At 41.6% G+C, this 144179-nt stretch overlaps 1 protein-coding gene across 1 annotated transcript; it reads right to left on the reverse strand.

Moving 5' to 3' along the window:
• Positions 1-6479: 6479 nt before the first annotated feature.
• On the reverse strand, positions 6480-71660 carry LOC126106128 (1,5-anhydro-D-fructose reductase-like). Its single transcript, XM_049912372.1, has 7 exons — positions 71586-71660; positions 51655-51822; positions 37275-37475; positions 29829-30085; positions 12836-12995; positions 11073-11170; positions 6480-6618 (listed from the first exon to the last, which is right to left on the reverse strand). The coding sequence occupies exons 1-7, from the start codon at positions 71658-71660 to the stop codon at positions 6576-6578; spliced, it is 1002 nt and encodes a 333-aa protein (XP_049768329.1). The 3' UTR covers positions 6480-6575.
• Positions 71661-144179: the final 72519 nt, after the last annotated feature.

Raw genomic sequence — 144179 nt, forward strand, 5'->3', positions numbered from 1 at the left:
GTCAGCGTGCGACAGGAGGGGATACAACAGCTTTATGACAACACTGCCTATGGAATCAGTGTGTAGATGCAGGCCAAAGGGGGCGCAGCGTCATATTGACAAGTGGGCTCATACTGCCAAGCTCTTTACGAATTTGATTCGGTGGAGTAATCACTGAAATAACGTCACATACACTCCCAAGCCGTTACGTTTCACTTGGTTTACTCCTCCCTTAAGGGGTACGTCAGATTTTTGGTCTGGCAGCGTATATTCACTGTAAACACCTCTTTTTTTAATCGATCTTGGAGGCTAAGTGGGTGATTCGACACTCCAATCGTATTCGGTAGGACGCCTCACTGAGAAGCATTTTGAGGAATAGGCGGACAAAAATTAAAAAAAAAATGATTCGTATTGAAACAAAAAAACTTGGTATCTGTTTAGAAGGTTAATGATAGTTAATATGATATTTTTGTTCGAAAGTCAAAATGGCGCATCAAAATGACGGCCTTTTCACGAAAAAACTCATTCATTAGAAAAAAATAGGTTCATAAAGGATGGAGTTTGCTATATACGTGTAATTCACCGTTGCATTAATCATGGTGGATGGAAAATTTTTTCGTTGCCTTTACAATTAATTTGATAAATTATACATTTCAAGTCGTTGTTCACTGTAAGAGAGAGAAAGAGGCACCTCAAGGAATTGGCCGATGGAACGGAAACCTGTAGATATGATGTGCATGTACAGACATACAAATGATTACTATTTCAGAAAAATTGGATCATTTATTCAAGAGAAAGAGCTTCACAAGCAAGTGAATAATGCGCTCGTGCACCTCTGATTCTTATGCAAGCAGTTATTCGGCTTGGCATTGATTTATAGAGTTGCTGGAGGTACTCCTGAGGGATATTGTGCCACATTCTGTCGAACTGGCGCCGGCCGCGGTGGCCGAGCGGTTCTAGGCGCTTCCGTCCGGAACCGCGCGACTGCTACGGTCGCAGGTTCGAATCCTGCCTCGGGCATGGATGTGTGTGGTGTCCTTAGGTTTGAGTAGTTCTAAGTTCTAGCGGAGTGATGACCTCAGATGTCAAGTCCCTTAGTGCTCACGCGGTGGCCGTGCGGTTCTAGGCGCTTCCGTCCGGAACCGCGCGACTGCTACGGTCGCAGGTTCGAATCCTGCCTCGGGCATGGATGTGTGTGGTGTCCTTAGGTTTAAGTAGTTCTAAGTTCTAGCGGAGTGATGACCTCAGATGTCAAGTCCCTTAGCGCTCACGCGGTGGCCGTGCGGTTCTAGGCGCTACAGTCTGGAACCGTTCGACCGCTACGGTCGCAGGTTCGCATCCTGTTTCGGGCATGGATGTGTGTGATGTCCTTAGGTTAGTTAGGTTTAAGTAGTTCTAAGTTCTAGGGGACTGATGACCTTAGAAGTTAAGTCCTATAGTGCTCAGAGCCATTTTGAACCTTGGTGCTCAGAGGCATTAGAACCATTTTGTCCAACTGGCGCGTTACATCGTCGAAATCCCTAGCTACCTATGATGCTCTAAACATTCTCAACTGGGCAGAGATATGGCAACCTTACTGGTCAAGGTTGGGAAGCACGAATACAAGTAATAGAAACTCTCGCCGTATGTGGAGGGGCAATATATTGTTGAAATGTTAGCCCAGGATGGCTTTCCATGACAGTGGGCTACCTGAAATGGAGACCAGTGTTAGAAGCAGAGTTGGTATATGACATGGTGTAGCCTCTTACGGGATAGTATAAGCCTGTGACAGGACTGGAGTAGGAGGTACTGGCTGGCTGGTTTGGGCAGGTGTTGCACCTTGGTCTGCCACAAGGATATGATTCGTGGGGCAAGGGGTTGGCATTGGGAGTGGGGTAGGAATGGACTGGGATGTTGTTTAAGTTGGGTGTGCGTTGGAATACCACTTTAGGAGGGGTGAAGAAGTCCAGCACTTCAGGGCAGGTTGAGAAGTAATCAAAGCTCTGGTGTACAGTAGTTCCAGTTCAGGGTGATGAGGGGACAGGACAGTCATTTTTAGCTGATCCTGGGGGGGGGGGGGGGGGTGTCTGTTATGGGCGGGAATGGCATATGTAGAAATGCAGTGCACTGCTGATGGTTAGTGCGCTTAATGTTCAAGAGGTATGGATGGAGATATCAGAAAGCTGGAGGTCAAGGTCCAGGAAGGTACAGGTGGTTACAGGTGGATCAGGTGAATTGGATGGTAGAAAAGGTGTTGAAGTTGGGAGGGAATGTGGAAATGGTGTCTTGGCCCTGCACCAGATTATGAAGATAGAATCAGTGAACCCAAATGAAAGATTTGGGAGTTTTGGGAGTCCAGGATAGGTTCCTCTAGATGGCCCATAAACAGATTGGCATAGGTGAGTGTGATGTAGGTTCCCATGGCAATGCCACAGATTTATTCGCAACCCTACCCTTCAAAGGAAAAGTAGTTGTGGGTCACGATATAGTTCATAAGTCGTGTAAGGAATTGAGGTGCATTTGGTATTTGAAGGACGTTGCGAGAGGAACAGTTCGATAGCGGCAAGGTCAAGGGCATGACGGATGTTGGGATATAGGGAGGTGGCACCAAGTGTGGATACGTTGCCCATCACATCCTCCCAGTTCACATACACTACATCGCCTTCAGCATGTGCCACTTGCAGCTAGCTGTTTCAGTTGTGCCCCCCCCCCCTCCCACATTCCTAGCTGCCCCTTCCAAGCCACTAGTCACACACCCCAGTCACTCTCCCTGCCTCCTGTATCCGTCTCCCTCTTCCCACCCCACCTGACACTGTTCCCACCACAAACAGTACACATGTCGGAAAATAGTATAGCCGGCACCACATAGGGGCATGCACCTAACCAAATGAGTATGTATGAGTGTGTGTGTGTGTGTGTGTGTGTGTGTGTGTGTGCGTGTGGTGCGTGTGCGCGCGTGTGTGTGTGTGTGTGTGTGTGTGCGCGTGTGCGTGTGTGTGTGTGTGTGTGTGTGTGTGTGTGTGTGTGCGTGGTGTATGTGTGTATGTGTGTGTGTATCAAACATGGTCTCTCATCAATTCATTCAAAACAACCTCTTAAGTAAAATACACAGAAGGTATAGCGCATATGAGAGACTGTGGGAAGGGTCGTTTGACTGTAGAGTGTAGAAGGCATTTTTCGTAAGTTTCGGTTTGTCCCCTCCATCCGCCCCTTACGAAAAAGTTGAGTGTTGGAGAAGTCTCTTGTAGGAAATTTAATGTACTTTCACGTGATGTGGTGGGTTTTTGGTGATAATATGTACATTTCTCAAATTGTAGTGAGTTGGAGAGGGAGTTTCTGACGTTTTCGTGGTAGAACGGAAAAATGGTTGCCATTCAGCACGCATCGGCTCCGATACCTTTCGTCAGGAGAACAAACGTTGTGAGCGTGGGGTTGATCTGATATTCTTCAGCTCAAGGCATGAGAAATATGGTCTGCCAATCAACATTGCTCTTCTAAAACGGGAGAATGACGTTTCGTTTAAGGCAACCAATCCGGAAATCTGTAGTATCGTGAAAATATCTGAAACTGCGTGCTATGTGTAAAGAATGCGTAGGTTGGATGCTCCCACACAATGTAGCGGAATTTGCTTTTAAGCTGAACATGGGGTCGTTCCCCCTTTCACTCGGACACACGCTGTCTGCTCCACGGGTGGCCGAGGTTGACTCGTCCTCTGAAGGGACGGGCCTCCCGGTGTGTGGTCTGCCTCTCTCGAACTAAAATCTCCTGTGACCATCGTGTCTGGAATGTACCGTGTGATCAAAGAGTCAGTGTAAATTTGAAAACTAAATAAATCACGGAATAATGTAGATAGAGAGGTACAAATTGACACACATGCTTGGAGTGAGATGGGGTTTTATTAGAAAAAAAAATACAAAAGTTCAAAAAATGTCTGACAGATGGCGCTTCATCTGATCAGAATAGCAATAATTAGCATAACAAAGTAAGACAAAGCAAAGATGATGTTCTTTACAGGAAATGCTCAATATGTGCATCATCATTCCTCAACAATAGCTGTAGTCGAGGAATAATATTGTGAACAGCACTGTAAAGCATGTCCAGAGTTATGGTGAAGCATTGGCGTCAGATGTTGTCTTTTAGCATCCCTAGAGATGTCGGTCGATCACGATACACTTGCGACTTCAGGTAACCCCAAAGACAATAATCACACAGACTGAGGTCTGGCGACCTGGGAGGCCAAGCATGACGAAAGTGGCGGCTGAGCACACGCTCATCACCAAACGACACGCGCAAGAGTTCTTTCACGTGTCTAGCAATATGGGGTGGAGCGCCATCCTGCATAAACATCGTACGTTCCAGCAGGTGTTTATCAGCCAGGCTGGGGATGATGCGATTCTGTAACATGTCGGCGTACCTCTCACCCGTAACGGTAGCAGTTTTGCTGTCCAGCACCATCTGTCGGACATTTTGTGAACTTTTTTTTTGGTTCTAATAAACCCCATGTCATTCCAAGCATGTGCGTCAATTTTTACCTCTCTATCTACATTATTCCGTGGTTTATTAAGTTTTCAAATTTATACTGACTTTTTGATCACCCGGTATGTGTGTACGCCAGCCTCGAGTATTTCAATCCCGGTGCGCACTTGTTATTTGCATATCGTTTACATGAATTCATACAACATTGACTTTATCTTATCGAGTTCGGGTTCGAATGAAGCGTCTTGATGTTCGGAATATAATTGTGAGGGCGGAATATGTAAGCAATGAAGGTCAGGAGACCACAACGTCTTACAACGTGACTAGTACATCTTGTGCGGAATTTCGTTCACTGTTAATTATGTGTGGTCATCCTCTAAAAACATATAGTGTTCGAGATATACACGAAAATTTAAAAAAATTGCGAATATTTTAATTTTTTGGATTATTCTTTGTGTTGCTGACTTCTTACAATGCAGCAAACATGACATTCGAATTCAGTATCCCCAAAAACATATCAACGTTGAGAAAAAACATACAGCAGTTCTGTTACGAAAAAGAATGTTTTTAACCACCGTATGAATGAATTACTCGTGGGAACTAATATCTACATCTACATCTACGTGATTACTCCGTTATTTACTGTAAAGTGCCTGGTAGAGGGTTCAATGAACCACCTTCAAACTGTCTACCGTTCCAGTCTAGAACGGCGCGCGGGAAAAACGAGCACTTAAATTTTTCTGTGCGAGTCCTGATTTCTCTTATTTTATCGTGATGATCATTTCTCCCTATGTAGTTGGGTGCCAAGAGAATGTTTTCAGAACCGGAGGAGAAAACTGGTGATTGAAATTTCATGAGAAGATCCCGTCGCAAAGAAAAACGCCTTTGTTTTAATAATTGTCACTCCGATTCACGTATCATGCCTGTGGCACTAACTCCCCTATTTCGTGATAATATAAAACAAGCTGCCCTTCTTTGTACTTTTTCGATGTCATCTGTCAGTCCCACCTGATGTGGATACCACACCGCCCAGCAATACTCCAGAATAGGGCGGACAAGCTTGGTGTAATCAGTCTCTTTAGTAGACCTGCTGCACCTTCTAAGTGCTCTGCCAATGAAGCGAAGTCTTTGGTATGCTCTACACGTATGTGATCGTTCCAATTTAGGTTATTTGTAACTGTAATCCTTAAATATTTAGTTGAATTTACAGCCCTCAGATTTGTGTGACTTATCGCGTAATCGAAATTTAGCGGATTTCTGTTAGTACTCAGGTGAATAACTTCTCGCTTTTCTTTATGCAGGGTCAATTGCCACTTTTCGCATCATACAGAGGATAATGTTTATTATAGTTTATTGATTCTGCTTTCTGCGTTTTGCGGTAAAGTATATCAAAAGCACTTTAGTGATTACCAGTTTAACAATAAATTTAATTTAATTCTTTTTACCTCAGAATAACAAGAACAAGTTCATATCATTTAACATAACGAAATAAGGTTGCCGGCCGCGGTGGTCTAGCGGTTCTGGCGCTGCAGTCCGGAACCGCGGGACTGCTACGGTAGCAGGTTCGAATCCTGCCTCGGGCATGGGTGTGTGTGATGTCCATAGGTTAGTTGGGTTTAAGTAGTTCTAAGTTCTAGGGGACTTATGACCTAAGATGTTGAGTCCCATAGTGCTCAGAGCCATTTTGAAATAAGGTTATAATTTGATTATGCGGTCAGCTGAACTATCTAAATTTGGGTCGACCGTCCCACGTGCTACACACTAGGTCAAACTCTATCTGTCTCTTTACAATTACGCTAGCGGATGTAGCTGCGAGGGCAGACATGTACTGGAATTAAATCGTTAATGTGGGAATATGTTACATAGTAATCAGTACTGACATGTCTACAAGGCAAAAATTTATGGTAGTAAAAACCAAATTATTTTCAATCTTGGAAGCTGAATGGATTTTTTTTTTATTTCAATGTCGATAAATAATTAAAATTGCCTGTCGTGGTTTCGTAGTGATTTCTTTTGTAGTACACGATTTATTGTCACGAATTTAACGTCATTAAAAAAAGTTGCAATATAACTGAGCATTTTCTAACACAGGTACGTTTCAGTCGCAGCTAGACTGCTGTTGATAGCAGTCTTCTTCTCTACTAGTAGGGTTCAAACCACGGCCATTCAGGATGCCTTCCGCTCCTGGAACAGAGATGTGACAGTTCCAAAAGGATCAATAAAAGCAGAGGCTATTAATGAGGGAATAATTTTATTACTATTGATTTTTTTGCAAAAAAACTCAGCAAATGAAATCACTTCGCTAGATTTTGTATGTTATCACTAGCCAGACAACTTGCAAGCCTCTGGCACTGCGTGACGTAATCAGCACTAATGCTCTTCAAGGGCCCACTACGTCCCCAGTGGGACCACCTTCACGTCAGAGTTACTGTAGTTCGATTTTCAAATCATCGTATTTGGTAAGCTTTTAACTTATTTTTTGTCGATTCTGCTATCACCTGAGATAGATGATCTACAGATTCTGTTTCTTCACTGTTGTGATTTCTGGTGAACTGTTTGTCAGCATTCCATCTGTCTGCAGTCGGAAGTCGCACAGTAATTTGGCACGTTCGTGTTCGACAACTTCTACCGTTTTGTGGTTCCACCACTTACTTGCCATCAGAAGATGGCAATTTTGGCACAAGTTCCAGTGGATCATTTCTTCCACACCATTGTGCTTCTGCTTGTAATAACCTGAGAGGTGTTACTAGTAACAGCTCAAGATGCGGTCTATTGGTTTCTCAGCTTACGTGCGGAATCTGCACTTCGGTTATTATGCCAATTCCTCCATTCCGGCTTTGATCCCGTTGGTTTTTATGTTCCTGTTTTATAATTATGTTCCTCTGATATTTTTATTATTATTCCCGAATGGTGGTTCATGGTGTGGGTTCCTGTAGTCATGTCCTAGTTCATGAACCACGGGCAACGTATGAGTGGCCAAGTAAGTGGTCCCGACAGTCGGGATACCAGTTACTTTGGAATAAGGTTGGGCATCTCGGACATATTCTGAGTCGTGGTCACCTTTGTGCTCATACGGCAAAGACTACCAAACCCACCGGTTAGTCCCTCATCCGTTAGGGGTAAAACCCAATGGGACTCGGGGCAAGTAAGGCTAGCAACCTGCTTCCCTGGTACTTTAAATATGGTGCTGGCAACAATCAGAGCAAAATGCCTCGGACCTTTGGAGGTGACGGAGTCCCACCTCTAACTGACAAACCAGGGACTCCTAAGATACGACTTGGCAAAAAAATGGTAATGAGATGGGGAGCTATTAATATCAATGGGGGCTGCTCTGGGAAGAAGGTAGAGCTGGCAGAGGCTGCAAGTAAGATGAGGCTGGACGTTTTAGCTGTTAGTGACATTCGGGTAAGGGGTGAGAAAGAAGAGGAAGTGGGAGAATACAAGGTCTACCTGTCAGGAGTCAAAGCAGGAATAGCACAATGGGGTGTAGGGCTTTACATCAGGAAAGAAATGGTACCCAGCGTAGTTGCAATAAGGTATGTAAACGAACGACTGATGTGGATAGATTTGGCAGTGTCTAGCAAGAAAATTAGGATTGTGTCAGTATATTCGCATTGTGAAGGGACAGATCAAGATAAGATGGATAGTTTTTATGAGGCACTCAGTGATGTAGTTGTTAGAGTAAAGGACAAGAACAGTGTTCTGCTCATGGGTGATTTTAACGCCAGGATTGGAAATCGAAGGGTATGAAAAGGTTATGGGTAAATTTGGAGAGGATATGGAGGCCAACAGGAACGGGAAACAACTCTTAGATTTCTGTGCCAGTATGGGCTTAGTAATCACAAACTCCTTTTTTAAACATAAGAACATTCACCGGTATACTTGGGAAGGCAGGGGAACCAGATCTGTCATTGACTATATAATAACAGATCAGGAATTCAGGAAGGCTGGCCGGCCGCGGTGGCCCTGCGGTTCTGGCGCTGCAGTCCGCAACCGCGGGACTGTTACGGTCGCAGGTTCGAATCCTGCCTCGGGCATGGGTGTGTGTGATGTCCTTAGGTTAGTTAGGTTTAAGTAGTTCTAAGTTCTAGGGGACTTATGACCTAAGATGTTGAGTCCCATAGTGCTCAGAGCCATTTGAACCATTTCAGGAAGGCTGTGAGGGACACACGTGTATTCAGGGGATTCTTTGATGACACTGATCATTATTTAATCTGCAATGAAATTGGGATTGTGAGGCCGAAAGTGCAGGAGGTCAGGTCCATATGTAGGAGGATAAGAGTGGAGAAACTTCAGGATAAGGAAATCAGGCACAAGTACATAACAGCGATCTGAGAAAGGTACCAGTTAGCTGAATGTAGTCAATTACAGTCATTGGAAAAGGAATGGACAAGGTACAGGGACACAGTACTAGAAGTGGCTAAAGAATGTCTTGGAACAGTAGTGTGTAAAAGTAGGATGAAGCAAACAGCTTGGTGGAATGATACAGTCAAGGCAGCCTGTAAAAGTAAAAAGAAGGCGTATCAAAAATGGCTACATACCAGAACCCAGGTAGACAGAAAAAGTTATGTTGAAGAAAGAAGCAAAGCCAAACAGATAATTGCAGCATCCAAGAAGAAATCGTGGGAAGACTTTGGAAACAGGTTGGAGACTACGGGTCAAGCTGCTGGAAAACCATTCTGGAGTGTAATTAGGAGTCTTCGAAAGGGAGGTAAGAAGGAAATGACAAGTATTTTGGACAGGTCAGGAAAACTGCTGGTGAATCCTGTGGATGCCTTGGGCAGATGGAGGGAATATTTTGAAGAGTTGCTCAATTTAGGTGAAAATGCGATCAGTAATGTTTCAGATTTCGAGGTACAATGGGATAGGAATGATGATGGAAATAGGATCACATTTGAGGAAGTGGAAAAAATGGTCAATAGGTTGCAGTGCAATAAAGCGGCTGGGGAGGATGAAATTAAGTCGAAACTCATCAAATACAGTGGAATGTCAGGTCTTAAATGGCTACACAGGATAACTGAAATGGCCTGGGAGTTGGGACAGGTTCCATCAGACTGGACAAAAGCAGTAATCACACCAATCTTTAAACATGGAAACAAAAAAGATTGTAGCAACTACAGAGGTATCTCTTTAATCAGCGTTGTGGGTAAAATCTTCTCAGGTATTGTTGAAAGGAAAGTGCGAGTATTAGTTGAGGACCAATTGGATGAAAATCAGTGTGGGTTTACGCCTCTTAGAGGTTGTCAGGACCAGATCTTTAGCTTACGGCAAATAATGGAGAAGTGTTATGAGTGGAACAGGGAATTGTATCTATGCTTTATAGATCTAGAAAAGGCATATGACCGGGTTCCTAGGAGGAAGTTATTGTCTGTTCTACAAGATTATGGAATAGGAGGTAAACTTTTGCAAGCAATTAAAGGTCTTTACATGTATAGTCAGGCAGCAGTTAGAATTGACGGTAAATTGAGTTCATGGTTCAGAGTAGTTTCAGGAGTAAGACAAGGCTGCAACCTGTCTCCACTGTTGTTCATATTATTTATGGATCATATGTTGAAAACAATAGACTGGCTGGGTGAGATTAAGATATGTGAACACAAAATAAGCAGTCTTGCATATGCGGATGACTTAGTTGTGATGGCAGATTCGATTGAAAGTTTGCAAAGTAATATTTCAGAGCTAGATCAGAAATGTAAGGACTATGGTATGAAGATTAGCATCCCCAAAATGAAAGTAATGTCAGTGGGAAAGAAATATAAACGGATTGAGTGCCAAATAGGAGGAACAAAGTTAGAACAGATAGACGGTTTCAAGTACATAGGATGCATATTCTCACAGGATGGCAACATAGTGAAAGAACTGGAAGCGAGGTGTAGCAAAGCTAATGCAGTGAGCGCTCAGCTACGATCTACTCTCTTCTGCAAGAAGGAAGTCAGTACCAAGACTAAGTCATCTGTGCACCGTTCAATCTTTCGACCAACTTTGTTGTATGGGAGTGAAAGCTGGGTGGATTCAGGTTACCTTATCAACAAGGTTGAGGTTACGGATATGAAAGTAGCTAGGATGTTTGCAAGTACTAGTAGATGGGAACAATGGCAGGAAGGTAGGAGACGAGGTACTGGCGGAACTGAAGTTCTGAGGAGGGGGCGTGAGTCGTGCTTGGGTAGCTCAGATGGAACCCCGGTTTGAGTCCCGGTCGCAGCACAAATTATGCCGGCACGGTAGCTCAGTGTGTTCGGTCAGCGCTGCTCGCCCTTTGTAACAAAAAAAAAAAAAAAACCTGAGTAAAGGAATCAATGATCAACTTGAACGGATGTCATGTGACGTCCGTCCAGACCAAACGAAAAAAAAAGATGGTGCAGCACTTGTCCGCGAAGACAAGGTCACATTATTATTATTATTACGATTAATATTAATCAGACACTCATTCCTTTTTAATCGGAATGTCTAAGGTTTTGTTGCATCGATTTGAGTTAGTACCTAGTAGTTTTTTTATATCGAGTCTTGTAGTGTTCGTTCCTACAGAATAAGTTTAAAAGCTCTAACAGTCAAGTCTGAAAGTAGATAAGTTAAGCGAACAAATACTTTATTGGAAAGATGTTATAAATTATATTGTGAATAAAATACTATGATGTAGTTACCCAGGTTGTGAGTGTTCGCTTCCCAATCTGCCTTTACGTCCCTTGTCCAACGCCTCCATGGCTTCCATGTCTTCTGGAGAGAGCTCGAAATCAAATACCTGTAAGTTAGTAAATTATTTATTATTTTAATTGCCGGCCGGGGTGGCCGAGCGGTTCTAGGCGCTACAGTCTGGAATCGCGCGCCCGCTACGGTCGCAGGTTCGAATCCTGCCTCGGGCATGGAATTGTGTCATGTCATTAGGTTGGTTAGGTTTAAGTAGTTCTAAGTTCTAGGTGACTGATTACCTCAGATGTTAAGTCCCATAGTGGTCAGAGCCATTTGAACCATTATTTTCATTGGCATACGTTTTCCACCGGCAGATAATTTACTATCAAGATCTTGAAAAATGGCCTAAAACTGGAATTACGTAGTAGCACGAAAATTTAAAAAAGGTAACAGTTACATGTATCACGGAATCATTCAAAACATGAAAGCAACTTTGGAAGCACGGTCAATAGAAATCACAGGAGACTGTGGGGTAGCACTAGTGATTTGGACAGTATACAACAATGAGCAAATACTAGAGCATGTATATAACAATGAGACAGTATGACTGCTGTAATGTCCTCATGGTTGTAATAGACTCTAGACTCAAAATACAGCACTGGTGCAGATCAAGCTGCACCAACTTATCGAGACTCATTACACTGTGTTTCTGCATTAACACCCCATGTTACCCCCTCATACAACACCCTCTAATCGACGCTCATTACCCTGTGCTACTGCATTAACCCTCTGTTACCTCTACGTCTCACTGTCTTATTGCCTTACCCAGCCTTTAACCTCTTGATCCAGGTGCTATCCTCACTTACTCCAGTGCTACTCAATTATCCCACCATAATCCCCTTTGGTTCGTTCCTTCACTTCTATTTTATCTATTACTCCTCCTATTACCACCCCATCATTGAAAGTAAATGTCACATTACTACATTATTACTTACCTCCTTTCTTTGCAGGAACTGTTTGTTACCCCAGTTACGGCAATGTTACTACATTATGCCATCTGTGTTATTCATTTAGCAACTATTAGTGTACTACATGCCTTATCTGTCCATTATCCATAGAAACTGTTGCTTTACTACATTTCTGTGCACCTCTTTTAACCAGAGGTTCAAAATGGCTCTGAGCGCTATGGGACTTAACAGCTATGGTCATCAGTCCCCTAGAACTTAGAACTACTTAAACCTAACTAACCTAAGGACATCACACAACACCCAGTCATCACGAGGCAGAGAAAATCCCTGACCCCGCCGGGAATCGAACCCGGGAACCCGGGCGTGTTTAACCAGAGGATCTGCTTGTTATCGACGCAGCTCTACTATAATCTCATTACCCCACTGTGATCCCCGCTAACTCTTTTCATTTCTTCTATGTCATTCCTTTAACCCCTGTTTTGCCTCCTGATTACCAAAAGTTACCCTCGCCCTTTTATGTTATCCATACTTATCCCGTATTTCTACACCAAGTAATAGAAACAATGTCTATTTATTTTCAACTGACTTAACGTCGAACAAACTCGGCAACAGATATTTTTATGCCACCCTTTTTAGAAACGCTAAGTACGCTACGGTTAGGTTTCATATAGACCAAGCAAAATGTCTTACTTCTCTTAATAACTGCCATAGAAGTGTTACTTCTGGAGTTTTACAAACCAGGGAGATCCTTTTATAGGAAATGCAGAATATAATAAATTCTGAACAGTGTCAAACTGGTGCATACTCACCGCGAAGTTCTCTTCAACGCGCGTGGGGTTGGAGCTCTTGGGAATGACAGCGACCTCCAACTGCACGAGGAAGCGGATCAGTACCTGGGCAGTGGTCTTTCCGTGCTTCTGCGCTATGCGCTTCACAACTGGATCTCCCAGCAGGTCATACCTCGGCAGTCTGGAATTTGCAAATGTAAACAAAACATTATGACCACTGGTTACCACGTGGCTAAATGCCGACTTGTGGAGCTGCAGTCACGTGACGTGTCAAACAACATATGTAAACAGAGCAAGACGAATGGACAATAATTCTAGTGATGGTATGGGACGCAAATGGTGACATCCACTGACAAAAGAGTCATTGTCAAAAGGCTGATTGCTGTGGCTAGGGACGGGGAACGGGGAAGCTGGTCGTCTGTTTGCGTACCACTGTTGTGACCTCTATGGGAAGTGGTTGAAGGATGTTGGAAACGTGAGAAAGTAGCAAGGTGTTGGATGTCCGCTCATCATCTCAGAATATGGAAGTCGGAAGCTGGACCATTCTGCAAAGCAAGACACATGGTGATATGTGGCAGATCGGTCGATAGAGTCGAATGCTGTTGCAGACACACGTACTGCAGAACACGCCTTTCAGCGCAAATTGTTGAACGTGGGGCTCTGCAGCAGTCTTCCAATGTTGACCCAACAACATGAGTAATTGCGAATGCTATGAGCACAAGGTCACTGAGATAGGCAGTGCATGGACAGAAAGGTTTCGCCTCATCTGGCGAGTCACGTAATGTGTTAAACCTGGTTCGCAGGAGAGCTTCTGTGAAGTTTGGAAGGTAGGAGACGAGGTACTGGCAGGAGTGAAGCTGTGAGGACGGGGCGTGAGTCGTGCTTTGGTAGCTCAGATGGTAGAGCACTTGCCTGCGAAAGTTCGAGTCTCGGTCCGGCACACAGTTTTAATCTGCCAGGAAGTTTCATATCAGCGCTCACTCTGGTGCAGAGTGAAAATCTCATTCTACCCTCAGTTTATTATACATGTTTAAAGTCGGTGATAGGCATAAATCGTCGTCCGAAATCGTATTGAATGCTTTCTCAGAAAATTACTTTGAATTGTTAGTTCAGGAGCCCACTCGAAGTGTAAATGGTTGCGGAAACATACATGGCCTCTTAGCAACAAATAATCCTAAGCAAATAGGGAACATCATGACGGATAGAGGTATTAGTGATAAGAAGCTAGTCGTAGCGTGACTGAATAACGTATTATCAAGACCAATCGAAAACATACACAAAATACATCTGTTTAATGCAGCAGATAAAAATTCACTTGATGGTTTACGAAGTGATAGTTTTCACTCCTTACAATCTGATGATGATGATGATGATGATGTTTGGTTCGTGGGGCGCTCAACTGCGTGGTTATCAGCGCCCGTACAATATCCCAACCTTTGCTCAGTCCAATTTCGCCACTTTCCTGGATGATGATGAAATGATGAGGACAACACAAACACCCAGTCAGCTCGAGGCAGGTGAAAATCCCTGACCCCGCCGGGAATCGAACCCGGGACCCCGTGCCTTACAATCTGACTGTGTAAGGATAACCCACATGTAGTTTGAACTCAAAGCAATAACATCGACGGCAATTGATTATAACAGTTTCTACAATGAAACTCTGTCTCGAAATCTGGCAGAATATCCAATTCTGTTCATATGTAAAGAACCGAAAGCATCGGTTTGTTTCTCGTTACGATCAAAATTATTGTTAATCCGAATGAGTATAGTCCGTTATTCGTTGTATCGATAGATATTAACAGCGACAATTAAACACGAAGAATAAACACTAAACAAACTGCGACTCAGTAGCGCAAGGTGGTTGACGGTAGGAAAAAGTGTGGGCCATGTTAGTGCTGTCGGTGCTCGAATACTGGTTAATATACCTTTTTTGCTGTCCTAGGTGTATACATACTGATGAAACAAGAATCGCGCTACACTAATCTGGAAACGATCTAACAAATTCAGCTTTGAAGATCATTTGCTTGTAACAGGAAACAAATCGACGTTTTCTGTCGACACTGGTGTCGTTTGGAAGGCTTGATGAGCACTGTTTCATTGGGCTGACTCCAAGCACACAATGCAAAACGAAATTGCAAATATCTGCTGAGACACCGCTCGCGCTATTCGTCCAAAAGACTCAGAGGGCCATAGACACGGGTTCCCACCTAGATGCAGTGTTTCTTGACTTCCGCAAGGCGTTTGATACAGTTCCCCACAGTCGTTTAATGAACAAAGTAAGAGCATATGGACTATCAGACCATTTGTGTAATTGGGTTGAAGAGGTGTGATTGGATTGAAGAGTTCTTAGACAATAGAACTCAGCATGTCATTCTCAATGGAGAGAAGTCTTCCGAAGTAAGAGTGATTTCAGGTGTGCCGCAGGAGAATGTCGTAGGACCGTTGCTATTCACAATATATATATATATATATATATATAAATGACCTTGTGGATAACATCGGAAGTTCACTGAGGCTTTTTGCGGATGATGCTGTAGTATATCGAGAGGTTGTAACAATGGAAAATTGTACTGAAATGCAGGAGGATCTACAACGAATTGGCGCATGGGGTCAGGTAATGGCAATTGAATCTCAATGTAGGCAAGTGTAATGTGCTGCGAATACACAGAAAGAAAGATCCTTTATCATTTAGCTACGATATAGCAGGTCAGCAACTGGAAGCAGTTAATTCCATAAATTATCTGAGAGTAGGCATTATGAGTGATTTAAAATGGAATGATCATATAAAATTAATCGTCGGTAAAGCAGATGCCAGACTGAGATTCATTGGAAGAATCCTGAGGAAATGCAGTCCGAAAACAAAGGAAGTACACTTGTTCGCCCACTGTTTGAATATTGCTCACCAGTGTGGGATCCGTACCATATAAGGTTGATAGAAGAGATAGAGAAGATCCAACGGAGAGCAGCACGCTTCGTTACAGGATCATTCAGTAATCGTGAAAGCGTTACGGAGATGATAGATAAACTCCAGTGGAAGACTATGCAAGAGAGACGCTCAGTAGCTCGGTACGGGCTGTTGTTGAAGTTTCGAGAACATACCTTCACCGAGGAATCAAGCAGTATATTGATCCCTGCTACGTATATCTCGCGAAGAGACCATGAGGATAAAATCAGAGAGATTAGAGCCCACACAGAGGCATACCGACAATCTTTCTTTCCACGAACAATAAGAGACTGGAATAGAAGGGAGAACCGATAGAGGTACTCAAGGTACCCTCCGCCACACACCGTCAGTTGGCTTGCGGAGTATGGATGTAGATGTATATGTAGAAGATTCGCGTGACAACTTTAAGGAGAGGTGCCTTGCGTACTGATGAGCCATAACATTATGACCACCGGCTTAATAGCTTGTTTGTCCACCTACGGAACGAAATACATCACTGATTATAGGTATCAGTGGTGCGGCAGTTCGTTGGTAGGTCTGTGGACGTATGCGGCATTATAGTACAGTGAAGAGCCAAAGAATCTGGAATACCTGCCTAAAATCATGAAGGCCCTCCCCCCTTAACGCAGAAATGCAGCAACACGACGTGGCATGGACTCGACTGATGTATGAAGTAGTGCTGGGGGAACTGACACCATGAATCCTGCGCGGGCGTTAGTGTACGAGGGAGTGGAGAGCTGTTCTGTACAGAACGTTGCAAGGCATCCCAGACATGATCAATAACGTTCATTTCCGGGAAATTTAGTGGTCAGTGGAGGTGTTTGAACTCAGAAGCGCGTTCCTGGAGCCATCTGCAGCAATTCTGGATGTGTGGGGTGTCGCATTGACCTGCTGAAATTTCGCAGTCCTTCGGAATGCACAGTGGACGTGAATGGATGCAGGTGATCAGATAGGATGCTTAGGTGCGTGTCTCCTGCCATAGTCGTATCTAGGCATGTCATGGGGTACCATATCACTCCAACTGCACACGCCCCACACTATTACAGAGACTGCACCAGCTTGAACAGTCCCCCGCAGACATGCAGAATTACGGGATTCATGAGGTTGTCCGCATACCCATACACGTCCAACTACTCGATAGAATTTGAAACGAGACTCGTCCGGGCAGGCAACGTGTTTCCAGTCATCAACAGTCCAATTTAGATGTTGACGGCCCCAGGCGAGGCGTAAAGCTTTGTGTCGTGCAGTCATCAAGAGTTCTCGGGTGAGACTTCTGCTCTGAAAGCCGATATCGGTGATGTTTCGTTGCATGGCTCGCACGCTGACACCAGCATTTAAATCTGCAGCAATTTGTCGAAGGGTTGCACTTCTGCCACGTTGAACGATTCTCTTCAGTCATCATGGCCCGATCTTGCAGGATCTTTTTCCGGCCGCAGCGATATAGGAGATTTAATGTTTTACCTGATTCCTGATATTCACGGTACACTGGAAAATCGCCACTTAATCACTACCTTGGAGGTGTTGTGTCCCATCGTTCGTGCGTCGACTATAACACAACGTTCAAACTCACTTAAATTTTGATAACCTGCCATTGTAGCAGCAATAAATGATCTAACTACTGCACCAGGCACTTGTTGTCTTATATAAGTGTTGCCGACCGCAGCGCCGTATTCTGCCTGTTTACGTAGCTCTGAATTTGAATACGCAGGCCTATACTTTTCTTTGGCGCTTCAGTGTAGTCTAGGCACAGGTCATGTAATTCGCATATATAACGGGCCGCTGATTTACGTACACGGTGACGCCACCCGGTAGCGACAGAGATGGGTTCCGCAGCTTTTAGTACAGGCGAATTTGATCGCTGAAACATCAACGTAAGTTCAGGCTCCTCAAAGAACTGTAGCACAGTATTTATCATTTCTGGGATGCCTTGCCACATTCTGTTCAGAAGAGATCTCCACTGCCTCGTACTCCGACGTAAGGACAACTGTGAAACGTCCCCTTAGAACAATATCTGAATTACTGTGCTGATAAACCTCTTACACTATTTGCTTTTCAAACAGCTGAGCAAAACTGAACGTACTCAAACATTCACTAAAGTGACACACAATATTTTTAGCGCAACGCAATCTGACTTTCAAAAATCCCTACAAAAGCATGGCCCTGACTAACATTAACCTATACGTTTCACAAATCACTTACCTCACCAAAAATCTTCGTCACTCGAACTACTGCAATACAGCGAGCGCCACTACTGCCAGCTAAATAAAAGATTCAAACTACGGAAGGCACTAACTACTGATAGGCATAGTTAGCAAATGAAACATTTTAATAGAGAACAAACAATGTATTTACCTCAATAGTGTTCAAAAGTCATAATGTATATAGCAGTTCATGATATCCAGTATTACAAATTTCAAAACTCCGCCATCTCTCTCCTCACATCCACCACTGCTGGCGGCTCACCTCCAACTGCGCAACGCTACGCGCTCTTCACTTCCAGCTGCCCAACACTACAATGGCGGCAGACAACAATGCAAACTAGCCACAGACTGCACACAGCACAGCCAGTGATTTTCATACAGAGCACTATGTGGCGTTACCAATATAAAAACCTAAACAGTCTACTTACAACTGTACTGCTGAAAAATGACATCGCCATGGGGGAAGACACCAAGCATGAAGGGAAGCAGGTGGTCCGCAGTTGTCTCCATGTCCTCGATTACTACCACAGGTCCGACCGCAGTTGTCTCCATGTCCTCGATTACTACCACAGGTCCGATGAGAGCGCAGGAGAATGTCTCCTACCATAACACTGTTCCAATCAACCTGTGTTGTGGCGCTCTCCACGTTTCGAGCCACCATTAACCTGGATGAAGGTGTTTGTGGAGACGACCAGCGACCTAGTGTAGCAAAAATGTGACTCATCCGGAGAGCCGACACGTTTCCATTGATCGATGGTCGAATTCCGATGATCCCGTGCACATTGAAAGTAACTGACGATGTCGTTGGGTCAACATGTGGACATGTATGGGTGGTCTGCTGTGGAGGAATATGTTCAATAACGGACGATGTACGGTGTGCTCCGAAACGCTTGTGCGTGCACCTTCATTGTCCTCTATCGGCGGAGATGCCATAGATGGCCACCTATCCAACTTTACAGAGCAGACAAGCCTCCGAATCCGACGCTCTATGAAGAGTCTTGGAGATCCAACCACTTGGCGCCTAGTGGTAGTTTCTCTAGAAGAGCGTAGCGTTCCAAAGGATTGGAAAAGGGCACAGGTCAACCCCGTTTTCAAGAAGGGACGTCGAACAGATGTGCAGGACTCTAGACCTATTTCTCTAACGTCGACCAGTTGTAGAATTTTGGAACACGTATTATGATCGAATATAATGACTTTTCTGGAGAGTAGAAAAATACTCTGTAGGAATGAGCATGGGTTTCGAAAAAGACGATCGTGTGAAACCCAGCTCGTGCTATTCGTCCACGAGACTCAGAGGGCCATAGACGCGGGTTCCCAAGTAGATGCCGTGTTTCTTGACTTCCGCAAGGCGTTCGATACAGTTCTCCACAGTCGTTTAACGAACAAAGTAAGAGCATATAGACTATCAGACCAATTGTGTGATTGAAGAGTTCCTAGATAACAGAATGCAGCATCTCATTCTCAATGGAGAGAGGTCTTCCGAAGTGCCACAGGGGAGTGTCGTAAGAACCGTTGCTATTCACAATATACATAAATGACCTTGTGGATAACATCGGAAGTTCACTGACGCTTTTTGCGGATGATTCTGTAGTATATCGAGAAGAGGTTGTAACAATGGACAACTGTACTGAAATGCAGGAGGATCTGCAACGTATTGACGCATGGTGCAGGGAATGGCAATTGAATATCCATGTAGACAAGTGTAATGTGTTGCGAATACATAGAAAGAAAGATCGCTTATCACTTAGCTACAATATAGCAAGTTAGCAACTGGAAGCAGTTAATTCCATAAATAATCTGGGAGTAGGCATTAGGAGTGATTTAAAATGGAATGATCATATAAAGTTGATCGTCGGTAAAGCAGATACCACACTGAGATTCATTGGAAGAATCCTAAGGAAATGCAATCCGAAAACAAAGCAAGTAGATTACAGTACACTTGTTCGCCCACTGCTTCAATACTGCTCACCAGTGTGGGATCCGTACCAGATAGGGTTGATAGAAGAGATAGAGAAGATCCAACGGAGAGCAGCGCGCTTCGTTACAGGATCATTTAGTAATTGCGAAAGCGTTACGGAGATGATAGATAAATTCCAGTGGAAGACTCTGCAGGAGAGACGCTCAGTAGCTCGGTACGGGCTTTTGTTGAAGTTTCGAGAACATACCTTCACCGAGGAGTCAAGCAGTATATTGCTCCCTCCTACGTACATCTCGCGAAGAGACCATGAGGATAAAATCAGAGAGATTAGAGCCCACACAGAGGCATACCGACAATCCTTCTTTCCACGAACAATACGAGACTGGAATAGAAGGGAGAACCGATAGGGGTACTCAAGGTACCCTCCGCCACACACCGCCAGGTGGCTTGAGGAGTATGGATGTAGATGTAGATGTAGATGTAGTTGCGGTGCCCTCCTACCTCTCAGCGAAGATGCTCAAGACAGCAGCACGTGAACATTCGACCAGTTTGACCGTTTTGCGATAATAATCGGTCACAGGCTCCGCGTAAAAATAATCTGTATTTTGTCAAAGTTGCTTATCCGCGGGGATTTCCAGTTTGCAGCCCATATCTTCGCTGGGGTGATTCCCCGTCCGTGTCTGGACCGTTTACTTACTTGTGTTACCGCGCCACGTGCCATAACGCCACCAGCCGCGATCCAACGTCGCGGTGGGCATTGGTCATTAAGCTTTTGCTCGCCAATGTACACTCCTGGAAATGGAAAAAAGAACACATTGACACCGGTGTGTCAGACCCACCATACTTGCTCCGGACACTGCGAGAGGGCTGTACAAGCAATGATCACTCGCACGGCACAGCGGACACACCAGGAACCGCGGTGTTGGCCGTCGAATGGCGCTAGCTGCGCAGCATTTGTGCACCGCCGCCGTCAGTGTCAGCGAGTTTGCCGTGGCATACGGAGCTCCATCGCAGTCTTTAACACTGGTAGCATGCCGCGACAGCGTGGACGTGAACCGTATGTGCAGTTGACGGACTTTGAGCGAGGGCGTATAGTGGGCATGCGGGAGGTCGGGTGGACGTACCGCCGAATTGCTCAACACGTGGGGCGTGAGGTCTCCACAGTACATCGATGTTGTCGCCAGTGGTCGGCGGAAGGTGCACGTGCCCGTCGACCTGGGACCGGACCGCAGCGACGCACGGATGCACGCCAAGACCGTAGGATCCTACGCAGTGCCGTAGGGGACCGCACCGCCACTTCCCAGCAAATTAGGGACACTGTTGCTCCTGGGGTATCGGCGAGGACCATTCGCAACCGTCTCCATGAAGCTGGGCTACGGTCCCGCACACCTTTAGGCCGTCTTCCGCTCACGCCCCAACATCGTGCAGCCCGCCTCCAGTGGTGTCGCGACAGGCGTGAATGGAGGGACGAATGGAGACGTGTCGTCTTCAGCGATGAGAGTCGCTTCTGCCTTGGTGCCAATGATGGTCGTATGCGTGTTTGGCGCCGTGCAGGTGAGCGCCACAATCAGGACTGCATACGACCGAGGCACACAGGGCCAACACCCGGCATCATGGTGTGGGGAGCGATCATCTACACTGGCCGTACACCACTGGTGATCGTCGAGGAGACACTGAATAGTGCACGGTACATCCAAACCGTCATCGAACCCATCGTTCTACCATTCCTAGACCGGCAAGGGAACTTGCTGTTCCAACAGGACAATGCACGTCCGCATGTATCCCGTGCCACCCAACGTGCTCTAGAAGGTGTAAGTCAACTACCCTGGCCAGCAAGATCTCCGGATCTGTCCTCCATTGAGCATGTTTGGGACTGGATGAAGCGTCGTCTCACGCGGTCTGCACGTCCAGCACGAACGCTGGTCCAACTGAGGCGCCAGGTGGAAATGACATGGCAAGCCGTTCCACAGGACTACATCCAGCATCTCTACGATCGTCTCCATGGGAGAATAGCAGCCTGCATTGCTGCGAAAGGTGGATATACACTGTACTGGTGCCGACATTGTGCATGCTCTGTTGCCTGTGTCTATGTGCCTGTGGTTCTGTCAGTGTGATCATGTGATGTATCTGACCCCAGGAATGTGTCAATAAAGTTTCCCCTTCCTGGGACAATGAATTCATGGTGTTCTTATTTCAATTTCCAGGAGTGTATATGTAATATAGAAAGGAGAAAAGCTGTTGCCAAAAATCTCTAAACGTACTTGACCGATTAACTTCAAATTTTTACGCGCATTTCTGATAAATATTGAGCCAGACATAGACCATATTTTTTGCAAACAACAATGCACAGGTTTGTTTTAAACCTGACTGCGAGACTGATAATACTGTACTGTGCTCCGCCGTGAAATGTGGTTTTGTTTTCTGTTTTGCACTGAGTTTTAACTACGATGGTAGGAAATTTAAACCGTAGACGAATTGTTTCTCAAACATATACATTATTTTTCGTTTTATATACACGATAAATTCAATACGTAACAATGTGCGATTTTGTTTTCTTCCTCACAGTCAGTTGTCACAGAAAACAGGAAAGCTGTAGCCCTGGCTTATTGGTTTATGATTAGAATACTACTACGGAATCTGAATTTTAACAGCCGGCCAAAGTGGCAGAGCGGTTCTAGGTGCTTCAGCCTGGAACCGCGCGACCGCTACGGTAGCGGGTTCGAATCCCGCCTCGGGCATGGATGTGTGTGTTGTCCTTAGGTTAGTTCGGTTTAAGTAGTTCTAAGTTCTAGGGGACTGATGATCTCACATGTTAAGTCCCATAGTGCTCAGAGCCATTTGAACCATTTTTTCAGTAACAATAAACAAGGCTTAATGCCCGAGAGAGATGGGAATAGGAAATGAACAGAGTGGGGGGAGGAAATGGAGATACCGAAAGGAGAGATGGACAGAGAGATGATGTTGGAGGAGATGAAGAGAGAAGGGGATGGCGAAGGAGTTGATGAAGGAGGATGAGAAGGAGTTGGTGGACAGGCAGAGGGGGCAGGAGGAAGAGATGGACGAAGAGTAGTGGATGAGGAGATGGGCGTAGAGGGGAGAGTAGGTGATTAGGACGTATGTACAATTCCCTTACGTTTATGGCAGTAGCGTTAGTCACTTAATAATGACAGGGTTACCGATCCAGAATGTATCCCTGCCAGGTATTTTTCAGATACAGTACAGTCATACTTAGCAATCAAATACAACAGTTTTCTCGTCGAAAGATGTGTATCTAGAGATTGGGAAGTTCTCGATACACCAGTACCCAAGAAAGAAAATAGGAGTAATCCGCTGAATTAGAGACCCATGTCACTAACGTCGATTTGCAGTGGGATTTTGGGACATATACTGTGTTCGAAAATTATGATGTACCTCAGAGATAACGATTGACAAATAGCCAACACGGATTCAGAAACTATCGTTCTTGTAAAACACAACTAGCTCTTTATTCTCAAGAAGTAGTGAGGGTTATCGACCGAGGATGTCAAATTGAGTCCATATTTTTAGATTTCCAGAAGGCATTTGACACTGTTCCTTACAAGTGGCTTCTAATGAGTTGTATGTCTATGGAGTGTAGCCTCATTTGTGTGACTGGAATCGTAATTTCCTATCCGTAGTAATTGTCGGAAAATCATCGAGTGAAACTGAAGTAACATCTGGCGTGCCCCAAGGAAGTGTTATATGCCCTCTGATGTTCCTGATCTACATATACGATTTAGGAGCAAATCTGAACAGCCTTCTTAGACAGTTTGCAGATCATACTGTCATTCACAGACTTGCAAAATCATCAGATGATCAGAATCAACTGCAAAATGATTTAGATAAGATATCTGTATTGTGCAAAAAGTGGCAGTTGACTATAAATAATGAAAAGTGTGAAATCATCCACACGAGTGCTAAAAGGAATCAGCTAAATTTCGGCTACACGAAAATCACACAAAGCTAAAGGCTTTTAATTGAATCAAATGTAAATCAACCAAATGCTTAAGGATTACAGTTATGAATAACTTAAGCTGGAACGATCACATAGATAATGTAGTGGGGAAAGTAAATCAAAGACGGCGATTTGTTGACAAAACTCTTCGAGATGCAACAGGTATATTAAAGAGAGTGCTTACACCGCACTTGTCCTACCTCTTCTGGAGTACTGCTGTGCGGTGTGATAGCCGTATGAGGATTGGCACTGGACATCGAAAATGTTCAAAGAAGGGCAGCTCGTTTTGTATTACAGCAGAGAGAGCGACTGGGATATGATACGTGAATTGGAAAGGCAATAAATAAAATAAAACTTTTTTTTATTTTGTAAGATCTTCTCTCGAAATTTAAACTATCAATTTTCTCCTCAGAGTGTGTAAATATTTTTTCGTGCCCACCTACATGCGGAGTAATGATAATCATACGAAAATCGATGGCCGGAAGGATTTAAGTGTTCGTTTTCCCTGTGCATTGTTCGAGAGGTGAACGGTAGAGATAGAGCTTGAAAATCGTTCGATGAACTCTCCGTCAGGCACTTATTGAAACTGTAGAATTAACATGTAGATTAATATGCACCCGTAGATGTCGACTGTTGGCACCAGCTAAAAATTGTGTTGTGCCTTCCGTACACCTACAATAATTAAATAATATTATAAATTTGTTTCGTTAATGATCTACACCGAGTCATAGGATACCTCCAAGTACCGTGTCGTACCTTATTTTGCCCGGTGTCGCGCAGTAACTCGACGTGTCATGGACTCAAAAAGTCGTTGGAAGTCCGCTGCTGAAATGTTGAACCACGCCGCCTCTATAGCCGTCCATAACTGAGTGTCGCCGGTGCAATGTTTTGTGTGTGAATTGATCTCTCGATTATGTCCCATGTTGAGCGATCTTGGTGGCCAAACCAGTCGCTCGGATTGTCTAAATGTTCTCCAGTCTAACAGCGAACAATTGTGGCACAGTAACGTAACCATCTCTAGTCAATGATCGGTTCAGGTGGACCTATGTAAACACACTCCTAACCATTGTGGAGCCACCACCAGCTTGAACTGTGCTTTGTTGACAACTTGGGTCCATGGCTTCGGGGGTCTGCGCCAACTAGAATCCTGCTATCAGCTCTTGCCAACTGAAATCGGGACTCATCTCACCGAGCAACTATTTTCCAGTCACCTGGCGTCCAACCGTTACGGTCGCGGGTCCAGGAGAGGCGCTGCAGGCGATGTCGTGCTGTTAGCATAGTCACTCGAGTCGGTTGTCTGTTGCCAGAGCCCATTAACACCAAATTTCACCGCAGTGTCCTTAGGGATATGTGCGTCGTACATCCCACATTGATTTTTGCGTATATTTCAAGCGGCGTTGCTTGTCTATTAGCACTGACAACACTGAGAAACGCCGCTGCTCTCGGTCGTTAAGTGAAGGCGTTGTCGGTGGTGAGAAATACACTACTGGCCATTAAAACTGCTACACCACGAGGATGACGTGCTACAGACGCGAAATTTAACCGACAGGAAGAAGATGCTGTGATATGCAAATGATTAGCTTCTCAGAGCATTCACACAAGGTTGGCGCCGGTGGCGACACCTACAACGTGCTGACAAGAGGCAAGTTCCCAACTTGACCGGCGTTTCCTGGTGAAACGTAGTGATGCCTCGTATAAGGAGATAAAAGTCGGCCAACCGAGGTGGCCGAGCGGTTCTAGGCGCTACAATCTGGAACGGCGCGACCACTACGGTCCTGCCTCGAACATCGATGTGTCTGATGTCTTTTGTTTAGTTAGGTTTAAGTAGTTCTAAGTTCCAGGGGACTGATGACCTTAGAAATTAAGTCCCATAGTGCTCAGAGCCATTTGAACCATTTTGATAAAGGTCGGATTGTAGCGTATCGCGATTGCGGTTTATCGTATCGCGTCATTGCTGTTCGCGTTGGTCGAGATCCAATGACTGTTAGCAGAATATGGTATCGGTGCGTTCAGGAGGGTAATACGGAACGCCTTGCTGGATCCCAACGGCCTCGTATCAGTAGCAGTCGAGATGACAGGCATCTTACCCGCATGGCTGTAGCGGATCGTGCAGTCACGTCTCGATCTCTGAGTCAACAGATGGGGACGTTTGCAAGACAACAACCATCTGCACGAACAGTTCGACGACGTTTGCAGCAGCATGGACTATCTGTTCGGAGATCATGGCTGCGGTTTCCCTTGACGCTGCATCACAGACAGGAGCGCCTGCGATGGTGTACTCGACGACGAGCCTGGGTGCACGAATGGCAAATCGTCATTTATTCGGATGAATCCAGGTTCTGTTTATAGCATCATGATGGTCGCATCCGTGTTTGGCGACATGGCGGTGAACGCACATTAGAAGCGTGCATTCGTCATCGCCATACTGGCGTATCAGCCAGCGTGATGGTATGGGGTGCCATTGGTTACACGTGTCGGTCACCTCTTGTTCGCATTGACGGAACTTTGAACAGTGGACGTTACATTTCAGATGTGTTACTACCCGTGGCTCTACCCTTCATTCGATCCCTGCGAAACCGTATATTTGAGCAGGATAATGCACGACCACATGTTGCAGGTCCTGTACGGGCCTTTCTGGATACAGAAAATGTTCGATTGCTGCCCTGGCCAGCACATTCTCCAGATCTCTCACCAATTGAAAACGTCTGGTCAATGGTGGCCGAGCAACTGGTTCACTATACCGCACGGCCACAAAGGCCGGCAGAAAATTTAAAGTTTGTAATATATATATATATATATATATATATATATATGAAAAAAGATAAATGATTGTTTAAAACAATGAAATTTTATAATATGTGCAAGTTTATAAGATAAATAATTTGTATTGGAAGCTGGTTCTTGCTTAGGGCACTTGCATTGTAAAATGTAAAAGAGGTAAGGAAGTCCATCCTCAACGGAAGTGGCATGGCGCGATCTAAAAGGTGGTTTTGGCGGTCGAACTGGGCGGCTCCTTGTGGTGAACAGTACGCAGTTAGTGGCTAGCCGTTGCACGGTACACATCGACGGTGCCAAGAGAGGCAATTAGAAGCCGCTTCGCAAGGAATTTTGCCTCGGATTTGGATTTGCCTGTTGCTTGGCACTCTCAGCAATAAGGAACGGCTCTAATAATTTAAAAATCCGTCGCCAAGAAGAAATTTTATAGAGCATTCAAACATCAAGAGTCGTGATTACAATTAGCCGCCACGTCACTTGCCACCACAACTTCGTCCACCAACTTCATGCATGCAGACATATATCACAGCATGGACCAGTTAATTTGTGTGAGTGATTTTAATATTAATCCAAATGTTATAAATCTGTGTTTGGGACCGTATCTTCTGTCCTTACCATGAACCTATGCAGGGTCCTCTCCTAAGTGTTTATGAAACCGAGTAACCCATTTCAAATGAACTAGTCGTTTATTTATGTTTGTCAAATGTGCAACGATTAGCAAAAGTTGAAGTTCGTTAGAATTTTGCTAAAGTACTCTTAGTTTCCAGAATGAGATTTTCACTCTGCAGCGGAGTGTGCGCTGATATGAAACTTCCTGGCAGATTAAAACTGTGTGCCCCACCGAGACTCGAACTCGGGACCTTTGCCTTTCGCGGGCAAGTGCTCTACCAACTGAGCTACCGAAGCACGACTCACGCCCGGTACTCACAGCTTTACTTCTGCCAGTACCTCGACTCCTACCTTCCAAACTTTACAGAAGCTCTCCTGCGAACCTTGCAGAACTAGCACTCCTGAAAGAAAGGATATTGCGGAGACATGGCTTAGCCACAGCCTGGGGGATGTTTCCAGAATGAGATTTTCACTCTGCAGCGGAGTATGCGCTGATATGAAACTTCCTGGCAGATTAAAACTGTGTGCCCCACCGAGACTCGAACTCGGGACCTTTGCCTTTCGCGGGCAAGTGCTCTACTCTTAGTTTATTGCAAAGTATCGTTCTGCAAAAATTTAGTGCCAGCCTGTGTAAATGTTACTATCTAAAATACCTGCTTCACAGGTGCTGAAAGAGGCATATGAGTTAAACTTATTTGAAACATAATTTAGCCTTGATTACTATCATGATCGATTTTTTTGAAGATACAGTATCAGTTTATGCGTCCCCGCCATGTTCTTCTCATATTAGAAAAATAATTGGAATATAATTGCTGCCACGAGGGCTTAGTCGAGCGGCCTAGGGCGCTGCAGTCATGGACTGTGCGGCTAGTCCCAGCAGAGGTTCGAGTCCTCCTTCGGGCATTCGTTTGTGTGTTTGTCCTTAGGATAATTTAGGTTAAGTAGTGTGTAAGCTTAGGGACTGATGACCTGAGCAGTTAAGTCCCGTAAGATTTAAATATATATATATATATATATATATATATATATATATATATATATATATATATATAATTGCTACTAAGGGAAACAAATATAAGCAGATGGATACAAACAGTGTATTTATGATATTATTTATCTTTATTTGTCAGAAGCCTCTCCTGGCCAATTTCAGTTCTGCACTTCTTGCAGGAACATTTCAGTACTGATCCAAGCAACAATCTTATTAGCTCTTATTAGTGTGAGTTTGGTACAATGTTGCTTTTTATTTTTACTTTTACGTGCATAATTGGTGACTGCTGGTACATATAGCTCAGAGTGCCCTGTGTTGGTTTGTATCCTATGTCCTACTCAAAGGGAAATCTTAATGAAAGTCACTTCAACAACAAATATTAAATTTTCTTAAACATATATTTTCAAATTAATGTGCCTAATTAGGCTGGCGACCGTTCCATTTTTCATTCGTATATGAATTTTACTACTTTCATTAACCCCAAAAATTAAAGCCTGTTTAGTTTTTTCTATTAATTGCAATAGATTCAAAATTACTGTCCAATACCCTTATCCATTAGACGAACACGCGCTCAGAATTCCAAAATCCTTTCGGAGGGTACGGCAACGACCTTGCCGCAGTGGTTACACCGGTTCCCGTGAGATCACCGAAGTTAAGCGCTGTCGGGCGTGGTCGGCACTTAAATGGGTGACCATCCAGGCCGCCATGCGCTGTTGCCATTTTTCGGGCTGCATTCAGCCTCGTGATGTCAATTGAGGAGCTACTCGACCGAATAGTAGCGGCTTCGATCAAGAATACCATCTTACGACCGGGAGAGCGGTGTGCTGACCCCACGCTCCTTCTATCCGCATCCTCCACCGACGACGACACGGCGGTCTGATGGTCCCGGTAGGCCACTCGTGGCCTGAAGACGGAGTACTTTCAGAGGGTAACATTAGCTTATGTCATGGTACGCTAGTGTTATAATGGGTCTTCAATGTATTAATAGCTCCACAATGAGTTCCGTTATAATGGGTCTTCAATGTATTAATAGCTCCACAATGAGTTCCCATAGCAACGTCTTGACCATTTTACTGAGTCGCCAAAAGTCACAGGAAGGTTTCTCCGATTTGAAAATTGCGACGAACAGGCTCCGAATGTTTCGGCTTGATATGGCATATGTCATTAGCACGGACATGATACCTGAGCAGTGTGTTACACACTGAATACTGCAGACGTCACATGATGTGGGCTCGAAAATGAGCGGAAGACGCTCGGTTCATAGTCCAGCGAAGATCACACGAGAATTTGTGTTTTTGAGATCAACAGCGTCACTGGTGGATGTCCAGTATTGCAGAGACAATGTTTCCAAACATGCAAACTTGTCACAATGGATGGTCACAAGTGTTTGATGAACGTACATCTCACAGCCTCCGCTATCGATGGTGTACTTGTGAGTCAGGCCACCGCCTGTTTAAATGTTGGACATTAGGTCCCAATTCCGATCAGGTGCTCTGCATAGGGTCTGCAAGTCGATGAGCGACTCGTGTCCTTGTACCTTTACATGGCGTTTTCCTGCTCTGTGTGTAAGTTCACAGTTAACGAGAGATCAGGGTGTACGTACTTGCTGACATCGCCGCCCTGCTTCTCGACGAAAGAGTAGATCTGAGGCGTGCCCAGTGGACCCCAGGCGCAGACGGTGATGTCCAGCGCGCGGCAGAAGGCCCTGAGCTCGCGCTGCTGGAAGTAGGCGTGCATCTCCACCTGCAGGTTCGCGGGTTTGATGCGCGCCGATTGCCACACCCGCTTGATCTGGCGCGCATTGAAGTTGGACAGCCCTATGGAGCGCGTGCGTCCCGCGTCCACCTGAGCCTCCATCCCCTGCACAGAGCAAGCCCACAAGTAGTTCGATCACACTCCTGCACTAACAACACTGCTGCACACTGATGAGACGTTAAGAATGGACTGGAATTTGGCCCACACAGAGAGGAAATCTATAGTATTAAATCATTACAACCTCACCTGAACTACACAGTGCTTGCCACAGCAACAGACAAACGCAGTTATCTGAAAGGAACTTCTTGTTGGTGAGCCGTGGTAAAAATTGCTGTTTTGAAGAGCGCGCCGCAGCGCGTAGTGTGAAGCAGTCGCCCTGCATCTGAGTCTGCGCGTTAGGCCGCCAGTCTGCTCGAGTTTGCTCAGGCAATGGTCATTGGCGGTTTGGATCGATCGGTTGGTCGGTCGCGCACTGGGGCACAAGATGACTTGTCCGTCTTGAGCGTCGGCGCATGTGAGGTCGCCACGTGAGTCCAGTGGGCCGCGGCGTATAGCGAGGGTAGTGACTTAGCGGTCGACACGAGAGCAACAAGAGTCAACCCACGACATCAGTCTGGCCTGTGCGAGCTGCGACGCCGTGAGACGGGCACCTTCCTGCGTCCGTTGAAGCGGCTGGCAGCGGACGGTTCGAGAGAGCGATTTGGGGGTGCTGCGCCAGGTCTTCTCGAGAAATCGCAGTTTATTAGAAGTTAAGTGATTGGTGATATGTTGTTTGATTTACCCTTGTTAAATTCTACTTGTTTTCTTGCTGAGGTCACCAGCCGTTTTGCTTTGGGGTCGTCCCACCATTCTTCTCCGTTTGCCCACCCGCGGGAAGGTGGTTGTTTATAAATTGGGTGGTCCGTTATTCCCTTGTGGAGTAGGGGAGGGTTAGAGCAACCTGCGTTTCGGGTTGTTCGGTAATCTCCCTATCAATCTACTGTACGTTAGTAGCTCCCGCTGTCATGTTTGTCGGATTTGGTGTGTTAACGAATTTAATGCTTGGAGTGTAACGGCCTAATACCTGAAATATGTTTTGATCTTTGGAAACTTTGACATTATTACCTATGATCTTGAGAGACAGTATCTGTGTACTGTAGAGCATCTTAACTATTGCTTGGCCAAACTTGTAGAATTTTATATAAGATTGCATTTTATGAGCTTTTATTTAAATGATCATTTTACTGTATAAAGTTGCCACCCTTTCACCGTAAGGCTTTTCTTAGAAGTTAAAGTCAAGTTGCACCTTCAGTGGCAAATTTAATATTTTAATTTTTCGTGTTTTTTACCATTTCTATCCCTCCTACGGGGGAGCATAGTTTGTGTGCTTGTGTAAATTGTTAAAACTTTTAGTTTAAAGTAATCTGGTGTATTGCAGATTTGCACCAGTGTAGTCTTTGAGAGGCTGTTATGAGCGGTCGTAACTATGGCCGTGTCAAAAGGGAGCGGCAAGGTTCTCTGCCCGAAAACTCATACAGTCGAAACTTCTTTCCTTCTGCCTCTGAATAAATTGTAACTTTGATATTTAGAGGATGCTTTTTGATTATAATTTTAAATCTGTTTCTTTTAAAAAATGCTTTTAGGCATTACTAAAGTGAATAAAATTCCTATTTGTTAAAAGAAATTTGGATATGATTTCATCAATTACTCCCTGGCAACTACTTCCATGCTTACATAGTGTGATTAAATGTGTTAATGTTCTTGATGAATCGCTAGTAAATAAAATAAATTCTTAAGAATATTCTTTGAAAATAAATCACGGCTCAGTAGGTAAAACAACACTGCCAATAACATCATTATTTTACACAATGCCCTTCAACCTCTATACACTTGGTCCATTTTTTTACAAGTATCCTAATTCCGTCCTTCAAGAAGCTCTGTGCCCTTGTCCACATCCACTCCTGCACCACCTCAACAGTCTTATTCTCCAACAAAAACTTGGATTCATTCTCGTCCTTCTCTGTCAGACTAAAAAGGTGAACATCACTTGGAGCTGCCATAGGACTGTACAGTGGGTGCTCCAGCAGCTCGAAATTAAAGTTTCGAGTACAGTAGATTGCTTTACCAGCAAGGGAATTACTCGCATTAAATAACTGGCAATTAACAGTCATCTGTCAAACCAATATTAATAGTTTTCTTTTACAGTTTGTTGGTGTCTACGTCACATTATCCTACGCATCAAAGTGCCGTACCCACTGTGCGGGAAATGAAGATTTATTTATATAAATCGCGAATCCCGACACGGGAGCTGAGAAACAGCATACTAAAATCGGAAGCTTTGTATCAGTAATAGCGACTGCTACATAAAGATGCTGGAATATCGTCTTAACTTTATACGTGAAAAGAAAGAAGGGGGCAAGAGTTCGCGAATGGAATCAGTCATCAGTTACTTGAGAAAGAGAACTTCTAATTGTGTACGGGCATGACGCAGCCTTTAACAGACGACCGTGAAACGAATATGAAATTTTACAATTACGTTTTACTGTACTTAAAATATAAACTTTACAGACAGATGTATATGAAAAATGAAAGAGAAATCTATTACTAGTTCAATATTGATAATCATGTGTGATGTACTATGCAAAAGCTTTGAAGGTCATTTTTCTATGCTTTTCTATAATAAGTGAAATATCGTGGCCTCTAGCGAAAACGTTTCCACTACAAAATTTAACTGCGTTAAATTCGTTAAATTTCCTACAAAAAAAGGTCGTATTCATTTTTCTGCAGCATTAATAGTTTGCGTGTAAAGAGCTGGAGAAGAGAACATGAAAATCTCACGCGACGCTCGTGGGCTGTAGCTCAGGTAGTCTTGTGTACCCGTCTGTGGCTGTTTCCCAACTCCATGTGTCTTGTACAGAATTGTTCGTCTCGACTTCCTCTACTCACCTATTCGACTTACTCTGCACAACTAGGCTACGTTGTAAATTATAATCGTTTACACCCTGTGTGCAGTTGTCTCTGAGTTTCAAGGCGAAGTAGAGACTTTATGGAATAAAAAATAGTTTTAAAAGAGAATGCGGCTTTCTCGTCATATTTGCCTCACACGTAGGTTTTTAGGTTGTATCTTTAAAGTTAATGCAACAATAATAATAATTAAGTTGACAGCCGTGAAGCAAAATCACACATTTCGGGGCTGCCTTCTACGAGCTCATCACTCACATTTGCAGTTAGAGATTTCACAATAGTCCACAGTTACTGTCACCGTTCATTGCTTCATCATTAGAGAGTAGTGAATCGCCTGCAGGCCTTTCATATTCAAAAATACTGTGATCGCCTGCTTTCCTGCAAATTTTTGGGCTTTCTTTTCTGTAGACGATCTTCCCACTACACGCCCTGCTAATTTCCCTGCGGTTCGTGCTAATGGATCCCATGTGACTGAGAAAGTGTTCTCCTTTATCTTGAAAACACCTTAAATGTGTTTCCGACACTTCCAAATGCTCCTCTTTGCCTTTGTCTAGCAGCTGCTGTGGTACACAACGAGCAAAAACTTTCTGAGTTTAAGAGTTTGATGGCTAATCTGAAACCCATGCACAGTATTGTCAATTTTGGCATTACGAGCATCACGAATAATTCTCTCAGCTGTGTCTACCTTGCTGTCCAATCTCCAAGTAGATTGTCTACTCTAACACTCTTTTCAACATGTCGATTCTCATCGTGTTTTAAAGCTGTTTAACCACTGGAAAATCTTTCTGTCACAGTGACACAGATTTAGCCTTTTTAGAGTGCAGAAAACTCACTGTACGCAGGTTAGCCAACCCAGCCCTCAAATTCCAGTCGATTAGAACATCGTTTTTATACAGGGTGTCCGAAAAGTCTTTCCCTGATTACATAAATTGGTAACTCAGGCTAGAAGTAAGATATAAATATGAAACTGGTGTCTAATTGTTTATAAACTATCAAAGTTTTTTTCACACATCAGTAAGCTTCCACATGAGAACCCTTGGTAGCACGTAGCACATCTAGGCGATATTCAATTTCCGTCCACACATTAGCCAACATCACTGGAGGGATCGATTCAATGAGTGTGGTTATCCGTTGCCGCAGGGTTTCAAGATCTGGTACACGTGTTCGGTAGACCTCGTCCTTGACATAACCCCATAAAAAGAAGTCTGATGTTGTTATGTCAGGAGAGCGTGGAGGCCAAACCGTTGGCCCACCATCGCCCAGGAAAGGTCATATCGAGATAGACACGGACGTTCAAACCCCAATGAGGCGGTGCACCGTCTTGCTGAAACAAGACATCGGGGTGATACTGAAGCAGCTGAGGAACAGCATACAGTTGCAACATGTCCAGATACACTGCAGATGTGATGGTAGCCTCAGCGAAGAAGGATGGCCCGATAATTCGCTCGTGCAATAGCGCGCACCAAACATTCACCTTTGGACTGCCTCTGGTGCACTCCACGACCTCGCCAGGGGGTTGTGAACCACAAATGCGCACATTATGGCGATTCACTACTCCACTGACAAAAAAGGTCGCTTCGTCGGAAAAGGCAATTCGTCTGAGATAACCATCATCGTCCTCAATACGTGATAGCATTTCAACCGCAAAGTCATATCGACGTGTACTGTCATTGGGCAACAAGGCCTGAAAGATTTGCACTTTGTATGCACGAAACAATAAACGTTTGTGTAAAATGTCACGGAGAGAGCTTTTTGGCATCTGTAATTCACGTGAGGCCCTGAACACCGATTTCTTCGGACTTCGCAGAAAAGACTACCTTACAGCTTCCACCCTGTATGCTGAGGTTCTTGGTCGACCAGACCTCGGAAGGTCAGCAACCGATCCTATGTTCTTGAACCTCTCATACCAGGCTTTAATGCTCTTGACATCAGGTGGATTCCTTCCAAATGTTGTCTGGAAGTGTCTCTGCACTGTGGTTGGTGATCGTGTCTCATGGTACCACAGGACACACTGTGCCTTCTCCTTATTTGTTAACATGGCTTCTTGGGCACTGCACCTCATCCACTACTTACGTACTGCGAATCTAAAACAGAAAAAAAACTTTGATAGTTGTAAACAATTCGGCACAAGTTCCATATTTGTATCTTACTTCTAGCCTGAGTTATCAATCTATGTAATCAGGGAAAGACTTTTCGGACACCCTGTATATCATTATGGAAACGTTGACACTACAAATGAAGTATTAGCTCTGGCACAGATACGACCACTAACTGCAGTGGACACCATTGAACCATTCATATCTTTGCAATTCAGTACCCAGTTGTTTTAAAATCGGAAAGGGAATATGTCTATGGAAAATTTACAGACTCACAGACGTACAACAAACACTATTGTTCCAGTTGTCGTCTTCGTTCTCAGCACACTTGGTTAGCCAAGGGGTTAGTTTTCTGATACCTTAGCAAGAAAAGACTCCCTTATTCTCATTCGGTCATTTTTTGACAGGATTATGGATCTTAATCGTCGACAGAAAACCTTTATTCACTTATAGACAATTTCAGAGAGGCGAATAGATGAAACTCTGAAGGACCGAATGAGGCCTATGAGAAGGGTGATTAATGATATCACAACTGAATAAATGCAAGAGGTGTTTTGTGGTTTTGGCTGCGTGGAGACGCACACTGTCATGCAACAAAGTGCCATTCGCTTCGTTCAGATTAACCCTCCTTGTTCTCTATATCGCCCTTAGAGGTTTCATAGCACTGCACAGCATTAACTGATAGGGCCAATACGGAATGAGGAGACTCCATTTACGATCTCAAAGATAGAGGCCATGAGTTTTTGGGCCGAAACGACGGTTCTGAATTTTTCACTGTTGTTGTGGAGAGATGTCGCCACTGTACTGATTGTTTTTTAGTGTCCGAGTGCAGCAGCCACCCACATTTTGTTACAGTCACAGCAGAGTCAATCAGTGGTTCATCTTGCAGTTGAAAGTGTTCAATAAATTTAGGTGAAGATGCTGTTCTTTTGACTTTGTGTTTGTGAGTTCTTTTGATACCCACTTTGCAAACAGTTATTGGAAACCAAACGTTTCAATAATAATTCCATGAGATGAAATCTGGATATATCTGGAAACATTGTTTTCATCTAGTCCAATCGATGGTTTCCGACAATCATTTCTTCAGCCTTGTTCACCGTTTCATCAGTCATGTTTGAATGAAACCCTCTCTTACGTTCATCATGAAGATACGTTCCACCAGGTTTAAACTCACGATGCCACTTTAACGCATTAGTGCGACTCGTCACCCACTCCCACTTATTTCGTTCAAAATATGAAAGGGCGTGTTTCCATTGGAGGAAGAAACCCAGTTTCGAAGGCGAAACCGAGTAATACTCTTCACGCCACAACTGACTGGAGTCAGAGAAGAGACACTCATTTCAACAAAACACTCAGCCGACTAAGAAGAACCGCAGTTAGAGGCGCCATGTCACTGACTGAGCGGCCTCTCCCGCCGGAGGTTCGAGTCCTCCCTCGGACATGGGTGTGTGTGTTGTTCGTAGCATAGGTTAGTTTAGGTTAGTTTAAGTAGTGTGTAAGTCTAGGGACCGATGACCTCTGCAGTTTGGTCCCTTAAGAACTCACACACATATGAACATTTGAACTAAGAAGAACGCCGGCCGCGGTGGCCGTGCGGTTCTGGCGCTGCATTCCGGAACCGCGGGACTGCTACGGTCGCAGGTTCGAATCCTGCCTCGGGCATGGGTGTGTGTGATGTCCTTAGGTTAGTTAGGTTTAAGTAGTTCTAAGTTCTATGGAACTTATGACCTAAGATGTTGAGTCCCATAGTGCTCAGAGCCATTTGAACCATTTTGAAGAACGTGCGTGCGTGTAGAATGCACAACTTGTCCTTGAACGCAATGCTGCTAACTTTGTCGCAAAAAAAAGTGGTTCTGAGCGTCAGGGATTCAGTGCTCTTGCTTTCTGTGCGTGACTACGTCTTTATTTTGATTGCTTTCTTTGGCAGTGTTAGTATGAGGGATGGCCGGATGCCCTTCCTGCCGCTACCCCGTACCCCCCAGGACGGAATCAGTGTACCCCAACTGAACTGTCTGCGTCTAGTGTACATCGTGAAATAGTGCGGAAGTGTTTCAAATGTCTGCGACGCGTGCAACTGGGGCGGAACGTGGGGACCAGCCCGGTATTCACCTAGCGGGATGTGGAAAACCGCCGAAAAACCACATCCAGGCTGGCCGGCACACCGGCCCTCGTCGTTAATCCGCCAGGCGGATTCGATCTGGGGCCGGCGTGTGCGTGACTACGTATGGCGCCCTTATTTGCAATAAGCACAATACCTTCCATATACTGATGTGGTCTGTGGTCATGTCTAGCAGCACCTGCCCATCTTTGTCCTTGGGGTAGCCTCCATCGTCCACGTCCTGGAAGCCGATGGGGTTATGCACCAGGTACAGGTCCACGTAGTCCACCTGGAGGTTGGACAGGGACTTCTTGAGGTACTTCTCCACCCCAGAATGCCGCATACCGATCAATGGCAGCTGAAAAAAAAAGATTACCATCTCAGTATCCCCGATAAACAAGATCAGTTACAAAGGGATTATCTTCTACACTGGAGCACCAAAGGAACTGGTATAGGAATGTGTTTTCAAATACAGTGATATGTAAACAGGCAGGAGACGGCGCTATGGTCGGCAACAAGTGTCTGCAGCAGTTCTTAGATCGGTCACTGCAGCTAAAATGGCAGGTTATCAACATTTAAATGAGTTTAAACGTGGTGCTATAGTCGGTGACCGAGCGATGGCACACAGCATCTCCGAGGCGGTGATGAAGTGGAGATTTCCCCGTACAATCATTTCACGAGTGTAACATGAATATCAGGGATCCGGTAAAACGTCAAATCTCCGACATCGCTGCGGCCGGAAAAAGATACTGCAAGAACAGGACGGACGACGAGTGAAGAGAATCGCTCGACGTGGCAGAAGTGCAACCCTTCCTTAAACTGCTGCACGTTTCAATGCTGGGACATCAACATCATGCGAACCCTTCAATAAAAGACCATCGATATGGGTTTTCGGAGCTGAAGGCCCACTCGTGTACCCTTGATGACTGCACGACACAAAGCTTTACGCCCCGTCTGGGCACATCAATAATGACATTGGACTGTTGATGACTGGAAACTTGTTACCGAGTCGGACGAGTCTTGTTTCGAATTGTATCAAGCAGACGGAAGTGTACGGGTATGGAGACAACCTCATAAATCCATGGACATTGCATCTCAGTGGGGGACTGTTCAAGCTGGTGGAGGCTCGGTGTGGGACGTATGCAGTTGGAGTGATATGAGACCCTGCTACTTCTAGATGCGACTCTGACAGGTGACACTCTGACAGGTGATCGCCTGCATCCATTCATGTCCATTGTTCATTCCGACGAAGTTGGGCAATTCCAGCAGGGCAATGTGGCACCCACACGTCCAGAAGTGCTACAGAGTGTCTCCAGGAACACTCTTCTGAGTTTAAACACTTCTGCTGGCCACCAAACTCCCCAACATGAACATTATTGTGCATTTTTGGGATGCCTTCAACCTGCTGTTCAGAAGAGATCTCGAAGCCGTCGTACTCTTACGGATTTAGGTATAGCCCTGCAGAATTCGTGGATCCAGTTCCCTCCAACACTACCTAAGACATTAGTCGAATCCATGCCCCGTCTTGTTGTTATACTTCTGCGTGCTTGTGGTGGCCCTTCACGATATTAGGCAGGTGTACCAGTTTCTTTGACTATACAGCATGGTACGAAACAGTATGAAAACCTTGTAAGGATGTTGCTGGGTAGGTTGGCTGCGAAATGATTCTTAAGAAAAGATTTCGATACATTGAGCTGTTTCTTTTCAGCTCTGTCCAAGCTAACACTTACTGACCCACTCTTTTGTCTAGGATAGCATTTCTTTTATGCTCTCTGTACGCTGGCATGCGCTGAGGGGACAAAAGTCATGGGGTACATCCTCATAGCGTGTCGGACCTTTTTTTGCCCGGCGTGGTGCAGGAACTCGACGTGGCATGGGCTCAAAAAGTCCTTGGAAGTCCCTTGCACAAATTCTGAGGCACGCACGCTACCTCTGTAACTGTCCATAGATACGAAATTGCGGCCGGTGCAGGATTTTTTGCGCGAACTGAGATCAACATTGTCCCTGAGCCGTGGTAAAAATTGCTGCTTTGAAGGGCGCGCCGCAGCGCGTAGTGTGAAGCAGTCGCCCTCCGTTCCTGGCGGTGGCGCCGCTGTGGCAATCGCAGCTTTGGTGTCTCTCCCTCTGGTGGGAAAGGGGAAAGGTTGCCTGTTCACGTACATTTAAGTGGCGCTATCAGCTCGCCAGTCGGTCAGTCTGGGGTCAGTCTGGGGCAGTCTGGGTGAGTCTCTCGTCCCCAGCTTGCTAGTCTCCCTCTCGTCCGCATTTGTGAGACAGTTAGTGTCTGTCTGTCGTCCGGAGTGCTAGTATGTCTTTAGTTCGGATCAACCTTTAAGGCCGGCAAAATGAGAGTCTTTCCACTCCTCCAGTAAGAGAACTCTGCGAGTGGTCGCCCGGCCGGGGATTAGTTCCTGCATCTGAGTCTGCGCGTTAGGCTGCCAGTCTGCTCGAGTTTGCTCAGGCAATGGTCAAGGCGGTTGGATTGATCGGTCGGTCGGTCGCGCACTGAGACACGAGATGACTTGTCCGTCTTGAGTGTCGGCGCATGTGCGGTCGCCACGTGAGTCCAGTGGGACGCGCCGTATAGCGAGGGGTAGTGGCTTCGCGGCCGACACGAGAGCAACAGGAGTCAACCCACGACATCAGTCTGGCCGGTGCGAGCTGCGACGCCGTGAGACGGGAGATCGGCGCGCCTTCCTGCGTCCGTTGAAGCGGCTGGCAGCTGGCGGTTCGGGAGAGCGATTTGGGGGTGCTGCGCCAGGTCCTCTCCAGAGATCGCAGTTTATTAGAAGTTAAGTGATTGGTGATGTTTCATTTACTTGTTAAATTCTACTTGTTTTCTTGGTGTTTTGGGGTCGTCCCACCATTCTTCTCCGTTAGCCCACCTGTGGGAAGGTGGTCCGTTTTTCCCTTGTGGAGTAGGGGCGGGTTAGAGCAACCTGCGGTTCGGGTTGTTCGGTAATCTCCCTATCAATCTACCGTACGTTATTAGCTGCCTCTGTCATGTTTGTCGGATTTGGTGTGTTAACGAATTTATTGCTTGGAGTGTAATGGCCTAATTCCTGAAATATGTTTTGATCTTGCCTATCATCTTGAGAGGCGGTATATGTGTACTGTAGAGCATGTTGACTTGTTTGGCCAACCTTGTATAATTTTATATAAGATTGCATTTCATGGGCTTTTATTTAAATGATCATTTTAGTATATAAAGTTGCCATCCTTTGACCGTAAGGTTTGCTTAGAAGTTAAAATCAAGTTGCACCTTCGGTGGCAAAGTTAATATTTTAATTTTAGTGTTTTGTACCATTTCCATCCCTCCTACGCGGTGCATAGTTCGTGTGCTTGTGTGAATTGTTAAAACTCTTAGTTTAAAGTAATCTGGTGTGTTGCAGATTTGCACCAATGTAGTCTTTCAGAGGTTGTTGTGGGCGGTAGTAACTACGGTCGTGTCAAAAGGGAGCGGCAAGGTTCTCAGGCCGAAACCCCATACAGTCGAAAAATTGTTTCTTTCTGCCTCTGAATAAATTGTAACTTGATATTTGCAAGGTGCTTTCTGATTATAATTTTAAATCCTTTCACAATTAAAGTGAATAAATTACCATTTGTTAAAAAGGAATTTGCTTATGATTCCATCAGTTACTCCCTGGCAACTACTTCCATTCTTACATAGTGTGATTGAATGTGTGAACGTTCTTGATGAATCGCTAGTAAATAAGATAAATTCTTAAGAATATTCTTTGAATATAAATCACGGTTCAGTCCCACAAATGTTCGATGAGGGGCCAAATTATTCACTCAAACTGTCCAGAGTGTTCTTCAAACCAATCGCGAACAATTGTGGCCGGGTGACACGGCGCATTATCATCCACAAAAATTCCATCGTAGCTGCAAGTCGTCTCGAAGTAGCCGAACACAACCATTTCCAGTCAACGATCGCTTCAGTTGGATCAGAGGATGCAGTCAGTTCCAATGTAAATGAAACCCAGACCACTGTGGTGTCGTCACCAGCTTGCTCAGTGCCTTATTGACCACTTGGCTCCAGGGCTTTGTGGGGTCTGCGCCAGACTCGGACCCCACCATCAGCTCTTACCAACTGAAATCGAGACTCGTCTGACCAGAGCACGATGCCTGAAATTTGGCATTCTGGGTACACTCCTGACACTGTGGATTTCGGAATATTGAATTTCCTAACCATTTACGAAATGGGATGTCTTATGCGTTTAGCTCCAATTACAATTCCGCTTTCAAAGTGTGTTAAATCCCGTCGAGTGGCTACAACCACGTCGGAGACCTTTTCACATGAATCACCTGAGTACAGATGATAATCCCGCCAACAGTGGGCCCTTTTATAACTTCTGTGTGCGATACTACCTCCTTGTCGAAATGTTCATATCTGTATTCCATGCCTTTTGTCACCTCAGGGTGTATTATACGTCGTGCCGTTTAGATTTTATTAACATTGGAATACTACATGTCTATCATGTTACGTCAGTGCTATTTCTGCAGTACACTGTTTCCGATATTTATTTCTACATTTTATTTATGTTTTCAAAAAATTATAAGAAAAGCGCAGTATTGTTGAAGGGTGGAAACTTGGGCAGTTTCGAGTCTTTGACGTAGCGCACAACAAAGTAGTGCCATGAGTGTCACTACAGCCAAACGAGAAGCCTGTCATTCGCAAATTCGAACAGAGACCTTTTTGATATTATGAAAACAATTAGATATTGTTGCTAAGTAGCACCGTAATCATTTATTTTAGGTAAAGAGGACAACTAATAATTTTTTGTTTTATTTTGAACTTCGCAATGATTTGAAGTATTAACGTAAGAGAGCAGGGCGAACGGCGACCAATGAGAGCGTTTCTTGGTGAGGGCAACAGACTAGTGGGAGAAGCACGAGACAGGGTCCTTTGTGGGACTGAAGCAGGCAGAAGGTTGTCAGAGGTGGAAGGAAGCATGCTGTGTGTGGTCTCCGTATGGTACGACAGTGACAGCCACCAGGGAGTTTTTGGCACCAGTGGAGGAAGGATCTGTTTTACGTAATACTATTCAACATAATGAATACAATGCCCACGTAATCCTTACCATATTTAATCCATACTTTCATACTAATATAATTAAAGGCAAAAGTAAATCTGTCTGTTATTTTTTCACAAAAAAAAACCGTTCAGCTTGAAACGTCCCCTTAGAACAATTTATACACGACTGTGCTTAACCTGATACACAATATTATTTAGCGCAACGCAATCTGACTATCAAAGATCCCTGCAAAAAATGGCCCTGACTAACATTAACCTATACCTTTCACAAATCACTTACCTCACAAAAATCTTCGTTACTGGAACTACTGCAATACAGCGAGCGCCACTACTGCCAGCTAAATAAAAGATTCAAACTACGGAAGGCACTAACTACTGATAGGGATAGTTAGCAAATGAAAGATTTTAATAGAGAACAAACAATGTATTTACCTTAATATCATCACAAGTCATAATATATGTAATTTCAAAACTCCGCCATCTCTCTCCTCACATCCACCACTGCTGGCGGCTCACCTCTAACTGCGCAACGCTACGTGCTGTTCACATCCAGCTTCCGCTGCCCAACACTACAATGGCAGACAACAATGCAAACTAGCCACAGACTGCACAAAGCACAGCCAGTGATTTTCATATAGAGCGCTACATAACGTTGCCAATAAGAAAATATAAACAGCCTACTTATAAGCTGATTTCGATGAAATTTGGTATGGACATAACTTGAAGCTTGAAGAAGAGCATAGGCTACTTTAGAAAATATGATGTACAGTTTCTTCAGTTGCACGATGCATAGATGCGCACTGCTGCCCACGCCTCCCTGCATGCACTGCTCAGTAGCGGTGATGTGCATGCCGCCATATAGTGCTCTGGGGCTATGCTTACTAGAACACAGGACATGTGAGAGCAGTTGACAATGTTGCATGTCCAGCACCTAACTTACCATCACTCATCATAAGCGGAGCTATAGCTGACAGCTAGTCAGTTAATGAAACTGAAATTATTTATTTTCGGTAAAGAGAACGAATACTATTTTTTTTTCACTATCCTAAAGCCATGTGGGGATGTAAAATATAACTGTAACAAAGTGGGGTGGAGGATGAGCAATGAGAGAATTTTTGGTTCGTGCAGCAAAGTGGTGGAAGAGACACTGAAGTGGGTTCTTTGAGAGACAGTTGCAGGCAGAAGGTTGCCGGAGGTGGAAGCTCTCCACTGTGTGTGGCATGGGACTGCAATGGCAGGCAGCAGGGGGTCTTCAGAGTGGTCTGGTGGAGGATGAATGCAGCACCAGGCTCCACTGGATGCCACAATTGTAGGCGACGCATCCACTCCTATTTTAGAGACTCCACCCTGTATTATGGGCTAGTTTAGCGTGTAACGCCTAGGCTGCAATGATTAGATGGGTACTAGACTCAAAAGTAAATGTGACTGCTGTTTGCTAGTCACATTGAGGAAAGCACACTTCCATCTTGTGAAATGACGCCTTCAGCTTGAAAGACATGCTGGAAGGACGTTTTTGCTAACTGACCTTAAGGCTGTAACGATGGTTCAGAATATCATTTGTGTAAGCTACCGTGATTGTTAAGGATGTGCGACTGATAATAGATATTTGATCATGGGAGTTATTATCTCCCAAAGTTCAAGATGCAAGCTAACCTTACATCCACAAAGAGAATCACAATCCACCAATGTGAAAACTGATCCCAACCTTACAATCCTAACTGATGACAAAGGCTTCACCACTGTTGTTTTGTACCACAAGGATTACTTGGCAGAAGGACACTATCAGTTGTGAGATTCATCCACCTACAAACCGTGCAACAGTGGCCCAATTGCAAAAATCCAGCAGATTCTCCAGTCTCTCCTCAAATCGTTAGGCCCATTCCAGAACCTCCCTAAAGCCCATCTCTTTCCTCACCCCTACTATCTCCCATACTCCTACCTTCTAGTGCATAAACCCAACCACCCAAGTTGTTCCATTGTGCCTGGTTACTGTGCCCCCACTGAGACAATCTCTCCTCTTGTACATCAACACCTTTAGCCTATTACCCACAACTTGCCCTCCTATATAGAAGACACCATTTTTTCTCCACCGACTCTCCACAGTTCCTGTTCCGTTACCACATGGTGCTCTGCTCATCACTATTGATGACTCCTTCCCACCTTCCTTTATACTAATTTCCGCAATGCCTGAGGCCTTGCTGCAATTAAACATTACCTTCCCAACGCCTGAAAGATTCCAGACCTACAACCTCCTTCCTAGTCACCATGAGAAACTCTATCCTCACCCACAATTAATTCCTCTTTGAAGCCGTTACCCTCAAACAAATCCAGGGTACAGCTATGGGCAACAGTATGGAATCATCCTATGTGAACCTATTCATGGCCATTAAGAGGAATCCTTCCTAAACACACAGAATCCTGAACTCACTTCACCTGGTCCTCCTCAAATCAACAAGCCACCTTTCTCGATGTTGATCTCCACCACAGAGATAGATCCATCAATACCTCTGTCCACATCAAACCCACCAACCACAAGCAATACGTCCACTTTGATAGGTGCCACACATTACATACCCCAACCCAGCCACCCATGGTCATCACATCCTTATGACAAGCAGTCCTTCTCGAAATATACCAAGGGTGTGACTGAGCCTTTAGAGACCATAATTGTCCTCTCAACCTGATCTCCTGTGCCTTATCTCTCCAGTCACCCACCAGCACACAAAGCCCCACCATTGGACCACGGAGTAGCATTCTGCTCATGACTCAGTACCACCCAGGACTGGAGCAGCTGAATAACATTGTCCACCAGGGTCTCAACTACGTCATGCCCTGAAAGGAGGACTGTCGCACCCACTATCCTTCGCAACCCTTCCACATGGTATTCTGGCGTTCACTGAACCTATACAATATCCCTGTAACAGACCTAGATGCAAGACCTTACACTACCAACTACTCCAGTTTGGTCACAAGCATTACCTATCCCATCAGAGGCAGCGCAACCTGTGAAACTAGTAATGAGATCTACAAGGTAAGCTGCAACCACTGTACTGCAATCTACATCAGCATGACAACCTACATGCTGTCTGTGTGCATGAATGCCCATCGATAAACAGTGGCCAAGAAACAATTATATCACCCAGTTGCTAAGGACGCTGCCCAACACGACATTCTTCATTTCAATGACTGCTTCAGAGCCTGTGCCATCTGGATCCTTCCCACCAACACAATCTTTTCGGAATTACCCAGGTAGCATCTCTCCCTACAGCATATCCTAAGTTCCTGTAACCGTCCTGCCCTCAAACTTTGATAGTCATTATCTTATCCCATTGCTGTTTCCATTCCAGCACTACACACACCTCTATTCAACCAATGCACCCACTGTCTTTTTAGTGCTTTCCTATTCTGCTGCTTTCTCTGAAACTTCCTTATTCCAAATCAACTGTTTTATTGTTTGGTAGAAATTGCCTCCCTTCTGCAACCTCCTATTAATTTCGTTAGTTATTCTTCCATCCCTAGATATTTCACTCCCTACTTTGTGGGGTTCTCCATTCAAGGTTGGTCCGTTTCTCTCTTCCAGATCACTCTTATCTTTATTTATCTTTAATCCATACCTTTTCATTATTTCCTTCCACGCATCCACTTGTAACTGTACATCTTCCTCTTTATCACCCCATATTACATCTGCAAAAATCATCTTTATGTCTTTTTCTTTTGCTATATCTTTAACTGCCCTATTCATTCCCTCCATCACAACATTTAAAAAGTGCAGGAGATAGAAAACTTCCTTGTTTAAGTCCTTGTCTTATTTCCATTCGGCCATAATGAATTATTTGCTTTCAAATCTTTCAGTTGTGCCTCTACGCCAGGTATGCTTATTACTATGTCGTCCATACAGAGACTGTCCTCTATTCAGCCAATGCACCCACTGTCTTTTTAGTGCTTTCCTATTCTGCTGCGCCCATCTTTAGTTCTTCCATAATTTTGGGGAGTCTCTGCCCTGTGCTCCTCCATCTAATTTTCTCTTACCATGCCCATACCGTCTTTATCTCTTTTTTTCAATTCCTCGCCTCATGTTTTCTTTTTTAAGGTCCTTTCTAATATCTGCATTCCTTACTCTGTCCATTCTTGTTTTTCCCTTAACTACTCTGAGAAATTTCATTTCCCCTGCTTGCAGTCTGCTCCTGTCCCTTTCTGTCATTGCCCATGTTTCTCCACCATAGGTTCTTATACATAAGTAGTAACACAGAGTTCATAAAAAAAAGCTAATCCCACGCAGCGGTATGAAGGGGTACTCAAATGACCGCATGTTTGTACGATTCTTGTGTGTGAACGATTTCTTGAACATGAAATTTAAAATTTCGGTTTTCGTTGTGGTACCTTCAACTTACACCAGACTAGTCAACAAGGGTCTGAATGGAAGCCTTAGATACGATTAGCTATTTGACATACGACCAGAATATCCTCGGGTTCTCTGCCAGGTCTTTTGCTAAGGTGTGACGGTGGTAGTTGTTGTTTGCTTAGGGCATAGATCTTTTCACAGACGCATGAATCTCCACTAACCTTCGCTTGTCATTTGTGCGTCACCTTTTGAAGCGAGAGTGCAACAGCATCCGCCGAACTTCTATGATGTTCTCAACTCGTCACAATTCCTGTTCCGAAAATCCATTAGCTTGCATTTGTTTACTATGTGACTATACGCAATTATGTGGAAGACTATCGAGATGTCAAGGAGTATGGCATATCCAGGTGAAATCATTCATACAATAACAATCGCTATAATATTAATGCTGAGCCGTCTGTAGGATTGCCAGGTTGCCTGCGGCATGTTTCCTCTGCATTGTTGAAGTCCGAGCGGGTATCTCGCTATTTTCGTTGCTGGCTTAGCAATGGCTGTGAACTGGTTGTTTTGCCGGACTTAGATCGGTCTCTTCCCAGTGCAGGGATGTCGGGTAACCAGTGGGCGTATTTCCTCTGTAGGGGTGGGTCCGACCAAGTGTTTCACTTGCGGCCTTCGTCGGCCATTGTCTTGTGCCTTATTAGAAGCTGCTAGTTAGTGTATTTCGGCGCATCACTCCCGGGTTTTTGTTTGAGGGGGAGGGAGGTTCAGACGTGCGTGGCTCGTGTTCCTGCCATCTTGTATTTTACACCCTGTTGTTAACCTACTTCCACCTCACTACATTAATTTAAATTACTACTGTCACTGAGTTGCTGCTTTGCCTGACCGTGAGCGGTGTTAGCAGTGCGTATCGATATATCGATATATCCCCTCTCATAGTATCTTTGTCTACCGCCGGCCGTGGTGGCCGAGCGGTTCTAGGCGCTCAGTCCGGAACCGCGCAACTGCTACGGTCGCAGGTTCGAATCCTGCCTCGGGCATGGATGTGTGTGATGTCCTTAGGTTAGTTAGGTTTAAGTAGTTCTAAGTTCTAGGGGACTGGTGACCACAGCTGTTAAGTCCCATAGTGCTCAGAGCCATTTGAACCTTTTTTTTTTTTTTTTTTGGTCTACCGCAAGGGAGTTCGGGTCGCGAGTTCGGGCTGCCAGTCAGTTCGAACACGTCTGGAGCGCGGTCTGGACCTGCCAGTCGGGAGTTGCAATGCAGCACTAGTGCAGTCGGGTTGGGGCAGCAGTGAGATCTGCGTCGACATGGCTTGCCCGACCGTTGCCGCCACGTATCACTTCAGCCGTGCCACAGTCTTGGTGGATCGTCAGTTGGTCGTCCTACCAGACGACGCGTTTTGGACGCGTTTTGGCTCGCCGATCGTTCATGAGTCGGCTGTGTGTGTGTGTGTGTGTGTGTGTGTGTGTGTGTGCATCGACTCACGATTTGTCTTCGTGCGTGCTTAGTTACTGTTGGGTATCGTTCAGGTCTTCGTGCAAGTGTTTGTCAGGTTGTGAGTGTAGTTGGCGTTATTTCCACCGATGACTATTTTAGATGTTGTCGGCATTCTGCGGGGAGTCGGTCGGTTGCTGCGGACCAGGGAAGTTATCTCCACGCGGTGCAGTCGGCTGGGTCCACTGGCTGTCCTTGTGCAGTGTCGGAGCGTGTGTGCAGCTGTCCGATCGCTACGAGCTTCGTGGTTCACCGACCCAGGACGTCAAAGTTGAGTAGTGGTTTCAACTACCCAAGCCACGACCATTCATGTTGTGGTGGTTCGTTTCGGTGGTTCGCTGTTGGGGAGGTTTTCCTGTGAGCAACACCGAGTCCTTCTATTGTTGAAATTTAGCCGCCATGCGGTGCAATTAACTATATTGGTTGAATACAATTCGAGTGCACCAGCGGAATTTTCTGCCTTGTGGCCATTAGCGTTCTGGTTATCTGCCCTGGGCACTGACGTAAATTCAGGCAGTGTTCTTTTTGGGTGAAGTTAACTATATTACCGTATTTCAAATTCAAGTGTACCAGCAGAATTTTCTGCCTTGTGGCTGTTAGTGATCCGGTTACCTGCCCTGGCCACAAACATAATTTCAGGCAGCGCCCTTTCCTCACCTGTTGTCGCTGTACAACATGGTGTGTAAACTTGACAGCTAATACGTACTTCATTCTGGATTATCACGTTCGCAATCTTTTGCATTTGAGTTCTCATGTACTGGTTGATTGCAAGCAAGTCCTTGTGTCGGTCCTGGCCCCTGGTTGGGTTCCGATGGACCAAGTGTAGCTGGGCTCACCACCTGTCTCACCCAAGTGAACGAGGGCAGACCGACCTCCCTGGAGGCTTCTGAGTGCCGTTGTCTTTATTGTTTTTCCCACCAGTGTTTAATTATCTGTTTTCAGCTACTTACAATTTAAGGCGTATGGTTATGTCTTTTTAAAAAATTTGGGAAAATAATTGTGGGCTTTCAGCGTTGCAACTTATTCTTAAAATTATCTTTCAAGCTTAAACATTGCGGCCTTCTGCCTTTAAAAGATTATGGTAATATATTTTTAAATTTTTTAAACTTAATTGTGGCCTTCAGCCATTTGTATTGCACCTTGCATATGTTTATCTACTTTGCCTTGAGGCCTTCCACCTAGCTGTGATATATGTTTTTTTTATTTGTTATTTTAACTGCATTTTTATCTTTTTGATTTTTAAGATATTTTGTTTGGAGGCCTTCAGCCAAGAAAGAGTTGCATTTGATAAAGGTTCGGCTATGTGCCGCTTTGGTTGTAAATGTGTTATTAAATTACAATAAATCACATTAGAAGGTGAATCTGACCCCAAACTTATTTGGCCCTTTCCAAAATCCTGATTACCGGTTTTGCCCTGCGGGTTTAGTGGGCGTCTCAAATGCGAGTGCAGGCAGTAGTCAAAAAGAAATAATAACTCCCGTAAGACATCTGCACCTAGTCCGAACTATACCAGTGAAGTAAACTGCATACAGTGGTTTACGTTGGCAGAAAGTGATTGATATTTAGACTTAAAGAAAACTTCCAAGTTTGCTGATATTACTGTAATTCTGTCACAGATGTCAAAGATCTTGGATGAGCAGTTGAAGGGAACGGACCTCTTGATTAGAGGTTATGAAATGATTTTTAACATTTAACTCGATCAAACGTGACTTTCAACCACAGTAACGGAAGACAATGGAAGGTAGTTCAGTTAGATTAGGCGATGTTGAGGGAGTTAAAGTAGAAAATGAGGTACTAGGATTATTAGATGACTTTTGCTGTTCGGGCAGCAAAATAAGTGACTAAGGCGGGAGTGGAAGAGCCATAAAATTCAGGCTAGCTGTAGCAGAGAAAGTACGACTGTAATAACGCAAATTTGTTAACATCGAATATTACTTTGAGTGTTAGGAAGCCTTTTCAGAAGGTATTTATCTGGGAAGTGAAATATAGTTAATAAACAATTCAGACAAGAGGAGGAACAAAGATTTTTAGATGTGCTGCTACGAAATAGTGTGGTGTATTCTTTGGGTATATCGGCTATTTAATGAAGTGGGAAGGAAAGATGGTTACAGATAAACCTGAGTAGAAGAAAGGTTCGGTTGACAGGACATATCCTGAGGCAATAAGGAATCGTCAGAGTAGTAATGGAGGGAGGTTTGTGCGAGAGAGGATCGTGTACGGGGACTGATGCTTGACCTCAGCAAGAAGGATAAAATGGACGTAGGATGCAATAGTGGTGCAGAGACGAAGAGCCTCGCAGAGGGTAGACCAACATGGAGAACTCGATCAAACGTGACTTCGGTTCAAACACTACAACACGAAAAAAGCTAAATGTAAAAATGTGTGGAGATGAATAGCTATCGAATTACTGATCGGGACAGTAGTTCCAGCTGAAACATGCAAATATAACATGAGAGGCATTAGCTCGCTGGAGAACTCATCACGCCAGCCCAACATACAGAAGCATGCTGCGTTTAGGTCCCTGATACACAGCGTACGCTCTCTTGATTTAGAAGAAAACAACCTCAGGGATGAGCTAGATACAGTAAAAAGCATCGCGATAAACAATGACTACACAGCCAAACCAATTGACAATTTAGACAGACAAATACACAAAACTAAGACAACAAATACCCAGACTGTGAAACAAGAGAAAATATTTGCCAGTGTTCCATAACTGGGGCGCATATCACAAACAATCGCTAATCTTTCCAAAACAGAAATGTAACAGTTGCCTTCTCAATTAATAATAAGTCACGAAACTGTCTCCTCGATTAACATAAAATCAAATACGAAAAAATTCTACAGCAGTGGAATGTAAAAGGTATCAAGCCCCAGTTGTCCTGCCTACTTCGTAGGGAAAATGGGCAGGAACTTCAAAACCCGTTTTCAAGAACACGCAAATGCTTTCATGGTCAACCACTTCGAAAAATCAGTTACTGCACAACTTGTGTTGGAAACGAAACATATCATCGACAGTCTAGAAAACAATTTGGTAGTATTGCATAATGAAACCAATAATAGGACCCTAAATCTGCTAGAACAACTGGAGATAAACCTTCATAAAACAAATAAACCAGAATCTGTTTTAAATGAGCAGACAGATTTCACAAGCCACAGTTATTTCAATAATTTGAAGATCTGCTCTAAAGTTATTCGCTGGACGTCTCAATTGTTTGATAATCAGATCTTTAAGAAATTCATCTTCGATCACACCATGTACAACACCATCTGAGAAGTGGTTACAAAAATTTGTATGCAGATATACCTCTTGAGTGAAGTGATATCTATTAACAGAATGGAGAAACCATTACATGATGGTGTTAAAACCTTGAAAACACTTTTCTTGGATTATGTGCTGGTTAACACTGCTCATTTTTTACATTGTTTCGGACATATTTTCCGCATTTGACTTACGGAATTTATAACCTAGCATCAAACCTTTTCATAACGGGAACAGGCATTTCACTTCATTCTAGATCAAAAACAAATCATGTATTAAGACAACTTACATCTGAGAATGGACCCACAGGCTCCGAAATGCATGTTGTATTGAAAAGTACGAAAATTTGTGACTGAAGGCGTCTTTCAACTCATACTTCCAAACGCTAGTTGGCTTCCTACCTTGGTGACGATGAACACGTCTTCTCTCTTCAGCTTCCCAGAGTCGAACCACTTCTTGAGGGTGTCTCCAATCTCCTTCTCGTTGCGGTAGGAGTAGGCGGTGTCGATGTGTCTGTAGCCTGCTGCCAGGGCCGCGTCCACAGCTTCACCCACTTCGCCCACCTTGGCCTGAAATTGTGACGAGGTTGATGAGGCACAGCAACGTATGTCTTTGGGAAAGGTAGTTCTGCAGCTAACGTTGTAACTTCCTCACTGAGTGTTCAGGAATGAGAACTAATTTTGGAGCAAGTTATCAGCCCCCTCCATAACAGTAATAAAGTTTTCTGCTCTGTGATGGTCTTGTTATGGAGGCTTCCTCTGGAAGTTGCGTATGCGCTATCGAGCTGCTTCCTCTGCAGTGCGACTTTGAAACGAGTCTTCCACGGCAACACAGCATTACGCGCACCGGCATTGCTGCTTGCCCACAGTAAACAGCCATCGCCCATTGGTGTCGAATAGTTCCGGCGGGGTGGTATTGTGGAATACACGAAATGTTGTACGGCGACCGACCAGAGAGTTACATATTGTCTAAAGTTATCCCTGAAACTGATACCGTCCAGTAATTCTGCTCTATTTTTCTATCTCTTTATTTTAGTAGTATATACAAAGACTTACTTCTCTAATCAAATAGAATGTAAGCATAGCGAAATAATTTTTATGTTTTAAAATAAAACATAGTTCACCTGGAGCAGTTACTCTTTTAAATCGGCCTGTAATTATTTTGGGATTGTTTTGAAAAATTGTTTTATGTTAATATCCTTCATTGCAGTGTCAGAACTAAAATGTAATCAACAGGCAGCTAGTATGAATTGTAGGAAAAGCCTGAAGTTTCCTTCGCTCTGTATTTTCATGTATAAAGCATAGGATTTTATGGTGGAATTATTAAAAGAGTGTTATGTGAATATATTTACGCATTTTATGTATCACCATGTGTTAAGCTAAAATAAATCTTATTGCTTATTAATTAATGCTGATTTTTGAGTGAATCGAGTGTAAGACCAATGTTGACTCACAGGACATTGTTGACGACAAGGGCAGTTACCCCAATGGTTAGCTGTATTTCTTACAGCCTATACCCTCCATACCCAGTAGCACGTTTTTTGAAATGACAGCTGTCTTTGTGGTGTGCGTATTTTGATGGAGCAAGGAATTAGTGAGACGTTGAGACAAACTGTTTTCGTGTGTGGAACTCCTTTTATTTTTAAATTAGTACTTCATTTCTTGTCATTGTCATTGGAATTAGCACCTCACAGCCCCATAGGAATTATCAAGGGACCTGGTGATAAGGATAACAACAAAACCAATATTTAGCAATTTTCTGCAAAACTTCATTGTGTAAGTTTGTTGAAGTTAGTTAATTACTTTGTTAGTTTCATGTTCCATGGGTGATTTTGTCCGATAGATCGCAATGATGTCGAACGCGACATTTTACATTCAGATCGCAAAGTAATTTGTACATATGATTACATTCTGAACATTTCTATCTTCTTTTTTTGAAAAGGAAAAAAAAGATATACTGATGTTGCGAGTTAGTAAGTCCTATCTACCACTTTTTACGCATTACAGTATAGAAATTCTTCTACACAAAAGAAGGAGAAACGTGCTCCATTTGTTTTCAAATTTCACTTCGCTGTCTGTGAGATATTTTATATCACAGGTAAGTGATCAAAATTTTTTGTTGCAGCATTCTGCAGCCCCTTTTGTGCTAAAGACAACCTTAATGCGAATTAATGAATGTCATTTTTCCTTATGGTATTGTAATTATGTACATCATTGTTTCTTTAGAACCGTTGCGAATTATTAGCAGCAAACATCATGGGATGAAGCAGTAATCAGAATGCTCAACTCCTTAAATAGATGTCTACAAGGTGATCGTGGGTGAGCACCACATATTATTCTTGTAGAACGTTTTTGCGCAATGAAGAGTGTCTTTCTTAAAGATGATTTACCCCAGAACATTATTCCATATGAGATTTTTGTATAAAAATATCCTAAATATGTAAACTTCCAGATTTGTCTCGAGTCAAGATTTTCAATGATTCTAAGTGCAATGTGGCTGAACTAAGTTGTTTTAGGAGTTCCAAAGTTTGCATTTACCAGTTTAAATTATGTTCTATATAGGCATCTAGGAATTTTTAAGTTCCCACCTAATTTCTTATTATTTTCTCACCATGTGTTACACTTATCACTGATGTTGTACTCTAGATGTTCAGAACTGAATACGTAATATGTTTCTAAAGCTGAGAGTGAGGCCACTCGCAGATTATCAGTCATTTATACTTCATGGACATTGTTCACCAATTCTTCTGTTTCCAGATGAATGCTTGGACGGATAACAGTTCTAGTGGTCATCTGCAAAAGGAACTAAATCTGCTTATGTATCTGACGGAATATCGTTTACCCAACAATAGTAGACTTGAGCCTTGCGGATCCCCGTATGTGATTTCTTTTCAGTAAGAATTATGTCCCCTGTCTATGTAGGTTGAATTACTAAGTGCAACTTCCTGCATACTTTTTGTTGGATGGGTATGACGTTATCCAATCGTTGGCTGTACAATCAGTCCCACAGAACTTCAATTTATCTAGAGAGTACTGTGATTCACACAGTCAAATTCATGAGGCAGGTCGCAGAAAGTACCATTCGGCGCTATTTTATTATTTAATCTGGTGAGTGAACATGTAAATGGCATTCTTAGTGGAGGAACCTTTGTGACACTCGAACTGTGTTTTTCTGAGGATATTATTGGCGCAAAGGTGAGATACTGTTCTAGAATAGATCACCACCTCAAAAATTTAAAAAAAAATATTGTCAGCAGTGAAACAGGACGGCGGCTATTGACATGTCTCTTACGATCTTTCTTAAAGATGGGTTTTGACGCTAGAATATTTTAGTCTCTCTGGAGAAATGTCTTGAGTTAGTGAAGCATTACGTACCGGTACTCCAGGTAAGACCAGACTTTTTATATTGGAACAAATTTTTAGTACTCGATTGGAGACACCATCAAAACCAGATAAGCTTTCATTTTTGAGAGAATGTATAATATTCTTCATTTCAGGAGGAGAAGTTCGTGATACATTTATATAACTGAACTGTATGAGAGCTACATTTTGAACATTCTGCTATGCTTTTTCTGTTGAACTGTTTGTTCTTATGCTTTCTACTATGCTTAAGAAATGATTATTAAATACATTTGCTACCTCTGGCTTATCATTTAAAGGCAGTCCATGTGTAAGTAGGCTGTTTATGTTTTCTTTATGTAAGTAGGCTGTTTATGTTTTCTTTATGTAAGTAGGCTGTTTAGGTTCTTATATTGGTAACGCCGCCACCACGTAGCGCTCTCTGTATGAAAATCACTGGCTGTGCTGTGTGCAGTCTGTGGCTAGTTTGCATTGTTGTCTGCCATTGTAGAGCGGCAGCTGGATGTGAACAGCGCGTAGCGTTGCGCAGTTATAGGTGAGCCGCCAGCAGTGGTGGATGTGAGAAGAGAGATGGCGGAGTTTTGAAATTACATATGACTTGTGATGATATTAAGGTAAATACATTGTTTGTTCTCTATTAAAAGCTTTAATTTGCTAACTATCCCTATCAGTAGTTAGTGCCTTCCATAGTTTGAATCTTTTATTTAGCTGGCAGTAGTGGTGCTCGCTGTATTGCAGTAGTTCGAGTAATGAAGATTTGTGTGAGGTAAGTGATTTTTGAAAGGTGTAGTTTAATGTTACTCAGGACCATTCTTTTGCAGGGATCTTTGATAGTCAGATTGCGTTGCGCTAAAAATATTGTGTGTCACTTTAGTGAATGTTTGAGTACGTTCAGTTTTGCTCAGCTGTTTGAAAAGCAAATAGTGTAAGAGGTTTATCAGCACAGTCGTGTATAAATTGTTCTAAAGGGGACGTTTCATATGTCGACCCTTAGCCTAGGATACCTCACTGGAATCTTCTGATTTTTTCTTGTAGTTTGTGCCTTTAGTGTAGCTTTTGTTTATTGCTAGTGCGTAATTGTAGAGAGAATCTCCTTTGTAGTTGCACTCTTTCATTGTTGTACTGTAAAACAGTTGTGGCATGCATGTAGATTTGCACCAAGTATTTCGCAGCTGCAATTAACTAGATATTATTTTCAGTGCTATATTAATGTGTTCTCTTATTTTTGCTCTTCAAATTGTGTTTTTCTGTGTTATCGTGTGAAATATTGTCACAATAATGGCGTGTGAAAAACGTAACACTAGGCTCCAAAGTAAACTGAGAAATCATAGTGACGACGAGCGTAGCTTATCAGCACCACTGTGTAGTGAATGAACAGACGTTCCAAGTAGTAATTTGGTAATTGTGCATAGGGAAATGGAGCGGGCGGCAAATAATGGTGTAGACAGTGAAACAGGTTGTGAACAGGGAAGCATTATCGATCGATCGGTCGGCAACAGCTCGCCTCAGGAATCCGAAATGACAGGACACAATTTTACAAATACTGTAGATTCAGGTTTTGCGTCCTCACCGTTTTCTCAAATAAGTCAAGACACATTTTCAGCTTGTCAAAATGTGAATGTTGCCGGTGCAAATGCACTGCCGAAAAGAGTAGAGGAACAGATTCCAGACACTAATGCATTGCTATTACAACTAATGCAACAAATGGAACAAAATCAGAGACAAACACAGCAACAGTTAGACACAATGGAACAAAATCAGAGACAAACACAGCAAAAGCTGCAAAAGTTAGACACAATGGAACAAAATCTTCGGAAGTTAGACACCACACTTGAACAAACACGTGAAGATTTAACTACTGAGTTACATAACATTGAATCGAAATGTCAAAAAGTCTGTAATGACGTAAAAACACAAATTTGTGAGCATTTTCAGACTATTTTTTCGCGGCATGAAAATGCATTACAGAATCACGAAGCAGCCATAAAAGAACTGCAAACTATTGTTCATGAAAATCATGAGACCTTGCAAGCTAAAATGGACTCAGTTGCATCTACCGATTCGGTTACGCAACTTGCAAAAACTCAGGAAAACTTAAAGGACACAGTAGATACTCTGAAAATTGGTTCAGAAAGACACATGGAGGAAATTAGTTCATTATCAGAGAAAGTAGTGGAACTTTCGGATCAGCTAAATAATTTATCTGCGAAGGTAGATGATAATCTGAATGACACAAAACCAGTAGTCTTCAATGACACAGAAGAGTGCGAACAAATTAGGAAACTGAAACAAAATCTGAATCAAATTAATACGCAACACCAAAGAGAAATCCGTGAAGTACAAGATCAGCTGACACAGGTAATACAAGAATTACATATTTCAGAGGACACTCGCACTCCAGCACAGGAAGAGGAACTTAGAAATACGGAAAAGCCACAAAATAATAACACAGGGCATTTCGGTAATTATGAAAGAAATTGGCAAGGTACACCGAATTTTGAGATGGAACCGCCGACACGACGTAACGATGACCGATATGCTACTCGCCGACACGATGATTTTGACTATAAGCTGTTCATTACTACACGTAAATTCAAAACGTTTAAGAATTCTGCCAACGACATTCATCCACAAGCGTGGCTCCATCAATTCTCTCATTGTTTCCCTCCCAACTGGTCATTGGAACACAGGTTAGAATTTATGTGTGGCTACTTAGAGAATGAACCAGGTGTAAGAATGCGATTGGTCATTCACGATTGTCACAGTGAAGGAGATTTTTATCATGCCTTCCTCTCAGCATATTGGTCTCAAGCTACACAAGACCGAGTAAAACATAGCATCATAATGATGAAACACTTCGAACAATCTGAATTTTCCAGTCTTGTGAAATATTTTGAAGACATGTTGTACAAGAATCAATACCTGTCAAACCCATACAGCCCCTCAGAACTCATCCGCATTTGCTTAATCAAACTGCCTGAACATTTACGACATATTATTTTAGCAGGACGTTGCAAAGACGACATTGAAGCTTTTCAGGGACTGTTACAAGAATTAGAAATTGACACAGACAGTCGCGGGATGCGAAAACAGGAAAACAATCACTACAGGTCACATCCGTCACAATTCCGTGACGACAGAAATGATAACTGGACGCGACAAGGCTATTCTCATCACACAAATCGTGACCAAAATAGACACCACCCATATGACAACCGTTGGCAGAGTAGTCATAATTACAGGGAAAGATCACCTCTCCGCAGTAATGACTATCACAGAGACAATCAGAGAAACAGACAATATGGGAACCAAAATAATTATTATCAAGGGAGACAGAATAACTTTAGACGCAACGGTCCAGCGCGTAGTTACCATTCAGGGAGAAATTCTCCACCACGTGACCGACAAGAAAGAAACTATGGAATCTACCGACATGACGACAGACGATATGATCATAACGACAGACCTGAATTGCATCAGAACTGGCGAGATTTAAACAGAGCAGAGCACTCTCGTCACGATGAATTTGTAGAAGTTAGGTCTCCAAATCCCAATAACGACGCACGCCAACAAAGAGACAATAGGCAATGACTCACTCCACTGGCAGCCACAATACGTACTTATGAAACTGACGACGCAGCTGCCGTAGCTAGTAATTACGTAAAAATGGAAGACATTAGGGACATCTTACTCCAGGAACACGACGTAAAACATAACAACATTGCTTATCCTGTGATTCACATTACTGTAAATGACGTAAAATTTACGGCAGTACTTGACTCTGGCAGTCCCATTTCAGTAATCAGTGAAACAGCTTTTAGCAAGTGCAACAAATCGAACGATTGCCACACACTTCCGTTACGTAAGATTAAATTACAAGGTGCAATCTTTGGAAAAAGTGTAGATGTACGCCAACAAACCAACTTAGAATTCTTTTGTCAAAGCCACAGCTTCTCTATGAACTTTCTTATTGTTCCATTATTGTCGACGGAAATTATACTGGGAGTAGACTTTTTGAATGAATACAAAGCAATCTTAAGCTTTCACGATGCTGAAATAAGTTTAGAGAAAGAAGGTAAGTCAATAGCTTTGAAATTTGAAGACTGGCTCTCAAACCATGATGAGGAAATTAATCGGATTTACGTTCTGTTAGACAACAGTTCGGAATTTTCTACGGAACTAGACACTAACAATCACTCTGCAAGTGCTAACAGGGATGATACCGACGGCATATTTGAAACCAATGAGTTAATTCAGAATAAAATTCAAACAATTGAGAATTGTAATGACACTGATAGGCAGGACCTTTTTGAGATTTTACAGGCAAATTCCACAGTTTTTACCCACAAAACAGGGACAATCAAGGGATTTCAATTCCAATTTCGTGTTCGTGAGCATACTAAATTTTGTGTTAGACCATACGTAATTCCGGCGCATTATAGGGACCGTGTTAGAACAGAAATACAATCTATGCTTAATGAGGGCATTATTGAGCCTGCAGTAAGCTCATACAACAACCCATTACATGTTGTTGAGAAGAAAAATGGATCGATCAGGCTTGTTTTAGATTCGAGACAAATCAATACTATTATTATTCCTGAAACAGACAGGCCGCAGACGATGGAAGAACTTCTTCAAAATTTTAATGATGTAAAAGTGTTGTCTTCCATTGATCTCAGATCCAGCTTTTATCAGATCGAACTTCATCCATAGTGCAGAAAATACACAGCTTTCCTTTGTTTCGGCGTTTGTTATCAGTTTCGGAAACTTCCTTTTGGTTTGAACATTTCTTCGGTAGCATTCATTCGCGGGTTAAATTCCATATTACCTGAGTTCTTAAAACGTCACATCACCTTATATGTGGACGATATTCTAATAGCAGAAGCTTCATGGGAACAACATAACCGCATCCTCAACAGTTTGTTACGTATTTTTGCAGAATCTGGAATTACAGTTAACTTGGAAAAGTCTGAATTCGGTAGGTCAAAGGTGAAGTTTTTGGGACATATTATTTCTTCTGAAGGCATTCAGCCGGATCCTGAAAAGTTAGAAGCAATCAGAGCCATTCCAGTTCCATCCACAAAAAGACACGTCCGCAGTTTTCTAGGTCTCGTAAATTTTTACCGTCGTTTTCTGAATATGCAAATGCTAGTTACACCAAAACTTTGTTCTCTCATGGGAAAAAATACTATTTGGACCTGGGACGAACAAGCACAGTTGGAATTCAATTCTTTGAAAGAAGCGTTACTTCACGCGCCAATACTAGCTCATCCAGATCTGTCACAAGATTTCTGCCTTAGCACGGATTCTTCTACAGTCGGTCTTGGTGCCCGTTTATTTCAAGAAGCCATAGAAAATGACACTACTGTTCAGAAAACCATTGCTTTTGCTAGCCGAGTGCTAACAAAATCTGAAAAAAATTATTCCGTAACTGAATTAGAAGCTTTAGCGATCGTTTGGGCATTTAACAAATTCCGTTTCTTTCTTTCTGGTAAGCACGTAAAAGTATACAGTGATCATCGTGCATTACAATTTCTTATGTCTTCAAAATTAAATCATGATAGGTTAAAACGTTGGGCATTGTTTCTGCAAGAATTCCGCTTCACAATAGTCTACATTCCCGGCAAGGAGAACATTGTTGTGGACCCGCTGTCACGCGCACCGGCTGGGCTTGAGAAAAGTAACACAGAAGGCAACCTCGAGAAAAATTTCAGTATTCTTTACATTCAGAAAGTCGCCTTTGAAAACTTCATCACCACATCTTTAAAGGACATTGCTCATGAACAAGATAAAGATCCGATTTGGAAAGACATCAAAAGTAAATGGCATGAAAAGACCCACACTCAGATTCGGCATTATTACCTGGTTAGAAACAACATACTGTTCAAACGCTGCACTGTTGATGACAAGCTATGGGTACTTTGTATTCCTGACGATTTTGTTAATAAGCTCATTTGGTACATTCATTTCAGCTACGCACATTTTGGCCCACGAAAATGTTATCATATTCTTCGAACGACTTGTTATTTTAACAATATAGAAAAGCGAATTCGAAGAGTCTTGTCTATTTGTAAACTTTGTCAAAAGGCGAAACCATCTACTATCTCACATCGTGCTCCGTTGTTTCCTATTATTCCTTCTAAATTAAAAGAATTTGCTGCTGTTGATCTCTTGGGACCCCTTGTCAAAACATCGAATGGATTTTCGTACGTTCTAGTCGCTGTTGAACTTAGTTCAAAATTTGTTTCTTTCACTCCGTTACGTAAAGCCACTGGACGGTCTGTATCCAACGCCTTTGTTAAAAATTTCTTACGTGAAGTTGGACACGTTAGTAAAGTCATTTCAGATAACGGACCGCAATTCAGATCTGCTGTTTGGTCACGCATGCTTCGGAATCATAAAATCAAACCTGTTTTTATTTCATTGTATTCACCACATTGTAACCCGTCTGAACGGATTATGAAAGAAATCAATAAGCTTTGCAGACTTTATTGTCACAGAAAGCATCAGCATTGGGACAGATATTTACACTTATTTCAAAATGTGCTGAATGAAATGCCTCATGATTCCACTGATTTACCACCTACTCTTGTACTGAAGAATGTAGAACCTCCGAATAGAATAAGAGAGCTTGTACCTTTCCCGAATACACGTAAACTTCGACACAAAGACATAATTGATTTGGCTCTTAAAAATATAAAATCTGCAGCAGACAAAAGGAGAAAACTACACGGTAAAGCAAATGCAAAGAAATTACGTATTGGTCAGAAAGTTCTCATTAAAGCTCATTCATTGTCACATAAGAAGAAACACTTGAGTCACAAATTCTTTCTAGTTTACAATGGACCTTACAGAATCCGACGTATACCACATGATAATTGCGTTGAAGTTGAAACTCTGCGTACTAGGAAGAGTAAAGGTTTACACCACATTTCTCATGTAAAACCATTTATTGACAGATAATCGGCTTTTTAACTTAGTCTTTGCAATTTTCACTTCACGCTACTTGTACAATTTGTCACACTGAGAAACTGTTAACATACAACAATGTTTGAAGTTAAATATCCAGTCAAGAACCAAGAGAACTTATTTAAACAGAAATTACGAATGCATTGTTATTGTGAACAGGCGACACAGTGTTATTGTGTGTGTGCATTCTTGCTTGTTAGTTGCACGATTATGTAATGACTATAAGGCTCACATACTTGCAACATATACCGGCACTGGTAATGAAATTTTCATGCAACATTTTGGTTTGCTTGAGAGTGGATTCTGGATTTAAGGTACTTTAAGTGAGATACCAGATGAGACAGTGGTTAGTTTATGTGACAGCTACACGATTTTATCACGACGCTACTAATGAGCGACAATTTACAATGTTGCTTTTGCGGTGTTTCTGTTTTATATCTGCACAGTTTTTCTGTATTATTCTGGAAAGTAAAACATGTTTTAGTAGTAACTTTTGTGGTATAGCTACAAGGAGACAGCCTTTTCTGTAGCACAACAATACGTTACAGCACAGTACTTTCTTCATCACGGCAATAAGCGTAATAAGTATGATATCTATACACAAAGCATTTCACCTTGTTTATCATGAGGTAAGTAAATTGGCTTCTGCTGAACTTAGCTTTCGGAGGACGATAACTACGACACTCCCACAGAGATTATCTTACAGCAAGACGCACATTTAGCGCTACAGGACATGTATTTGAGTGATTAATTTTGTACTAAAAACATTTATTTTCAAAGATATTTGAAATACAATGATACAAAGGTTTTCCGTAATACATTTCATTCCATTCTTGTAACCTGTAACACCTGAGGGTATAATTACAATAAACCTCAGGGGGGTACACGCCTACTTTGTGTACCATGTGTTTGGCAAGCACAAGGAGCCATAGCTAATATGGTATTTGCTTATACAACTTTACACATCGGTACCATATTTCTCTAACACAAATTACACAGCTATCTGATCATTTAACTGAGAGAGAGATCATGATTTTTAAAATACGTTTGAGGCAGATGACACTATTGAAATGAGCAGAGAATATTTTTTATGGTTTGAAATTATTGCAGAAAGCTATGACTTTTTTGAGATTTTACTGAGGTGTTATGATGTTATTTTTACGACGACGATGTGTATTATGCTGTTGAGGTATGTTTATGTCAATAAGATGATGCTACCATATATGAGGAATGTTATTACGTGTTTATATGTATATGAATAATGAATAGAAGTTAGGGACTCTTGACTTGTGAAAAAGGATGTTGGAAACAAAGAATCGTACTTTAAGAGTTATGAAATGTGTGTGTAAATGCGTGAATGTATCACAATGCCGGCGAAAATTTTTTTGGACACTATTATATTCATAGGATTTTGTTTCTACACATTTGTGACGTAAATTTTCGACCTGTGAAATTTTCATATGAGACTGTCACTGTAATGGAAACTGGTGTCGTAAATATTTCCGTAAGAAAGTTAAGTGACCACCTGCACATAATGCGTCGTGGGCACACAGCTGTGTCAAACACCTGGAGAACAAGCCATTAGGGTGTGCCTTTCCAGAAGCACAGGTAGAAAAAAAAGAAAAAAGGCAGGCCTTTATCCTCACCATTGACATTCCTTTAGAGAAAATATTGCAAATGCGACACCCTCATTACTTCCATTAACCTTGCTATTGACATTCCTTTGTAGAAAGCATCGCAAATATTACACGCTCATTACCTGAAAACATATGATTACTCGTACTTTGTGCTAATTACTGAAATGCTTATGAATTGATGGGAAATATTCGAACATCTGCACACCTGATTATGACAAGTGTCTTTCTACGAGAGTTGAGAGCTACTGACTTACGAAATGCTACATGACTATTGAATGATATTTTTATGCTTTGGTTTGCGTAATTGCTTATTTCATTTGATATCTGGTTTCCAGCTGTGTTGCAGCATTGCTTTTATAAAATAAAATGCATTTGCTAATGTGAACACTTTCTGTCAACAGATCTATTAAATAATTATTTTATGATCCACATTCTTTAAAAAAGGAGCGCTTGGAAAGGAAAGAACAATAAGAAGGAACTAGTAACAGTAACACATAATTTTCTTTTCAAGTACATGGTAATATTTTTTTTACAATAAGTTGTAGTGGTGCACCACTTTAATTACATAGACACTAAGATGTGAATAGACATTTCCCTTGTCTGCATTATTGTCTTTAGTGTAATGTTTTTTCTGCTTGAGCTATGTCATGTTTAGATATAAGTTATTTCTGCTGCTGTTTGCCAGGCATAGTGTTACTGAATTTCACTTTGTATTACTCTGTTAAGCTAGTTTTACTACTGATTTATTTTTAGTTGCTGCACATTGGCTCATATTAGTTGTAGTGCTGCAATTGCTTTACCTATTTAAATTTTTTGTCATTGATGTTTGTATTAATTGTTTTATGTGATGCTGCATTGCCTCGTCCCTTAGTTTAGCATCTGAGCTCAGTAGATTTAAGTTAGCTTAAGAGGGGGTAGACTATATAAGAGAATGAGTTGCGATGAATTGGAAGAAATGCATTGAGAAGTTATACGAAAATAAGTACGGAAAACAGGTTTAGGTAGGATTTTCTTGGAAATAAATGATGAGGTAAGCAATGTGTGAACATATAAATACAGAAAGCATGCTTAGATAGAATTTTTTTTGGTGGAAACAAAGGGTGAAATACGAGGAAAGATATATGGAATGAAGTTTTGGGGTGGACTGCAGTACCAAATGTTACACTGAAAACAAACCCTGTCCTTTCCTTTTGTGTTATCCCACTATGTGTTTGTGTACCCTTGTGTAGTTGTTTTCTTCCTGTCTCTGTGTAGTTTCATAGAATTTTTTCTTCTTTTAATATTAAGCTCCATTCACTATGATGAGGAATACTGTTATCCTCAAATATAATTGGCATTAATAATATGTTATTTACTTTGTAAAGATGTTAGACATTATTTATTCTGTTTTAATGCTCGTGTGTAAAGTTGATGTTTCAAAAGTTATTCTGATCGTTTATGTATTTACTTATGTCATAATTCCTGTAACACTGATGTATATGTTATTTCGATTCTTTTGTAAAGCTTGTACTACAAATGTTATCTGTATTGTTATGTTCTTTAAAGTTGTATTTTGTACCTTTGTTATTGTATTTTTATGTTATAAAATTGTAACTGACACCAGTTCATCTAATTAAGTAACTTGTACGTTACATTTCACTGCACACGTTTCTGTTGGTCATAGTATATGGACAATATGTGAGAAGTAAAGACTGTTAGTGTTTGCACGTGTGTTAATAATTCAGCAAGGGACTGGATAACAGCATTGCTGGTTCTAAGGACATTTCAAAAAATTTTTTTGTGAGTGCACAAGTGGTGGTTATGGACTTGCTATATTAACTGCAAGACTCTTCAATGGTGATTGTGCACCCGCACAGTCACAACAGATGGCTGCTGGCCATCTCTACAAGGACTACAGTGGGTCTACACCTTTGCTGACTCACCAATACCGTAATCTCTACAAGGACTGCAGTGGGTCTACACTTCTGGTGACTCACCAATACCGTAATCTCTACCAGGACTACAGTGGGTCTACTCTGTGATGACCTACCTACCAATCTTCTTCAAAACGTCGAATGACTCTGCTGTGGGTTTGCTCTGTTGTGGCCCATTACCTGTCAGCATGTCAAGAGTCAGCACTGTCTTTCCGTTGGAAGGACAACACTACTTCTTCAAGACTGCATGAAAATCCACTACTTCTGTGTGCAATTTCTTTTACTAATGAGAAACTGTAATTACTATTATGATGAATGATCAGGACTATCTTTATGGACTGTGAGAAAATTTTAGCTTTTGACCAACATTGTATCAATAAGTGTGTGCAATTTATATCTTTGTTACTGTAATTGTGAAAATTTTTTTTCAAATCTGTATTGGCCAGTGCCCAACACCTTTTGTAAAAATTTTTTGTGGGGAGCATGGGGGCTATGTAAGTAGGCTGTTTATGTTTTCTTTATGTAAGTAGGCTGTTTATGTTTTCTTTGTGTAAGTAGGCTGTTTAGGTTCTTATATTGGTAACGCCGCCGCCACGTAGCGCTCTCTGTATGAAAATCACTGGCTGTGCTGTGTACAGTCTGTGGCTAGTTTGCATTGTTGTCTGCCATTGTAGAGCGGCAGCTGGATGTGAACAGCGCGTAGCGTTGCGCAGTTAGAGGAGAGCCGCCAGCAGTGGTGGATGTGAGGAGAGAGATGGCGGAGTTTTGAAATTACATATATTATGACTTGTGATGATATTAAGGTAAATACATTGTTTGTTCTCTATTAAAAGCTTTAATTTGCTAACTATCCCTATCAGTAGTTAGTGCCTTCCGTAGTTTGAATCTTTTATTTAGCTGGCAGTAGTGATGCTCGCTGTATTGCAGTAGTTCGAGTAATGAAGATTTTTGTGAGGTAAGTGATTTTTGAAAGGTGTAGTTTAATGTTACTCAGGGCCATTCTTTTGCAGGGATCTTTGATAGTCAGATTGCGTTTCGCTAAAAATATTGTGTGTCACTTTAGTGAATGTTTGAGTACGTTCAGTTTTGCTCAGCTGTTTGAAAAGCAAATAGTGTAAGAGGTTTATCAGCACAGTCGTGTATAAATTGTTCTAAAGGGGACGTTTCACATGTAGTTCAATAGTGATGTTATCCTGTTCTATGGCTGGTTTCCCTGTCTTTCATTTCACTAAATTCCATGTAGCCTTAAGTCTGTTGTCGAAATTACTGATTTCTGTCAGTATCTGCATATTCCTTGACTTTTAAAACATTTCTCAGTAACTCTGAATAGTTTTTGAAGTGTGTAATTACTGTAGGATACCTATCTGTTCTAGCCAAGAGATACATTTCCACGCTCCTTGCAGGAGATATTCCAATTCCTATAGTGATTCATGGGTTTTTACATGGCAGTTTAGTGTGCTTTCTGATTAGCGCATTCAGAAAGCTATTTTCAAATAATGATATAAATTTATCATGGAACAGATTAAATTTTATGTTTGTAATTGGTTTATTAAAAATTTCATCCCAGGTGGTCGGTAAACTTTTCTTAAAAACATTTGTCCTGGAGTCATTAATTATTCTGATTTCCACTGAAGAGTGTCCCTACTGAAATGCACTATGATATTTATCATAATTAACTGTGAATCTTGATCAGAGAGAGCATTTGTTATGGAGGGAACAATTATTCTCTTACTTTGAGCTTCACTAAAGCAAATATTATCCTATAGGGTCCTACTGTCTCCTTTATCCATCAGTTCAAAATTTCTATATACTGTTACGATTAAACGTTAACTATTTTTCAGTACTAATTCATAAGCACATATTTCTATGTGCTAATCATTATAAAATCTACGTGGCTCACGTTCTGAACTTGTGATCTGTCTTAATACATGTAACAACTTTTCCCATGTTAGATCTGCATCAGTAAGCTGCTACATTGTAATGTTTTATATGTAACTTATCTAATCTGTGGCTATGTGGTGCTCACACAGGTATGACAAGTCTATCTTCTCAGAACTCTCTACATTTTCCGAAAAGACAAAAAGCTCTTCTGTCTCATTACTCACTCTTTCAATATTTTGATGAAATAAATTAACCTTGATTTTCTGTGCATTCTTAATCATTTTGTGGGCTCTTCGGCTATTTTCACTTCTTTCAAAATAAGGTGCCTCAGTTCTATTTCCAACTTTAAACAAAGGCACTCCTCCGACACCAGGAAGCACAGGGCTCTTGCTTGGCGTTGGTGGCCCCCGTATATCACCTGCAAACAGCTCAGTCAGTCTGTCTTTCCCTCTCTTATTCAGATGTAGACTAAGTCTAGTATATCCCCATCTCCCATTTGTAACAACGGGCACGCACTCATTTCTTTACAGCCAGCACAGCCGGCTCATCTCAGTGTTCGCAAAGCTCACAGCATTGTTAAGCCGGGACTGGCCACGGTACTGCAGAACGTCCGCAAAACTCACATCTGTGTGTGTGTGTGTGGTTGCTGCTTCTATTTCATCCAAAAAAATGGCTCTGAGTACTATGGGACTCAACTGCAGAGGTCGTCAGTCCCCTAGAACTGAGAATAGAACTGAGAACTACATAAACCTAACTAACCTAAGGACATCACACACATCCATGCCCGAGGCAGGATTCGAACCTGCGACAGTAGCGGTCGCGCGGCTCCAGACTGTAGCGCCTAGAACCGCTCGGCCACCCCGGCCGGCTATTTCATCCAGGTCACCCCTAATGCTGTAATTGCTATTCTTAGTCAGGCTGTTCCCTCCTCCAACTACTTTAATAACCTGATCCTCTTTGCGAAAACCACTGCTCAGATCTTCAATGTCCTCTGTCATCTAGCTAACAATAAGCCTAGTACTTGGCTTCACAGTACTTGTGACGTGGTACCCTGTTCCTAATTTGTCTTGTACCATCTGGCATACGCCCCCCCTCCCCCCCCCCCCCCCCCCATGGCTACTACCTAGCAGCGAGACATTTTTCTTCCCACTCTCATTTCTTGTACCAACCTACATCAGTGTCTTTCCTAGAAGACTGCTGCACCCTACTAGGACCTAGAGCTGGATGTCGCTCTTCCGCTCCTACTTCAGGCAACAAGTCAAATTTATTCGATACTGTTAGCTCAAATGTAGATGAAGTTGAAGAACTATCCCCCTTTCGCCCATTGCTTCTTACCTTTACCCACTTTCCAAGATCTTTTTCCTCATTCAGCGTATCTAGTTCAAATTCCGCGTGAGCTTTTTCATCCTGAAAGGCTCACATCTTTCCCGCCTGCCCAGCGATTCTCTTCTCTTTTTTGCAAAGCCTGCAGTTCCGCGGGAGAGCTTCGTTGAGTTCCAAATTCAGTTAACCACTACAGCCACTCCAGTGAAATTTCAACCCATAGTCTGCAAAGTCTAGTCTTTGACTATCCTGCAGGAAACACGCACACGTTTTCCGCATTACAACACAGATTATACTTTTAAAATAGAATTAAACCACTTAATACACTTTACGCTACACGAATTATCGTTGTTATCTGCAGCAAAAATTAGGTCTAGGTTAGTGCTTCACATGTATAATATAACGTAACGTTATTCATTTCCGCTTACATCAAGAACTGAGCATTCACTTGACTGCAGTACCCGTTAATTATTACCATGTTCTCCAAATCATGGCGAGATAATCTACACTCATGCTCATAAATGAGAATAATTGCAGAATGTGGTGCCACACAACGTGGCGCTACACAAAACTGGTGCTAATAGCATAGGCACATAGACACTTAGGGAACACACACGACACAGATCTGTAAGTCCACGCTATTGGTGATAAGTTGAGAAAACCGTCCAGAAACACGTGTGCTACAAAACGCCACTGTTTCCTGCGTTTGTACTCCGACATCAATGTGGGATATGATCACCACGCACACGTACACAGGCCGCACAACGGGTTGGCATACTCTGGATCAGATGGTCGAGCAGCTGTTGGGATATAGCCTTCCATTCTTGCACCAGTGTCTGTCGGAGCTCCTAAAGTGTCCTAGGGGTGTGAAGACGTGCAGCTATACGTCGGCCGATAGCATCCCAGATGTGCTCGATGGGTTTAGGTCTGGAGAACAGGCAGGCCATTCGCATGATATATTCTGTTTCAAGGTCCTCCTCCACGATGGCAGCTCGGTGGGGCCGTGCGTTATCATCCATCAGGAGGAAGGTGGGACCCACTGCAACCCTGAAAAGGCGGACATACTGGTACAAAATGACGTCCCGATACACCTGACCTGTTACAGTTCCTCTGTCAAAGACGTGCAGGGATGTACGTCCACCAATCATAATCCCACCCCACACCATCAAACCACGACCTAAATACAGGTCCCTTTCAAGGATATTAAAGGGGTTGGTATCTGCTTCCTGGTTCATGCCAGATGAAAACCCGGCGGGAATCACTGTTCAGACTATACCTGGAATCGTCTGTGAACATAACCTGGAACCACAGTTCCAATGACCATGTACTCTGTTCTTGACACCAGGCTTTACGGGCTCTACTGTGGCCATGGGTCAGTGGAATGCACCTTGCAGCTCTCCGGGCGGATAAACCGTGTCAGTTGAGTCTTCTAAAGACTGTGTCTGGAGACAACTGTTCCATTGGCTGCGGTAAGGTCTCGAGCAAGGCTACCTGCAGTACTCCGTGGCCGTCTGCGGGCACTGATGGTGAGATACCAGTCTTCTTGCGGTGTTGTACACTGTGGACGCCCCGTACTGTAGCGTCTGAACACGTTTCCTATCTGCTGGAATCGTTGCCATAATCTTGAGGTCACACTTTGTGGCACACAGAGCGTCCGTGCTACGACCGGCTGTGTTTGACCAGCCTCCAGTCGCCCTAGTATTCTTCCCCTCATAACGTCATCAATATGTGTTCTTTGAGCCAGTTTCAACACAGAGTCACCATTAGCACGTCTGCAAACGTCTGCACACTTACTTGCTGCACCGTACTGTGACATGCACCAACAGACCTCTGCGTATGTGGACTGCTGCCATCGTCACCGTGCGACGACCGCAAGTCAAATGCACCGCATGGTCATACCCCGAGGAGATTTAAACCCGCAAACTACCCATCAGTATCAGCATTATCCTTATTTTATGAGCATGAATGTAGTCATCCTTATAACAACTATAGTAATGCAGAACTTCAAGCACACAAGAAATAATGAAAACGTAAAAGAATGCATACCTCAGTTTCCATCACATAAAAATATTTCATCAAATGGCCGTTAATTTAAATTTTTACTTTTTGTATTAAACGTTTCTAAATATTTTTTGGTTATTTCGCTTTGAGGACTTGGTGAAACACTCATTTTGATACATTTTTCGCTAGTTTATATTTTTTAACGTAGGATTCGGCTTGTTAGCCACTGTCTAGCATAGCCCACAAGAACAGTAATAAAATCATCCTCGTCAGTTATGCATAAATATATAGACACTAGTAGCAAAAAATGTGTGTTTTATTTTTGTTATTCTAGCCACCATCTGGCCTCACAATGCTCAAGACCGAGGAATTTGCTAATACGTAACGAAATGAAATAAAGTCCCTCCTACAAATAAGATGATTTTCGAAGTGGCCGTGTACCCAAACAAGACAACTGATAAGAGGGACACCAACAGATTCGTAGGGAATGTCTGTTGGTCAGCATGTATGAGTAAGCTTGCCATACTCAGCAACACAGTAAGGGACACCAATGAGAACTTCCAATTTTTACGCCGATCAGCTAAAATTTTAGTAAGGGAACGACGTGCACAATGCAGTAACCAGAAAACTTATGTTAATCAGTCTTAGGGCTACATGCTGTCCACTTATCCCACCTTTCTGAATAACTACACAGCCATTCACATCGCTTATGAGGTAAACTAGACTGTCTTATTCGCGTTGTTAATCGTATTCGTACGTCAGTCGAGTACTGACAGTTGACGACAAACGCCTATTGTCCACGCTCAATTGCCTTTGAGCTGGAGCCGCAGTGCCTCGTTTAAATAATGGAATTTCTAAAACGCCAAAATGTTTTTGCAAATACATTGACTGTACTATTCAAGTTACTTTCACGACTGGTTTAGGCTACTATTTAAATTAGGCAAATGCACTGTGTAATAACAAATACGTAATGTCGTGCACCTAATTGTTACTCGGACGAAAGTATTGTAAGTCAGATTCACATTCCAGTTTTTTGGTCAGCGACATATAGGCCTAACATTAATGTAATTTTGATAAACGAGTTACAAGAAGAAGACAAATTAGCGGAAAAAATATTAAATACGGATTTTAGCCTCCCGTGCAAAAGGTCCATACGATACTGTTGTTTTAACCATGAATTACGGTAGATTCTTTACAATACGGGACGGTTGGTAACCCTGCGTATGTGACACTTTAAGGTGGAACGTACCTGCCATGTACCCAGGCCTACAATGGGCATCTTCTGGCCATTGTAGAAAGTGATGTGCTGCAATGTGCCGACCATGTCGTCCTAGCCTTGAGCTGCTGCGAGGCAACTGCTAAAGGCAAAGTTTCTGCGTGCTCTCTCGTTCCCACATAGATTCCAGTGTTTTGTACCTGTTGCAGCACTTGAAACAGTAATGCTGTTATCTCGAGAGGCGTGTGCAGCGCAATTAAAAGGCAAGTTGAGTGAGATTAGATGTGAACCGAAATAAGAGATTATATAATTGGGACTCCAAAGGAAACATTTGAAGCACAGTGCGATACCGCGATGCTAGACTTATCAAGGAATGCCCATGTTTCCCCTCCAGCAGTTGCACAATTATGTACAACGAAATGAAACATACATGTCTGTGAAACACTTTGCGACATATCATTTCAAAACCTGTAATGATATATTTTCACAACAGTAAATTATAAGCAACGCGGTTTTCATTTTAAGAACGATTTTTAGTACATTGGTGTCAGTCTGCCACAGCTTGGGTCGGATACTCTTGTCATTTATGTGCCTCACCATCATAAACGTAAGTGTATGGTGGCAAATGTATTGTTGAATGGATTTAATATGCTTGCTATTGGCCAACCTGGAACGACCCTAGGGGATCAAAGACACGACCAGCAACGGCTAAATAACACCACCTGACAGGACACAGATTCTTCGCCAGCAGATGAAGACTAGGAAAATAGTCTAAACGTCTCTCAGAAACCAGCAGAAACAAATGATTTATAGAGAAGAATTCAGCAGTGGAATTCGTCGGGATGACTATGATAAAGCATATAATACGAAATACATACGCTTATCGAAATGAACTAACGCAGTCCTCCGTGTATTGATTGCTGGATTTCGTCATAGCACTGCTCATTCGGTGACTTATTATCACCGCTATTACTATGTGATGAGACTTCAAATTCATTCACATGTACACACATAAAAAAAAAGTTTTGAATCACCTCGGTTCCGAGAGTTCCGGAACCTGTACAGGAAATTGGAATAGAGACCAACATAAACATCATTTCCGCCCTTTTTAATGCTCATGAAAACTACACATTGCATGTTGTGCCACCATACAGCGAGACCTTCAGAGGTGGTGGTCCAGATTTCTGTACACACTGTGTCTGATGAATGCCTGTATTCATCGTGGCATATTATCGACAAGTTCATCAAGGCCCTCTTGGTCTATATTGTTCCACTCCTCAACGGCGAACCGGCGTAGATCCCTCAGAGTAATTGGTCGGTCACCTCGTCCATAAACAGCAATTTTGAATCTATCCCAGGCATGTTCGATAGGGTTCCTGTCTGGAGAACATGCTGAACACTCCAGTCTTGAGCGATGTCATTATTCTGAAGGAAATCATGCACAAGATGTGCACGAGGGGGGGCGCGAATTGTCGCCCATGAAGACAAATGCGTCGCCAATATGCTGCCGATATAGTTGCACTGTCGGTCGTAGGATGGTATTCACGTATCGTACAGCCATTACGGCGCCTTCAAAGACCACCAGCGGCGTACATCGGCCCCACATAATGCCACCCCACAACAGCAGGGAACCCCCAACTTGCTGCACTCACTGGACAGTGCGTCTAAGGCGTTCAGCCTAGCCGGGTTGCCTCCAAACACGTCACCGATGATTGTCTGGTTGAAGGCATATGCCACACTGTTTATGACATTCGAAGCCAAACATATTGTCTTGCATACAACGACAAAATTGGCTGCTAATGGCAATTGTGAGCACAGCATGAGGCTACAGAGCGTAGTTGAGCTGCTTAGTAACTCACAACAGTGATGCAGTGCTAGTGGTGTTGATACATCAGAGCAAACAATGCCAACAATAAACAAAGCAAACGTTACATCGTATCTACAACAACAGCTGCCGAAGTTGGCATTTCTTCAGAAAAGAACCAAGGAATTGTGGAAAATGAGAAAGAAGTGCCAGATGAAATGTTAGCGTTTTTGCAAGATGAGTCAGGGAATGTGTAGGGTAGTGTCGTGCACGTTCGATTGCGCGGACGATGTACACTACTTGCCATTAAAAATGCTACATCAAGAAGAACTGCAGATGATAAACGGGTATTCATTGGACAAATATATTATACTAGAACTGATATGTGATTACATTTTCACACAATTTTGGTCCATAGATCCTGAGAAATCAGTACCCAGAACAACTACCTCTGGCCGTAATAACGGCCTTGATACGCCTAGGCATTGAGTCAAACAGAGCTTGGATGGCGTGTACAGGTACAGCTGCCCATGCAGCTTCAACACGATACCACAGTTCATCAAGAGTAGTGATTGGCGTATTCTGACGAGCCAGTTGCTCGGCCACCTTTGACCAGACGTTTTCAATTGGTGAGAGATCTGGAGAAGGTGCTGACCAGGGCAGCAGTCGAACATTTTCTGTATTCCAGAAAGGCCCGTACAGGACCTGCAACATGCGGTCGTGCATTATCCTACTGAAACGAAGGGTTTCGCAGGGATCGAATGGAGCGTACAGCCACGAGTCGTAACACATCTGAAATGTAACGTCCACTGTCCAAAATGCCGTTAGTGCGGACAAGAGATGACCGAGACATGTAACCAATGGCACCCCATACCATCACCCCGGGTGATACGCCAGTATGACGATGACGAATACACGCTTCCAATGGCGGTCACTGCGATTTCGCCAAACACGGATGCGACCATCATAATGCTGTAACCAGAACCTAGATTCATCCGAAAAAATGAAGTTTTGCCATTCGTGCACCCAGGTTCGTCGTTGAGTACACCATCGCAGGCGCTGCTGTCTGTGATGCAGCGTCAAGGGTAACCGCAGCCACGGTCTCCGAGTTGATAGTCCATGCTGCTCCAAACATCGTTGAACTGTTCGTGCAGATGGTTGTTGTCTTGCAAACGTCCCCATCTGTTGACTCAGGGATCGAGACGTGGCTGCACGATCCGTTACAGCCATGCGGATAAGATGCCTGTCATCTCGACTGCTAGTGATACGAGGGCGTTGGGATCCAGCACGGCGTTCCGTATTGCCCTCCTGAACCCACCGATTCCATATCCTACTAACAGTCGTTGGATCTCGACCAACGCGAGCAGCAATGTCGCGATACGATAAACCGCAATCGCGTTAGGCTACGATCCGACCTTTATCAAAGTCGGAAACGTGATGGTACGCATTTCTCCTCCTCACACGAGACATCACAACGTTTCACCAGGCAACGCCGGTCAACTGCTGTTTGTGTATGAGAAATCGGTTGTAAACTTTCCTCATGTCAGCACGTTGTAGGTTTCACCACCGGCGCCAACCTTGTCTGAATGCTCTGAAAAGCTAATCATTTGCATATCGCAGCATCTTCTTCCTGTCAGTTAAATTTCGCGGCTGTAGCACGTCATCTTCGAGGTGTAGCAATTTTAATGGCCAGTAGTGTACGTGAGGAGTTCGATGATGACGATTCCTGCTTAACAAGTGGTACTGAAACAGGTGTCGAGCTATGTTGTTCATCATCTTCGTCGTACAGGGTGCCACAAATCCCGTCTCCAGTGAAACGTAGTAAAAGTTAATCGTTGTACAAGGAGCGATTACTAAACGTAGTTGCGCACGTTGGAAGATCCTCCGAAGCATAGTAAAAAGACAATTATGAACAGCTTTCGAAAAAGTGCGCAGTAATGCGACCGTGTAGTACATCAGAAGAATGACGTACACTTCTGGAAATTGAAAGAAGAACACCGTGAATTCATTGTCCCAGGAAGGGGAAAGTTTATTGACACATTCCTGGGGTCAGATACATCACATGATCACACTGACAGAACCACAGGCACATAGACACAGGCAACAGAGCATGCACAATGTCGGCACTAGTACAGTGTATATCCTCCTTTCGCAGCAATGCAGGCTGCTATTCTCCCATGGAGACGATCGTAGAGATGCTGGATGTAGTCCTGTGGAACGGCTTGCCATGCCATTTCCACCTGGCGCCTCAGTTGGACCAGCGTTCGTGCTGGACGTGCAGATCGCGTGAGACGACGCTTCATCCAGTCCCAAACATGCTCAATGGGGGACAGATCCGGAGATCTTGCTGGCCAGGGTAGTTGACTTCCACCTTCTAGAGCACGTTGGGTGGCACGGGATACATGCGGACGTGCATTGTCCTGTTGGAACAGCAAGTTCCCTTGCCGGTCTAGGAATGGTAGAACGATGGGTTCGATGACGGTTTGGATGTACCGTGCACTATTCAGTGTCCCCTCGACGATCACCAGTGGTGTACGGCCAGTGTAGGAGATCGCTCCTCACACCATGATGCCGGGTGTTGGCCCTGTGTGCCTCGGTCGTATGCAGTCCTGATTGTGGCGCTCACCTGCACGGCGCCAAACACGCATACGACCATCATTGGCACCAAGGCAGAAGCGACTCTCATCACTGAAGACGACACGTCTCCATTCGTCCCTCCATTAACGCCTGTCGCGACACCACTGGAGGCGGGCTGCACGATGTTGGGGCGTGAGCGGAAGACGGCCTAACGGTGTGCGGGACCGTAGCCCAGCGTCATGGAGACGGTTGCGAATGGTCCTCGCCGATACCCCAGGAGCAACAGTGTCCCTAATTTGCTGGGAAGTGGCGGTGCGGTCCCCTACGGCACTGCGTAGGATCCTACGGTCTTGGCGTGCATCCGTGCGTCGCTGCGGTCCGGTCCCAGGTCGACGGGCACGTGCACCTTCCGCCGACCACTGGCGACAACATCGATGTACTGTGGAGACCTCACGCCCCACGTGTTGAGCAATTTGGCGGCACGTCCACCCGGCCTCCCGCATGCCCACTATACGCCCTCGCTCAAAGTCCGTCAACTGCACATACGGTTCACGTCCACGCTGTCGCGGCATGCTACCAGTGTTAAAGACTGCGATGGAGCTCCGTATGCCACGGCAAACTGGCTGACACTGACGGCGGCGGTGCACAAATGCTGCGCAGCTAGCACCATTCGACGGCCAACACCGCGGTTCCTGGTGTGTCCGCTGTGCCGTGCGTGTGATCATTGCTTGTACAGCCCTCTCGCAGTGTCCGGAGCAAGTATGGTGGGTCTGACACACCGGTGTCAATGTGTTCTTTTTTCCATTTCCAGGAGTGTATATTCAAGGGAGTACAGGGAGCAGTTCTTACAAAAACTGGGGTCTGCACGTTTCAAGGATGCTCGATACAATTTACAAGATGTACATGATAGTGACCAATTATGTTTTGATCATCTAATTGCGAGCGACGTAGATTACAGTGAGATAATGAAATTTTAAATAATAAACAAAGTTATCCCGTCGTTCAGTAAGGAATATGATTTCAGCTCCGACCAATCTGAATTTGAAGAGGAAATGCATATGAAGGGAACCCTGCTAATTAGAACTACCAAGAGATTTGTATCAAGATCAATTAACAGCAGTGCCTTAACGCATTCGTACACAACTAAGCCGACTGTTAATCTGGATGAGAAATTAGCTGAAAAGTTATATATTGAGCTGCGAGAAGTTGGAGGTGCTCCGTCCTGTACAATTATTTCTCGTATGCATGATATTACTAGGGCAGTGGGGAATATTTACGTCACAACAAGTAAGTATGGGAACATGGGCGAAAGACAATTACAAATACGTTATTAACACTGCTTTTGGCCAGCAACTGGTCAAGATAACTCGCTTTTGCTTGACTCCTGGACGGCGTATAAAAATCATACTCATTTAGAGCAGACCATCCCCTTTGAAAAGTTTGTGACCTTGTAGTTCATATCACCTGGAACCACTGCACAAATTCAGCCTCTGGATGTTTGTTTCTTGAGTGCCTATGAAACATATTATCGCACTATCTGCAGTTACACCTTAAAGGACTTCCAGTTCCACGATAAGCTCCACGACAGACTGTTTTGTCTCCAGTTGCACGACATCACATTCCATCAGTTCTCATCACCACGTTACGCTGGTATGCATTCTTTAAGGGTGGATACCTAGCTGAACGTCCTGCACGGTTTGTAGCTCCTAAGGAGTTCGCCTTCGATCTTGATGGTGGTAACCTTCGTGATCACCGTGGCGCGTCATTTTTCATTCGGTGTTCGTGGTGCCAGTTATTGGCATTTCTTGAATGTCGACGATGTCCATTTTGTGCAGTGTACGCCAACTCATTCGCATAGTTTCCTTTGATGTCAAGGCATGAGGAATTTCAGCTGCAGAGCTGCTGTGGCACACGCTGGCTCTCGACATCACCAGGTGAGTGTTGTCTCAGTCAGCCTCTCCTGTCGCAAGCAAACAATGTCTCCCGCTGTGTTTGGGGTTCTTATCTCGACTGCTATTGCATCACGCCTCTATGTGTACTTTGACCAGAGCCGCACGTATCTTGAGCTGGCAACAGTTATTTCTTACCTTATCTAATCCAGGTGACTAGTCGCTATATATATTCAATGACATGCAGTACTTGTAAGTGACATCTGATCTGATTGTTGGTGATAGTGACTGGCAATGAGAATTGGTTGCTCGATCAAGCTGAAACCATTTCGAGTCTCGGCTGCGAAGAGACCTTCGCTCGTCTCTATCTGCCAGACAGGATAAGAGGATTATCCGTGATGAGAAATTTAAACTGCCTACCAGACCGAAATTCTAATCCTGATCGTTCTACTGAATGAACCATTCCAGGACACCTATCAGAGAGGGTCAAATTATGAAAATGGCACGACTTCCATGTTGATATCCAGCTTTCTTGAGAGTCTTCTCCCATGCTATGCTCAACTAACGCCCCATGGGAGGAAGGATAGGATTTTATTTATTTATTTATTGTTCCGTGGTACCAAATTAAGGAGAAGTCTCCATGGTCATGGAACGAGTCAATACATGAAATTATAACACGATATTAGAAACAGATAAAATGAAATATAAGTAACATATTCAGGCGACAATTCGTAAGTTTAAATAAAGGAAATCAACAATGTAACACTGGAATTTGCTTAATTTTTCAGCTCTTCCAGAAGCTCCTCGACAGTAGAAGGAGTGAGCCGTGAGGAAAATCTTCAGTTTAGACTTAAAAGTGTTTGGGCTACTGCTAAGATATTTGAGTTCTTGTGGTAGCTTATTGAAAAAGGATGCAGCAGAATACTGCACTCCTTTCTGAATAAGAGTCAAGGAAGTGCATTCCACATGCAGATTTGATTTCTGCCTACTATTAACTGAGCGAAAGCTGCTAACATTCTTCAATAATTCCTAGGCGTTGTTTATGAGATAAATGAAGACCGGGAACGTCAAACGGTCTATTTTCTAACAAAACGCATTTACAGTGCTATTGAGTACTCGGCACTCTATTGTATGTTCCTAAATTTAATGCAAGTCAGATCATGGAGAGAATGTTTCAAACACTCGTTACTATACACTTGTTACTATACGGCGCATGGACTTTGTACTAAGCAGTGCTTCCCTCTACAGTTGCAAGTGCCAAACGTCGAGGACTCCTGCGTTTCGGTTGGGATTGTTTGAAGAGAAGACACTACCTTTTTGGCGAATGGGTAGAATTTTTTGAGATCCAAGAGAGATTTCACAGTTATCCAAAAACAGAGGAAGGTAGGCAAGGCCTTTGTTCAACAAGATCTAGACACGATTTTGAGTCAGGTAAAGCTATAAACTCATTCCATATAATACCAGTACATACTGCTGACTTCTTTGATTTTAAAGATACTGCTGAAACATAGTTGTCAAGTGTGTATGATCCCTAAATGCAGTATGATCAAAGTTTGTCAACTCTTCCATCTCAAACAGCTTATAAAAAAACAGAGGTATATGATAGTGTCGATGTACTGAAAGGGAAACAGTACAGCTGGTGTATGCCATGACATACTTAACCTAAAAGACCAGTCACGTTTATCAGTTGCAAAATAGAAAGATGTGTTGACGATGTTGCCATTTTTCCTCAACAGCAAGTGAAGTTCTACAGCAAACTTTGCAACGTCTTATCTCAAGAATGGACTGGTGTACGTAGCTCACAACACCAGAAAATAATATTTGTAGAGTAATGAAATATTGGGAACACATTTGTTTAGCTAACACATTCAAGTGTTTAACACTGCAGGATCACAGTTTAATGCAAGCACAGATGTGAAATTCTGGTAGACTAATAACCGGTGCAACCGCCATAATATTGAACACAACCATGCAAACGTCCGTGCATTATGTCTTATTGGTGCCGTATGTCAGATTGTGGCATGGAGTTCCATGCCTGTTGCACTTGTTAGGTCAGTACAGGGATTGTTAACGCTGTTTCTGGATGACGCTGGAGCTGTCCGATGGTTTCCGGTATGTGCTCGACTGGAGGCAGATCTGGTGATCGAGCAGGCCAAGACAACATGTCGACACTCTATAGAGCCTGTAGGGTTACGACAACGGTATGTGATGGAGTGTTATCCTGTTGGAAAACACCCCCTGTAATGTTGTGCACGGATACCAGCACTACAGATCGAATCACCAGACTTGAAACGTCCCCTTAGAACAATTTTACATGACTATGAAACGTCCCCCTAAAACAATTTATACATGACTATGCTTAAACTGACACACAATATTTTTAGCGCAACGCAATCTGACTATCAAAGATCCCTGCAAAAGAATGGCCCTGAGTAACATTAAACTATACCTTTCACAAATAACTTACCTCACAAAAATCTTCATTACTCGAACTACTGCAATACAGCGAGCGCCACTATTGCCAGCTAAATAAAAGATTCAAACTACGAAGGCACTAACTACTGATAGGGATAGTTAGCAAATGAAAGATATTAATAGAGAACAAACAATGTATTTACCTTAATAGTCATAATATATATAGCAGTTCATGACAAATTACAAAACTCCGCCATCTCTCTCCTCACATCCACCACTGCTGGCGGCTCCCCTCCAACTGCGCAACGCTACGCGCTGTTCACATCCAGCTACCGCTGCCCAACGCTACAATGGCAGACAACAATGCAAACTAGCCACAGGCTGCACACAGCACAGCCAGTGATTTTCATATAGAGCGCTACGTAACGTTGCCAATAACAAAACATAAACAGCCTACTTACATAAAGAAAACATAAGCAGCCTACTTACAGACTGACGTACAAATTTTCAATCTCGGTGCATAGGATAACGACGAGAGCGCTCCGTCTGTCATACGAAATCGCACACCGGCCCATAACTCCAGGTGTTGGTCCAGTGTCTCCAGCACGCAGACAGGTTGGCTGCAGGCCCTCACCTGACCTTCTAATCAACACACGGCCATGACTGGCATCGAGGCAGAACCACCATTCATCACAAAACACAACAGACTTCCTCCCTGCCCTCCAATGGGCTCTCGCTTGGCACCACTGAAGCAGCATATAACAGTGGTTCGGGGTCAGTGGAATGAACGCTACATGGTATCGGAACTGTCCTTGAAGTAACCGATTTATAACAGTTCGTTGTGTCACGTGGTACCAACTGCTGCTCAAACAGCTGCTGCAGATGCATTACGATTCGTCAGAACCGTACGCCGAACACGATGGTCTTCCCTCTCGGTAGTGCCACGTGGCCGTCTGGAGTTCGGTTTCCTTGCGAGCGTACATTCAAGTGACCGCCATTGCCAGCAAAAACGTACAGCAGCTACCTTCCTTCCAAGTGTTTCTGCGGTATCGCAGAAGGAACAGCCACCTTCCTGTAGCCCTATTACACGACGTCATTCTAACTCAGTGAAGTGTTGGTAATGCCCTCTTTGTAGCTTTAAAGGTATTATTGTCTAACATCAACTTACCACGTCTAACACTGACAGTTACAGCGTGTATTTAAAGCAGACCTGATTTGCATCCTCATAGCTTTCAAGTGTGGAAACACACCTACTAACTTTCGTTTATGTAACACCTGGTGTGTGTGAAATCTTATGGGACTTAACTGCTAAGGTCATCAGTCCCTAAACTTACACACTACTTAACTTAAATTATCCTAAGGACAAACACATACACCGATGCCCGAGGGAGGGCTCGAACCTCGGTCTGGATCAGCCGCTCAGTCCATGACTGCATTGCTTGAGACCGCACGGCTAATCCCGCGCGGCTCCTACCTGGTGTTCCGATTTTTTTTCCGTGGCTGTAGAAGCCAATACTAGGATACTTCTTCCTGGAAATTAATTTTGTTGTTCTCTTAAAGAAAATTTTCAATGTATTAGTGGTATGCTATTAGTGGTATGTCCACCAACTACCTGGATCACTTTGTTTACATTTGTGGTTCTCGCACACAGAGGCTACTGTCTTACACAAACAGTTTTACCAGTTACGTCATCATCCTTATTAGTGAAAAGTACAACGCCTTTTCCACCTCCACTCCATATCTCCAGCCAAACCATCTGGGAGGCCAAGTCATTCGCTCGAACTGTTCAGAATGTTTTTCAAACAAATTTCGAACAGTTGTGGCCCGTTGACATGGCTTATTGTCATCTATAAAAATTCCATCCTGGTTTGGGAGCATGTTGTGCAGTTTTCCAGACGTCGAGGGTCCAACCGCTACAGTGACAAATCCAGGAGAGGCGCTGCAGTCTATGTCGTGCTGTCAGCAAAGTCACACGCTCTGGTCGTCACATAAATGGACATTTGGAGAAACGGAAAAGAAGTTTTTGTTATGCGACGTCTGAACCATAATTATCTAAGTACGTCTACGCGATGTATAACAAATAGTGAAGAATGTAAATTATTATCATAAAAACTCACGAATATCGATGTAATTAACAAAGAACAGTTTTTTTGTATAATCTCTGTGTAAAATAGGTGAAGACGATCAGAGACAATGCTTTGATTGAATTCTCTCTCCTGTTTTTGTTTCGCCTAGCGGTAGGCCGCCATTGTAACGTTGTCTAATAATTAATGTAAGTTTTTTCTGTATTTGAGCAAAATATGATAGAAATTGTTATTAGAAAGTGTGTATTATAGACTTAGTTGTCACCTCTCATGGTCGCAACCGTTAATTATCATTAACCAAGTTCTTTCAGAAGTTCGAGTTGCGGGGAGCTCATCTTCTGTAGCAGCATTTGATCATCCATTACGCTGACGATCTTTTATAGTTAATAATTCATGTTGTAATATTAAATGATAATGCGAGAGACTTCTCAATTTTGATCTTTCATTCAAAAATGGTGCTCTGAGCACTATAGGACTAAACTTCTGGGGTCATCAGTCCCCTAGAACTTAGAACTATAGTAATGGCCTTTAAAATTGCTTCACCACGAAGACGTGCTACAGACGCGAAATTTAAGCGACAGGAAGTAGATGCTGTGATGTGAAAATTATTAGCTTTTCAGGGAATTCACACAAGGTTGGCGCCGGTGGCTACACCTACAACGTACTGACATGAGGAAAGTTTCCAACCGATATCTCATACACAAACAGCAGTTCACAGGCTTGCCTGGTGAAACGTTGTGATGCCTTGTGCAAGGAGGAGAAATGCGTACCATCACGTTTCCGACTTTGATAAAGGTCGGATTGCAGCCTATCGCGATTGCGGTTTATCGTATCGCGACATTGCTGCTCGCGTTGGTCGAGATCCAATGACTGTTAGCAGAATATGGAATCGGTGGGTTTAGGAGGGTAATACGGAACACCGTGCTCGATCCCAACGGCCTCATATCACTAGCAGTCGAGATGACAGAGGCATCTTATTCGTATGGCTGTAACGGATCGTGCAGCCACGTCTCGATCCCTGAGTCAACAGATGGGGACGTTTGCAAGATAACAACCATCTGCAAGAACAGTTCGACGACGTTTGCAGCAGCATGGACTATCAGCTCGGAGACCGTGGCTGCGGTTTCCCTTGACGCTGCATCACAGACAGGAGCGCCTGCGATGGTGTACTCGACGACGAACCTGGGTGCACGAATGATAAAACGTCATTTTTTCGGATGAATCCAGGTTCTGTTTACAGCATCATGATTGTCACATCGATGTTTGGCGACATCGCGGTGAACGCACGTTACCAGCGTATCACCCGGGATGATGGTATGGGGTGACATTGGTTACACGTCTCGGTCACCTCTTGTTCGAATTGACGGCACTTTCAACAGTGGACGTTACATTTCAGATGTGTTACGATTCGTGGCTCTACTCTTCATTCGATCCCTGCGAAACCCTACATGTCAGCAGGATAATGCACGACCGCATGTTGCAGGTCCTGTACGGGCCTTACTGGATACAGAAAATGTTCGACTGCTGCCCTGGCCAGCACATTCTCCAGATCTCTCACCAATTGAAAACGTCTGGTCGATGGTGGCCGAGCAACTGACTCGTCACAATACGCCAGTCACTGCTCTTGATGAACTGTGGTATTGTGTCGAAGCTGCATGGACAGCTGTACCTGTACACGCCATTAAAGCTCTGTTTCACTCAATGCCCAGGAGTATCAAGGCCGTTATTACGGCCAGAGGTGTTTTTTTTTTATAACGATTTCTCAGGATCTATGCACCCAAATTCCGTGAAAATGTAATCACATGTCAGTTCTAGTATATTATATTTGTCCAATGAATACCCGTTTATCATCTGCATTTCTTCTTGGTGTAGCTATTTTAATGGCCAGTAGTGTATTTATATAGACATCCTAGAGCTGGTCAAATAATTTACCTTCATCACAGACAGGTGGTGGCGTAACTTGACTCTGCCGCCTGTCCAGTGTCGAATACCGTAGCTCTCCACTCTGCTTTCTTAAGGGAGGGCACGTGTCCCTCTTCATTACGCCGACATTAATGCTGAAGGGCACTCCATGCCGAGAGTGAGCGGTATTGCTGCTAAATCCTGTCCAAGTACAGTCACTGCCTTCGCGTAGAAAAGAGCCAGCACTCACCCACGAAGCCGAGCACACCACCAACGCACAGTATGCTAAAACCTGCACTGACACGATCACTGTTTGTCACAAAATAATAGGCAGCAAAGTGACGCTTGCATTATTATTAAGACAATCTGTATACAAATGATTTGTTTTTGGGGTTCCGTGCCTTGATCGGTAAAAACGGAACCGTTATAGGATCGTTTTCTTGACACTGTGTCTGTCTGCCTGTCCATTTGTCCGACTGTTGAAAACCCTTTTTGATCACGAATGAGTTGGTGTATCAAGTTGAAATTTGTGTCGTATACTTAGACCTATGGTCCCTTGACCGTGTTCAAAATTGAAACCTCTAAGTCAATGCCGTCAAAAGATATGACCATTTATATCACATTTTGAGACTCGCAAACTCACTCGTCAAAACCTATATGGCACTTCCCAATAACCTTGAAACATGATTTTTGGCAAGGAGCAGGGTTTAACATTACAACTAAGAGAAACAGTGCAAAATTGTAAATCTGTTAGTACACTCATGCTCATAAATTAAGGATAATGCTGATACATGGTGAAACAAGGCTCTGGTGGGCGGTTTGCTGGTTTAATTCACCTCGGGGTATGACCATGCGGTGCATTTTACCTGCGGTCGTCGTGCGGTGGCGCTGGCAGCAGTCCACATATGCAGAGGTGTATTGGTGTATGTCAGTGTACGGTGCAGCGAGTAAGTGTGCAGACGTTCCCAGATGTGATAATGGTGATTGTGTGTTAGCTCAAGGAACACGTATCGATGACGTTATGAGGGGAAGAATTCTAGGCCGACTGGAGGCTGGTCAAACACAGCAGGTCGTAGCACAGGCCCTCCGTGTGCCACAAAGTGTGATCTCAAGATTATGGCAACGATTCCAGCAGACAGGAAACGTGTCCAGGCGCTACAATACGGGACGTCCACAGTGTACAACACCACAAGAAGACTGGTATCTCACCATCAGTGCCTGCAGACGGCCACGGAGTACTGCAGGTAGTCTTGCTCGGGACCTTACTGCAGCCACTGGAACAGTTGTGTCCAGACACACAGTCTACAGACGACGGACCAGACGTGGTCTATTCTCCCGGCGACCTGCAAGGTGCTTCTCGTCGGGTTTTCTTCTGGCGTGAACCAGGAACCAGATACCAACCCCTTAATGTCCTTGAAAAGGACGTGTACGGAGTTCGTGGTCTGATGGTGTGGGGTGAGATTATGATTGGTGCACGTACACCCCCACACGTCTTCACTTCTGCCCGACTGTTTGGGATCCTCACTAAAAAAAACAAATCAATGGTGCGCTTTCTGTATACTGGCATACTTTGAACTCTTCGAATTCATCAGTAAGAGAATCGTACATGGATGCTAAAAAAATCTCCATGCCAATAGTATTATGATTGATACACGTACACCCCTGCTTCTCTTAGAGGAACTGTAACAGGTCAGGTGTATCCGGACGTCATTTTGCACCAGTATGTCGCCTTTTCAATGGTGCAGTGGGTCACACCTTCCTCCTGATGGATGATAACGCACGGCCCCACCGAGCTGCCATCGTATAGAAGTACCTTGAAACAGAAGATATCCGGTGAATGGAGTGGTCTGTCCGTTCTCCAGACCTGAACCCCATCGAACACGACTGAGATGCTCTCGGTCGACGTATCGCTTTAAAACCCTAGGACACTTCAGGACCTCCGACAGGCGCTGGTGCAAGCATGTGAGGCTATACCCCAGCAGCTGCTCGACCACCTGATCCAGAGTATGCCAACCCATTGTGCGGCCTGTGTACGTGTGGTTCAAATGGCTCTGAGCACTATGGGACTTAACTTCTGAGGCCATCAGTCCCCTAGAACTTAGAACTACTTAAACCTAACTAACCTAAGGACATCACACACATCCATGCCCAAGGCAGGATTCGAACCTGCGGCCATAGCAGTCTCGCCGTTCCGGACTGAAGCGCCTAGAACTGCACGGCCACCACGGCCGGCTGTGTACGTGTGCATGGTGATCATATCCCATATTGATGCGCAGGAAACAGTCGCGTTTTATAGCACATGTGTTCAGCGATAGTTTTCTCAACTTGTCACCAATACCTTGGACTTACAGATCTGTGTCGTGTGTGTTCCCTATGTGCCTATGCTATTAGCGCCAGTTTTGTGTAGTGCCACACTGTATTGCACCACATTCTGCAATTATCCTTAATTTATGAGCATGAGTGTATATAAAACGAAGAAAATAATTTGTGACACTTGTCTGACTGTCTGTCCGACCGTCCGACCGCTGAATGTATCAAGTTGTCATTTATGTCACATACTGAGGCATACGGTCTAAAACTGAAGCCTCTTAAGTCAATACAATCAAAAGATACGGCCATTTATGTCTCATATTTTCATATCCATTAATTTTCATATTCACTCATAAAAACTTATAGGGTACTTATCATTGGCTAGAATCATGATGTTTACAGGAAGAAATCGCAAGTAAAAAGGGAAAAGCTTATACGAAAAAAGGTTTTTGTCATTTGATATCCGACTCTCTCTGCCTATCCTTCGGTTAACATACAGTTTTGTCAGGGAGGGGTAGGCGTATCAATTTGAAATTTGTCACATACTGAGGTCTATGATCCCTCGATTGTGTATGAATGTTAAGCGGAAAAGCTCAAGTAGGGGAAAAGCGCAAGTAGGGGAAAAGCACAAGTAGGGGAAAAGCACAAGTAGGGGAAAAGCGCAAGTAGGGGAAAAGCGCAAGTAGGGGAAAAGCGCAAGTAGGGGAAAAGCGCAAGTAGGGGAAAAGCGCAAGTAGGGGAAAAGCGCAAGTAGGGGAAAAGCGCAAGTAGGGGAAAAGTGCAATCGTGGGAAAAGCGCAATCGTGGGAAAAACGCAATCGTGGGAAAAACGCAATTGTGGGAAAAACGCAATCGTGGGGAAAACTCAAATGTGGAAAAACCCAAATATGGGAAAAACGCAAATATGGGGAAAAGGCATATGTGGGGAAAAGGCATATGTGGGCAAATTGCATATATTGGAAAATCGCATAAATGGGAAAACGCATAAATGGGAAAAACGCATAAATGGGAAAAACGCATAAATGGGAAAAACGCATAAATGGGAAAAACGCATAAATGGGAAAAACGCATAAATGGGAAAAACGCATAAATGGGAAAAACGCATAAATGGGAAAAACGCAAATAGGGGATAAACGCAAATAGGGGATAAACGCAAATAGGGGATAAACGCAAATAGGGGATAAACGCAAATAGGGGATAAACGCAAATAGGGGATAAACGCAAATAGGGGATAAACGCAAATAGGGGATAAACGCAAATAGGGGATAAACGCAAATAGGGGATAAACGCAAATAGGGGATAAACGCAAATATGGGAAAAACGCAAATATGGGAAAAACGCAAATATGGGAAAAACGCATATATGGGAAAAACGCATATATGGGAAAAACGCATATATGGGAAAAACGCATATATGGGAAAAACGCATATATGGGAAAAACGCATATATGGGAAAAACGCATATATGGGAAAAACGCATACATGGGAAAAACGCATATACGGGGAAAACGCATATACGGGGAAAACGCATATACGGGGAAAACGCATATACGGGGAAAACGCATATACGGGGAAAACGCATATACGGGGAAAACGCATATACGGGGAAAACGCATATACGGGGAAAACGCATTTATTTGGGGAAAACGCATGTATTTGGGGAAAACGCATATATGGGGAAAACGCATATATGGGGAAAACGCATAAATGGGAAAAACGCAAATAGGGGATAAACGCAAATAGGGGATAAACGCAAATAGGGGATAAACGCAAATAGGGGATAAACGCAAATAGGGGATAAACGCAAATAGGGGATAAACGCAAATAGGGGATAAACGCAAATATGGGAAAAACGCAAATATGGGAAAAACGCAAATATGGGAAAAACGCAAATATGGGAAAAACGCATATATGGGAAAAACGCATATATGGGAAAAACGCATATATGGGAATAACGCATATATGGGAAAAACGCATATATGGGAAAAACGCATATATGGGAAAAACGCATTTTTGGAAAAACGCATATATGGGAAAAACGCATATATGGGAAAAACGCATATATGGGAAAAACGCATATATGGGAAAAACGCATATACGGGAAAAACGCATATACGGGGAAAACGCATATACGGGGAAAACGCATATACGGGGAAAACGCATATACGGGGAAAACGCATATATGGGGAAAACGCATATACGGGGAAAACGCATATACGGGGAAAACGCATATACGGGGAAAACGCATATACGGGGAAAACGCATTTATTTGGGGAAAACGCATGTATTTGGGGAAAACGCATGTATTTGGGGAAAACGCATGTATGGGGAAAACGCATATATGGGGAAAACGCATATATGGGGAAAACGCATATATGGGGAAAACGCATATATGGGGAAAACGCATATATGGGGAAAACGCATATATGGGGAAAACGCATATATGGGGAAAATGCATATATGGGGAAAACGCATATATGGGGAAAACGCATATATGGGGAAAACGCATATATGGGGAAGACGCATATATGGGGAAAACGCATATATGGGGAAAACGCATATATGGGGAAAACGCATATATGGGGAAAACGCATATATGGGGAAAACGCATATATGGGGAAAACGCATACATGGGGAAAACGCATACATGGGGAAAACGCATACATGGGAAAAACGCATATATGGGAAAAACGCATATATGGGAAAAATGCATATATGGGAAAAACGCGTATATGGGAAAAACGCGTATATGGGAAAAACGCCAGTCCTGACAAAACTCAACCATCTGGTGAGCAAGATGTATGAAACAGGCAAAATACCCTCAGACTTCAAGAAGAATATAATAATTCCAATCCCAAAGAAAGCAGGTGTTGACAGATGTGAAATTTACCGAACAATCAGTTTAATAAGCCACAGCTGCAAAATACTAACACGAATTCTTTACAGCCGAATGGAAAAACTAGTAGAAGCCGACCTGGGGGAAGATCTTTTTGGATTCCGTAGAAATACTGGAAAACGTGAGGCAAAACTGACCTTACGACTTATCTTAGAACAAAGGTTAAGGAAAGGCAAACCTACGTTTCTTGCATTTGTAGACTTACAGAAAGCTTTTGACAATATTGACTGGAATACTCTCTTTCAAATTCTGAAGGTGGCAGGGGTAAAATAAAGGGAGCAAAAGGCTATTTACAAACTGTACAGAAACCAGATGGCAGTTATAAGAGTCGAGGGACATGAAAGGGAAGCAGTGGTTGGGAAGGGAGTACGACGGGAAAAACGCAAATATGGGAAAAACACAAAAACGCACATATGGGAAAAACGCACATATGGGAAAAACGCACATATGGGAAAAACGCACATATGGGAAAAACGCACATATGGGAGAAACGCACATATGGGAGAAACGCTCATATGGGAGAAACGCACATATGGGAAAAACGCACATATGGGAAAAACGCACATATGGGAAAAACGCACATATGGGAAAAACGCAAATATGGGAAAAATATGGGAAAAACGCATATATGGGAAAAACGCATATATGGGGGAAGAAATTTGGGATACTACTAGACTAATATCGAAAAAACGTAAATATGGGAAAAACGCACATATGGGAAAAACGCACATTTGGGAAAAATATGGGAAAAACGCATACATGGGAAAAACGCATATATGGGAAAAACGCATATATGGGGGAAGAAATTTGGGATACTACTAGACTAATATCGAAAAAACGTAAATATGGGAAAAACGCACATACGGGAAAAACGCACATATGGGAAAAACGCACATATGGGAAAAACGCACATATGGGAAAAACGCACATATGGGAAAAACGCACATATGGGAAAAACGCACATATGGGAAAAACGCATATATGGGGAAGAAATTTGGGATACTACTAGACTAATATCGAAAAAACGCAAATATGGGAAAAACGCAAATATGGGAAAAACGCAAATATGGGAAAAACGCAAATATGGGAAAAACGCAAATATGGGAAAAACGCAAATATGGGAAAAACGCAAATATGGGAAAAACGCAAATATGGGAAAAACGCAAATATGGGAAAAACGCAAATATGGGAAAAACGCAAATATGGGAAAAACGCAAATATGGGAAAAACGCAAATATGGGAAAAACGCAAATATGGGAAAAACGCAAATATGGGAAAAACGCAAATATGGGAAAAACGCAAATATGGGAAAAACGCAAATATGGGAAAAACGCAAATATGGGAAGAACGCAAATATGGGAAGAACGAAAATATGGGAAGAACGAAAATATGGGAAGAACGAAAATATGGGAAAAACGAAAATATGGGAAAAACGAAAATATGGGAAAAACGAAAATATGGGAAAAACGAAAATATGGGAAAAACGAAAATATGGGAAAAACGCAAATATGGGAAAAACGCAAATATGGGAAAAACGCAAATATGGGAAAAACGCAAATATGGGAAAAACGCAAATATGGGAAAAACGCAAATATGGGAAAAACGCAAATATGGGAAAAACGCAAATATGGGAAAAACGCAAATATGGGAAAAACGCAAATATGGGAAAAACGCAAATATGGGAAAAACGCAAATATGGGAAAAACGCAAATATGGGAAAAACGCAAATATGGGAAAAACGCAAATATGGGAAAAACGCAAATATGGGAAAAACGCAAATATGGGGAAAACGCAAATATGGGAAAAACGCAAATATGGGAAAAACGCAAATATGGGATAAACGCAAATATGGGATAAACGCAAATATGGGATAAACGCAAATATGGGATAAACGCAAATATGGGAAAAACGCAAATATGGGAAAAACGCAAATATGGGATAAACGCAAATATGGGATAAACGCAAATATGGGATAAACGCAAATAGGGGATACGCAAATGTGAGATAAACGCAAATATGGGATAAACGCAAATATGGCAAAAATGCAACTATGGGAAAAACGCAACTATGGGAAAACGCAAATATGGGAAAAATGCAAATATGGGAAAAACATAAATATGGGAAAAACATAAATATGGGAAAAACGCAACTATGGGAAAAACGCAACTATGGGAAAAACGCAACTATGGGAAAAACGCAACTATGGGAAAAACGCAACTATGGGAAAAACGCAACTATGGGAAAAACGCAACTATGGGAAAAACGCAACTATGGGAAAAACGCAACTATGGGAAAAACGCAAATATGGGAAAAACGCAACTATGGGAAAAACGCAAATATGGGAAAAACGCAAATATGGGAAAAACGCAACTATGGGAAAAACGCAAATATGGGAAAAACGCAAATATGGGAAAAACGCAAATATGGGAAAAACGCAAATATGGGAAAAACGCAAATATGGGAAAAACGCAAACATGGGAAAAACGCAAATATGGGAAAAACGCAAATATGGGAAAAACGCAAATATAGGAAAAATATGGGAAAAAGGCATATATGGGAAAAACGCATATATGGGGGAAGAAATTTGGGATACTACTAGACTAATATCGAAAAAACGCACATATGGGAAAAACGCACATATGGGAAAAACGCACATATGGGAAAAACGCACATATGGGAAAAACGCACATATCGGAAAAGCGCACATATGGGAAAAACGAAAATATGGGAAAAACGCAAATATGGGAAAAACGCAAATATGGGAAAAACGCAAATATGGGAAAAATATGGGAAAAACGCATATATGGGAAAAACGCATATATGGGGGAAGAAATTTGGGATACTACTAGACTAATATCGAAAAAACGCACATATGGGAAAAACGCACATATGGGAAAAACGCACATATGGGAAAAACGCACATATGGGAAAAACGCACATATGGGAAAAACGCACATATGGGAAAAACGCACATATGGGAAAAACGCACATATGGGAAAAACGCACATATGGGAAAAACGCACATATGGGAAAAACGCACATATGGGAAAAACGCACATATGGGAAAAACGCACATATGGGAAAAACGCACATATGGGCAAAACGCACATATGGGCAAAACGCACATATGGGCAAAACGCACATATGGGCAAAACGCACATATGGGCAAAACGCACATATGGGCAAAACGCACATATGGGCAAAACGCAAATATGGGCAAAACGCAAATATGGGCAAAACGCAAATATGGGAAAAACGCAAATATGGGAAAAACGCAAATATGGGAAAAACGCATATATGGGAAAAACGCATATATGGGAAAAACGCATATATGGGAAAAACGCATATATGGGAAAAACGCAAATATGGGAAAAACGCAAATATGGGAAAAACGCAAATATGGGAACAACGCAAATATGGGAATAACGCAAATATGGGAACAACGCAAATATGGGAACAACGCAAATATGGGAATAACGCAAATATGGGAACAACGCAAATATGGGAACAACGCAAATATGGGAACAACGCAAATATGGGAACAACGCAAATATGGGAACAACGCAAATATGGGAACAACGCAAATATGGGAACAACGCAAATATGGGAACAACGCAAATATGGGAACAACGCAAATATGGGAACAACGCAAATATGGGAACAACGCAAATATGGGAACAACGCAAATATGGGAAAAACGCAAATATGGGATAAACGCAAATATGGGATAAATGCACATATGGGAGAAACGCACATATGGGAAGAACGCACATATGGGAAAAACACACATATGGGAAAAACGCAAATATGGGAAAAACGCAAATATGGAATAAACGCAAATATGGGAAAAACGCAAATATGGGATAAACGCACATATGGGAAAAACGCACATATGGGAAAAACGCACATATGGGAAAAACGCACATATGGGGAAAACGCAAATATGGGAAAAACGCAAATATGGCAAAAACGCAAATATGGCAGAAACGCAAATATGGCAAAAACGCAAATATGGCAAAAACGCAAATATGGCAAAAACGCAAATATGGCAAAAACGCAAATATGGTAAAAACGCAAATATGGCAAAAACGCAAATATGGGAAAAACGCAAATATGAGATAAACGCAAATATGGGATAAACCCAAATATGGGATAAACGCAAATATGGGATAAACGCAAATATGGGATAAACGCAAATATGGGATAAACGCAAATATGGGATAAACGCAAATATGGGATAAACGCAAATATGGGATAAACGCAAATATGGGATAAACGCAAATATGGGATAAACGCAAATATGGGAAAAACGCAAATATGGGAAAAATATGGGAAAAACGCAAATATGGGAAAAATATGGGAAAAACGCATATATGGGAAAAATATGGGAAAAACGCATATATGGGAAAAACGCATATATGGGGGAAAATTTGGGATACTACTAGACTAATATCGAAAAATCGTAAATATGGGAAAAACGCACATATGGTAAAAACGCACATATGGGAAAAACGCACATATGGGAAAAACGCACAGATGGGAAAAACGCACAGATGGGAAAAACGCACAGATGGGAAAAACGCACAGATGGGAAAAACGCACAGATGGGAAAAACGCACAGATGGGAAAAACGCACAGATGGGAAAAACGCAAATATGGGAAAAACGCAAATATGGGAAAAACGCAAATATGGGAAAAACGCAAATATGGGAAAAACGCAAATATGGGAAAAACGCAAATATGGGAAAAACGCAAATATGGGAAAAACGCAAATATGGGAAAAACGCAAATATGGGAAAAACGCAAATATGGGAAAAACATAAATATGGGAAAAACATAAATATGGGAAAAACATAAATATGGGAAAAACATAAATATGGGAAAAACATAAATATGGGAAAAACATAAATATGGGAAAAACACAAAAATATGGGAAAAACACAAAAATATGGGAAAAACACAAAAATATGGGAAAAACATAAATATGGGAAAAACATAAATATGGGAAAAACGCACATATGGGAAAAACGCAACTATGGGAAAAACGCACATATGGGAAGAATGCACATATGGGAAAAACGCACATATGGGAAGAACGCACATATGGGAAAAACGCACATATGGGAAAAACGCACATATGGGAAAAACGCACATACGGGAAAAACGCACATATGGGAAAAACGCAAATATGGGAAAAACGCAAATATGGGAAAAACGCAAATATGGGAAAAATATGGGAAAAATATGGGAAAAATATGGGAAAAACGCATATATGGGAAAACCGCATATATGGGGGAAGAAATTTGGGATGCTACTAGACTAATATCGAAAAAACGTAAATATGGGAAAAACGCACATATGGCAAAAACGCACATATGGCAAAAACGCACATATGGCAAAAACGCACATATGGCAAAAACGCACATATGGCAAAAACGCACATATGGCAAAAACGCACATATGGCAAAAACGCACATATGGCAAAAACGCACATATGGCAAAAACGCACATATGGCAAAAACGCACATATGGCAAAAACGCACATATGGCAAAAACGCACATATGGCAAAAACGCACATATGGCAAAAACGCACATATGGCAAAAACGCACATATGGCAAAAACGCACATATGGCAAAAACGCACATATGGCAAAAACGCACATATGGCAAAAACGCACATATGGCAAAAACGCACATATGGGAAAAACGCACATATGGAAAAAACGCACATATGGGAAAAACGCACATATGGGAAAAACGCACATTTGGGATATACGGACATATGGGAAAAACGCACATATGGGAAAAACGCACATATGGGAAAAACGCAAATATGGGATAAACGCAAATATGGGATAAACGCAAATATGGGATAAACGCAAATATGGGAAAAACGCAAATATGGGAAAAACGCAAATATGGGAAAAACGCAACTATGGGAAAAACGCAACTATGGGAAAAACGCAACTATGGGAAAAACGCAACTATGGGAAAAACGCAACTATGGGAAAAACCGAACTATGGGAAAAACCGAACTATGGGAAAAACGCAACTATGGGAAAAACCGAACTATGGGAAAAACGCACATATGGGAAAAACGCACATATGGGAAAAACGCACATATGGGAAAAACGCACATATGGGAAAAACGCACATATGGGAAAAACGCAAATATGGGAAAAACGCAAATATGGGGAAAACGCAAATATGGGGAAAACGCAAATATGGGAAAAACGCAAATATGGGAAAAACGCAAATATGGGAAAAACGCAAACATGAGAAAAACGCACATATGTGAAAAACGCAAATATGGGAAAGATATGGGAAAAAGGCATATATGGGAAAAATGCATATATGGGGGAAGAAATTTGGGATACTACTAGAATAATATCGAAAAAACGCACATATGGGAAAAACGCACATATGGGAAAAACGCACATATGGGAAAAACGCACATATGGGAAAAACGCACATATGGGAAAAACGCACATATGGGAAAAACGCACATATGGGAAAAACGCACATATGGGAAAAACGCACATATGGGAAAAACGCACATATGGGAAAAACGCACATATGGGAAAAACGCACATATGGGAAAAACGCACATATGGGAAAAACGCACATATGCGAAAAACGCACATATGCGAAAAACGCAAATATGGGAAAAACGCAAATATGGGAAAAACGCAAATATGGGAAAAACGCAAATATGGGAAAAACGCAAATATGGGAAAAACGCAAATAAGGGAAAAACGCAAATATGGGAAAAACTCATACATGGGAAAAACGCATATATGGGGGAAGAAATTTGGGATACTACTAGACTAATATCGAAAAAACGCACATATGGGAAAAACGCACATATGGGAAAAACGCACATATGGGAAAAACGCACATATGGGAAAAACGCACATATGGGAAAAACGCACATATGGGAAAAACGCACATATGGGAAAAACGCACATATGGGAAAAACGCACATATGGGAAAAACGCACATATGGGAAAAACGCACATATGGGAAAAACGCACATATGGGAAAAACGCACATATGGGAAAAACGCACATATGGGAAAAACGCACATATGGGAAAAACGCACATATGGGAAAAACGCACATATGGGAAAAACGCACATATGGGAAAAACGCACATATGGGAAAAACGCACATATGGGAAAAACGCACATATGGGAAAAACGCACATATGGGAAAAACGCACATATGGGAAAAACGCACATATGGGAAAAACGCACATATGGGAAAAACGTACATATGGGAAAAACGTACATATGGGAAAAACGCACATATGGGAAAAACGCACATATGGCAAAAACGCACATATGGCAAAAACGCACATATGGGAAAAACGCACATATGGCAAAAACGCACATATGGGAAAAACGCACATATGGGAAAAACGCACATATGGGAAAAACGCACATATGGGAAAAACGCACATATGGGAAAAACGCACAGATGGGAAAAACGCACAGATGGGAAAAACGCACAGATGGGAAAAACGCACAGATGGGAAAAACGCACAGATGGGAAAAACGCACAGATGGGAAAAACGCACAGATGGGAAAAACGCACAGATGGGAAAAACGCACAGATGGGAAAAACGCAAATATGGGAAAAACGCAAATATGGGAAAAACGCAAATATGGGAAAAACGCAAATATGGGAAAAACATAAATATGGGAAAAACATAAATATGGGAAAAACATAAATATGGGAAAAACATAAATATGGGAAAAACATAAATATGGGAAAAACATAAATATGGGAAAAACATAAATATGGGAAAAACACAAATATGGGAAAAACACAAATATGGGAAAAACACAAAAATATGGGAAAAAAACAAAAATATGGGAAAAACACAAAAATATGGGAAAAACACAAAAATATGGGAAAAACACAAAAATATGGGAAAAACACAAAAATATGGGAAAAACATAAATATGGGAAAAACATAAATATGGGAAAAACATAAATATGGGAAAAACATAAATATGGGAAAAACGCAAATATGGGAAAAACGCAAATATGGGAAAAACGCAAATATGGGAAAAATATGGGAAAAATATGGGAAAAACGCATATATGGGAAAACCGCATATATGGGGGAAGAAATTTGGGATGCTACTAGACTAATATCGAAAAAACGTAAATATGGGAAAACTCACATATGGCAAAAACGCACATATGGCAAAAACGCACATATGGCAAAAACGCACATATGGCAAAAACGCACATATGGCAAAAACGCACATATGGCAAAAACGCACATATGGCAAAAACGCACATATGGCAAAAACGCACATATGGCAAAAACGCACATATGGCAAAAACGCACATATGGCAAAAACGCACATGTGGCAAAAACGCACATTAAACGCAAATATGGGATAAACGCAAATATGGGATAAACGCAAATATGGGAAAAACGCAAATATGGGAAAAACGCAAATATGGGAAAAACGCAAATATGGGAAAAACGCAAATATGGGAAAAACGCAAATATGGGAAAAACGCAAATATGGGAAAAACGCAAATATGGGATAAACGCAAATATGGGAAAAACGCAAATATGGGAAAAACGCAATTATGGGAAAAACGCAAATATGGGAAAAACGCAAATATGGGAAAAACGCACATATGGGAAAAACGCACATATGGGAAAAACGCACATATGGGAAAAACGCACATATGGGAAAAACGCACATATGGGAAAAACGCACATATGGGAAAAACGCACATATGGCAAAAACGCACATATGGCAAAAACGCACATATGGCAAAAACGCACATATGGCAAAAACGCACATATGGCAAAAACGCACATATGGCAAAAACGCACATATGGCAAAAACGCACATATGGCAAAAACGCACATATGGCAAAAACGCACATATGGCAAAAACGCACATATGGCAAAAACGCACATATGGGAAAAACGCACATATGGGAAAAACGGACATATGGGAAAAATGCAAATATGGGAAAAACGCAGATATGGGAAAAACGCAGATATGGGATAAACGCAAATATGGGATAAACGCAAATATGGGAAAAACGCAAATATGGGAAAAACGCAAATATGGGAAAAACGCAAATATGGGAAAAACGCAACTATGGGAAAAACGCAAATATGGGAAAAACGCAAATATGGGAAAAACGCAAATATGGGAAAAACGCAAATATGGGAAAAACGCAAATATGGGAAAAACGCAAATATGGGAAAAACGCAAATATGGGAAAAACGCAAATATGGGAAAAACGCAAATATGGGAAAAACGCAAATATGGGAAAAACGCAAATATGGGAAAAACGCAAATATGGGAAAAACGCAAATATGGGAAAAACGCAACTATGGGAAAACGCAACTATGGGAAAAACGCAACTATGGGAAAAACGCAACTATGGGAAAAACGCAACTATGGGAAAAACGCAACTATGGGAAAAACGCAACTATGGGAAAAACGCAACTATGGGAAAAACGCAACTATAGGAAAAACGCAGATATGGGAGAAACGCAAATATGGGAGAAACGCAAATATGGGAAAAACGCAAATATGGGAAAAACGCAAATATGGGAAAAACGCAAATATGGGAAAAACGCAAATATGGGAAAAACGCAAATATGGGAAAAACGCAAATATGGGAAAAACGCAAATATGGGAAAAACGCAAATATGGGAAAAACGCAAATATGGGAAAAACGCAACTATGGGAAAAACGCAACTATGGGAAAACGCAACTATGGGAAAAACGCAACTATGGGAAAAACGCAACTATGGGAAAAACGCAACTATGGGAAAAACGCAACTATTGGAAAAACGCAAATATGGGAAAAACGCAAATATGGGAAAAACGCATATATGGAAAGAACGCAAATATGGTAAAAACGCAAACATGACAAAAACGCACATATGTGAAAAACGCAAATATGGGAAAAATATGGGAAAAAGGCATATATGGGAAAAACGCATATATGGGGGAAGAAATTGGGGATACTACTAGAATAATATCGAAAAAACGTAAGTATGGGAAAAACGCACATATGGGAAAAACGCACATATGGGAAAAACGCACATATGGGAAAAACGCACATATGGGAAAAACGCACAAATGGGAAAAACGCACATATGGGAAAAACGCACATATGGGAAAAACGCACATATGGGAAAAACGCACATATGGGAAAAACGCACATATGGGGAAAACGCACATATGGGAAAAACGCACATATGGGAAAAACGCACATATGGGAAAAACGCACATATGGGAAAAACGCACATATGGGAAAAACGCACATATGGGAAAAACGCACATATGGGAAAAACGCACATATGGGAAAAACGCACATATGGGAAAAACGCACATATGGGAAAAACGCACATATGCGAAAAACGCACATATGCGAAAAACGCACATATGGGAAAAACGCAAATATGGGAAAAACGCAAATATGGGAAAAACGCAAATATGGGAAAAACGCAAATATGGGAAAAACGCAAATATGGGAAAAACGCAAATATGGGAAAAACGCAAATATGGGAAAAACGCAAATATGGGAAAAACGCAAATATGGGAAAAACGCAAATATGGGAAAAACGCAAATATGGGAAAAACGCAAATATGGGAAAAATATGGGAAAAACGCATATATGGGAAAAACGCATATATGGGAAAAACGCATATATGGGGGAAGAAATTTGGGATACTACTAGACTAATATCGAAAAAACGCACATATGGGAAAAACGCACATATGGGAAAAACGCACATATGGGAAAAACGCACATATGGGAAAAACGCACATATGGGAAAAACGCACATATGGGAAAAACGCACATATGGGAAAAACGCACATATGGGAAAAACGCACATATGGGAAAAACGCACATATGGGAAAAACGTACATATGGGAAAAACGTACATATGGGAAAAACGCACATATGGGAAAAACGCACATATGGCAAAAACGCACGCACATATGGGAAAAACGCGCATATGGGAAGAACGCACATATGGGAAAAACGCACATATGGGAAAAACGCACATATGGGAAAAACGCACATATGGGAAAAACGCACATATGGGAAAAACGGACATATGGGAAAAAAGGACATATGGGAAAAACGCACATATGGGAAAAACGCACATATGGGAAAAACGGACATATGGGAAAAACGCAAATATTGGAAAAACGCAAATATTGGAAAAACGCAGATATTGGAAAAACGCAGATATTGGATAAACGCAGATATGGGATAAACGCAAATATGGGAAAAACGCAAATATGGGAAAAACGCAAATATGGGAAAAACGCAAATATGGGAAAAACGCAAATATGGGAAAAACGCAACTATAGGAAAAACGCAGATATGGGAGAAACGCAGATATGGGAAAAACGCAAATATGGGAAAAACGCAAATATGGGAAAAACGCAAATATGGGAAAAACGCAAATATGGGAAAAACGCAAATATGGGAAAAACGCAAATATGGGAAAAACGCAAATATGGGAAAAACGCAAATATGGGAAAAACGCAAATATGGGAAAAACGCAAATATGGGAAAAACGCAAATATGGGAAAAACGCAAATATGGGAAAAACGCAAATATGGGAAAAACGCAAATATGGGAAAAACGCAAATATGGGAAAAACGCAAATATGGGAAAAACGCAAATATGGGATAAACGCAACTATGGGAAAAACGCAACTATGGGAAAAACGCAACTATGGGAAAAACGCAACTATGGGAAAAACGCAACTATGGGAAAAACGCAACTATGGGAAAAACGCAAATGGGGGATACGCAAATGTGGGATAAACGCAAATGTGGGAAAAACGCAAATATGGGAAAATCGCACATATGGCAAAAACGCGCATATGGGAAAAACGCACATATGGGAAAAACGCACATATGGGAAAAACGCACATATGGGAAAAACGCACATATGGGAAGAACGCACATATGGGAAAAACGCACATATGGGAAAAACGCACATATGGGAAAAACGCACATATGGGAAAAACGCACATATGGGAAAAACGCACATATGGGAAAAACGCACATATGGGAAAAACGCAAATACGGGAAAAACGCAAATATGGGAAAAACGCAAATATGGGAAAAACGCAAATATGGGAAAAACGCAAATATGGGAAAAACGCAAATATGGGAAAAACGCATATATGGAAAGAACGCAAATATGGTAAAAACGCAAACATGACAAAAACGCACATATGTGAAAAACGCAAATATGGGAAAAATATGGGAAAAAGGCATATATGGGAAAAACGCATATATGGGGGAAGAAATTGGGGATACTACTAGAATAATATCGAAAAAACGTAAGTATGGGAAAAACGCACATATGGGAAAAACGCACATATGGGAAAAACGCACATATGGGAAAAACGCACATATGGGAAAAACGCACATATGGGAAAAACGCACATATGGGAAAAACGCACATATGGGAAAAACGCACATATGGGAAAAACGCACATATGGGAAAAACGCACATATGGGAAAAACGCACATATGGGAAAAACGCACATATGGGAAAAACGCACATATGGGAAAAACGCACATATGGGAAAAACGCACATATGGGGAAAACGCACATATGGGGAAAACGCACATATGGGGAAAACGCACATATGGGAAAAACGCACATATGGGAAAAACGCACATATGGGAAAAACGCACATATGGGAAAAACGCACATATGGGAAAAACGCACATATGGGAAAAACGCACATATGGGAAAAACGCACATATGGGAAAAACGCACATATGGGAAAAACGCACATATGGGAAAAACGCACATATGGGAAAAACGCACATATGGGAAAAACGCAAATATGGGAAAAACGCAAATATGGGAAAAACGCAAATATGGGAAAAACGCAAATATGGGAAAAACGCAACTATAGGAAAAACGCAGATATGGGAGAAACGCAAATATGGGAAAAACGCAAATATGGGAAATACGCAAATATGGGAAATACGCAAATATGGGAAAAGCGCACATATGGGAAAAACGCACATATGGCAAAAACGCACATATGGGAAAAACGCACATATGGGAAAAACGCACATATGGGAAAAACGCACATATGGGAAAAACGCACATATGGGAAAAACGCACATATGGGAAAAACGCACATATGGGAAAAACGCACATATGGGAAAAACGCACATATGGGAAAAACGCACATATGGGAAAAACGCACATATGGCAAAAACGCACATATGGCAAAAACGCACATATGGCAAAAACGCACATATGGGAAAAACGCACATATGGGAAAAACGCACATATGGGAAAAACGCACATATGGGAAGAACGCACATATGGGAAAAACGCACATATGGGAAAAACGCACATATGGGAAAAACGCACATATGGGAAAAACGGACATATGGGAAAAACGGACATATGGGAAAAACGCAAATATTGGAAAAACGCAAATATTGGAAAAACGCAAATATTGGAAAAACGCAGATATTGGATAAACGCAAATATGGGAAAAACGCAAATATGGGAAAAACGCAAATATGGGAAAAACGCAAATATGGGAAAAACGCAAATATGGGAAAAACGCAACTATAGGAAAAACGCAGATATGGGAGAAACGCAAATATGGGAAAAACGCAAATATGGGAAATACGCAAATATGGGAAATACGCAAATATGGGAAAAACGCAAATATGGGAAAAACGCAAATATGGGAAAAACGCAAACCTGGGAAAAACGCAAATATGGGAAAAACGCAAATATGGGAAAAACGCAAATATGGGAAAAACGCAAATATGGGAAAAACGCAAATATGGGAAAAACGCAAATATGGGAAAAACGCAAATATGGGAAAAACGCAAATATGGGAAAAACGCAAATATGGGAAAAACGCAAATATGGGAAAAACGCAAATATGGGAAAAACGCAAATATGGGAAAAACGCAAATATGGGATAAACGCAACTATGGGAAAAACGCAACTATGGGAAAAACGCAACTATGGGAAAAACGCAACTATGGGAAAAACGCAACTATGGGAAAAACGCAACTATGGGAAAAACGCAACTATGGGAAAAACGCAACTATGGGAAAAACGCAAATGGGTGATACGCAAATGTGGGATAAACGCAAATGTGGGAAAAACGCAAATGTGGGAAAAACGCAAATATGGGAAAATCGCACATATGGCAAAAACGCACATATGGGAAAAACGCACATATGGGAAAACGCACATATGGGAAAAACGCACATATGGGAAAAACGCACATATGGGAAAAACGCACATATGGGAAAAACGCACATATGGGAAAAACGCACATATGGGAAAAACGCACATATGGGAAGAACGCACATATGGGAAAAACGCACATATGGGAAAAACGCACATATGGGAAAAACGCACATATGGGAAAAACGCACATATGGGAAAAACGCACATATGGGAAAAACGCACATATGGGAAAAACGCACATATGGGAAAAACGCAAATATGGGAAAAACGCAAATATGGGAAAAACGCAAATATGGGAAAAATGCAAATATGGGAAAAACGCAAATATGGGAAAAACGCAAATATGGGAAAAATATGGGAAAAACGCATATATGGGAAAACCGCATATATGAGGGAAGAAATTTGGGATGCTACGAGACTAATATCGAAAAAACGTAAATATAGGAAAAAATCACATATGGCAAAAACGCACATATGGCAAAAACGCACATATGGCAGAAACGCACATATGGCAGAAACGCACATATGGCAAAAACGCACATATGGCAAAAACGCACATATGGCAAAAACGCACATATGGCAAAAACGCACATATGGCAAAAACGCACATATGGCAAAAACGCACATATGGCAAAAACGCACATATGGCAAAAACGCACATATGGCAAAAACGCACATATGGCAAAAACGCACATATGGCAAAAACGCACATATGGCAAAAACGCACATATGGCAAAAACGCACATATGGCAAAAACGCACATATGGCAAAAACGCACATATGGCAAAAACGCACATATGGCAAAAACACACATATGGCAAAAACGCACATATGGCAAAAACGCACATATGGGAAGAACGCACATATGGGAAAAACGCACATATGGGAAAAACGCACATATGGGAAAAACGCACATATGGGAAAAACGGACATATGGGAAAAACGGACATATGGGAAAAACGCACATATGGGAAAAACGGACATATGGGAAAAACGCACATATGGGAAAAACGGACATATGGGAAAAACGCAAATATGGGAAAAACGCAAATATTGGAAAAACGCAAATATTGGAAAAACGCAGATATGGGATAAACGCAGATATGGGATAAACGCAAATATGGGAAAAACGCAAATATGGGAAAAACGCAAATATGGGAAAAACGCAAATATGGGAAAAACGCAAATATGGGAAAAACGCAAATATGGGAAAAACGCAACTATAGGAAAAACGCAACTATGGGAAAAACGCAGATATGGGAGAAACGCAAATATGGGAAAAACGCAAATATGGGAAAAACGCAAATATGGGAAAAACGCAAATATGGGAAAAACGCAAATATGGGAAAAACGCAAATATGGGAAAAACGCAAATATGGGAAAAACGCAAATATGGGAAAAACGCAAATATGGGAAAAACGCAAATATGGGAAAAACGCAAATATGGGAAAAACGCAAATATGGGAAAAACGCAAATATGGGAAAAACGCAAATATGGGAAAAACGCAAATATGGGAAAAACGCAAATATGGGAAAAAAGCAAATATGGGAAAAACTCAAATATGGGAAAAACGCAAATATGGGAAAAACGCAAATATGGGAAAAACGCAAATATGGGAAAAACGCAAATATGGGAAAAACGCAAATATGGGAAAAACGCAACTATGGGAAAAACGCAACTATGGGAAAAACGCACATATGGGAAGAACGCACATATGGGAAAAACGCACATATGGGAAAAACGCACATATGGGAAAAACGCAAATATGGGAAAAACGCAAATATGGGAAAAACGCAAATATGGGAAAAACGCAAATATGGGAAAAACGCAGATATGGGAAAAACGCATATATGGGAAAAACGCATATATGGGAAAAACGCATATATGGGAAAAACGCATATATGGGAAAAACGCATATATGGGGGAAGAAATTTGGGATACTACTAGACTAATATCGAAAAAACGCACATATGGGAAAAACGCACATATGGGAAAAACGCACATATGGTAAAAACGTACATATGGGAAAAACGTACATATGGGAAAAACGTTCATATGGGAAAAACGCACATATGGGAAAAACGCACATATGGCAAAAACGCACATATGGCAAAAACGCACATATGGCAAAAACGCACATATGGCAAAAACGCACATATGGCAAAAACGCACATATGGGAAAAACGCACATATGGGAAAAACGCACATATGGGAAAAACGCACATATGGGAAAAACGCACATATGGGAAAAACGGACATATGGGAAAAACGGACATATGGGAAAAACGCAAATATGGGAAAAACGCAAATATGGGAAAAACGCAAATATGGGAAAAACGCAGATATGGGAAAAACGCAGATATGGGATAAACGCAGATATGGGATAAACGCAAATATGGGAAAAACGCAGATATGGGAAAAACGCAGATATGGGATAAACGCAGATATGGGATAAACGCAAATATGGGAAAAACGCAAATATGGGAAAAACGCAGATATGGGAAAAACGCAGATATGGGAAAAACGCAAATATGGGAAAAACGCAAATATGGGAAAAACGCAAATATGGGAAAAACGCAAATATGGGAAAAACGCAAATATGGGAAAAACGCAAATATGGGAAAAACGCAAATGTGGGAAAAACGCAAATGTGGGAAAAACGCAACTATGGGAAAAACGCAACTATGGGAAAAACGCAACTATGGGAAAAACGCAACTATGGGAAAAACGCAACTATGGGAAAAACGCAACTATGGGAAAAACGCAACTATGGGAAAAACGCAACTATGGGAAAAACGCAAATAGGGGATATGCAAATGTGGGATAAACGCAAATGTGGGAAAAACGCAAATATGGGAAAATCGCACATATGGCAAAAACGCACATATGGGAAAAACGCACATATGGCAAAAACGCACATATGGGAAAAACGCACATATGGGAAAAACGCACATATGGGAAAAACGCACATATGGGAAAAACGCACATATGGGAAAAACGCACATATGGGAAAAACGCACATATGGGAAGAACGCACATATGGGAAAAACGCACATATGGGAAAAACGCACATATGGGAAAAACGCAAATATGGGAAAAACGCAAATATGGGAAAAACGCAAATATGGGAAAAATATGGGAAAAACGCATATATGGGAAAACCGCATATATGGGGGAAGAAATTTGGGATGCTACTAGACTAATATCGAAAAAACGTAAATATGGGAAAAACTCACATATGGCAAAAACGCACATATGGCAAAAACGCACATATGGCAAAAACGCACATATGGCAAAAACGCACATATGGCAAAAACGCACATATGGCAAAAACGCACATATGGCAAAAACGCACATATGGCAAAAACGCACATATGGCAAAAACGCACATATGGCAAAAACGCACATATGGCAAAAACGCACATATGGCAAAAACGCACATATGGCAAAAACGCACATATGGCAAAAACGCACATATGGGAAAAACGCACATATGGGAAAAACGCACATATGGGAAAAACGCACATATGGGAAAAACGCACATATGGGAAAAACGCACATATGGGAAAAACGCACATATGGGAAAAACGCAAATATGGGATAAACGCAAATATGGGATAAACGCAAATATGGGATAAACGCAAATATGGGATAAACGCAAATATGGGATAAACGCAAATATGGGATAAACACAAATATGGGATAAACGCAAATATGGGATAAACGCAAATATGGGAAAAACGCAACTATGGGAAAAACGCAACTATGGGAAAAACGCAACTATGGGAAAAACGCAACTATGGGAAAAACGCAACTATGGGAAAAACGCAACTATGGGAAAAACCCAACTATGGGAAAAACGAAACTATGGGAAAAACGCAACTATGGGAAAAACGCACATATGGGAAAAACGCAACTATGGGAAAAACGCAACTATGGGAAAACGCACATATGGGAAAAACGCAAATATGGGAAAAACGCAAATATGGGAAAAACGCAAATATGGGAAAAACGCAAATATGGGAAAAACGCAAATATGGGAAAAACGCAACTATGGGAAAAACGCAACTATGGGAAAAACGCAACTATGGGAAAAACGCAACTATGGGAAAAACGCAACTATGGGAAAAACGCAACTATGGGAAAAACGCAACTATGGGAAAAACGCAACTATGCGAAAAACGCAACTATGGGAAAAACGCAACTATGGGAAAAACGCAACTATGGGAAAAACGCAACTATGGGAAAAACGCACATATGGGAAAAACGCACATATGGGAAAAACGCAAATATGGGAAAAACGCAAATATGGGAAAAACGCAAATATGGTAAAAACGCAAATATGGGAAAAACGCAAATATGGTAAAAACGCAAACATGGGAAAAACGCACATACGTGAAAAACGCAAATATGGGAAAAACGCAAATATGGGAAAAACGCAAATATGGGAAAGCGCAAATATGGGAAAAATATGGGAAAAACGCATATATGGGAAAAACGCATATATGGGAAAAACGCATATATGGGGGAAGAAATTTGGGATACTACTAGACTAATATCGAAAAAACGTAAATATGGGAAAAACGCACATATGGGAAAAACGCACATATGGGAAAAACGCACATATGGGAAAAACGCACATATGGGAAAAACGCACATATGGGAAAAACGCACATATGGGAAAAACGCACATATGGGAAAAACGCACATATGGGAAAAACGCACATATGGGAAAAACGCACATATGGGAAAAACGCACATATGGGAAAAACGCACATATGGGAAAAACGCACATATGGGAAAAACGCACATATGGGAAAAACGCACATATGGGAAAAACGCACATATGGGAAAAACGCACATATGGGAAAAACGCACATATGGGAAAAACGCACATATGGGAAAAACGCACATATGGGAAAAACGCACATATGGGAAAAACGCACACATGGGAAAAACGCACACATGGGAAAAACGCACATATGGGAAAAACGCACATATGGGAAAAACGCACATATGGGAAAAACGCACATATGGGAAAAACGCACATATGGGAAAAACGCACATACGGGAAAAACGCACATACGGGAAAAACGCACATACGGGAAAAACGCACATACGGGAAAAACGGACATACGGGAAAAACGCACATACGGGAAAAACGCACATACGGGAAAAACGCACATACGGGAAAAACGCACATACGGGAAAAACGCAACTATGGGAAAAACGCAACTATGGGAAAAACTCAACTATGGGAAAAACTCAACTATGGGAAAAACGCAAATATGGGAAAAACGCAACTATGGGAAAAACGCAACTATGGGAAAAACGCAACTATGGGAAAAACGCAACTATGGGAAAAACGCAACTATGGGAAAAACGCAACTATGGGAAAAACGCAACTATGGGAAAAACGCAACTATGGGAAAAACGCAACTATGGGAAAAGCGCAACTATGGGAAAAACGCAACTATGGGAAAAACGCACCTATGGGAAAAACGCAACTATGGGAAAAACGCAACTATGGGAAAAACGCAGATATGGGAAAAACGCAGATATGGGAAAAACGCAGATATGGGAAAAACGCAGATATGGGAAAAACGCAGATATGGGAAAAACGCAAATATGGGAAAAACGCAAATATGGGAAAAACGCAAATATGGGAAAAACGCAAATATGGGAAAAACGCAACTATGGGAAAAACGCAACTATGGGAAAAACGCAAATATGGGAAAAACGCAAATATGGGAAAAACGCAAATATGGGAAAAACGCAAATATGGGAAAAACGCAAATATGGGAAAAACGCAAATATTGGAAAAACGCAAATATGGGAAAAACGCAAATATGGGAAAAACGCAAATATGGGAAAAACGCAAATATGGGAAAAACGAAAATATGGGAAAAACGCAAATATGGGAAAAACGCAAATATGGGAAAAACGCAAATATGGGAAAAACGCAAATATGGGAAAAACGCAAATATGGGAAAAACGCAAATATGGGAAAAACGCAAATATGGGAAAAACGCAAATATGGGAAAAACGCAAATATGGGAAAAATATGGGAAAAAGGCATATATGGGAAAAACGCATATATGGGGGAAGAAATTTGGGATACTACTAGACTATTATCGAAAAAACGCACATATGGGAAAAACGCACATATGGGAAAAACGCACGTATGGGAAAAACGCACGTATGGGAAAAACGCACATATGGGAAAAACGCACATATGGGAAAAACGCACATATTGGAAAAACGCACATATTGGAAAAGCGCACATATGGGAAAAACGCAAATATGGGGAAAACGCAAATATGGGAAAAACGCAAATATGGGAAAAAGACAAATATGGGAAAAACGCAAATATGGGAAAAAGGCAAATATGGGAAAAAGGCAAATATGGGAAAAACGCAAATATGGGAAAACGCAAATATGGGAAAAACGCAAATATGGGAAAAACGCAAATATGGGAAAAACGCAAATATGGGAAAAACGCAAATATGGGAAAAACGCAAATATGGGAAAAACGCAAATATGGGAAAAACGCAAATATGGGAAAAACGCAAATATGGGAAAAACGCAAATATGGGAAAAACGCAAATATGGGAAAAATGCAAATATGGGAAAAACGCAAATATGGGAAAAACGCAAATATGGGATAAACGCAAATATGGGAAAAACGCAAATATGGGAAAAACGCAAATATGGGAAAAACGCAAATATGGGAAAAACGCAAATATGGGAAAAACGCAAATATGGGAAAAACGCAAATATGGGAAAAACGCAAATATGGGAAAAACGCAAATATGGGAAAAACGCAAATATGGGAAAAAAACAAATATGGGAAAAACGCAAATATGGGAAAAACGCAAATATGGGAAAAACGCAAATATGGGAAAAACGCAAATATGGGAAAAACGCAAATATGGGAAAAACGCAAATATGGGAAAAACGCAAATATGGGAAAAACGCAAATATGGGAAAAACGCAAATATGGGAAAAATATGGGAAAAAGGCATATATGGGAAAAACGCATATATGGGGGAAGAAATTTGGGATACTACTAGACTATTATCGAAAAAACGCACATATGGGAAAATCGCACATATGGGAAAAACGCACGTATGGGAAAAACGCACGTATGGGAAAAACGCACATATGGGAAAAACGCACATATGGGAAAAACGCACATATTGGAAAAACGCACATATTGGAAAAGCGCACATATGGGAAAAACGAAAATATGGGAAAAACGCAAATATGGGGAAAACGCAAATATGGGAAAAACGCAAATATGGGAAAAAGGCAAATATGGGAAAAACGCAAATATGGGAAAAAGGCAAATATGGGAAAAACGCAAATATGGGAAAAACGCAAATATGGGAAAAACGCAAATATGGGAAAAACGCAAATATGGGAAAAACGCAAATATGGGAAAAACGCAAATATGGGAAAAACGCAAATATGGGAAAAATATGGGAAAAAGGCATATATGGGAAAAACGCATATATGGGGGAAGAAATTTGGGATACTACTAGACTATTATCGAAAAAACGCACATATGGGAAAAACGCACATATGGGAAAAACGCACGTATGGGAAAAACGCACGTATGGGAAAAACGCACGTATGGGAAAAACGCACATATGGGAAAAACGCACATATGGGAAAAACGCACATATTGGAAAAACGCACATATTGGAAAAGCGCACATATGGGAAAAACGAAAATATGGGAAAAACGCAAATATGGGGAAAACGCAAATATGGGAAAAACGCAAATATGGGAAAAAGGCAAATATGGGAAAAACGCAAATATGGGAAAAAGGCAAATATGGGAAAAACGCAAATATGGGAAAACGCAAATATGGGAAAAACGCAAATATGGGAAAAACGCAAATATGGGAAAAACGCAAATATGGGAAAAACGCAAATATGGGAAAAACGCAAATATGGGAAAAACGCAAATATGGGAAAAACGCAAATATGGGAAAAACGCAAATATGGGAAAAACGCAAATATGGGAAAAATGCAAATATGGGAAAAACGCAAATATGGGAAAAACGCAAATATGGGATAAACGCAAATATGGGAAAAACGCAAATATGGGAAAAACGCAAATATGGGAAAAACGCAAATATGGGAAAAACGCAAATATGGGAAAAACGCAAATATGGGAAAAACGCAAATATGGGAAAAACGCAAATATGGGAAAAACGCAAATATGGGAAAAACGCAAATATGGGAAAAACGCAAATATGGGAAAAACGCAAATATGGGAAAAACGCAAATATGGGAAAAACGCAAATATGGGAAAAACGCAAATATGGGAAAAATATGGGAAAAAGGCATATATGGGAAAAACGCATATATGGGGGAAGAAATTTGGGATACTACTAGACTATTATCGAAAAAACGCACATATGGGAAAAACGCACATATGGGAAAAACGCACGTATGGGAAAAACGCACGTATGGGAAAAACGCACATATGGGAAATACGCACATATGGGAAAAACGCACATATTGGAAAAGCGCACATATGGGAAAAACGAAAATATGGGAAAAACGCAAATATGGGAAAAACGCAAATATGGGAAAAACGCAAATATGGGAAAAACGCAAATATGGGAAAAACGCAAATATGGGAAAAACGCAAATATGGGAAAAACGCAAATATGGGAAAAACGCAAATATGGGAAAAACGCAAATATGGGAAAAACGCATATATGGGGGAAGAAATTTGGAAAAACGCACATATGGGAAAAACGCAAATATGGGAAAAACGCAAATATGGGAAAAACGCAAATATGGGAAAAACGCAAATATGGGAAAAACGCAAATATGGGAAAAACGCAAATATGGGAAAAACGCAAATATGGGAAAAACGCAAATATGGGAAAAACGCAAATATGGGAAAAACGCAACTATGGGAAAAACGCAACTATGGGAAAAACGCAACTATGGGAAAAACGCAACTATGGGAAAAACGCAACAATGGGAAAAACGCAACTATGGGAAAAACGCAACTATGGGAAAAACGCAACTATGGGAAAAACGCAACTATGGGAAAAACGAAACTATGGGAAAAACGCAACTATGGGAAAAACGCAACTATGGGAAAAACGCAACTATGGGAAAAACGCAACTATGGGAAAACGCAACTATTTGAAAAACGCAACTATGGGAAAAACGCAACTATGGGAAAAACGCAAGTATGGGAAAAACGCAACTATGGGAAAAACGCAACTATGGGAAAAACCCACATATGGGAAAAACGCACATATGGGAAAAGCGCAACTATGAGAAAAACGCAACTATAGGAAAAACGCAACTATAGGAAAAACGCAACTATAGGAAAAACGCAACTATAGGAAAAACGCAACTATAGGAAAAACGCAACTATAGGAAAAACGCAACTATAGGAAAAACGCAACTATGGGAAAAACGCAACTATGGGAAAAACGCAAATATGGCAAAAACGCAAATATGGGAAAAACGCAAATATGGGATAAACGCAAATATGGGATAAACGCAAATATGGGAAAAACGAAAATATGGGAAAAACGAAAATATGGGAAAAACGAAAATATGGGAAAAACGGAAATATGGGAAAAACGGAAATATGGGAAAAACGGAAATATGGGAAAAACGCAACTATGGGAAATACGCAGATATGGGAAAAATGCAGATATGGGAAAAACGCAAATATGGGAAATACGCAAATATGGGAAAAACGAAAATATGGGAAAAACGAAAATATGGGAAAAACGAAAATATGGGAAAAACGAAAATATGGGAAAAACCAAAATATGGGAAAAACGAAAATATGGGAAAAACGAAAATATGGGAAAAACGAAAATATGGGAAAAACGAAAATATGGGAAAAACGAAAATATGGGAAAAACGAAAATATGGGAAAAACGCAAATATGGGAAAAACGCAAATATAGGAAAAACGCAACTATGGGAAAAACGCAAATATGGGAAAAACGCGACTATGGGAAAAACGCGACTATGGGAAAAACGCAACATATGGGAAAAACGCAACATATGGGAAAAACGCACATATGGGAAAAACGCACATATGGGAAAAACGCACATATGGGAAAAACGCACATATGGGAAAAACGCACATATGGGAAAAACGCACATATGGGAAAAACGCACATATGGGAAAAACGCAAATATGGGAAAAACGCAAATATGGGAAAAACGCAAATATGGGAAACACGGAAATATGGGAAAAACGGAAATATGGGAAAAACGGAAATATGGGAAAAACGCAACTATGGGAAATACGCAGATATGGGAAAAACGCAGATATGGGAAAAACGCAAATATTGGAAATACGCAAATATGGGAAAAACGAAAATATGGGAAAAACGAAAATATGGGAATAACGAAAATATGGGAAAAACGAAAATATGGGAAAAACGAAAATATGGGAAAAACCAAAATATGGGAAAAACGAAAATATGGGAAAAACGCAAATATGGGAAAAACGCAAATATGGGAAAAACGCAAATATGGGAAAAACGCAAATATGGGAAAAACGCAAATATGGGAAAAACGCAAATATGGGAAAAACGCAAATATGGGAAAAACGCACATATGGGAAAAACGCAAATATGGGAAAAACGCAAATATGGGAAAAACGCAAATATGGGAAAAACGCAAATATGGGAAAAACGCAAATATGGGAAAAACGCAAATATGGGAAAAACGCAAATATGGAATAAACGCAAATATGGGATAAATGCAAATATGGGATAAACGGAAATATGGGATAAACGCAAATATGGGATAAACGCAAATATGGGATAAACGCAAATATGGGATAAACGCAAATATGGGAAATACGCAAATATGGGAAAAACGCAAATATGGGAAAAACGCAAATATGGGAAAAACGCAAATATGGGATAAACGCAAATATGGGATAAACGCAAATATGGGATAAACGCAAATATGGGATAAACGCAAATATGGGATAAACGCAAATATGGGATAAACGCAAATATGGGATAAACGCAAATAGGGGATACGCAAATGTGGGATAAACGCAAATGTGGGATAAACGCAAATGTGGGATAAACGCAAATGTGGGATAAACGCAAATGTGGGATAAACGCAAATGTGGGATAAACGCAAATATGGGATAAACGCAAATATGGGATAAACGCAAATATGGGATACACGCAAATATGGGATACACGCAAATATGGGATACACGCAAATATGGGATACACGCAAATATGGCAAAAACGCAAATATGGCAAAAACGCTAATATGGCAAAAACGCTAATATGGCAAAAACGCTAATATGGCAAAAACGCAAATATGGCAAAAACGCAAATATGGCAAAAACGCAAATATGGCAAAAACGCAAATATGGCAAAAACGCAAATATGGCAAAAACGCAACTATGGGAAAAACGCAACTATGGGAAAAACGCAACTATGGGAAAAACGCAACTATGGTAAAAATGCAACTATGGGAAAAACATAACTATGGGCAAAACGCAAATATGGGAAAAACGCAAATATGGGAAAAACGCAAATATGGGAAAAACGCAAATATGGGAAAAACGCAAATATGGGAAAAACGCAAATATGGGAAAAACGCAAACATGGGAAAAACGCAAACATGGGAAAAACGCAAATATGTGAAAAACGCAAATATGGGAAAAACGCAAATATGGGTAAAATATGGGAAAAATATGGGAAAAAGGCATAATTGGGAAAAACGCATATATGGGGGAAGAAATTTGGGATACTACTAGACTAATATCGAAAAAACGTAAATATGGGAAAAACGCACATATGGGAAAAACGCACATATGGGAAAAACGCCAATATGGGAAAAACGCAAATATGGGAAAAACGCAAATATGGGAAAAACGCAAATATGGGAAAAACGCAAATATGGGAAAAACGCAAATATGGGAAAAACGCAAATATGGGAAAAACGCAAATATGGGAAAAACGCAAATATGGGAAAAACGCAAATATGGGAAAAACGCAAATATGGGAAAAACGCAAATATGGGAAAAACGCAAATATGGGAAAAACGCAAATATGGGAAAAACGCAAATATGGGAAAAACGCAAATATGGGAAAAACGCAAATATGGGAAAAACGCAAATATGGGAAAAACGCAAATATGGGCAAAACGCAAATATGGGAAAAACGCAAATATGGGCAAAACGCAAATATGGGAAAAACGCAAATATGGGCAAAACGCAAATATGGGAAAAACGCAAATATGGGAAAAACGCAAATATGGGAAAAACGCAAATATGGGAAAAACGCAAATATGGGAAAAACGCAAATATGGGAAAAACGCAAATATGGGAAAAACGCAAATATGGGAAAAACGCAAATATGGGAAAAACGCAAATATGGGAAAAACGCAAATATGGGAAAAACGCAAATATGGGAAAAACGCAAATATGGGAAAAACGCAAATATGGGAAAAACGCAAATATGGGAAAAACGCAAATATGGGAAAAACGCAAATATGGGAAAAACGCAAATATGGGAAAAACGCAAATATGGGAAAAACGCAAATATGGGAAAAACGCAAATATGGGAAAAACGCAAATATGGGAAAAACGCAAATATGGGAAAAACGCAAATATGGGAAAAACGCAAATATGGGAAAAACGCAAATATGGGAAAAACGCAAATATGGGAAAAACGCAAATATGGGAAAAACGCAAATATGGGAAAAACGCAAATATGGGAAAAACGCAAATATGGGAAAAAAGCAAATATGGGAAAAAAGCAAATATGGGAAAAACGCAAATATGGGAAAAACGCAAATATGGGAAAAACGCAAATATGGGAAAAACGCAAATAAGGGAAAAACGCAAATAAGGGAAAAACGCAAATATGGGAAAAACGCAAATATGGGAAAAACGCAAATATGGGAAAAACGCAAATATGGGAAAAACGCAAATATGGGAAAAACGCAAATATGGGAAAAACGCAAATATGGGAAAAACGCAAATATGGGAAAAACGCAAATATGGGAAAAACGCAAATATGGGAAAAACGCAAATATGGGAAAAACGCAAATATGGGAAAAACGCAAATATGGGAAAAACGCAAATATGGGAAAAACGCAAATATGGGAAAAACGCAAATATGGGAAAAACGCAAATATGGGAAAAACGCAAATATGGGAAAAACGCAAATATGGGAAAAACGTAAATATGGGAAAAACGTAAATATGGGAAAAACGTATATATGGGAAAAACGTATATATGGGAGAAACGTATATATGGGAGAAACGTATATATGGGAGAAACGTATATATGGGAGAAACGTATATATGGGAAAAACGCAAATATGGGAAAAACGCAAATATGTGAAAAACGCAAATATGGGAAAAACGCAAATATGGGAAAAACGCAAATATGGGAAAAACGCAAATATGGGAAAAACGCAAATATGGTAAAAACGCAAATATGGGAAAAACGCAAATATGGGAAAAACGCAAATATGGGAAAAACGCAAATATGGGAAAAACGCAAATATGGGAAAAACGCAAATATGGGAAAAACGCAAATATGGGAAAAACGCAAATATGGGAAAAACGCAAATATGGGAAAAACGCAAATATGGGATAAACGCAAATATGGGAAAAACGCAACTATGGGAAAAACGCAACTATGGGAAAAACGCAACTATGGGAAAAACATAACTATGGGCAAAACGCAAATATGGGAAAAACGCAAATATGGGAAAAACGCAAATATGGGAAAAACGCAAATATGGGAAAAACGCAAATATGGGAAAAACGCAAATATGGGAAAAACGCAAACATGGGAAAAACGCAAATATGTGAAAAACGCAAATATGGGAAAAACGCAAATATGGGAAAAACGCAAATATGGGTAAAATATGGGAAAAATATGGGAAAAAGGCATAATTGGGAAAAACGCATATATGGGGGAAGAAATTTGGGATACTACTAGACTAATATCGAAAAAACGTAAATATGGGAAAAACGCACATATGGGAAAAACGCACATATGGGAAAAACGCCAATATGGGAAAAACGCAAATATGGGAAAAACGCAAATATGGGAAAAACGCAAATATGGGAAAAACGCAAATATGGGAAAAACGCAAATATGGGAAAAACGCAAATATGGGAAAAACGCAAATATGGGAAAAACGCAAATATGGGAAAAACGCAAATATGGGAAAAACGCAAATATGGGAAAAACGCAAATATGGGAAAAACGCAAATATGGGAAAAACGCAAATATGGGAAAAACGCAAATATGGGAAAAACGCAAATATGGGAAAAACGCAAATATGGGAAAAACGCAAATATGGGAAAAACGCAAATATGGGAAAAACGCAAATATGGGAAAAACGCAAATATGGGAAAAACGCAAATATGGGAAAAACGCAAATATGGGAAAAACGCAAATATGGGAAAAACGCAAATATGGGAAAAACGCAAATATGGGAAAAACGCAAATATGGGAAAAACGCAAATATGGGAAAAACGCAAATATGGGAAAAACGCAAATATGGGAAAAACGCAAATATGGGAAAAACGCAAATATGGGAAAAACGCAAATATGGGAAAAACGCAAATATGGGAAAAACGCAAATATGGGAAAAACGCAAATATGGGAAAAACGCAAATATGGGAAAAACGCAAATATGGGAAAAACGCAAATATGGGAAAAACGCAAATATGGGAAAAACGCAAATATGGGAAAAACGCAAATATGGGAAAAACGCAAATATGGGAAAAACGCAAATATGGGAAAAACGCAAATATGGGAAAAACGCAAATATGGGAAAAACGCAAATATGGGAAAAACGCAAATATGGGAAAAACGCAAATATGGGAAAAACGCAAATATGGGAAAAACGCAAATATGGGAAAAACGCAAATATGGGAAAAACGCAAATATGGGAAAAACGCAAATATGGGAAAAACGCAAATATGGGAAAAACGCAAATATGGGAAAAACGCAAATATGGGAAAAACGCAAATATGGGAAAAACGCAAATATGGGAAAAACGCAAATATGGGAAAAACGCAAATATGGGAAAAACGCAAATATGGGAAAAACGCAAATATGGGAAAAACGCAAATATGGGAAAAACGCAAATATGGGAAAAACGCAAATATGGGAAAAACGCAAATATGGGAAAAACGCAAATATGGGAAAAACGCAAATATGGGAAAAACGCAAATATGGGAAAAACGCAAATATGGGAAAAACGCAAATATGGGAAAAAAGCAAATATGGGAAAAACGCAAATATGGGAAAAACGCAAATATGGGAAAAACGCAAATATGGGAAAAACGCAATTAAGGGAAAAACGCAAATATGGGAAAAACGCAAATATGGGAAAAACGCAAATATGGGAAAAACGCAAATATGGGAAAAACGCAAATATGGGAAAAACGCAAATATGGGAAAAACGCAAATATGGGAAAAACGCAAATATGGGAAAAACGCAAATATGGGAAAAACGCAAATATGGGAAAAACGCAAATATGGGAAAAACGCAAATATGGGAAAAACGCAAATATGGGAAAAACGCAAATATGGGAAAAACGCAAATATGGGAAAAACGCAAATATGGGAAAAACGCAAATATGGGAAAAACGCAAATATGGGAAAAACGCAAATATGGGAAAAACGCAAATATGGGAAAAACGCAAATATGGGAAAAACGCAAATATGGGAAAAACGCAAATATGGGAAAAACGCAAATATGGGAAAAACGCAAATATGGGAAAAACGCAAATATGGGAAAAACGCAAATATGGGAAAAACGTAAATATGGGAAAAACGTATATATGGGAAAAACGTAAATATGGGAGAAACGTATATATGGGAGAAACGTATATATGGGAGAAACGTATATATGGGAGAAACGTATATATGGGAGAAACGTATATATGGGAGAAACGTATATATGGGAAAAACGCAAATATGGGAAAAACGCAAATATGGGAAAAACGCAAATATGAGATAAACGCAAACATGGGATAAACGCAAATATGGGATAAACCCAAATATGGGATAAACCCAAATATGGGATAAACGCAAATATGGTATAAACGCAAATATGGGAAAAACGCATATATGGGGAAGAAATTTGGGATACTACTAGACTAATACCGAAAAAACTTACATATGGGAAAAACGCAAATATGGGAAAAACGCAAATATGGGAAAAACGCAAATATGGGAAAAACGCAAATATGGGAAAAACGCAAATATGGGAAAAACGCAAATATGGGAAAAACGCAAACATGGGAAAAACGTAAACATGGGAAAAACGCAAACATGGGAAAAACGCAAACATGGGAAAAACGCAAACATGGGAAAAACGCAAACATGGGAAAAACGCACATATGGGAAAAACGCACATATGGGAAAAACGCAAATATGGGAAAAACGCAAATATGGGAAAAACGCAAATATGGGAAAAACGCAAATATGGGAAAAACGCAAATATGGGAAAAACGCAAATATGGGAAAAACGCAAATATGGGAAAAACGCAAATATGGGAAAAACGCAAATATGGGAAAAACGCAAATATGGGAAAAACGCAAATATGGGAAAAACGCAAATATGGGAAAAACGCAAATATGGGAAAAACGCAAATATGGGAAAAACGCAAATATGGGAAAAACGCAACTATGGGAAAAACGCAACTATGGGAAAAACGCAACTATGGGAAAAACGCAACTATGGGAAAAACGCAACTATGTGAAAAACGCAAATATGGGAAAAACGCAAATATGGGAAAAACGCAAATATGGTAAAAACGCAAACATGGGAAAAACGCAAACATGGGAAAAACGGACATAAGTGAAAAACGCAAATATGGGAAAAACGCAAATATGGGAAAAATATGGGAAAAAGGCATATATGGGAAAAACGCATATATGGGGGAAGAAATTTGGGATACTACTAGAATAATATCGAAAAAACGTAAATATGGGAAAAACGCACATATGGGAAAAACGCACATATGGGAAAACGCACATATGGGAAAAACGCACATATGGGAAAAACGCACATATGGGAAAAACGCACATATGGGAAAAACGCACATATGGGAAAAACGCACATATGGGAAAAACGCACATATGGGAAAAACGCAAATATGGGAAAAACGCAAATATGGGAAAAACGCAAATATGGGAAAAACGCAAATATGGGACAAACGCAAATATGGGACAAACGCAAATATGGGACAAACGCAAATATGGGACAAACGCAAATATGGGACAAACGCAAATATGGGACAAACGCAAATATGGGACAAACGCAAATATGCGAAAAACGCAACTATGGGAAAAACGCAACTATGGGAAAAACGCAACTATGGGAAAAACGCAACTATGGGAAAAACGCAACTATGGGAAAAACGCAACTATGGGAAAAACGCAACTATGGGAAAAACGCAACTATGGGAAAAACGCACATATGGGAAAAACGCACATATGGGAAAAACGCACATATGGGAAAAACGCACATATGGGGAAAACGCAAATATGGGAAAAACGCACATATGGGAAAAACGCACATATGGGAAAAACGCACATATGGGAAAAACGCACATATGGGGAAAACGCACATATGGAAAAACGCACATATGGGAAAAACGCACATATGGGAAAAACGCACATATGGGAAAAACGCACATATGGGAAAAACGCACATATGGGAAAAACGCACATATGGGAAAAACGCACATATGGGAAAAACGCACATATGGGAAAAACGCACATATGGGAAAAACGCACATATGGGAAAAACGCACATATGGGAAAAACGCACATATGGGAAAAACGCACATATGGGAAAAACGCACATATGGGAAAAACGCAAATATGGGAAAAACGCAAATATGGGAAAAACGCAAATATGGTAAAAACGCAAACATGGGAAAAACGCACATAAGTGAAAAACGCAATATGGGAAAAACGCAAATATGGGAAAAATATGGGAAAAAGGCATATATGGGAAAAACGCATATATGGGGGAAGAAATTTGGGATACTACTAGAATAATATCGAAAAAACGTAAATATGGGAAAAACGCACATATGGGAAAAACGCACATATGGGAAAACGCACATATGGGAAAAACGCACATATGGGAAAAACGCACATATGGGAAAAACGCACATATGGGAAAAACGCACATATGGGAAAAACGCACATATGGGAAAAACGCAAATATGGGAAAAACGCAAATATGGGAAAAACGCAAATATGGGAAAAACGCAAATATGGGAAAAACGCAAATATGGGAAAAACGCAAATATGGGAAAAACGCAAATATGGGAAAAACGCAAATATGGGAAAAACGCAAATATGGGAAAAACGCAAATATGGGAAAAATATTGGAAAAACGCATATATGGGAAAAACGCATATATGGGGGAAGAAATTTGGGATACTACTAGAATAATATCGAAAAAACGTACATATGTGAAAAACGTACATATGTGAAAAACGTACATATGTGAAAAACGTACATATGGGAAAAACGCACATATGGGAAAAACGCACATATGGGAAAAACGCACATATGGGAAAAACGCACATATGGGAAAAACGCACATATGGGAAAAACGCACATATGGGAAAAACGCACATATGGGAAAAACGCACATATGGGATAAACGCACATATGGGATAAACGCACATATGGGATAAACGCACATATGGGATAAACGCACATATGGGATAAACGCACATATGGGATAAACGCACATATGGGATAAACGCACATATGGGATAAACGCACATATGGGATAAACGCACATATGGGATAAACGCACATATGGGATAAACGCACATATGGGATAAACGCACATATGGGATAAACGCACATATGGGAAAAACGCAAATATGGGAAAAACGCAAATATGGGAAAAACGCAAATATGGGAAAAACGCAAATATGGGAAAAACGCAAATATGGGAAAAACGCAAATATGGGACAAACGCAAATATGGGACAAACGCAAATATGGGACAAACGCAAATATGGGACAAACGCAAATATGGGACAAACGCAAATATGGGACAAACGCAAATATGGGACAAACGCAAATATGGGACAAACGCAACTATGGGACAAACGCAACTATGGGAAAAACGCAACTATGGGAAAAACGCAACTATGGGAAAAACGCAACTATGGGAAAAACGCAACTATGGGAAAAACGCAACTATGGGAAAAACGCAACTATGGGAAAAACGCAACTATGGGAAAAACGCAACTATGGGAAAAACGCAACTATGGGAAAAACGCAACTATGGGAAAAACGCACATATGGGAAAAACGCACATATGGGGAAAACGCAAATATGGGAAAAACGCAAGTATGGGAAAAACGCACATATGGGAAAAACGCACATATGGGAAAAACGCACATATGGAAAAACGCACATATGGAAAAACGCACATATGGGAAAAACGCACATATGGGAAAAACGCACATATGGGAAAAACGCACATATGGGAAAAACGCACATATGGGAAAAACGCACATATGGGAAAAACGCACATATGGGAAAAACGCACATATGGGAAAAACGCACATATGGGAAAAACGCACATATGGGAAAAACGCACATATGGGAAAAACGCACATATGGGAAAAACGCACATATGGGAAAAACGCACATATGGGAAAAACGCACATATGGGAAAAACGCACATATGGGAAAAACGCACATATGGGAAAAACGCACATATGGGAAAAACGCAAATATGGGAAAAACGCAAATATGGGAAAAACGCAAATATGGGAAAAACGCAAATATGGGAAAAACGCAAATATGGGAAAAACGCAAATATGGGAAAAACGCATATATGGGAAAAATATTGGAAAAACGCATATATGGGAAAAACGCATATATGGGGGAAGAAATTTGGGATACTACTAGAATAATATCGAAAAAACGTACATATGTGAAAAACGTACATATGTGAAAAACGTACATATGTGAAAAACGCACATATGGGAAAAACGCACATATGGGAAAAACGCACATATGGGAAAAACGCACATATGGGAAAAACGCACATATGGGAAAAACGCACATATGGGAAAAACGCACATATGGGAAAAACGCACATATGGGAAAAACGCACATATGGGAAAAACGCACATATGGGAAAAACGCACATATGGGAAAAACGGACATATGGGAAAAACGCACATATGGGAAAAACGCACATATGGGAAAAACGCACATATGGGAAAAACGCACATATGGGAAAAACGCACATATGGGAAAAACGCACATATGGGATAAACGCACATATGGGAAAAACGCACATATGGGATAAACGCACATATGGGATAAACGCACATATGGGATAAACGCACATATGGGATAACCGCACATATGGGATAAACGCACATATGGGATAAACGCACATATGGGATAAACGCACATATGGGATAAACGCACATATGGGATAAACGCACATATGGGATAAACGCACATATGGGATAAACGCACATGTGGGATAAACGCACATATGGGATAAACGCACATATGGGAAAAACGCACATATGGGAAAAACGCAAATATGGGAAAAACGCAAATATGGGAAAAACGCAAATATGGGACAAACGCAAATATGGGACAAACGCAAATATGGGACAAACGCAACTATGGGACAAACGCAACTATGGGAAAAACGCAACTATGGGAAAAACGCAACTATGGGAAAAACGCAACTATGGGAAAAACGCAACTATGGGAAAAACGCAACTATGGGAAAAACGCAACTATGGGAAAAACGCAACTATGGGAAAAACGCAACTATGGGAAAAACGCAACTATGGGAAAAACGCAACTATGGGAAAAACGCAACTATGGGAAAAACGCAACTATGGGAAAAACGCAACTATGGGAAAAACGCAACTATGGGAAAAACGCAACTATGGGAAAAACGCAACTATGGGAAACACGCAACTATGGGAAAAACGCAACTATGGGAAAAACGCAACTATGGGAAAAACGCAACTATGGGAAAAACGCACATATGGGAAAAACGCACATATGGGAAAAACGCACATATGGGAAAAACGCAAATATGGGAAAAACGCAAATATGGGAAAAACGTAACTATGGGAAAAACGCAACTATGGGAAAAACGCAACTATGGGAAAAACGCAACTATGGGAAAAACGCAACTATGGGAAAAACGCAACTATGGGAAAAACGCAGATATGGGAAAAACGCAAATATGAGAAAAACGCAAATATGGGAAAAACGCAAATATGGGAAAACCGCAAATATGGGAAAAACGCAAATATGGGAAAAACGCAAATATGGGAAAAACGGAAATATGGGAAAAACGCAAATATGGGAAAAACGCAAATATGGGAAAAACGCAAATATGGGATAAACCCAAATATGGTATAAACGCAAATATGGGAAAAACGCATATATGGGGAAGAAATTTGGGATACTACTAAACTAATATCGAAAAAACGCACATATGGGAAAAACGCAAATATGGGAAAAACGCAACTATGGGAAAAACGCAACTATGGGAAAAACCCAACTATGGGAAAAACCCAACTATGGGAAAAACCCAACTATGGGAAAAACCCAACTATGGGAAAAACCCAACTATGGGAAAAACCCAACTATGGCAAAAACCCAACTATGGCAAAAACCCAACTATGGCAAAAACGCACATATGGCAAAAACGCACATATGGCAAAAACGCACATATGGCAAAAACGCACATATGGCAAAAACGCACATATGGGAAAAACGCACATATGGGAAAAACGCACATATGGGAAAAACGCACATATGGGAAAAACGCACATATGGGAAAAACGCACATATGGGAAAAAAGCACATATGGGAAAATCGCACATATGGGAAAAACGCACATATGGGAAAAACGCACATATGGGAAAAACGCACATATGGGAAAAACGCACATATGGGAAAAACGCACATATGGGAAAAACGCACATATGGGAAAAACGCACATATGGGAAAAACGCACATATGGGAAAAACGCACATATGGGAAAAACGCACATATGGGAAAAACGCACATATGGGAAAAACGCACATATGGGATAACCGCACATATGGGATAAACGCACATATGGGATAAACGCACATATGGGATAAACGCACATATGGGATAAACGCACATATGGGATAAACGCACATATGGGATAAACGCACATATGGGAAAAACGCACATATGTGAAAAACGCAAATATGGGAAAAACGCAAATATGCGAAAAACGCAAATATGGGACAAACGCAAATATGGGACAAACGCAAATATGGGACAAACGCAAATATGGGACAAACGCAAATATGGGACAAACGCAAATATGGGACAAACGCAAATATGGGACAAACGCAAATATGGGACAAACGCAAATATGGGACAAACGCAAATATGGGACAAACGCAAATATGGGACAAACGCAACTATGGGAAAAACGCAACTATGGGAAAAACGCAACTATGGGAAAAACGCAACTATGGGAAAAACGCAACTATGGGAAAAACGCAACTATGGGAAAAACGCAACTATGGGAAAAACGCAACTATGGGAAAAACGCAACTATGGGAAAAACGCAACTATGGGAAAAACGCAACTATGGGAAAAACGCAACTATGGGAAAAACGCAACTATGGGAAAAACGCAACTATGGGAAAAACGCAACTATGGGAAAAACGCAACTATGGGAAAAACGCAACTATGGGAAAAACGCAACTATGGGAAAAACGCAACTATGGGAAAAACGCAACTATGGGAAAAACGCACATATGGGAAAAACGCACATATGGGAAAAACGCACATATGGGAAAAACGCACATATGGGAAAAACGCACATATGGGAAAAACGCACATATGGGAAAAACGCACATATGGGAAAAACGCACATATGGGAAAAACGCACATATGGGAAAAACGCACATATGGGAAAAACGCACATATGGGAAAAACGCACATATGGGAAAAACGCACATATGGGATAAACGCACATATGGGATAACTGCACATATGGGATAAACGCAGATATGGGATAAACGCACATATGGGATAAACGCACATATGGGATAAACGCACATATGGGATAAACGCACATATGGGATAAACGCACATATGGGATAAACGCACATATGGGATAAACGCACGTATGGGATAAACGCACATATGGGATAAACGCACATATGGGATAAACGCACATATGGGATAAACGCACATATGGGATAAACGCACATATGGGATAAACGCACATATGGGATAAACGCACATATGGGATAAACGCACATATGGGATAAACGCACATATGGGAAAAACGCACATATGGGAAAAACGCAAATATGGGAAAAACGCAAATATGGGAAAAACGCAAATATGGGACAAACGCAAATATGGGACAAACGCAAATATGGGACAAACGCAAATATGGGACAAACGCAAATATGGGACAAACGCAAATATGGGAAAAACGCAAATATGGGAAAAACGCAAATATGGGAAAAACGCAAATATGGGACAAACGCAAATATGGGAAAAACGCAAATATGGGACAAACGCAAATATGGGAAAAACGCAACTATGGGAAAAACGCAACTATGGGAAAAACGCAACTATGGGAAAAACGCAACTATGGGAAAAACGCAACTATGGGAAAAACGCAACTATGGGAAAAACGCAACTATGGGAAAAACGCAACTATGGGAAAAACGCAACTATGGGAAAAACGCAACTATGGGAAAAACGCAACTATGGGAAAAACGCAACTATGGGAAAAACGCAACTATGGGAAAAACGCAACTATGGGAAAAACGCAACTATGGGAAAAACGCAACTATGGGAAAAACGCAACTATGGGAAAAACGCAACTATGGGAAAAACGCACATATGGGAAAAACGCACATATGGGAAAAACGCACATATGGGAACAACGCACATATGGGAAAAACGCACATATGGGAAAAACGCAAATATGGGAAAAACGCAACTATGGGAAAAACGCAACTATGGGAAAAACGCAACTATGGGAAAAACGCAACTATGGGAAAAACGCAACTATGGGAAAAACGCAACTATGGGAAAAACGCAACTATGGGAAAAACGCAGATATGGGAAAAACGCAAATATGAGAAAAACGCAAATATGGGAAAAACGCAAATATGGGAAAACCGCAAATATGGGAAAAACGCAAATATGGGAAAAACGCAAATATGGGAAAAACGCAAATATGGGAAAAACGCAAATATGGGAAAAACGGAAATATGGGAAAAACGCAAATATGGGAAAAACGCAAATATGGGAAAAACGCAAATATGGGATAAACCCAAATATGGTATAAACGCAAATATGGGAAAAACGCATATATGGGGAAGAAATTTGGGATACTACTAAACTAATATCGAAAAAACGCACATATGGGAAAAACGCAAATATGGGAAAAACGCAACTATGGGAAAAACCCAACTATGGGAAAAACCCAACTATGGGAAAAACCCAACTATGGGAAAAACCCAACTATGGGAAAAACCCAACTATGGGAAAAACCCAACTATGGGAAAAACCCAACTATGGGAAAAACCCAACTATGGCAAAAACGCACATATGGCAAAAACGCACATATGGCAAAAACGCACATATCGCAAAAACGCACATATGGCAAAAACGCACATATGGCAAAAACGCACATATGGCAAAAACGCACATATGGGAAAAACGCACATATGGGAAAAACGCACATATGGGAAAAACGCACATATGGGAAAAACGCACATATGGGAAAATCGCACATATGGGAAAAACGCACATATGGGAAAAACGCACATATGGGAAAAACGCACATATGGGAAAAACGCACATATGGGAAAAACGCACATATGGGATAAACGCACATATGGGATAAACGCACATATGGGATAAACGCACATATGGGATAAACGCACATATGGGATAAACGCACATATGGGATAAACGCACATATGGGAAAAACGCACATATGGGAAAAACGCAACTATGGGAAAAACGCAATTATGGGAAAAACGCAATTATGGGAAAAACGCAAATATGGGAAAAACGCAAATATGGGAAAAACGCAAATATGGGAAAAACGCAAATATGGGAAAAACGCAAATATGGGAAAAACGCAAATATGGGAAAAACGCAAATATGGGAAAAACGCAAATATGGGAAAAACGCAAATATGGGAAAAACGCAAATATGGGAAAAACGAAATTATGGGAAAAACGAAATTATGGGAAAAACGCAATTATGGGAAAAACGCAATTATGGGAAAAACGCAATTATGGGAAAAACGCAATTATGGGAAAAACGCAAATATGGGAAAAACGCAATTATGGGAAAAACGCAAATATGGGAAAAACGCAAATATGGGAAAAACGCAACTATGGGAAAAACGCAACTATGGGAAAAACGCAACTATGGGAAAAACGCAACTATGGGAAAAACGCAACAATGGGAAAAACGCAACTATGGGAAAAACGCAACTATGGGAAAAACGCAACTATGGGAAAAACGCAACTATGGCAAAAACGCAAATATGGGAAAAACGCAAATATGGGAAAAACGCAAATATGGGAAAAACGCAAATATGGGAAAAACGCAAATATGGGAAAAACGTATATATGGGAAAAACGCATATATGGGGGAAGAAATTTGGGATACTACTACACTAATATCGAAAAAACGCAAATATGGGAAAAACGCAAATATGGGAAAAACGCACATATGGGAAAAACGCACATATGGGAAAAACGCACATATGGGAAAAACGCACATATGGGAAAAACGCACATATGGGAAAAACGCACATATGGGAAAAACGCACATATGGGAAAAACGCACATATGGGAAAAACGCACATATGGGAAAAACGCACATATGGGAAAAACGCACATATGGGAAAAACGCACATATGGGAAAATGCACATATGGGAAAAACGCACATATGGGAAAAACGCACATATGGGAAAAACGCACATATGGGAAAAACGCACATATGGGAAAAACGCACATATGGGAAAAACCCTACTATGGGAAAAACCCAACTATGGGAAAAACCCAACTATGGGAAAAACCCAACTATGGGAAAAACCCAACTATGGGAAAAACGCAACTATGGGAAAAACGCAACTATGGGAAAAACGCAACTATGGGAAAAACGCAACTATGTGAAAAACGCAAATATGGGAAAAACGCAAATATGGGAAAAACGCAAATATGGTAAAAACGCAAACATGGGAAAAACGCACATATGTGAAAAACGCAAATATGGGAAAAACGCAAATATGGGAAAAATATGGGAAAAAGGCATATATGGGAAAAACGCATATATGGGGGAAGAAATTTGGGATACTACTAGAATAATATCGAAAAAACGCACATATGGGAAAAACGCAACTATGGGAAAAACGCAACTATGGGAAAAACGCAACTATGGGAAAAACGCAACTATGGGAAAAACGCAACTATGGGAAAAACGCAACTATGGGAAAAACGCAACTATGGGAAAAACGCAACTATGGGAAAAACGCAACTATGGGAAAAACGCAACTATGGGAAAAACGCAACTATGGGAAAAACGCAACTATGGGAAAAACGCAACTATGGGAAAAACGCAACTATGGGAAAAACGCAACTATGGGAAAAACGCAACTATGGGAAAAACGCAACTATGGGAAAAACGCAAATATGGGAAAAACGCAAATATGGGAAAAACGCAAATATGGGAAAAACGCAAATATGGGAAAAACGCAAATATGGGAAAAACGCAAATATGGGAAAAACGCAAATATGGGAAAAACGCAAACATGGGAAAAACGCAAACATGGGAAAAACGCAAACATGGGAAAAACGCAAACATGGGAAAAACGCAAACATGGGAAAAACGCAAACATGGGAAAAACGCAAATATGGGAAAAACGCAAATATGGGAAAAACGCAAATATGGGAAAAACGCAAATATGGGAAAAACGCGCATATGGGAAAAACGCACATATGGGAAAAACGCACATATGGGAAAAACGCACATATGGGAAAAACGCACATATGGGAAAAACGCACATATGGGAAAAACGCACATATGGGAAAAACGCACATATGGGAAAAACGCACATATGGGAAAAACGCACATATGGGAAAAACGCACATATGGGAAAAACGCACATATGGGAAAAACGCACATATGGGAAAAACGCACATATGGGAAAAACGCACATATGGGAAAAACGCACATATGGGAAAAACGCAAATATGGGAAAAACGCACATATGGGAAAAACGCACATATGGGAAAAACGCACATATGGGAAAAACGCACATATGGGAAAAACGCACATATGGGAAAAACGCACATATGGGGAAAAACGCACATATGGGAAAAACGCACATATGGGAAAAACGCACATATGGGAAAAACGCACATATGGGAAAAACGCACATATGGGAAAAACGCACATATGGGAAAAACGCACATGTGGGAAAAACGCACATGTGGGAAAAACGCACATGTGGGAAAAACGCACATGTGGGAAAAACGCACATGTGGGAAAAACGCACATGTGGGAAAAACGCACATGTGGGAAAAACGCACATGTGGGAAAAACGCACATGTGGGAAAAACGCACATGTGGGAAAAACGCACATGTGGGAAAAACGCACATGTGGGAAAAACGCACATGTGGGAAAAACGCACATGTGGGAAAAACGCACATGTGGGAAAAACGCACATGTGGGAAAAACGCACATGTGGGAAAAACGCACATATGGGAAAAACGCACATGTGGGAAAAACGCACATATGGGAAAAACGCACATATGGGAAAGACGCACATATGGGAAAGACGCACATATGGGAAAAACGCACATATGGGAAAAACGCACATATGGGAAAAACGCACATATGGGAAAAACGCACATATGGGAAAAACGCAAATATGGGAAAAACGCAAATATGGGAAAAACGCAAATATGGGAAAAACGCAAATATGGGAAAAACGCAAATATGGGAAAAACGCAAATATGGGAAAAACGCAAATATGGGAAAAACGCAAATATGGGAAAAACGCAAATATGGGAAAAACGCAAATATGGGAAACACGCAAATATGGGAAAAACGCAAATATGGAAAAACGCAAATATTGGAAAAACGCAAATATGGGAAAAACGCAAATATGGGAAAAACGCAAATATGGGAAAAACGCAAATATGGGGAAAACGTATATATGGGGAAAGAAATTTGGGATACTACTAGACTAATATCGAAAAAACGCAAATATGGGAAAGACGCACATATGGGAAAGACGCACATATGGGAAAGACGCACATATGGGAAAGACGCACATATGGGAAAGACGCACATATGGGAAAGACGCACATATGGGAAAGACGCACATATGGGAAAGACGCACATATGGGAAAGACGCACATATGGGAAAGACGCACATATGGGAAAGACGCACATATGGGAAAAACGCACATATGGGAAAAACGCACCTATGGGAAAAACGCACCTATGGGAAAAACGCACCTATGGGAAAAACGCACCTATGGGAAAAACGCACCTATGGGAAAAACGCACCTATGGGAAACACGCAACTATGGGAAACACGCAACTATGGGAAACACGCAACTGTGGGAAACACGCAACTGTGGGAAACACGCAACTATGGGAAACACGCAACTATGGGAAACACGCAACTATGGGAAACACGCAACTATGGGAAACACGCAACTATGGGAAACACGCAACTATGGGAAACACGCAACTATGGGAAACACGCAACTATGGGAAACACGCAACTATGGGAAACACGCAACTATGGGAAACACGCAACTATGGGAAACACGCAACTATGGGAAACACGCAACTATGGGAAACACGCAACTATGGGAAACACGCAACTATGGGAAACACGCAACTATGGGAAACACGCAACTATGGGAAACACGCAACTATGGGAAACACGCAACTATGGGAAACACGCAACTATGGGAAACACGCAACTATGGGAAACACGCAACTATGGGAAACACGCAACTATGGGAAACACGCAACTATGGGAAACACGCAACTATGGGAAACACGCAACTATGGGAAAAACGCAACTATGGGAAAAACGCAAATATGGGAAAAACGCAAATATGGGAAAAAAGCAACTATGGGAAAAACGCAACTGTGGGAAAAACGCAACTGTGGGAAAAACGCAACTGTGGGAAAAACGCAACTGTGGGAAAAACGCAACTGTGGGAAAAACGCAACTGTGGGAAAAACGCAACTGTGGGAAAAACGCAACTGTGGGAAAAACGCAACTGTGGGAAAAACGCAACTGTGGGAAAAACGCAACTGTGGGAAAAACGCAAATGTGGGAAAAACGCAAATGTGGGAAAAACGCAAACGTGGGAAAAACGCAAACGTGGGAAAAACGCAAATATTTGAAAAACGCAAATATGGGAAAAACGCACATATGGGAAAAACGCACATATGGGAAAAACGCACATATGGGGAAAACGCACATATGGGGAAAACGCACATATGGGAAAAACGCACATATGGGAAAAACGCACATATGGGAAAAACGCACATATGGGAAAAACGCACATATGGGAAAAACGCACATATGGGAAAAACGCACATATGCGAAAAACGCACATATGCGAAAAACGCACATATGCGAAAAACGCACATATGGGAAAAACGCACATATGGGAAAAACGCACATATGGGAAAAACGCACATATGGGAAAAACGCACATATGGGAAAAACGCACATATGGGAAAAACGCACATATGGGAAAAACGCACATATGGGAAAAACGCAAATATGGGAAAAACGCAAATATGGGAAAAACGCAAATATGGGAAAAACGCAAATATGGGAAAAACGCAAATATGGGAAAAACGAAAATATGGGAAATACGCAAATATGGGAAAAACGCAAATATGGGAAAAACGCAAATATGGGAAAAACGCAAATATGGGACAAACGCAAATATGGGAAAAACGCAAATATGGGAAAAACGCAAATATGGGAAAAACGCAAATATGGGAAAAACGCAAATATGGGAAAAACGCAAATATGGGAAAAACGCAAATATGGGAAAAACGCAAATATGGGAAAAACGCAAATATGGGAAAAACGCAAATATGGGGAAAACGTATATATGGGGGAAGAAATTTGGGATACTACTAAACTAATATCGAAAAAACGCAAATATGGGAAAGACGCACATATGGGAAAGACGCACATATGGGAAAGACGCACATATGGGAAAGACGCACATATGGGAAAGACGCACATATGGGAAAGACGCACATATGGGAAAGACGCACCTATGGGAAAAACGCACCTATGGGAAACACGCACCTATGGGAAACACGCACCTATGGGAAACACGCAACTATGGGAAACACGCAACTATGGGAAACACGCAACTATGGGAAACACGCAACTATGGGAAACACGCAACTATGGGAAACACGCAACTATGGGAAACACGCAACTATGGGAAACACGCAACTATGGGAAACACGCAACTATGGGAAAAACGCAAATATGGGAAAAACGCAAATATGGGAAAAACGCAAATATGGGAAAAACGCAAATATGGGAAAAACGCAAATATGGGAAAAACGCAAATATGGGAAAAACGCAAATATGGGAAAAACGCAACTATGGGAAAAACGCAACTATGGGAAAAACGCAACTATGGGAAAAACGCAACTATGGGAAAAACGCAACTATGGGAAAAACGCAACTATGGGAAAAACGGAAATATGGTAAAAACGCAAACATGGGAAAAACGCAAACGTGGGAAAAACGCAAATATGTGAAAAACGCAAATATGGGAAAAACGCAAATATGGGAAAAACGCAAATATGGGAAAAATATGGGAAAAAGGCATATATGGGAAAAACGCATATATGGGGGAAGAAATTTGGGATACTACTAGACTAATATCGAAAAAACGTAAATATGGGGTTAACGCACATATGGGGTAAACGCAAATATGGGATAAACGCACATATGGGAAAAACGCACATATGGGAAAAACGCACATATGCGAAAAACGCACATATGCGAAAAACGCACATATGCGAAAAACGCACATATGGGAAAAACGCACATATGGGAAAAACGCACATATGGGAAAAACGCACATATGGGAAAAACGCACATATGGGAAAAACGCACATATGGGAAAAACGCACATATGGGAAAAACGCACATATGGGAAAAACGCAAATATGGGAAAAACGCAAATATGGGAAAAACGCAAATATGGGAAAAACGCAAATATGGGAAAAACGCAAATATGGGAAAAACGAAAATATGGGAAATACGCAAATATGGGAAAAACGCAAATATGGGAAAAACGCAAATATGGGAAAAACGCAAATATGGGACAAACGCAAATATGGGAAAAACGCAAATATGGGAAAAACGCAAATATGGGAAAAACGCAAATATGGGAAAAACGCAAATATGGGAAAAACGCAAATATGGGAAAAACGCAAATATGGGAAAAACGCAAATATGGGAAAAACGCAAATATGGGGAAAACGTATATATGGGGGAAGAAATTTGGGATACTACTAAACTAATATCGAAAAAACGCAAATATGGGAAAGACGCACATATGGGAAAGACGCACATATGGGAAAGACGCACATATGGGAAAGACGCACATATGGGAAAGACGCACATATGGGAAAGACGCACATATGGGAAAGACGCACCTATGGGAAAAACGCACCTATGGGAAACACGCACCTATGGGAAACACGCACCTATGGGAAACACGCAACTATGGGAAACACGCAACTATGGGAAACACGCAACTATGGGAAACACGCAACTATGGGAAACACGCAACTATGGGAAACACGCAACTATGGGAAACACGCAACTATGGGAAACACGCAACTATGGGAAAAACGCAAATATGGGAAAAACGCAAATATGGGAAAAACGCAAATATGGGAAAAACGCAAATATGGGAAAAACGCAAATATGGGAAAAACGCAAATATGGGAAAAACGCAAATATGGGAAAAACGCAACTATGGGAAAAACGCAACTATGGGAAAAACGCAACTATGGGAAAAACGCAACTATGGGAAAAACGCAACTATGGGAAAAACGCAACTATGGGAAAAACGGAAATATGGTAAAAACGCAAACATGGGAAAAACGCAAACGTGGGAAAAACGCAAATATGTGAAAAACGCAAATATGGGAAAAACGCAAATATGGGAAAAACGCAAATATGGGAAAAATATGGGAAAAAGGCATATATGGGAAAAACGCATATATGGGGGAAGAAATTTGGGATACTACTAGACTAATATCGAAAAAACGTAAATATGGGGTTAACGCACATATGGGGTAAACGCAAATATGGGATAAACGCAAATATGGGAAAAACGCAAATATGGGAAAAACGCAAATATGGGAAAAACGCAAATATGGGAAAAACGCAAATATGGGAAAAACGCAAATGTGGGAAAAACGCAAATGTGGGAAAAACGCAAATGTGGGAAAAACGCAAATGTGGGAAAAACGCAAATGTGGGAAAAACGCAAATGTGGGAAAAACGCAAATGTGGGAAAAACGCAAATGTGGGAAAAACGCAAATGTGGGAAAAACGCAAATGTGGGAAAAACGCAAATGTGGGAAAAACGCAAATGTGGGAAAAACGCAAATGTGGGAAAAACGCAAATGTGGGAAAAACGCAAATGTGGGAAAAACGCAAATGTGGGAAAAACGCAAATGTGGGAAAAACGCAAATGTGGGAAAAACGCAAACATGGGAAAAACGCAAACATGGGAAAAACGCAAACATGGGAAAAACGCAAACATGGGAAAAACGCAAACATGGGAAAACAGCAAATATGGGAAAAACGCAAATATGGGAAAAACGCAAATATTGGAAAAACGCAAATATGGGAAAAACGCAAATATGGGAAAAACGCAAATATGGGAAAAACGCAAATATGGGAAAAACGCAAATACGGGAAAAACGCAAATATGGGAAAAACGCAAATATGGGAAAAACGCAAATATGGGAAAAACGCAAATATGGGAAAAACGCAAATATGGGAAAAACGCAAATATGGGAAAAACGCAAATATGGGAAAAACGCAAATATGGGAAAAACGCAAATATGGGAAAAACGCAAATATGGGAAAAACGCAAATATGGGAAAAACGCAAATATGGGAAAAACGCAAATATGGGAAAAACGCAAATATGGGAAAAACGCAAATATGGGAAAACGCACATATGGGAAAAACGCACATATGGGAAAAACGCACATAACGCACATATGGGAAAAACGCACATAACGCACATATGGGAAAAACGCACATAACGCACATATGGGAAAAACGCACATTACGCACATATGGGAAAAACGCACATATGGGAAAAACGCACATATGGGAAAAACGCACATATGGGAAAAACGCAACTATGGGAAAAACGCAACTATGGGAAAAACGCAACTATGGGAAAAACGCAACTATGGGAAAAACGCAACTATGGGAAAAACGCAACTATGGGAAAAACGCAACTATGGGAAAAACGCAACTATGGGAAAAACGCAACTATGGGAAAAACGCAACTATGGGAAAAACGCAACTATGGGAAAAACGCAACTATGGGAAAAACGCAACTATGGGAAAAACGCAACTATGGGAAAAACGCAACTATGGGAAAAACGCAACTATGGGAAAAACGCAACTATGGGAAAAACGCAACTATGGGAAAAACGCAACTATGGGAAAAACGCAACTATGGGAAAAACGCAACTATGGGAAAAACGCAACTATGGGAAAAACGCAAATATGGTAAAAACGCAAACATGGGAAAAACGCACATATGTGCAAAATGCAAATATGGGGAAAACGCAAATATGGGAACAATATGGGAAAAAGGCATATATTGGAAAAACGCATATATGGGGGAAGAAATTTGGGATACTACTAGACTAATATCGAAAAAACGTAAATATGGGAAAAACGCACATATGGGAAAAACGCACATATGGGAAAAACGCACATATGGGAAAAACGCACATATGGGAAAAACGCACATATGGGAAAAACGCACATATGGGAAAAACGCACATATGGGAAAAACGCACATATGGGAAAAACGCAATTATGGGAAAAACGTATATATGGGAGAAACGCATATATGGGGGAACAAATTTGGGATACTACCACACTAATATGGGAAAAACGCACATATGGGAAAAACGCACATATGGGAAAAACGCACATATGGGAAAAACGCACATATGGGAAAAACGCACATATGGGAAAAACGCACATATGGGAAAAACGCACATATGGGAAAAACGCAACTATGGGAAAAACGCAACTATGGGAAAAACGCAACTATGGGAAAAACGCAACTATGGGAAAAACGCAACTATGGGAAAAACGCAACTATGGGAAAAACGCAACTATGGGAAAAACGCAACTATGGGAAAAACGCAACTATGGGAAAAACGCAACTATGGGAAAAACGCAACTATGGGAAAAACGCAACTATGGGAAAAACGCAACTATGGGAAAAACGCAACTATGGGAAAAACGCAACTATGGGAAAAACGCAACTATGGGAAAAACGCAACTATGGGAAAAACGCAACTATGGGAAAAACGCAACTATGGGAAAAACGCAACTATGGGAAAAACGCAACTATGGGAAAAACGCAACTATGGGAAAAACGCAACTATGGGAAAAACGCAACTATGGGAAAAACGCAACTATGGGAAAAACGCAACTATGGGAAAAACGCAACTATGGGAAAAACGCAACTATGGGAAAAACGCCACTATGGGAAAAACGCAACTATGGGAAAAACGCAACTATGGGAAAAACGCAACTATGGGAAAAACGCAACTATGGGAAAAATGCAAATATGGTAAAAACGCAAACATGGGAAAAACGCACATATGTGAAAAATGCAAATATGGGGAAAGCGCAAATATGGGAAAAATATGGGAAAAAGGCATATATTGGAAAAACGCATATATGGGGGAAGAAATTTGGGATACTACTAGACTAATATCGAAAAAACGTAAATATGGGAAAAACGCACATATGGGAAAAACGCACATATGGGAAAAACGCACATATGGGAAAAACGCACATATGGGAAAAACGCACATATGGGAAAAACGCACATATGGGAAAAACGCACATATGGGAAAAACGCACATATGGGAAAAACGCACATATGGGAAAAACGCACATATGGGAAAAACGCACATATGGGAAAAACGCACATATGGGAAAAACGCACATATGGGAAAAACGCACATATGGGAAAAACGCACATATGGGAAAAACGCACATATGGGAAAAACGCACATATGGGAAAAACGCACATATGGGGAAAACGCACATATCGGGAAAACGCACATATCGGGAAAACGCACATATGGGGAAAACGCACATATGGGGAAAACGCACATATGGGGAAAACGCACATATGGGGAAAACGCACATATGGGGAAAACGCACATATGGGGAAAACGCACATATGGGGAAAACGCACATATGGGGAAAACGCACATATGGGGAAAACGCACATATGGGGAAAACGCACATATGGGGAAAACGCACATATGGGAAAAACGCACATATGGGAAAAACGCACATATGGGAAAAACACACATATGGGAAAAACGCACATATGGGAAAAACGCAAATATGGGAAAAACACACATATGGGAAAAACGCACATATGGGAAAAACGCAAATATGGGAAAAACGCAAATATGGGAAAAACGCAAATATGGGAAAAACGCAAATATGGGAAAAACGCAAATATGGGAAAAACGCAAATATGGGAAAAACGCAAATATGGGAAAAACGCAAATATGGGAAAAACGCACCTTTGGGAAAAACGCACCTTTGGGAAAAACGCACCTTTGGGAAAAACGCACCTTTGGGAAAAACGCACCTTTGGGAAAAACGCACCTTTGGGAAAAACGCACCTTTGGGAAAAACGCACCTTTGGGAAAAACGCACCTTTGGGAAAAACGCACCTTTGGGAAAAACGCACCTTTGGGAAAAACGCACCTTTGGGAAAAACGCACCTTTGGGAAAAACGCACCTTTGGGAAAAACGCACCTTTGGGAAAAACGCACCTTTGGGAAAAACGCACCTTTGGGAAAAACGCACCTATGGGAAACACGCAACTATGGGAAACACGCAACTATGGGAAACACACAACTATGGGAAACACGCAACTATGGGAAACACGCAACTATGGGAAACACGCAACTATGGGAAACACGCAACTATGGGAAACACGCAACTATGGGAAACACGCAACTATGGGAAAAACGCAAATATGGGAAAAACGCAAATATGGGAAAAACGCAACTATGGGAAAAACGCAACTATGGGAAAAACGCAACTATGGGAAAAACGCAACTATGGGAAAAACGCAACTATGGAAAAAACGCAACTATGGGAAAAACGCAACTATGGGAAAAACGCAACTATGGGAAAAACGCAACTATGGGAAAAACGCACATATGGGAAAAACGCAAATATGGTAAAAACGCAAACATGGGAAAAACGCAAACGTGGGAAAAACGCAAACGTGGGAAAAACGCAAATATGTGAAAAACGCAAATATGGGAGAAATATGGGAAAAAGGCAAATATGGGAAAAACGCATATATGGGGGAAGAAATTATGGATACTACTAGACTAATATCGAAAAAACGTAAATATGGGGTAAACGCACATATGGGGTAAACGCACATAAGGGGTAAACGCAAATATGGGGTAAACGCAAATATGGGATAAACGCAAATATGGGAAAAACGCAAATATGGGAAAAACGCAAATATGGGAAAAACGCAAATATGAAAAAAACGCAAATATGGGAAAAACGCAAATATGGGAAAAACGCAAATATGGGAAAAACGCAAATGTGGGAAAAACGCAAATGTGGGAAAAACGCAAATGTGGGAAAAACGCAAATGTGGGAAAAACGCAAATGTGGGAAAAACGCAAATGTGGGAAAAACGCAAACATGGGAAAAACGCAAACATGGGAAAAACGCAAACATGGGAGAAACGCAAACATGGGAAAAACGCAAACATGGGAAAAACGCAAACATGGGAAAAACGCAAACATGGGAAAAACGCAAATATGGGAAAAACGCAAATATGGGAAAAACGCAAATATGGGAAAAACGCAAATATGGGAAAAACGCAAATATGGGAAAAACGCAAATATGGGAAAAACGCAAATATGGGAAAAACGCAAATATGGGAAAAACGCAAATATGGGAAAAACGCAAATATGGGAAAAACGCAAATATGGGAAAAACGCAAATATGGGAAAAACGCAAATATGGGAAAAACGCAAATATGGGAAAAACGCAAATATGGGAAAAACGCACATATGGGAAAAACGCACATATGGGAAAAACGCACATATGGGAAAAACGCACATATGGGAAAAACGCACATATGGGAAAAACGCACATATGGGAAAAACGCACATATGGGAAAAACGCACATATGGGAAAAACGCACATATGGGAAAAACGCACATAACGCACATATGGGAAAAACGCACATAACGCACATATGGGAAAAACGCACATAACCCACATATGGGAAAAACGCACATAACGCACATAGGGAAAAACGCACATATGGGAAAAACACACATATGGGAAAAACGCACATATGGGAAAAACGCACATATGGGAAAAACGCACATATGGGAAAAACGCACATATGGGAAAAACGCACATATGGGAAAAACGCACATATGAAAAAAACGCACATATGGGAAAAACGCACATATGGGAAAAACGCACATATGGGAAAAACGCACATATGGGAAAAAGGCACATATGGGAAAAAGGCACATATGGGAAAAACGCACATATGGGAAAAAAGCAAATATGGGAAAAAAGCAAATATGGGAAAAACGCAAATATGGGAAAAACGCAAATATGGGAAAAACGCAAATATGGGAAAAACGCAAATATGGGAAAAACGCAAATATGGGAAAAACGCAAATATGGGAAAAACGCAAATATGGGAAAAACGCAAATATGGGAAAAACGCAACTATGGGAAAAACGCCACTATGGGAAAAACGCAACTATGGGAAAAACGCAACTATGGGAAAAACGCAACTATGGGAAAAACGCAACTATGGGAAAAATGCAAATATGGTAAAAACGCAAACATGGGAAAAACGCACATATGTGAAAAATGCAAATATGGGGAAAGCGCAAATATGGGAAAAATATGGGAAAAAGGCATATATTGGAAAAACGCATATATGGGGGAAGAAATTTGGGATACTACTAGACTAATATCGAAAAAACGTAAATATGGGAAAAACGCACATATGGGAAAAACGCACATATGGGAAAAACGCACATATGGGAAAAACGCACATATGGGAAAAACGCACATATGGGAAAAACGCACATATGGGAAAAACGCACATATGGGAAAAACGCACATATGGGAAAAACGCACATATGGGAAAAACGCACATATGGGAAAAACGCACATATGGGAAAAACGCACATATGGGAAAAACGCACATATGGGAAAAACGCACATATGGGGAAAACGCACATATCGGGAAAACGCACATATGGGGAAAACGCACATATGGGGAAAACGCACATATGGGGAAAACGCACATATGGGGAAAACGCACATATGGGGAAAACGCACATATGGGGAAAACGCACATATGGGGAAAACGCACATATGGGGAAAACGCACATATGGGGAAAACGCACATATGGGGAAAACGCACATATGGGGAAAACGCACATATGGGAAAAACGCACATATGGGAAAAACGCACATATGGGAAAAACGCACATATGGGAAAAACGCACATATGGGAAAAACGCACATATGGGAAAAACGCAAATATGGGAAAAACGCAAATATGGGAAAAACGCAAATATGGGAAAAACGCAAATATGGGAAAAACGCAAATATGGGAAAAACGCAAATATGGGAAAAACGCAAATATGGGAAAAACGCACCTTTGGGAAAAACGCACCTTTGGGAAAAACGCACCTTTGGGAAAAACGCACCTTTGGGAAAAACGCACCTTTGGGAAAAACGCACCTTTGGGAAAAACGCACCTTTGGGAAAAACGCACCTTTGGGAAAAACGCACCTTTGGGAAAAACGCACCTTTGGGAAAAACGCACCTTTGGGAAAAACGCACCTTTGGGAAAAACGCAAATTTGGGAAAAACGCACCTTTGGGAAAAACGCACCTTTGGGAAAAACGCACCTTTGGGAAAAACGCACCTTTGGGAAAAACGCACCTATGGGAAACACGCAACTATGGGAAACACGCAACTATGGGAAACACACAACTATGGGAAACACGCAACTATGGGAAACACGCAACTATGGGAAACACGCAACTATGGGAAACACGCAACTATGGGAAACACGCAACTATGGGAAAAACGCAAATATGGGAAAAACGCAAATATGGGAAAAACGCAACTATGGGAAAAACGCAACTATGGGAAAAACGCAACTATGGGAAAAACGCAACTATGGAAAAAACCCAACTATGGGAAAAACGCAACTATGGGAAAAACGCAACTATGGGAAAAACGCAACTATGGGAAAAACGCACATATGGGAAAAACGCAAATATGGTAAAAACGCAAACATGGGAAAAACGCAAACGTGGGAAAAACGCAAACGTGGGAAAAACGCAAATATGTGAAAAACGCAAATATGGGAGAAATATGGGAAAAAGGCATATATGGGAAAAACGCATATATGGGGGAAGAAATTATGGATACTACTAGACTAATATCGAAAAAACGTAAATATGGGGTAAACGCACATATGGGGTAAACGCACATAAGGGGTAAACGCAAATATGGGGTAAACGCAAATATGGGATAAACGCAAATATGGGAAAAACGCAAATATGGGAAAAACGCAAATATGGGAAAAACGCAAATATGAAAAAAACGCAAATATGGGAAAAACGCAAATATGGGAAAAACGCAAATATGGGAAAAACGCAAATGTGGGAAAAACGCAAATGTGGGAAAAACGCAAATGTGGGAAAAACGCAAATGTGGGAAAAACGCAAATGTGGGAAAAACGCAAACGTGGGAAAAACGCAAACATGGGAAAAACGCAAACATGGGAAAAACGCAAACATGGGAGAAACGCAAACATGGGAAAAACGCAAACATGGGAAAAACGCAAACATGGGAAAAACGCAAACATGGGAAAAACGCAAATATGGGAAAAACGCAAATATGGGAAAAACGCAAATATGGGAAAAACGCAAATATGGGAAAAACGCAAATATGGGAAAAACGCAAATATGGGAAAAACGCAAATATGGGAAAAA

This window comes from Schistocerca cancellata, chromosome 10, assembly GCF_023864275.1.
Source record: "Schistocerca cancellata isolate TAMUIC-IGC-003103 chromosome 10, iqSchCanc2.1, whole genome shotgun sequence".
Taxonomy (NCBI): domain Eukaryota; kingdom Metazoa; phylum Arthropoda; class Insecta; order Orthoptera; family Acrididae; genus Schistocerca; species Schistocerca cancellata.

Coding starts and splice junctions, on each gene's coding strand:
- LOC126106128 (XM_049912372.1), bottom strand. CDS start 71,660: ATGGTCGGCACATTGCAGCACATCACTTTCTACAATGGCCAGAAGATG. Junction 51,823..71,585: donor TAGGCCTGGGTACATGGCAG/GTACGTTCCACC, acceptor TCACAATTTCAG/GCCAAGGTGGGCGAAGTGGG. Junction 12,996..29,828: donor CAGGGCGGCGATGTCAGCAA/GTACGTACACCC, acceptor TGCAAATTCCAG/ACTGCCGAGGTATGACCTGC.